This window comes from Dermacentor variabilis, chromosome 2, assembly GCF_050947875.1.
Source record: "Dermacentor variabilis isolate Ectoservices chromosome 2, ASM5094787v1, whole genome shotgun sequence".
Taxonomy (NCBI): domain Eukaryota; kingdom Metazoa; phylum Arthropoda; class Arachnida; order Ixodida; family Ixodidae; genus Dermacentor; species Dermacentor variabilis.
Window position 1 is genome coordinate 29980423 of NC_134569.1, and position 122911 is coordinate 30103333.

The window sequence follows — 122911 nt, forward strand, 5'->3', positions numbered from 1 at the left end:
ACAGTGTCTTTATAGCGCTTCTTTTCATGACCTAGATTTTTTTCATAACGCGCTGTCATAGTTCGTTTCCGAGCTTTGCTTTGTTGTTTCATAGTTTCATGCATTGTTAAGCTGCGCTTCTCCTCCTTTTTCTTTTATATTTACATTGCGCTTTGTTGTACCTACTCTCTTCCTTTCACAAGCGCTCTTTTTATTCATTGCTTTCTTTTAATTACACTCCCCTACGGTGTTCTTGTTTTTTGTTTTTGGATTGTAATGCATTCTTGCGCCAGCACTCAGACCTTAGGGTCGTTCCTGGACACGTTAAATAAACGTGATTGGTCGGTCGGCCGGTCCTGGAGGTGTGTCTGTCTAGGTGCGTCCGTATGGCATATATGCATACGGTGAAATTCGATCCTGGTCATTTACCACCGAATATAAAACTGGTGACCGCGGCCGGGGTCGCGCCGTTCTGCAGGAGGATTTTTCCGAGTTTGAAATCTGGTCACGGTCGGATACCGTTCACGCTGCACACGGCGGGTCTTGAAAGCGCGTCGTGTTAACACCGTTGCGAAACTTGACCCGACCAATTAAAAGCCGGGGACTTGGCGCGCAAACTCTCAAGACGCTGCTTTGGCAATCGCCGACAATTAATTGCATAACTTGGAATAATGATGAAAAAAGAAAACGCCATTCTTTTCGTGGACATTGTTGCGATGCTCTCCGAGATGATAGAATCTATCTGTTGTGGCCCCACGTGGCCCTAATTCTTCGTGCTCGCTCGTCGTCCTCAGTTTTCGAGCAACCTACACCTAATCCAAATGTCCTTCATGCTTACAGCGCAACTTAATATCAGTCTAGGTGAGAAAACGCAAAATCACAGTACGCAGATGCAATGCTGAAGCTCCCTGCATAGTGTATGCAACCGTGTCTGACAATCATGGCTGGTACGTTTACGTCCTGACCTTGCTTCGCCGATATTGAAATATCGCATGAATAGTGAATGTAGATCTAGAGTGAGTGTACTGAGCTTTTTCGTCGATTGAAATGGCATAACTATTGGCGCTTGGTCGGTGGAGCCGAACTTTTGGATAGGTACTTTTTTAGTTGTAAAGGGACAGATTCCTAAGCGTTGTTACACTCTCTTGAAACGAACCGCCCAAAACATTTTCCTCTGTGTGCATACCATTGTTGTACTTATTTCACTACTTACTCAGCTATTCCACTTGAACATAAAATTCTCATGAAAAAACAAGAAAAGCGCGTGCAATCTGCTGCCAAGAATGCACTTGAAAGATTACTTTGAAACCAGGATCGCGTTTGAACGACTGCTAGCAAGTTATTGTCGTATAGAACATAGCTAGGGAAACATAAAGAAAGTAAATAATTGGGAGCAGCAAAATTCTTACGAGGTTCAGTTGTCTTACGCATGTGACACATGTTATATAGGGCATCGTTTTCTTTTCTTTCTATTTCTTTATCGGTTTATGTAGAGGTTTAAGTCACAAAAGCAAGAAGAACGAGACACGGTTCACCTTAATAATGCTTACGCTTATGAGCAAGCATTCCTTGCACGAAAATAACGTTCATTTGTTGAAACCCGATCGTCCGCGTCCTTGACATTCGAAGTGGCAGCAGAAACACAGAAAAGCCACAAAATCGCGGTTCTCATACAATACGAGGCTGGTTCGTCTGTAAGTGATTTCTATAGAGTGCACTGACTCTAAGCAAAATAAGACGCTGAGAGAGCGAAAAGAAACACTGCAAGAGTAAGTGTACTGCAGTGGCTATTAATTCTGGGTACACAATATCGCGCACCCCTTTGCGCATATAGTAAAATGGCAGTCTGCAGAAGCTGGTATACCACAGCGCAAAAAAGAAGAAGAAAAGCCTCGTGTGAGACGCCATGGAAGACGTCGACAGAGCGTCATGTTTGTCATATGCGCCTCGTTATCCACTTCGCATCCCGCACGCTTCTTGCGCGCGCAAGTCTGCGCATAGTCCATCCGTCCTGTATGCTCGCCTCTGTTTTCCAGTGGATATGCCTTTCTGATGCCGAGCTGGCTAGCTCGAAGACGGCCAAGGAGGGCTGTCGCGTTTCTATGGAAGCGGAATGATAAAAAGAAAGGAGGAAGCAGAAGAAGTGAGCGTTGCTATATACTCAAGACAGCAGCACGAGAAGGACAATGAAGATATTTACAACATCAGTGACAACGACCGCAGTTAGGCTTGACAGCTCTCGAGTGGTCGTAGCCGGGACGGGGAGGAGATTGGAAGGGGGGAGGGGCTGCCGACGGCCGACCCTGCATGTCGGTGCCAATAAAGCAAAGTAATACCTAATGTCCTCACTGCAAGAGACATACGATTTCGAGCACATCATTCTTTTAATAACAGCGGTGGGTTTGGGATTTATTGTTCAAATACCTGTCAGAAATTGGTCTAGTAGGAAAGCTTTAAAGATTGCACACTTCATATAGAAAAGCCTAAATTTACCCGCCATGCCACCTGTGAATATTAGTATCAGGTCCGCTTGGACCATATCATGTTTATTTTTATTCTCTTTTACTCCCACTCTCCTCTGGAATCTTTTAATCCCATTCCCCATCCCTATACAGAGTATCATGCCAGCGGTTATGTATGCGCCGGCAAAATTCTCTGTTTTTCTAATAAAGAATCTCTCTCTCTCTCTCTCTCTCTCTCTCTCTCTCTCTCTCTCTCTCTCTCTCTCTTCATTTTTTTTTTAATAAAGCGAATAGCTTCCTATAAGTGTTCGACTATTCGCTCACTTTGGCAATGCCGAAGGCTTTATGCGCAAGCTTTTATATTTCTTAGCACAGCTCCATGGCTACACTGTTACTCGTTTCTTTATTTCACTCGTGATCGGTTTCCATCGTATATTAATTTAAACGTTTCTGTCTTCCTGCTAACACCTCATTCTCCAATTACCCAACAAAGTGTGTTTAGGTTGTTTCTGAACGGTATCATCAATTCATCATGATCAACAAATGTATATCCCGCTACGCTTTCTTTGTTTGTTTTTTTTTCGCTTCTTCTTTGTAGCGTTCAGTATGCCGGAACAATTCCAATGTGGTCATCCGAATAAATTATTTACGCCTCTATTTTCCTAATTTTATACGTTTCGCGGGAAAGCTGTGTTTTTCATTGCGTTCTTTACGCGCAGAAGTGTCAGCTGAAGACCTTCGGGTGTTTCGCCGCACATTTCGGCTGCGCGGAGACTTCCCGTTGAGTTGATCCGGCGCGATAGCCTTTGTGAATAGGCTTTGTCCTGCAAACGTTGTTCGTGTCATTCGCTCCCCGCGTTACAGGTTTGTGCGAGACCTCTAGCTGTACGTCTCGGTGTCCTTCTGCAGGAGGATTTTTCCGAGTTTGAAATCCGGTCACGGGCGGATACGGTTCACGCTTGACGCGGCGGGTCTTGAAAGCGCTTCGTGCTCACAGCGTTGCGAAACTTGACCCGACATATTAAGCGCCGGTGAGTCGGCGCGCAAACTCGAGACGCTGCTCTGACCCTACCGTCCGCGTCCGTGCCCAAACACGCGCACACGCGCCCATATCTCGGTCGGTCCGCCGACCGAGACTGCGTGCTGGGTATGCCACGAAGTTCTGCTACTCATTTTGACTTTTACGTGTATGCCGAATGTCTCTGCGAAGACTTTAATTTTTTTTTTTAATAAGAACTCGCCATCCCAGGCCTGCGAAATTGGATGTCCATTGAAGCTCTTGAAAACCACCGCTATACAACGGCTGAGGCGGGTATGTGATGCATTATGGCTTTAGGGTAATGGTAGTAGTGCTCTTTTAGAGTAATGGCATACAGGAATGAGAGTAATGGTAACTTTTGCAGCACGCTGCCGCCCGTAGCGGTGCCGCAACAGCATGGAAATCATTTGCTAGGCTGGTTATTTTGTATACGAAAGGCTAGGGACGTCACAGCCCACGTCGAAAGCTGGCGTCGCCGCGGCAGCTTGCGCAAGAGTAATCTTGACCGGGAGACGCGTGCGGGGAGCGCTACGCGCTTCGCGTTGACATCACGAGCGCCTTGTCATCAATTATGTGGTTCGGATGCAGTTTCTTTAGCTTGCTCTTTACCGAAACCTATGCTGTCGTGTATGATTCCAAATAGTGTATGCACTACTCGTTTCACTTTGCTGCTTCCTTGAAGCCGCTGCCTTAGGGGGTATGAACCACTGATGATTATAGTTTTCTGTTGACGGACGCGCAAGAATCCCGGGATCCTAGCCATATACAGCTTCACTGTAAGAGCATCTGTGGCAGATAGCGAAATTATAATCCTGGTGCTGGATTGACCAACATGCGGACATTATTTGGACGGAAAATACAAATGCATAATTAATCGACTAATGAGCAAAAAGATCACTAATTAAGTTTCTAACCAATTACTTTACAGCGCATATTGAAATTTACACATTGGAGACTGCCAGTTCGTGAGGTAGATCCGATTGGAGCAAATTATCAGGATGACACCGGTTTCGAGATATTAATTCCTGAACTTTGCGGAGATATACATTGGTGGTCCAGTTACTTTTCTGCCTCAATGAGTAAAACCGAGTTTTGTTAAAAAGCTAAGCGAAACGACAGTGTAATTTTACAGCAAGTTTGATGGTGAATATCTCGAAAATGATGTCATCCAGACAAATATTTTCAAGTGGATATGTTTTGCAGTCTCATGAGCTAAAATTCATAAATCGCATTATGTGACGTGATATCACAAGAGGCCAACAAACACTGACATTAAGTACAACATAGTGGTACTTACTCGTGCTTAACAAATGAAATAAAGAAATGATAAATTAATTGAAATGAAAGTGGATGAAAAAACAACTTGCCGCAGGTGGAGAACGATTCCACAACCTTCGCGTTTCGCGTGCGATGCTCTACCAATTGAGCTACTGCGGCGCCGTTTCCCCATCCACTTTCTTGGGTAATTATGTTTCCTAGTAGAACCCTGGGAGTGTTAGCCAGCGCCACCACTCACAGACCTTGGCGGCGGATGTGAAACATCCTTTCTGCCGCAGGCGTCACGAGAACGTGATCTTTTTGGGTGAAGGCAACCGGTCAATAAACCTACACATGCTACCTGAAGCATCAATGTTGCCAGATCGTTGTGGCATCGTTCCCCACCTGCGGCAAGTTTTTTTTTTTTTCATCCACTTTCATTTCCATTAGTTTATCGTTTCCTTATTTCATTTATTAAGCACAACTAATTTTCACTATGTTATCCTTGGGGTCAGTGTTTGTTGGCCCCTTATGATACGATTAATAAAAAAATCGAGCCCCTCGGTTAACACCTTTTCTTCTCGTTTAATATGTGACGTGAGGTATTCAGTTAAAACCTTAATTAGTGAACTTTTATTAATTGGTAGATTAGGCCTTCGACTTGTCGTGCAAGTAATGTCCTCCTCTTCGAGTATAGAATAGGCCAGGGACTAGAATTGTGCGATCTGCCAGAGGCGATTATTAAAAATGGGCTCGATGTACTCAAAGCGTAACGTTTATTGCCATTTGTTCACACAATTGACAAACACAAATTGCGTTGCGTACACAAGTGCGTACAACGCACTTGAAGGGGATAACTCCTTCAGCTCGGCCGCGGTCACCGGATCCTCGGGGCGCCGAACCACAGTGTCGCAGTTCTTGGCGCGCGCCTGAAATCCGACGACAATCTCGCAGTTTCGCCATCTTGCGAAAGCCGAATGGTTGCGACGCGTAGAACTTCTCGCCCTCTGTAGCCCCCCCCCCCCCCCGCTCCCTCTACCCCGTACAACTGCCGCCCCGACCAGTGTTGAATGGCGCTCTTCGAGCGCGACGCAACTCGACATGGCGACGCGCGAGTCATTCACGCGCGGAGGAATTTTAATTTGCAGCGCTCGCAGTTCCCGCTGCGAGCTATGGCTGCGCGCGGGCGATATGTTACGGTCACGGCCCGAGAGCACGGCCGCAGACGATGCGCTCGTGTAGCGGGTTTCGCAGCTTGTTCGCTTCAATCCCGGAGGGTGCACTTCTCATACCAAATGGCGCAAAGGCGCAAGTGTTAGCAGGAATAAGAAAAGAAAGTGCTCAAGAAAAGTTTGCAGCTTCGGGCCCGGGAAGAGCGAAGCATGCAGTGATAGTAATGCATTAGAATATTACCCGAAGTAACGCTAGCATATTTATATGCATATCTGTCATGCGTATGTGTCACGTATATGTCATAAATACGTGTCCCGTGCGCTGTCCAGGTTACGTATTACAATGATGGCCTCGCAGAACGAATCTAATTCCTCCCGTGAATGTGCTTGTTCTACGAGACATATTCGTTCTGAGGGACATGCTTTCCGTCGACGTCGTCGTCGTCGTTGTTGTTGTTGTTTATGGGAAATCCTTCAGTATTACCAGAACCTTAATTAATACAACAATTAATACAACAATAACGCAAAAAATATTACAGCTCTTTATAAAAAAGAAATCTTTTTACCAACGGAGGTGTGGCGTGGTGGAAAGGTGTTCAAAGAGGTGGGGTGGAGGAAGGAGGTTATTTGATGCTAATGTTTGCAGTCACCTGCCTTTTTAGAAACACTTCTCAGTCGAAGCCCGTCTTCCTCGGCTAAATGAGGAAAAGCACACTTGCTGTGAAAGACCTCCTCCTGTTTCTGTCCCGGCCTTTTTGATCAAAATCACCTGCATGCTGTTTGGGATCGCACCGCTGGTACGATCTGTTGGGAACTCGGCTCTGACGCCCGTGGTTGTACCTGGGTCGCAAGCCCCAAGGGTAGCGTTGGCCTGGCGGCCTGGGGTACAACTGGAAGCATCCGAAGGTCCCGGCAAAGCATGAGTCGACTGGTAACAACAAAACAACTTGTTTATTTTAACATCGCAAAGAGTTGGCGGTCAGGACGACCGAAGTAGAGAGACGGGAGAGCACTTTACTCAACAGAAGAAATCGGAGCCCTCCTTTTGGCGTCCGGGGGCAGCTGTTTTTATACTCTCGCAGTTGAGGGCAAGAAGGAACCCCTCAATAGACGAGCACGTGAATGTACAATGGGCTAATGGTGACGCACACTGTCGTAGCGCTGCCGTAGCACAATGTCGTAGCACAATGTCGTAGCACAATGTCGTAGCACACTGTCGTAGCACAATGTCGTAATGAGAGGATAATCCCTGCTTTCGCATCACCTGGTTCGGGCACAATGACTGGAAGGAGAGGGTGCCCCTGCTGTCGCATCGCCTGGTTCAGGCACAATGACTGGAAGGAGAGGGTGATCCTTTGCGGTCGCATCGCCGCAGTCGCGCCTGGAAACACCTGGCGATGAGCGTTGCGGCGACGACGATCGGGCCAAAATGTCTGCCGCCCCGCCGCAGTCGCGCCGGCAAAACCACGTGTCGCAGGCGAAACGCAACAGACCGCCCCGCCGGGGGAAGGAGATCCCGATGGACAGGGGACTGCATCCGCTGTCCGGAGGGATGTCGCTCGATGATGCTCATAACCGACGTCGGGCGTCCCTCGACGTTTCTTGAGCGCAGCGCACAGAGAAGGCCTCGTTCTCTCGTTAAGGTTCGCACGGGACACTGCAAAGTGACTTCGGGAGAGTTCACATTTTTGCTCTCGTTCCCGGCAAGCGTTGGAACTACGCTGAAACTCAACCGCTCAGTCAGCAAGCACGGCACAACCCTCACTAAGCCCTGCCAGGCTCTTTCCCCTTTTTATACCACTGCCTAGTTCCTTACAGTAGTCTAGCATCACTCAGAACGCGTCCACAAATTGAAAAATTGCACTAGAAAGCATATCATCACTTTGAAACACTAAACAAAAGCAATATGTTAAAAAAAATCCTGCCTCAGGAAGAAAACATCAGTAACAAACAATTTTGAGGCTGATTCCTACGTTAGGGGCTTCGACTTAAGCCATCGGCGTTACCGTTGAGACTCCCCTTTTTGTAACGCACCTCAAAGAAATATTGTTGTAAAGCGAGGCTCCAGCGCAGGAGGCGGCCATTTTTGGGAGAGATGGTCTGCAGCCATTGGAGAGGGCAGTGATCCGTCTCAATGATAAACCTCGAGCCGGCTAGATAGCATGACAATTTCTGAACGGCCCACACGAGACATGCACACTCTTTCTCGGTGGCGCTATACGCCTGCTCACGACTGGTCAGCTTACGACTAGCATACAGGACGGGGTGTTCTACTTCTCCCTTTTCCCGTTGGCACAGTACAACGCCCATGCCTCGCTCACTAGCATCGCACTGAACAATGAACCCTTTTGTATAGTCTGGCGATCGTAGCACAGGCTGGTTTGTTAGGGCACTCTTTAGGGCGCTAAAAGCTCTTTCCTTTGTCTCGTCCCAGACGACTGTTTGAGGCTCTGTCTTTCTTAGAGCATCCGTCAGGGGAGCCGCGATATCAGAGTACCTGGGGATGTACCTCTGATAGTAGCCGGCGACACCTAAGAACGACCGAATATCGGTCTTCGTGCGCGGTTGCGGAAAGTCTCGCACAGCGGCCACTTTTATTTCAGAGGGGCGGCGACGACCCTGACCAATCACGTGACCGAGGTAGACAACCTCGGCCTGTGCTAACTGGCACTTAGGAGCCTTTACTGTCAAGCCCGCTTCGCGCAGGCGGGTTAGCACTGCCCGCAAGTGTGTCATATGCTCAGACCAGGATGCGGAGAATAACGCTACGTCGTCTAGATACGGTAAAGCGAATTCTTGCTGTCCCCGCAACACTTTATCCATGAGGCTTGAAAAACAGTATGGCGCGTTCTTCAAACCAAAACTCAACACTTTAGGACGGAATGTTCCCATTGGTGAAATGAACGCCGCATACCTACTAGCCTCTTCTGTAAGTGGAACCTGCCAATAACCCCTGACAAGATCTAGGGTGGAAATAAACTGAGCGCTACTAACTTTCTCAAGGCGCTCCTCGATGTTAGGGATCGGATAAATTTGATCCTTAGTGATGGAATTAAGCCTGCGGTAGTCGACGCAAGGACGAGGTTCCTTGCCCGGTACCTCAACTAAAATCAAAGGGGAGGCATAATCACTCTCACCTGCCTCAATAACACCGAGCTGTAGCATTTTCTTTACCTCAGCCTCCATAATATCGCTCTGGCGGGGTGACACCCGATACGCCTTGGATCGTACTGGCTCTGGGGAGGTAAGTTCTATATCATGAGTAAGTACAGAAGTCCTACCAGGCCTCTCAGAGAACAGACCTTGAAACTCTTGTAATAGCTGGTGTAGTTCGGTTTTCTGCTCGGGCGACAGCGGTGCTTTACTGATAAGGTCACTAATGACTTGACAGGTGTCTTCCCTGTTCGTCACGGAGCCTAGTCCCGGAAGCTCGACTGGAAGCTCTTCAGGAACGTTTACCATCATGCACACCACTGCTTCCCTTTGTCTATAAGGTTTGAGCAGATTACAGTGGTAAACTTGCTGTGCTTTCCGCTTTCCTGGCAGACTTACCACGTAGTTAACGTCCGACAGTTTCTGAACAATTCGTGCTGGGCCCTCCCACTGCACGTCTAGTTTGTTGTTTAGCGATGTGCGCAATATCATGACCTCATCGCCCACCTCAAAACGACGGGCCCTGGCTGTCCGATCATAATAAACCTTGGCCCTCTGCTGGGCCTTTGTCATTGCTTCACCTGACAACTCCTGTGCCCTTCTTAAGCGTTCGAGGAGCTTAAGTACGTACTCCACCACGACTGGGTCGTCGCCCCTGCCTTCCCATGATTCTCGAAGCATGCGAAGCGGAGATCGAAGCGAGCGACCGTACACCAGTTCAGCTGGCGAAAACCCCGTAGCTGCATGCGGCGCGGTCCTTAATGCAAACATCACCCCAGGCAGACACAGCTCCCAGTCAGTTCGATGTTCAAAACACAATGCTCTCAACACGCGCTTCATGACGGAGTGGAGCTTCTCAACGGAATTCGACTGTGGGTGGTACACTGAGCTGTGTAACAGCTTTACCCCACACCTTTCGAGAAAAGTTGTCGTCAAAGCGCTAGTAAACACTGTGCCCTGATCTGATTGGATTTCCGCAGGGAAACCAACTCGCGCAAATATGGACAGTAGTGCATTAACTATCTCAACTGAGCTGAGTTCTTTAAGCGGCACTGCTTCAGGGAACTTTGTCGCTGGGCAGATCACAGTCAAAATGTGTCTGTACCCCGTGGCTGTTACCGGCAGAGGTCCCACTGTATCAATAACGAGCCGTCTAAAAGGCTCCGTTATGATAGGTACCAATTTCAACGGCGCCCTTGATTTGTCCCCTGGTTTGCCCACCCGCTGACAGGTGTCACATGACCTCACGAAGTGGTCTGCGTCCCGAAAACACCCTGGCCAATAGTACTCTTGCAAGAGACGGTCCTTAGTTTTCTTAACTCCTAGGTGTCCGGACCACGAACCCCCATGTGACAAGCGCAACAGATCCTGACGATAGCATTGAGGCACGACCAGCTGATCGAACTCCACTCCTCGGCGGTCTAGATACTTCCGGTACAGGACTCCACCTCTTTCCACAAAACGCGCATTTTTCCTGGCGATACCTTCTTTGACATTGCAGCGCACGTTTTCCAGGCTGCCATCCTTTTTTTGCTCGGCTATCAAAGCCGTCCGGCTGACTTTTAGCAACCTATCAAGTCCGTCTGACGTAGGCGCGATGAGCAAATCAGTAGATAGCTCTTCTAACTTTCCCGTGTCGGGCATTTCCTCTCCAGTATCTGGCGCCTTTAACGTTACAGACTCAAGTTTATTCAGTTCGGGCGTGCTCTGAATATCAGCTTGCTGCGCCTCTGACCCTTTTTCGTTGTTTGATAACGTCGACCCCGCAACTACCGCCTTTGCAGCGAGCTCCCGAACCTTCGATCTGGTTAAGGCCTGAACACTAGCTTCACCAAACAAAAGCCCCTTCTCGCGCAGGAGGTGATCGGACCTGTTTGAAAATAGGTACGGGTACTGGGGTGGCAGCATAGATGACACTGCCGCCTCCGTCTCAAGCGCTCCGAAAGGTCCTTCAATAAGCACTTTTGCTACCGGCAGACACACGCTATGAGCTTCCACGGCTTGCTTGATCCATGCGCACTCGCCCGTGAACATATGGGGTTCTACGTAAGACGGGTGAACTACATCCATCGTAGCTGCGGAATCTCGAAGCACTCGGCACTCTTTCCCGTTCACGAGGAGGTCTCGCATGTAAGGCTCGAGAAGCTTCATGTTCTCGTCAGTGCTGCCTAATGAAAAAAACACAACTTTTGGTGTTGTTTCCGGACACTGCGCCGAAAAGTGACCCGGCTTCTGGCACGTATAACAAACGCGCGCTTGCCTCATCTCGAACCGCTTTCTGCGTTCGGCTTCGGCTGCCGCCGTCTCCTTAGGTTCGGTCGCACTGCTTCCACTCGCATCCGCACTACGCGTGTTCCCCTTTGCTCTCATGGGTGTGAACTTCGGCCTCTCAAACTTCGAGCCAAATTCACCCTTTTGACCGTCCTTAGCTCCGCGAGCCCGACGCGTCACAAACTCCTCGGCTAGCTCAGCGGCTTTAGCCACCGTACAAACGTCTGGCCTATCCAAGACCCAGTATCGCACGTTCTCCGGTAACCGACTATAAAACTGTTCTAGCCCGAAGCACTGCAGAACTTTATCGTGGTCACCAAACGCTTTCTCTTCTTTGAGCCACTCCTGCATGTTCGACATAAGCCTATACGCAAACTCTGTATATGACTCACTTTTGCCTTTCTCATTTTCCCGAAACTTCCGACGGAACGCCTCCGCAGACAGCCGGTACTTTTTTAGAAGACTCGATTTCACTGTGTCGAAATCCTCTGCCTCCTCTCTATCCAAGCGAGCGACTACGTCGGCCGCCTCGCCGGGTAACAAAGTGAGCAAGCGCTGTGGCCACGTTTCCCGAGAGAACCCCTGCTTCTCGCACGTTCGCTCAAAGTTAACCAGGAACAAACCAATGTCCTCTCCAAGCTTAAACGGCCGCATCAGGTCAGTCATTTTAAACAATACGCGTTCTCCTGCACCGTGTGCCTGACTTCCATTACGAGCGCGTTCCATCTCTACCTCAAGACGCTTCATTTCCAAAGCGTGTTGACGGTCACGCTCTTGTTGCTCTCGCTCTTTCTGTTCTTTACGTTCACGCTCTTCTTTTTCTTTTGCAGTCTCCCTCTCTTCAATGGTCTCAAGGCATTCCGACAGCTCGTCATCCTCAGCCTCTAACTCAAGAATAGCCTTTAGCAGTTCAGGTTTTCTTAGTTTGTCTGAGACATCCAGACCCAACTCTCTTGCAAGCTCCAACAATTTCGGTTTGCGCAACGACTTCAAATCCATGGCTGCTCTGAATGCTGCTTTCTCTACTGCTTACTATTGTCTTGCCGCAAACTAACCCGGCAGCAACGACAACCACAATTACCAGCTCTGTTTCTGACACTAACAAAAGCCTGGCAAAGCTCAGAAGAAGAAAGTCCCGCACTCACCAAACCTCGCAGGCAGGAATTCCGCGCAGTCGTTCCGCTGCAGGCAACCAGTCGTCACACAGGGCTCGTTGCACTGCTCCCGGATCGTCGTTGAGCTGCTCAGCATACAGTCAACTGCATCTCTTCGCTGCTGGCCTCCGTTGTCGCGATCTCACCGCTGGCAGACAGTTGTTTGAAGTCGGAGGCGATCTCACCGCTGGCAACCAGATGTTTGGAGTCGGAGGCGATCTCACCGCTGCCAACCAGATGTTTGGGATCGCACCGCTGGTACGATCTGTTGGGAACTCGGCGCTGACGCCCGTGGTTGTACCTGGGTCGCAAGCCCCAAGGGTAGCGTTGGCCTGGCGGCCTGGGGTACAACTGGAAGCATCCGAAGGTCCCGGCAAAGCATGAGTCGACTGGTAACAACAAAACAACTTGTTTATTTTAACATCGCAAAGAGTTGGCGGTCAGGACGACCGAAGTAGAGAGACGGGAGAGCACTTTACTCAACAGAAGAAATCGGAGCCCTCCTTTTGGCGTCCGGGGGCAGCTGTTTTTATACTCTCGCAGTTGAGGGCAAGAAGGAACCCCTCAATAGACGAGCACGTGAATGTACAATGGGCTAATGGTGACGCACACTGTCGTAGCGCTGCCGTAGCACAATGTCGTAGCACAATGTCGTAGCACAATGTCGTAGCACACTGTCGTAGCACAATGTCGTAATGAGAGGATGATCCCTGCTTTCGCATCGCCTGGTTCGGGCACAATGACTGGAAGGAGAGGGTGCCCCTGCTGTCGCATCGCCTGGTTCAGGCACAATGACTGGAAGGAGAGGGTGATCCTTTGCGGTCGCATCGCCGCAGTCGCGCCTGGAAACACCTGGCGATGAGCGTTGCGGCGACGACGATCGGGCCAAAATGTCTGCCGCCCCGCCGCAGTCGCGCCGGCAAAACCACGTGTCGCAGGCGAAACGCAACAATGCCTCTTCCTTTTCTTCAGCACATTTAGAAGGGGTCACTGGTATTGTCATGAAACAAATCAATCGCTCTTTTGGCTCTGTTGTTTTAATATATGCCGCTCACTTACAACTGTCTGGTTCGTTCATCATCATCATCATTTATTGGACCCTTAAGGACCCTTTACAGGGTATTCATAGGGGGGGGGGGGAGTCATAGTCATACATAAGTCAAACATACAGAAGTCAAAGATGTTACATCAAGAATGAATTGAAATAAGGCAGGTTAAGTAATGCAGCAAAACAAAATAGGAGTACAGGCGACTTCAAATGCAACAACACTTGGAATGAAAAGAGAAATCGTTCAATTGTAGTTTCCAAAATGTGAAAGCAACTGCTCTTTAAATTCTTCAGGATCATGCTCCCTGGCAATTTCATCTGGGAGAGCATTCCATTCCTGGATTGCTGTGGGTAAAAATGATTTATTGAAGGTAGAAGTTGATCAATACAGACGCTGTAAACTGAGTGAATTGAACAGGCGTCGTGACGAACGTGCTGGTGGTAGAAGAAGTGATTCGCGCAGATGTTGAAAATGGTAGTACAACTTGTGGAATAAGCATAGACGTGCTATTTTGCGTCGATAGACTAATGTGGGTCCGGGATCGCACTGCGAGTTTAAAATTGCAAACGACCCTGGTTCGCTGTTGCGAAATGTTCGCTGAGCGAGGAACCACTGTACTAGTATGTATGATGTCGGCGCGTGGCTGTTTTGAAGGAAAGCCTTCTTCATACTTGAAACGCTTGCATCTATTGAGATGTGCCGTGCGCTCTGAAAGCGCGCATATGCGTGGTGGGTTTTAATATTTACGATGGGTGAATCGATGCATGGATAGATCAATGGATGGATGGATGGACGGCCGAGATCGTCGGTTGAAAACGGCAGCGGCGGCTTTGCACGTTGTTAGTACGCGATACATCTTTTTGGAGGAAAAAAGAACAAACAAAATAAATATCTCCGAGAAACGCCAGCCTTTTGTCGAGGAAGCTGTCGGAGATTTCTACTACGTGTCGTGTCCCTCTAAAGAATTTAAGCATGATTCTCCGTTCATTCCACCAACCTGATGCGAAATCACAATACAAATTGTCCCCGTATTCCAGAACGTACGTCCCTCCGCTCAACAGTGCACTTCACCTCGAAGTGGATGTGGCGGCACCGTCACTCGGCAGAAGTGGTCACTGTTCTTCATTGACGCTCCAAAGCAATTCTTGGCTTGCGTATATAGCGCGTTTCCAGCGTCACAGCTGTGTGGGAGTTTGCACGTCTACTCGGCGGGAAACTGAGGCCAGACCCGGAAGAATTTAGAAACAAAGAAGCTAGGCCCAGATGCCACATGTCTGAGCGACTGTGTCGGGATTGTCTGGATTGCACTGCTTGCAAGATCGGCTCGCGCGCGTTTCGTCCTCGCTATGCGATCAGCATCCAGGTTAGCTCAGATGGCAGAATGACCACCCCGGAAACAAGACACTGGTTCCGGATTCGACCCTCGTTCAAGGACGAATTTTTCTTCAACTGTGAAAGTTGTTTTGTTTTTTCCTATATAGCTTCGCCGTATACAGCCTGGTGGATAACAATTTCCCTTTCGCAGTCTCCAAAATCGGCTCACTTTTGATTACAGGTTACACCATCTCCAGGTTCGTTTCATTTTCTTATTACATTCTCTCCGGAATGGTCCCACTCTGCTCGACAAGAAATCGACGGACAGATAGACAAAAAAACTCAATGAGGGTGGATAGGCAAAGAAAGCTTGGCTAACAAATTCATCGGGACTGATTTTATCACGATGACAAGCATCTTATGTCGGTCGAAGGAGCATACTCAAGCAACAAAATATAAATTTAAGATTTGACTTTTTAACAGAAGAAGTCGGAAGATCGATATGAGCGAGAACTGACACCCGTGGCCTGAGCAGTTTATAACGCTTCAAGACTTGAAAGGAGCTGACGCTGCTTATAGTTGCGGGACATGCTAATGAATTTAACTATTGGGTGAATTGCGCGAGGACTGGGCGAGAAAGGAAACAAGCATTGCGCTCGTGTTTGTTTCCTTCATTGTCCCGTCCTCGCGCAGTACACCCAAAAGTTCATATGCACCAACAAGCCTAGCTAAAAGCACTTCTTCAGTTTAATGAATTCAAGCTAACTTTACTCGCTTGAAGCAGAAGCGTAAGCAGGGATGCCACTCGCGGGCGCCTACTATAGCAGGATACAACTTAAAAAAAAACAGCAGTTGGAAACCAAGGCACACGGATCGCGCGGCGTTGTGTTACTCCGCTAGCCAATCACAGAAGCAAACGAAGTCGTCGTCATGCGACCTTTCCAAAATGGCGTCGTACTTGATACCTCTGGAGCGTCTGCTGTTTTTGGAGTCTTTTCATCGGCGAAAGCGTAGAGGTGTGCAGCAGACATTGGACAAAGTGTATTGAGTCTAAGCATTTCGCTCTTCAAAAGTCCGCGGTACAATTCATTTCACTGCTGAGCCCGTTTTACTCATACCAACTGAAGTGAAATTTGACAGTAAATAGTTGCAGCGAAGCAAGCATTTTATTTCAGTTCAATAAAGAATTACGCTTTCACCATTCCACTGTTATAGACGACTGAAAACGCATAAAATTACGCGCTTATAATTTTACTTTTGTGGTTACCGCCTTATTTAGGTAACACGGAAAGTTTCAAGTATACGACCTATTTGCATTCTCGCGGAGGAACAGTGGCTGGCGGTTATGAGGGCGTGGGTGGGGCTTCACTGCAGACTTGAGTTGAATCCAAGTGTAGTGGCGTGGCGCCCGCTGCTTAAATATGTCATCTTCCCTATATGTAGTGAATAGATTTAGAAAGTCTTTTTCTGAAACAGCCTGTGCATAAGTGTGAGGGCTCGAGGAAAAAAAAACGGAAACTTCTGAAACGAAAAACCGTTTCCTCCTTTTTAACCACCAGCTGCAGCCACGCTGGCTTAGCGGCTATGGTGTTGCGCTGCTGATGCGGCCGTCGCGGGATAAAATCCCGCGGCGGCCGCATTTCGATGGGGACGAAACGCAAAAACCCCCATGTCCCGTGATATGGGAATACGTTAAAGATCCCCTGGGGGTCCAGATTAATCCGGGGTCCCCTAGTACGGCGTGCCTCATAATCGAATCGTGTTTTTATCACGTGGAACCCCAGAATTCAATTCTCCTTTCTTCCGAGGCACCAAAAGGCTGAAAAAAAAAAGACGGCCCAAATTTACCCAATAAAATGGCGTATATATTGATTGCAAATAATGCGGAAGTTATAAGTTGGTGTCACTGTGCGAGTAGTATTCGCATGAATATAACGCGATTTTCTTTCCGGTATTTCCAGACTTAGAGCGCTCCTCGCAATATATTCGGGTTCGCGACATGAATATAACGCGGGGGTTTTTTTTTTTCCTTGATTTCCTCTATAGCACTGTCGATACGCCTCGCGCAACAGCGCAAGAGCTCTAAGTTGGCGCCGCGTATGTCATGCTGTCTTTAATTCTTTTGCTGATTTAGAATGCTGCTATAGTGTCGCATGCACCAGTGAGGTTACGGCGTATTAATGGCAACTTCCAGCTAGACTATCGGCGTTGTTGTGCAGGCGCATGAAGCAAGTGGTCTTCGAAGTCGTGCATGGTGTCTTGCCGCACAGTGGAATTTGCCGTATTCGACTGGTGGCAAGGAGGATGACGCCGTTCTCGCCGACGATGAGAACAAGTAAATTGAGCATCCACTCGTCCTTTCACTTTATCTTGAAACATGTGTATATGTGTGCGTGCGTGTGCTTCTAAGAGACCGAATGGTCCCCTTGCATTACATTCGTGCTCGCGTTATTTATACGTGCAAACACGTACGTGCAAACATACGAAAATTCAAGCCACATGTATTATACTTAATCCAGTTTGTCTAACCTATTGGATGGTGGCGGTGAGCGGCATTTCTATCGTTTCTTTTTTTCTCAGAAAGGCAACCTCGGCATGCGTCACTTATTGCGGGACAAGGTCTAGAATTTTTACGGATAAGGCAAGAAAGAGTTTAGAGAATAGGAGTCCTGGTAACGCTATCATCCACAATGATCATCCAACTTTGCCAATAATGTTACCAGTCATGTTTCGTTGTGTTAACACTCGCTCACCAAAATATATGTACCCACCCCTTATGTAATACCCCTCGTGGGTCTTTAAGGTAATAAAAATGAAATGAAATGAGATCTAGAATAAAGTGGCTTTGAAAGCCTCTGAGATGCCTTGCCTAGTCTCTCCACGGACGTCTGGGTCGTCATGCAGAACAGAATTTAATAATAATATTTGGGGTTTTACGTGCCAAAACCACTTTCTGATTATGAGGCACGCCGTAGTGGAGGACTCCGGAAATTTTGACCATTTGGGGTTCTTTAACGTGCACCTAAATCTAAGCACACGGGTGTTTTCGCATTTCGCCCCCATCGAAATGCGGCCGCCGTGGCCGGGATTCGATCCCGCGACCTCGTGCTCAGCAGCCCAACACCATAGCCACTGAGCAACCACGGCGGGTAGAACAGAATTTACCGTTGTCTTAACATAGCGCTAAAGAGCACGCAAGCTGGGAGATTGGAAACTTTGTGCAGAATTTTGAGTATACCTATATCTGTGCATTCAATTGCGTTTCTTGGCATCAAAGGAAGCGCACCATCCTATAGAGTTCCATCTGAGTTATGACCGTAGTGGCACAAGAGCGCGCCCCTTCCCTTCCCCCTTTGTATAGTTTCAGGAATATGCAGTAGCTTTCCCAGGAAATACACAGCTTGGCTTGGCTTTCTCTAAAAGTCTAAGGGGGAAATCCTCCTCAGAAGTTCCATGTTTTCCTACATAGCTCTCGATTTGAATGCATGCCTTTAACCTGTCATGTTCCAAGGTGGCGAGCTGCCTAGGGACATAACTCGGACTGACGCACTTTTAGAGCAAGATATTGAAGGTGGTTGCTTCAGACAAATAATTTCATTCACTAGATTTCATGTCCGGCGGACAATTTTTACCCTTAAATTAAAGGTACGCAAAAGAAAACAAAGTTAAATTAAGCAGTATTAGTACATTACGCGTCATAAATAACAAGAGGTCCCCTTTCATGCCGTGAGAAGGAGGCTTCATAAGGCATGCAGAAAAAAGATGCAAAAAACGAAGTTCGTGGGCGACGCTGCCATGAAGTTCCTCCCACTGACTCGCCATGTCGTCATGGATTTGACAGCACGGGCCTATGGTTGACAGCTTTTTTTTTTCATTAAGTAATGACTTCATTGCGTTCTGAATGAACCAAAGAATTAACCTGGCCAGATCTAACCTACAGTTTTAAAGCGTACCTTGAACACACGCCTTTTGTGAGATACGTATGCGCCTTATATTAACGATGGCTTAGCTTTAGACGCAGCACAAACAGCAGCAGCAGCAGCAGCAAAGCTGGAGCAGCCGAGACTGACAAGGCACGCATTGTTATATATATATATATATATATATATATATATATATATATATATATATATATATATATATATATATATATATATATATATATATATATATATATATATATATATATATATATCACAGTGAGTCTTTCGGCGACTTTGCTGTTGAAGGAGCTTGTCTGTGTCAACTTAAGCGCCCCCTCTTGCACCGTTTCAACACTGAAAAACTTTCATCGGGAGGTTCAGAGACCGTAGAGCGAAACTTTCTCCCGAACAGCATTTTTTGTAAAATTTGACATAACATTCGTGAAATCGCAAAACGATCCCAGATTTGAAGGTTGAAGAAAAATTCGGGAAGGTGGGGAGGTATGCAGTCGCATGCATGTAGTCGAGGACTGACCAAGAAAGAATAGACATTTAGTGGCACATAGCCACTGGCTAAATCAAAGAAAATCGCATATATCAAAGGAGCCGTCGAATTTAACATGCTATTCCATTAAGAGGTATGCGTGCATTAGAGATACTTATAAGCCGACGTTATATGTAAGTACGTGCCTTAGGTAAGCAAAAAAAAAAACGAAAAAAAATACGCCCATGTTTCATAAATTAGGGGCACATTAAAGACAAGATTAATGTCAATATGATGTCAATGTGATGTCAATATGATGTCAGTATAATGTCAATGATAAAGACAAGATTAAAGGTCACGATTAATCTGGAGTCATCCACCATAGCGTGCCCCATAATTATATCGTGGTTTTGGCGCGTAAAACCCCACAATTCATTAATTCATTCCCCTCCGTAAAGAGAGTAAAAGAGCTCAGCTTTCGTTGTCGGTATACATGACAATTCCGAAGGCTACTAAGAAACACCGAGTAAACAAAAAAAAAAGGTTATTTGTTATAGAACTTTCGCAAACATCTCTTCCTAAACAGCCTCATCCGCTGTCATTGTTACTTCCTTACGCTAAGGAAGGTTAGCTAGGATATTTTTTCTAGACTTCCCAAAATTTTCAGTAGAGAATAATGTTTTCTTTTTGTTTTTTTCTTCGCGCTTACGAATCTTCCAGAAATTTTATTTCCCTAAATTTAGGCCTACGATATACAACTCGATTTTCAGCCCGAACAAAATTTTTTTTTTTAATATCCTGTGACAAATACAGACCTTCTACCTTTTCAAGCGCAAAAGCTGTATTTTTTCCAGTTACAGTTCTTTTAAAGAGGCGCCAACCACTAATAATAAATCACGATGTAGAGGTAGGTAATTAGAAAGTTGGTAAAACTTTAACAAGCTACCTGGACCATCCGAGCATGCGATTTATTATACGTAGTCCTCGAGAAGGTACAGTCACACCGGTGCGGTCATGGTAAACTGCTGCACATGCGCAGCCAGGTAACCTATACCCAAACTGGCCGAATTGCAATACATGTGCCTATGCGACGTTCGCAAAATCAGCTTCAACTCTGAAAAAAAAATTTCAGTGCCCTTCCACTCTATGAAGAAGGATGACCAGCGAAGCTGTGTATGTGGGCCCCTTAATGGCGAACTGCACCTCCGCCGCGTATCGGCCCGGCCTTGCACTGTCTTCGGGATCGGCCCACGTATGGGGAGTGCGTAACGCTTGCTTCACCTCAGTCGCGGGTCGGCCCGGCATTGCACTATCTTCGGTATCAGCCCACTTAGGGGAGTGCTTAACGCCTTCTTCAGATCCACCGCGGGTCGGGCCGGTATTGCACTATCTTCGGGATTGGCCCACCTGTGGCGAGGGCTTAACGCCTGCTGCACAACTCAGCCACGGGTCGGCCCGGCATTGCACTTTCTTCGGTATCGGCCCACGTATGGGCAGTGCTTAACGCCTGCTTCACCTCCGCCGCGGGTCCAGCGGGTATTGCATTATCTTCACAGGTTCCCGCAGTCTGCGCCCGCTGTGACGACGCCCTAATCCTATACACTATGCACGGCCGCTTCGAGGATTCCACGCAGGCCGTGTTGCAGCCATCCCCTTTGCGACATCTGACGCTGACCACACCGTCAGCTTTCGCCGCTGAGGCCATACAAGCTCCTGGCTACCTCCAATGTGGAGACGGTGAGATAAGATGTGAACAGCAAAAATTATGGATTACTGGCTGAGTGAAATAAACTGCGCAAAGTTGTCTATTCCGGTGATAATAATATTTGGGGTTTTACGTGCCAAAACCACTTTCTGATTATGAGGCACGCCGTAGTGGAGGACTCCGGAAATTTTGACCACCTGGGGTTCTTTAACGTGCACCTAAATCTAAGCACACGGGTGTTTTCGCATTTCGCCCCCATCGAAATGCGGCCGCCGTGGCCGGGATTCGATCCCGCGACCTCGTGCTCAGAAGCCCAACACCATAGCCACTGAGCAACCACGGCGGGTGTCTATTCCGGTGAGGTATACGCAAGGTAACGTTTATTTTATAATCATTTATATAATTTTATCTATATTATATATCATATATTCATTTTATGAGTGTATATAATTACGTTGCAAAGCGAATTCAGGGCTCTCATGCAGATTGCGTTGATGGCTGCACTTTGATTGACATTTGATATCGACCACGCTTTACACGACGTCCTTCAGTGCCGCATGAAGACCACTGCAGATCATTCAATCAATCAATAATTTTTCTATTGTGCCCAGGAACAACCCTTGGGTCCGAGATCTGGCGCGCGCCTAGAGGGAAAAAAGGGCCAACAGTGAACGTAAAAAAAAATAACTAGGAAAATAAACAAAAGCATATTTGGTGGAAATGATCTTGTGCGTCAACTTGAGTGCTACTTTCAAGATTGCTGATTTGTACTTGTATTGCTCTTTCTTTCTTTCTTTCTTTCTTTCTTTCTTTCTTTCTTTCTTTCGTTCTTTCTTTCTTTCTTTCTTTCTTTCTTTTCCTTCTCCAAATCTTTTGGTTGGCTTTTCTCTTTACGTGCATTTTGTGTGATCCTCCTGCTCGGACCAAACAGTGGTTTGCAGTATTGCAAGAAAAATGAAGTGAGAACAGCTGTGTGTAATACAAGAAAAAAAGCACATTAAATACAAAAGCACAATTATGAAAAATACATACAACAACGCAAGTTCACTAGAAAAAGTAGGAGGGAAGGACCTGAACAATGTGTGAAAATCACTACAAAACCACGATGTGAAGCTCGGAAACAACGACAGTCACTTATGAAAAATATCGAGATCAACAAAAAAAAAAGTTCGGCAGCATATGCTACACTCCTGTAACATGTGAAGGCGAAATGCCGTAGTAATTGATTAAGTTATACGATCGGAGGGAGTCAGACTTCTTGCAAGACATAACGATTCGCTGTGAGTTAAACGTATGGCGCTGTAGGTCGACCTCCTCAACGGCACATGCGAGCTCCTAGTGCACTACATAAAGGTTCTTTCGTTCTCTCTTTATTTTTCGTCTTTCTTTCTTTTTCTTTCTTTCTTTCTTTCTTTTATGCTTTCTTTGTTCTTTCTTTCGTTTCTTCATTCATATTCAGCCATCGCATTTTTGCTTGCTTACGGAGGAGGTCTGAGCCATTCCTGATTATTCTATTTTTGGCATCACTGGACTAGACGTTTATTTCGGGTACGATCAAGCCATTGCAACGAGCCACTTTCGGCTTTCGCATTAGAATACCGGTAGAAACAATCCCAGGATGACTGCCAACGTCACTGCGATGCACACCGTGTTGCCACCGCCGAAAGGCGTCATGTGTGAGGCGTGTGCCTGCAGCCGGGCTCCTTTATTCGTGCTTCCCTCTGAGCACGCTGCACCATCTATTGGCGCCGCCAAGAAATCCGTGCTTGGCACGTGTTTGCATGTGTATTCAGGTCTGAAAAAAGTGTGGTTCTGTTCAGCCAAGCACAGAATAAATTTCAAAGCAGTCTCCTTTTTTTTTTATCGGAGAGCCGCACATTCCCTGTGGCTTAAGTTGACGTCAAACAGGTCAATTCCAGAAGTGGCACGTGTCCGCTGACCCAAGTTGTTTCGACGGTTGCCTTCGAACCCGGTTCCCTCAGCATATAAGGTTGGTTCAAATTAGAGCTAAGTGGATTAGAGCAGAGTTGTGAAAGACACGTGACAATGTATGACGTCACGTATCATGGTCGTAACCAATTAGAGAAGTCATTATGCTTTCGCGTTCAAATCACGTAAGGATACGTAAGTGGCTCAATTTTTCGCTCAAGGAGCCATTCGACGCTTTCACGTCAAAGGAGGTCCGACTGCAAGATGTGACAGTCATCAACAGTGCATTATTTAATGATAATCCCTGTACATAGTTAACGCCTGCCGTCGCTGATTTTTGTGTGTGATCCACCAGCCTCACCCAATTGTCTATTCATTCATTGAAGTTTTTGAACTAACAGTGAAACGACCAAATTTCACACCAGAAATAAAGAATCGTGTGTGTGTGTGTGTGTGTGTGTGTGTGTGTGTGTGTGTGTGTGTGTGTGTGTGTGTGTGTGTGTGTGTGTGTGTGTATGCGTGTGTGTGTGTGTCAATTCGGTAACATTTCAAAGAGTAATTATACGCAAAGTTCCTATTCATTGAAGTCATATCACAAGAAGCCAACAAACACTGACACCAAGGACAACATAGGGGAAATTACTTGTGCTTACTAAATAAAATTAAATGATAAATTAATGGGAATGAAAGTGGATGAAGAAACAACTTGAGGCCAGAGATGCCAAAATCGACCACTGGGCAGATATCTTTACATTCTAATAAAACGTGCTCCATCGTTTCCCTAGGTTTACCGCAGCAAGCACATGCTTCTTTTATCTTGCTTTATAAGTGCGTGTTCTAAGGCACTCTGATCTCGCTTCGAAAAGTAATCAGCTTCCCTTTGAGTCATCATAAATTGTTTCCTTCCTGATTTCGTTTTTTCCTCTTAAGTAGTCATTCATGACAGGTTTCTTTTCCGTTGCCGCCACCCATGAGATTATCTCAGCCTCTCTGACTTTCCGCTTGACTTCTTCGTTGCTGTGTTGCTCACCAAACAGGCCGCATAGTTACTGGTAAGCTTCCTGGTTCTTTTCTTCCACTGTGAATCAATGTTATTCCTGCATACAAATACGGTGAACACTCTCCCAGCCCATTCACTTTCTTCCAGGTTGCTCAGTCGTTCTTCATAATTAATTTTACTGTGAGCTTCCCTCACTTCAAAACTTGTCCGGCCCATATCACCCTGCACACTGCAGCTTCATTTGTAGTCTTCCCGTGAGCGCCCAATGCGAGGCGACCCACTGACCTTTGGTTCCCATCGAGTCCTGATTGTACCCCTGATTTAAAGCAAACAACCGCATTTCCAAATGCAAGTCCTGGAGCCATTACACCTTTCCACATACCCCGGAGCACCTCGTACCTATTGTATCCCTATAGTGCTCTGTGTTTCATTATGGCCGCATTTCTCTTCACCTTTACTCTTATTGTTGTTTTTTTCCTGTTTCCACATATCTATTGTCTTCGTTTATCCATATACCAAGGTATATATATCCTTTTACGCAAGGCATTTCCTAGCTCTGTATTGTCCCTGTCTGCTCGCTGTTTTCATTGAATACCATACACCTGATTTTTTAACGCTAAATTTCAGATCTAACTTATCGGCTTTGTGTCCACAGATATTAGCCAGACGTTGCATATCACTTTGTTTGTTAGCTTGCAACACGATGTCGTCCGTATAAAACAAACCTGAATGCTGCTGCTCTACTACTGTACCCACCTGTTTGTGTGAGAGATTAAACCAGATATTACTTCTTTCTAGCGTCCTTTCCGTCCTTCCCATGTACATCATAAACAGAAGTGGGGATAAAGGGCACCCCTGCCTCAGTCCCTTGTTGATATCAACTTTCTACTCGCTTCTCATCTCTTCCCATTCAACAGAAACGGTATTTTCTAGGTATATCTCTCTCAAAAAATTGGAGGACGCTTAAGCTTCGCCTTCAAGGGTGGAACGCGACAGCGTTCCCGCCGACCCGCCAAGGGGTATTGGGCTACGGCGCAGCGACTACGCGCCCCGCATCGGACGCGGTGAGCGTCGAGCAACGCAGCGTTCGGCGCAACAACGAAATGTGCGCCTCAGCAAGCGACGCACGCCTGAGCAAGGCTCAACCAGACGTACGCGTTCCAATGCGTCCGCACACGCCGCGCTGACTCGACGTCGCGTGGCGCCCGACGGAGGAAGAGGGCGCGCACCCAAACGATGCACGAGTTGCCGCGCGTAGCCGCGCGTCTCGTCGCGGCGGCGCAGTGTTGCTAGCTTGCCATGTTCAAGGCAGTCTAGCCTTCGCTTTACGGCCTCGTTAAGCAATGTGTTACATATTAGACAGTTTTAGTTTAGCGTCAACAACTACAGCGTACGCTATACGCTATAATATAGCGTACGCTAAGCAGCGCACGTTTTCTACAATTTTAGTTGACCGGCGATATCTTCGAATCTCAGAGGCCATATGCCGTTGTTGCGGCTATTTCGCGCCATTAGCGACAGGTGGCGTTGACATCTCGAACGTTTCTTTCGTTAGGCTTCGACTCGTTCGAAACGAGAAGCGATCTCGAAAACACCACGAGGTTATCCATAATACTCTGTCGTCGAAGCGGCCTGAGACTAAGCGAAAGCCGTTTACACAGTCATTTGCTACGAACGAAGTGCATTTTACAAAAGCAACGCCAAATTCAATTCGAAGCGGGCAGCCGGGACCGCCGCCATGTTTCCCGCAAGCTTGCCTGAACGTCGCGCGAAGAGTCGTTCCGGAAGTGACGTTGGCTTGCCGTGGTCATGTGAGGTGTGTCATGCTACTGACGCGAGCGGCAGCTTCCGGCGCGGGCGCAAAAATTCTAGCGGTTGTAGGTCTCCACGCCGCCGCGCGCCGACACGCGAAACAGCCTCCGCGCCTGACGCCGTACGCGCCCAGGCGTGGTGCGGCGCGTGCGGGCGCATTGGAACGCGTACGTCTTGTTGAGCCTTTAGAAACAGCTCGTTTCTAAGGTAACACCGTGTTCACTAGAGGCGCTTTTGTACCGCTTTTCTCATGTTCTCCGCTTCAAAGGTTTTATCGGCCCCTGGCCGAGGTGCTGCTCAAGCTTCAGCCAGCAGCAATGACTACCGTGTTGTGTTACCCCGTCTTCCTACCGGTAAGCTGGTTGTGGACTCCGTTTTCCTGCATGCTGACTTAAGTGGTCGACCGTACAGAGCCCAAGACTTCAGAGACGCCCTTCGGAACGTTATTGACCTGAAGGAAATAAGTTCCATCGGACAATTTCAGATGTCGCACGTGTGGATGGTGACGTGCAAATCAGGGATGACAAAATCAAAGCTAGTCGCATGCGGGGAATTATCCGTAAAAGGTAGACGCTGCGTCGTCATTGATCCTGAGCCCACGGAAGTTCAAATGAAGCTTTTGTGGCTTCCTGAGCGTTTGGAAGATGACTACATTCGAGATGCGCTTCAGGCTTACGGGAAAGTCAAGTCTATATCAGCAGAAAGCTGGAGAGTATCGGAGATGGAACAAATGCGTACGCTAAATCGGGACGTGGTGTTGACTCTTGCCGATGGAGTGAGCGTGGGGGACGTTCCACATCTACTACCTGTTTTTGGAGTGCAGAGTCTCGTATTAATTCCAGGCCGGCCCCCACTTTGTCTGCGCTGTAACAGGGTGGGGCACATTCGTCGAAACTGCAGAACCCCGCGTTGTGAAACCTGCCGACGCTTTGGTCACACATCTGAAGAATGTGTCGTAACATACGCCGACAAGTTACGACACAGAACAAAGCCTCCGGATGAAAGCTTGCAAGAACACATAATGGACATTACGGAGGTTCTTGACGCGACGGGAGACGTTCCCTCTTCCGCGGAGACCCGCTGTGCCAGTAAGGCCCCTCTGCCTGTTAAAGACAGTCACAATGGCATCGCAGAACTGCCCGTGAAAAACGAAAGTAGCGAAGAGAAAGATGACCAACCGAAGCCTTATCAAACCCACATTTGACTGCTTCTCCAGAGTATAAGCACCTGGCATTTCCCTGGCATAGCGAATCCTGTGACACAAAGATGCTGGAGGTCTGCCTCACCAAATTACGCTGCCGCATACCCTCGCTGAATTTCTACTTACACAGGTCGGGTTTGGTTCCCTCCCCCCTCTGTTCTTTTTGTAATGAGGAAGAGACGATACACCACTTTCTTCTATCTTGTCGCCGCTTTACTGCGCTTAGAAAAAGATGGTTGGAAATACCTTTTCGAAGAATTGGCCTGGACTTGACAGAACCTGCAATTCTTTCGTTCGGAGCGTCCACTTTGGGATTCAGCCACACGGATGCATGCTTCGCTGTCCGAACATTCCTTATGGAATCTAAACGAATGCCCTGCTAATTTCCTTTATTTTTGTTTTTACTTTTAAGTTAATTATTACCAATTCAATATTACCTTCCTGATGTTATTTAACAGGCAATTCTGCGCTATTCAATGCTATTTCAATAACTATTAGGAAATTTATGCTTCATAATAATTTCGAATAATCCACCCATCTCTTGGCCAATCCCCCATCGTGGGTAGGAGCCACACGCATCACAGGCAACAACAACAACAACAACAACAACCCAAAGGAGCACCCGCTACCACGGAGCCAGCTGCTGCCCAGCAAGCGAATGAGGGAGCCGGAGACGACTCACCTGATGCACCCAAGCGTCTCGACACGTGCGCTGAGCCGGCAGAGGACAGACGAAGTAACGCGGATACTTCAGTTCCGAAGCGCCGTGCGACTAACAGATCGGAATCAAGCACAGACAGCGAGACGACCAGTACCACAAGAAAAGCACGTCGCCGCAAAACATCGAAACACTCAGGAAAGTGCCGTCGATCACGGTCCAGAAGGCCAGGTGGGGTTTCGGAGGGAGCCTCACCGTTGCCCTCTAGGACCGATCATATAGATCATTAGGCCCAAATAGTTGGTAGTCACCATGGCCCTGTCCCAGCAACTTCTATTCGCAACCTTGAACGTACGAGGCCTTAGGTCTTTGCAGAAACAGGCGCAGCTTCGCCGGCTTTTGTCTAGGAAGCGCCTCGACTTCGTCGCGGTCTAGGAGACGAAGATTGAGCGTGATGACGAGACAGAGAGGGCTTTGCGACCTTTTCTGTCTGAGTATAATGTTTGCGTTTCACACGCTCTTGGTTTATCCGCGGGCTGTTTCCTGTTTCTGAAAAAGAGCCTACTTTATTCAGCTTTTAGTTATCATGTCGACACTGAAGGTCGATATATATGTTGTGATTTTGTGTTGCAGGGTGTGCCATGGCGCATAGTCAACGTCTATGCATTTAATGACGCTGCAAAACGAACTCTTTTATTTGATACTGTGTCTAGTCTGTTGGACTGTGATCGCTGCATTGTTTTAATGGGAGATTTCAATTGTGTATGTGATCCCAACGATCGAAGCGGCATTAACACTCAGCGGGACAGGAGTGGTGAAGTTTTGTCTAACATAATAGAAAATGCAGGGCTCGTTGATATAGGAGTGTCGGGACAGGGAGCTCGCTCTTATACAAGAATTCAAGGTCATTCCTACGCCCGCCTTGATCGGATTTATGTTTCTTCATCGCTCCTCTCTCGAGGACTATCCTGCATTACTATCCCCGTTTCATTCTCTGATCATTGTATGGTTATCGCAAACATTGGTGAAAAATTTGTAACTAATTTCCGACCACAGTGGGCACTCTGGAAGCTTAACTCTGAGCTCCTAAATGATCAGGAATTTATTAATCGCGTGCGCATGGCTCTAGCCAATTCTCTTTCTAGTGACTTGCCATTATTTTCTGCTTGGGAACTCTTTAAACAAGAGGTTCGTGCAGTGGCTATAGAAATTGGATCGGTGAAATCATTCTATAGAAAGAATGAAGAAAAAACGCTTCTTAAGAGCCTATGTAGCCTTTATGAGATTGAATGCGAAATGCCAGGCACTTACATTGTTGACATAGAAAACATTAAATGTGAGTTACAAAAGTATGACGCGCTACGTTACAGAGGTGCGCGAATTCGATCTCGAAACAGGCGTGCTCTGCAATCTGAGCAACCAACACGTCAAGCTTTACTTGACGAGCGACGTCACGGTATTTCCAAAGTAATTCCGGAAATATACTCCGAAGGTAGTCTTGTAACAAATACTAATGACATAATTTCTCAGTTCGAAACTTTCTACACTATGTTGTTTAGTGCCCCTCCTGACGATCACGATGCAAAAGTTTTAGAGAGTTTTGTATCTCTTGTCAAACCATTACAGGATGATGACTGTGCAGTCATCAGTGGTAGCCTTACGATTCAAGAAATTGAGCTAGCTATTGATCAGCTGCCTTTGTCGAAAACACCCGGCCCCGATGGACTTTCATGTGAATTTTACAAAGCTTTCAAATCAATTATCAGCCCCATATTATTGGATATTTTTATTTCAAGTTTAGAGATTGACGCCCTTCCGCAGTCTTTTTGCAAAACCCACACAGTTTTAATTCCCAAAAGTTCAGATAAAGAGAAACTGCGTTCCGTTGAAGGCTATCGACCAATCACATTGTCAAACGTGGATTACAAAATTTTTGCGAAAGTTCTATCTAATAGATTGCAATTTGCGATGTCAATTCTAATTGGTTCCCATCAGACATGTGGAATCAGGGGCCGATCAATTCAAACCAACATACATATCGCCCGTACCCTTCTTCAATACTGTTATGGTTCCACTGAGCAGCTTGCAATGCTCCAGGTAGACCTTGCTAAAGCTTTTGATCGTGTCAGTCACTCCTATTTATTTTCCCTTCTGGAGCATGTCAATGTTGGCTCCATTGTGCTTAAAGGCGTTAGGCTTTGCTACACCTGTTGTACTACTCGTTTAGTTATTAATGGCCACCTCTCCGAACCCATTTCTATTTGCTGATCAGTAAAACAAGGCTGCCCGATGTCCCCACTACTATTCGCCCTTTACCTGGAACCGCTATGCTTAAGCGTAATTCAGTCGAGTAACATCCATGGCTTCAATATACTGGGCAATGAAGTTAAAGTCTTAGCTTATGCAGACGATCTAGCGTTCTTCTGCACGGATAAGTCCAGTGTTGAAAAAGTAGTATCGAAAATAGAAGAATTTGGCAGCGTATCAGGAGCGCGAATGAACTCCTCAAAAAGTTTAGGCTTATGGTTTGGCTCATGGTGCTATACACCAGAACAGTTTGCAGGCGTTAAGTGGACTGATGTCCCGCCAAAGTATCTTGGCGTGCCGCTAGACGCATATAAATTAAGCGCACACTATTGGAAAGAACGGGTTTCGGTACTGCAAAGTTACGCCCAGACATTCGTTCCACAACGACTTTCTATTTTTGGGAAAGCCGAAGCCTGCAATAAGTTCTTGGCAACAAAAATTTTCTATGTATTGCAAGTTATCCATTGTGCTAGGCTATACATCCAACGCTTTCACCGTATCTTTGCAACCTTCGTATGGTCTTCAACTTTTGAGCCCATGAGGCGCGATAATATCTTTAGGCCTGTTAGTGAAGGTGGGCTGGGCTTAGTACATCTTTATGTGCGGCAAATAGTGTCTCGTTTCTTCTATTTTCGCGATACTTCCCATCCTGTAATTCGTTCATACATGCAAGTCACACTTGTTAATGTGTTACCTGATTTAGTTGTTTCTTCAAGTTTTTCTTCGCGCTTATGCTTGTGGGGGTTCATGCAAGAAGTTTACTTAGCGGTTCGTTTCCTGACAGTTCGGTTTTCCACTGAATACTTGTATTCTGTGTCGCGCAAAACGTTGTACAAAGACTTACTATCCATGCTATTTCCGCCTCCACTTTACCGATCAATGTACATTAAATTGCCAGGCCACGATGTGCTAAAGCGAGTTCGCAAAATGTATTTATCCCCTTGCTGCAAAACATTCTTTTATAAAGTTCATAGTGAAACCATACCGGTTAAAACATGGCTACAAAAAAAGGGTATCTTTGTCTCTTCTGTTAACTGTCGCCTTTGTGATGTACCAGAGACAATTGAACATTGTTTTATTAGCTGCACCGACGCCATCCTATTTTGGGATGTCCTCCAACGGACTTTAAAGAAAGACTTTGAGATTAACGCTCATACTGTGCGATACCTGCTACCAACCTGTGATAATAGTGCGCCTTTCGATATGTTTTTTGTAATGGGAATGCACAGTTTGTGGAAAACGCGAATGATGGACCGCAACGCCGAAACGGTTGTACCTACAAGGGCAAATTTCATCCAAATGACACTACACCTAAAGCAGGTTTATGATGGACTCAGTGTACAACCGGACTGGTACCCTATTTTGTTGAGGTGCTTATCCTTGCCACCCTTCTAAAGTGACACGAACGTTTCTACTCACAGTATGAACGCTACCTTTTCTGTGTGTGACTTTCATTGTGCCCTCCATTCTCTGACTATGCAGAACTGGTGAACGTCTGGTTGAATGGTTGAATGCAACTATAATAACTACCATGAAAGAAAAAAAAAAGAACTCGTGGCTTAGTGGTAACGTCTCCGTCTCACACTCCGGAGACCCTGGTTCGATGCCCACCCAGCCCATCTTGGAAGTTGCTTTTTATTTATGAAGTGCCTGCCGTGATTTATCGCTCACGGCCAACGCCGCGGACGCCGACGACACCGGCTTTTCTGCGACACGAGCTCCTTAACGCTATCGCGTTAAAATAGCGAGAGCTACCTGCGGCGCTCCCACGTACTAAAGCCCCTGCATCTACGCGCCACCGCCGCTTTCTTAAGTAGCGACAACCTTTGTTGTGCGCCGCATTTTCCCCTCACACCAAATCCGGTTCCGGTATTTCCGGTTCCGGCATTTCCGGTTTAAAAATTTCCGGTTCCGGCGTTTCCGCTTCCTGGAGTTGCGCTGCGGGAATTTCTGCTCTGACTGCTGTTAGACGATGGTGAGACGCCCGCGCGTGCTTAGCAGATCTGTGGCAGTCACCATAAGAAGAATGCAATGGGGACAAGCTGTTGTATTCCGCTGAAGTATTAGTTCGCGGTCACTGTTGTCCAAATGCACGAAAAACGGCAGTGGTCTCCAAGCGCCCAGGCACTACATTCCACTGTATGTTGTCGCTCGTGCCACAACCCGTCGCAGGTTGGCGCGAAGCAGCGAACACGAGCAGATCGCTGGTTACAGTAGGCGGTGGTTCTTGGATGGAATCGCATTCACAGTTTCAACCGCAACTCGTCCAAGTAAAGCCTCTCCAGCGGCGCGAAACTAAACAACGCTAAAAAACAAAGTGTCACTTCCACTCGGAACAGGAAGCTGCAGCTACGTAAGTTCCGCTTGACGCCGGAAGCTAAAGGGGTGAGTGGGAGAGGAGCGTGGAGGAGGAGGGCAGGTTGGCGGTACTTAACCTGGTCGGCGGAAACGTGTATGGAGGGGCTTTACCACGTACTATCTGAGGGCAAGGCAAGGCCCGGATGCGCCAGGATGCGCCCGCGATATACGGCGCCTGCGGAGGGCTCAAAAAAGCTAGTAACGTTGGTGCGGATTGCATCCCGCAATCCAATGCGCAATCAAAGAGAAAGACTGCTGTTTTTAACTAAAGTCCGATGGAGTACCTCACTGATTACTGTGTATTCTGCTAGGAGGAAAGCACCAAGAAACGCCAAAAACGTCTGTGAAAAAAAAAGAAAAAAAAAACCGCAACGCGTCGCTACTCGCTCAAGAAACGAAACCGAAAATGAACAAAAAATTGCAAGTAATTTGCAAAATTATTATTGACACAAACTGTTGAATACATTTTTATGAAGGTAATAAGCAACACTTAGTTCCAAAAATAATTTTAAACACCACGTTTGCTTTGTTTATTTGGCGGTTGTCGAATCAAGCTCTGGCCTGCTCTGGCATCACTGTGTGACAACAATAATGGTGGCTTTGGATGTTGCGGAACTTTTACATCGAGGACCTCAAACTATATTCGTTTTTTCTTTCGTTGTTCTTTCCTTCTGCCTCTGCAGTGGATCTGTACACGACGGTAAGAACGCGTCATTGCAGCCTTTAGCCAAGCAGGCCTACGTTCTGTCAGTCTCATTCTAATCACCATAGCTTAGTGTTCTTGTCACTGACAAAACACGTTGCAGACGCAGTTTCCAAATGTCTCCATTCTCAAGACCGCTTCTTTGCTCTCCTGTTAACTGCAGGGGCGGAGCTTTCCAGTGCTGAATCTCAGGTCCTGAGGCATCCTTCCAGTGGAAACGTTCATCACCTGATTTTCGCAAACGAAAGCACAGTTTCTCGTGTCTACAGAAGCAAAGCAGACTTGATCTACAGCGTCGGAGATATTCCCCAGTTAGTGTCGCCAAGTGACAACATTCTCTTTCTGGTTTCTTACCTTACTGCTCTGTCCTATTTAATACTTATTCTGCAACGTTTCTACAACAGGCAGGAGCTCCAGGCGAGGCCCCTGGTTCGAGATGCTGGCCACGAGAGCTGCCCATCGGACGCGCCGTGCAACAGGCTCAACGCCGAGTGCCTTACGTGCAAATTCAACTACTCTTGTGTTTATGGTGAAGAAGTCGCCGTTATGTGTCAGCCCAAGTCGGGAATCAAGTGCATTGTGAGTGACACCACGAGCGCGAAGCCAGTTTCGTTTTTCCTATTCTTCTCAGTGATATGTTTGTCCAAACGTCCGAATTTTGCACATATGAGCTGCTTGCGAAAAATAAAAGGCCGATGCAGCGCATAATTGAAATCTATACATTTAATCTGCAAATTTCATCTCATCCGAGTACAGTTTGAAATTACTGTGTGTAGCACAGGCTAAACTTAAGCGAAATTTATTTCCACATTTAATGTATTGTTCTTTAATAGAAGGGGCCAGTATTGGGAAGGGAACTGTTAGCTGTGTTCAGACCCTCATATGTAGTCAGGGCGGTAAATTTCTGTACTGGAATGCTATTCTGCACTGGAATGCTAGCCACACGCTCGCCCCAAATGTGACATGCACTGTGCCCGAAAATTGTTATTTATCGTGCTGTTAGAGTTTGTTTAGAAAAGTAATCATAATTATTTGTGGGACAGTAGAAGGTATGGTGTGAACATAAACGCGGACGAGAAAGAAAGAATGACGCGCAAGACCCCTAAGTTCCAAATAAAATTTAGTTACTGCATCTTGTTTGTGTAAAAAAAAAAAAAAAAGTGAGAACAACGATAATACCATCATCATGTGTGGCCGAACCACCAGCTTTGGTTACTGTCCACGAAAGCCTTTCCTTTCAAGAAGGAGGTGGAAGCTGCTTTTAGAGACACTTGTCAAAGAACATTTGTGTGGTCGCACAGGTACTATGACCATGTATGGTGCTAGATATTCTTTTTTTTTTTTTTTGCCTTCACATTCTGCAGTAATAGCTGCTATGGGTTCTTGGTCACTTAGTGTGCTTAGACTTTGCATGATTAGTGTCTGTCTTGTTCACTGCATAAAGCCTACTATAAATGCTTACAGACATGATGTCTGATTGTTTCATCTTGCTTTCTGTGTAATGGCACCTGCATAATGATCCCAGTGCCATTATAATGTACAATTATAAGATGCATGCTGTACAATATAGTCCTTACAAGCCTGCTATTCTAAACAATGTTGATGTACGAAATGAAACCAAGGAGGACAAAGATTGGTGCCAGTGCGTCTCCAGAGTTGTTCTTTCCATCCATTTTGCAAAGGCAAAGCAACAGACCTCACCCCCAGCATGTTGCAAACCACAAATGGGCATGACTTGAAAAAACAGGTACCGTTATTCTTGTGTAATCGTATGCCTGAAGAACATCCTCACGATGAAGCAACATCATCTTTGTTGAGTACATACACCACTTGTCATCACTGTTAAATTTCAGTTAGAATTTAGCACTTGTGTGTATCATTTCTTCTTTTCCTGTTATACCCGTGCTTAACTACCTGCTCTTGCAGAGCACTAACTAGCCCAAACAGACCTCAAGCACACACATTCTTTCATAATGAAATCTGTGCAAGAAATAAAGAAAATGCTGCATGCTGACATGCTTTCTCATTCAGTTTGCATAATGTTAACAGAAAGGTCCCTAATGGCACTTGAGTTGTAATACAGCAAGCAAAAAAATAAAGGCATCCTAAACTCGCTTGGCATTTTGCTACTATTTAGGAAATGTTTGTTTGAGCTCTCTCAATACAATTTTTACACAAGAAAGGCTCGCCCTCGACGTATCACATACAAGAACCATAGTGCAATTGATGGCAATACTATGCAGGACAAGTCTGGTGCCTTTGAGCGGAAGATGATCTGCCGCTACTGCTATCAGACAGCAAACAGTGAGCATACCTGTGACCACAACAGCACCTGCCAGGTGAACAGTGCTCCACGTCAGCGCTACATTGCAACATGCAACGTTCGGCCTGATGTTCTCTGTCTTGGTAAGGAGCTGTGCAATGGCTTTGTATTAAAAGGCTTTTTTGTTGATGCTTGTGGAGCTCCTGTTTTGAGCAGCACCACCGCCACCACACACACTGGCTTAGTCGTACCGAGAAAGCCAAGAGGCTCATCATTATTAGCCAAGGAAGTCAGCATATTGTACAATCACAAGAAATAGACTTCAGGCTGTATTCCAGATAAATTTTGGTGGGCCTTCAATACCTAAGCCAATGGGTGATACTAAAAAAATGTAATTCTGGCGTTTTACTTCCCAAGAAAAACGCACTGTGATTATGAGGCACGCCGCAGTGGAGGGCTCCGGATCGATTTTACCATCTTGGGTGCTTTAACATCTACTTTTCATTCTCTCTCTCTCTCTCCAGTTCATTTTGCCCCCATAGAATTGTGGCTGCTGCAGCCAGGATTTGATCCCACGCCTTTATGCTTAGCAGCACAACACCAAAGCCAATACACCAGCACGGCGAGTGGGCAAAATGCCATCACTTCAGTGACATGTCACGCAGGCTGTCATGTTGCATAAGAAAGAAATTATTCATGAAAGTGACAGTCTGTTTATTGTTTATTAATGATGTGTTGAATGCAGGACATGATTATGCTATTTGTTTATTTATTTTGGAATCTGTCAATCCCATGGGTGGGATTACTACAGGAGTGGCTGTATACTACAGATAATATACAGACACAAGCATCGTACTCTATGTATAAAGAACAAATTAAGAAACACTCTAGAATTAGTGGCACACATAAGTTTGCCACTTTGGCAGGATCACATGCAGTATATATTTCTCAATATCTTCTACAAACCTTTCTAGTGTTGGTTGGTCTACATGCAATTGGTAAAGCACATTCCATTTCCTGATTACTTGAGGGAAAGAAGAAAAATGAAGCATATTGTTAATGCAGAAATAGTCTTTATACATTAAATCATGCTTTTGGTTTATCTTCCCTTTTTCTTTTATGTTAACGAAAGCTACAATGTTAGTTTTGGAGTGACCATTCAGCAGTTGATAAAAGAACTTCAGGCGATGTATCTTTGCTCCGTCGCACAGTGTAGCTAGCCCCACGCGCTGCAGAAGCTCTTTAAGTGAATTGGTTCGCTTGTAGCAGTTAAAGATTAATCTTACCGCCTTGAACTGTATGCTCTCAAGTGCAGAAATGCTTGTATTTGTGAACGGAAACCACACTATGTTTGCATATTCTAGGATTGGTCATATATATGACAAATGCTCGATTTCTTGAGTTGCATTGCAGAGCGTTCATTTAGGGAAAAATAACTTATTCATTGCTTTTTATTACACGTGTTGCACTTTCAATTCTAGCTAAGGTCAGATCTTATTGAAAACCCGAAGTATTTCTACTGAGTTACCGCTCAAAGGGTTATGCCCTTAAATGAAAATGGGAATGAAAGTTGACATTTCTTCTGTGTTATAGTCATTGTGATCGTTTTCTTTTCAGTATTAGCTACCATCCGGCAGTCTCGACACCACTGGGCTCTTTGTTCAGAGAATTATTGAGGGCCACTTGATCGTTATGGTCTTTAATTTCACTGTAGAGCATGCAGTAGTATGCAAATAACCTCATTTTTACATCAACGATTTCTACAATATTGTCTATGAATAACAGAAACGAGTGGAGCCAATACAGATCCCTGCGGGACACCTGAAAGGTCCTTAACTGTGTCAGAGCAATGGCCATTATATTGTGCGAACTGCTAGTGATTTGAAAGGTAATTTCTAATCCAGTCCATTATCGGGCCATTTACATGTTTATCTGTAAGTTTAGAGATGAGTTTAGCATGTGCCATATGATCAAAGGCCTTTAAGAAGTCTAACAAAATTATATCAATTTGTGAGTGGTTATTAACGGCCAGCGCGAAGTTAAGCATTGCCTCGACAAGTTGGGCGACTGTAGATAACTGGCTTCTGAAACCAAGCTGAGAAAGGGAGATCAGGTTTCGTCCACAAATTTCGTTATTAATTTGAGCATAACGTGCTCGAGAATTTTACGACAAGTACAAGTGAGAGAAATTGGTCTGTAGTTTGACGGGGTTGATATCGCCAGACTTGCGCGCCGGTTTACCTTGGCAATTTTCCAGTTCTTAGGAAGGCTGATCGCAAATTGATTTCATGAATATGAGATGGAGGTATCTGCCAACCAGTTCAGAATAGCGTTTTAAGAAGTTGTTCGGTATTTCATCCAGGCCACTACTTTTCATCAAGGTTTAAGAGCAGTGAAAGAATACCAGTTGCTGTGGTTTCTAAAGACAGTAATGTTTTTACTTGAGCACCAAAATTTATCAGGCGAGTTTTTGATAAAGATGTGGAATGTGTGTCCGAAAAGGTGGTGTTTCACATTCCGTATCTTGCCTTTTAAGACCAACGTGAGCGACGCTATCTGGGAGCTAGTGCTCCCTTATGTTTTTCTGTACTTTCTTACTCATTTGATTTTGAACTTTAAGTTAATTATTTCGTGACTAATCCACAGATTGTGCTTTCTAGTAGTCTTTTTCCATGTGGGAATAAAATTATCTATACAATACATGACATGGTTTTTTAAATGTGTCCACACATCATTTATGCTTGCGCTACTATCTGAACAAAGATCTGAGAAGTCGGAATATGCATGTGAAAGGTAGGTCATTATTGCGGCATCATCTGCTTTATTGAAAGAGAGTACGAGCTTTACCGAGCCTCGTTGACGAAACGGAGCTAATAAAGGCAAGGTGCACAAAATTTTGTGATCGGGTATTCCATCCACTGTTTGAACACGTGCTGTCGGCTGAAAAGTAATCACTCACAAATACTAGGTCTAACAGAACAGAATGCTCCATGCACTCGTGTAGGTTGAACAAGTTGAGTGAAAATAAATGTAAACATAAAGTCTATTACAGTATTGTGCACGTAACCCGGACTCGGCGAGAGCCAGTTTACATCAGGCAGGTTAAAGTCACCCGCCGTAATTGTCCTGCCACCTAGCATGTGCTGAATTCAGGTAGTCAAAAAGAGGGTGCAAATACGGAGCTACAGCATTCGGGGGCCTATCAACAGCACCAACGTGCATGATACTGTCATTAAGATACAGCTTAAACCAGATTGCCTCGACACCAGGCATGTCCGGCATAACTAAATTCCCTGCCACAAGAGTATTAATGCCTCCCCCTCTGGTATCTCTATCATTGCGAATGATTGAGTAGCTCGGCGGCATGATTTCGTGGTCATATATAGCTGCATTCAAACATGTTTCGATCACAGTAATAATATCAGGCTTTAACGTCAACGAAATAGCTTCCAGCTCGTCCATCTTATTCGTAAGACTTCGCGTGTTAACATTGAGGAACATTAGGGACGTTGCCGCCAGGAAGACCGAGCTGCTGGCAGTTTGGCTTTCTCCTTTTTTCTTTTTAGTAGACAATATTCTTATGGCTATCATCCCAAACAAGAAGACAACCATTTATCTGAACTTTGTCATAAATCAGTCTAACCTTTTTGCCTTGCTGCGATGTTGTTTGGTTGTATTCCACTTTTTTTTTTCTTATTTCACAAACGCCGAACGAGTAATCTTCGCCTATCGAGTAACCGAAGCCTTTCAGTTTGGAGCAAGACTAAAGTATTTTAACTTCGTCGCGGTAGTCAAGTGTGTGTGTGTGTCTGTGTGTGTGTGTGTGTGTGCGTGCGTGCGTGTGTGTGTGTATGTATGTGTGTGGAGAGAGAGAGAAACTTTATTTAACAGGAAGGGAGTTTAAAGAGGGCTGGTCAGAGCCCTCCAGTTCAGGGCCTCACTGGCCTCTGCCAGCTGCCTGACCTGGCTAATTAAACACTTTTGCCCTGCCAAGTCGAAATGTTTGAGCTGTTCCTCCCACTACTCCATTGTGTTATTGCTATTTGACCTATGAGGGCGCTTAGTGCACTCCTAAGTTACATGTATTAGGGTAGTTGGTTCTACCAAGGCGATGAATATGCTCAATTCCTGATATTTGTACCTGCAGTCTGTCCTTAATGTTTGTCTTTGACACTATATCTTAAAGTCTTTCAAACAACTCGTTCTGCTGTTCGTGGACTACATAAACAATAAGTTTCAACCTTCGACTTCTGTTTTCAAGATCGTCAACTTATTTTTGTCCATATATTTCACACAATATTTTTGTTCTATATTCGCTTTACGCAAGTTTCTTACCACTTCCAGATACTTTTTGGTTGGTCACAGATTTTTGTCTTCTGCGATTGATTCTGATTGTTTTGTTAGCTCGTCATCCGTCGGCCCGGATTAGTTTCGATATCACCACTAAGCAACAACAGGAATCGAAGGGAAGTAATCGCATCAGAAAGCATTTCACACAATGGCCATAGGTATTGCAGCAAAATTAGGCAGACATTGTTCCTATGGCAACATTTGCCGTACTGCCTGCTTACCTGGACGAGAAATAGGGACAGGTTTGAGGTCCACATCATGGTACCACTGCCATCCCCACCGTCGGGTGCTCTGGCGAAGCAAAGTTTTATAGCGCTGGCTATGATTGCTGATGCGAACACTCCTGGCAGTTCAGGTGATGTTGTGCTTCCTGAGTCAACGCTGAATCGACAGTCCAGCACGGGCAGTAACTTTCCTTGAACACTGATGAGAATGAATGGTGATGATAGCAGCGTTTCAGCAAATTGGTTCTGGTCCCACTGGTAATAGCAACAATACAAGCAGAACCTGGAAAAGAAACAGGAACGTGTTCGAGGTTGATATTGGTATCGCTGCCATGCCCACTGTTGAGTGCTCTGGCAAAGCGAAGTTTTATAGAGTTGGCTTCGGTTGCTGATGCCAGTGCTTCTGGCCGTTCCGGTCATGTGCTTCCTGAGACAGCACTGAATAGACAGTCCAGTATGGGCAGTAACTCTTCTTGATCAGTGACGAGAACGAATGGTGACGATAGTAGCGTTTTGGCACTTGGTGATAGTCCAGCTTGTAATAGCAGCAATCCAAGCAGAACCTGTACAAGAACAGGAACACGCTTTTGCTTCTAAGAAACCATATGATTACTGATTACCGCCCATGATAATTCATTCTCAAGCAATGTCAGAAGTAGTACACTTGGCAAGGAATGTTTCAGCCACTTGGAAGAAGATTTATAGTAAGAATCTTACCATTACATGATAATTAATGCATGGTAAACTGCTTTGTGACAAAAAACTTGTTCATTTTCAGGTAGGAGGCAGTTCCACAAGAACCTGCTCTGCAATTGGACCAGGGGCTACAGCTGGTGGACAGCCCTAGTGCTCAGGTTTGTATACTTTTGTAGCGTACCATATATTAATGTGCTTAATTACCATGAAATTGATGCACGCACACTTGTTCACACTTCTAACCTGCACTTGTGATTTGATTCTTCCGATCAGCTGTTCTGCAAGGACATTGGCAAAAGCTCTCATCTAGCCATGGCTTTCTCATGTTTACTGTCCTCCTCTTTGACCACATGGCAACAACATTACAGTCAAACATTTATTTACTTAGACCCAACTTTACAAAACAATTATATTTAATCAAGTGATCTCAATTCCCTGACACATATTTGTAGAGCCTAATGTGTTGAAAACGTCAAAACAAGGAAGTGAACTCAGCATCTTGTCCAACTTAACCAAGTTTTGAGGGGAAATATAGATAAAGTGTGTTATCTTCTCAGTGCACCAATTGTTTAGTCCAGCAACGCCCTCACAATAAAAAATTGAGATCTTTTTTGGCTCTTGATGTACTCATTTCCTGATAAAAGAATGCTGAACATAAGCCGTGCATCCTGAATACTTGTGCAATACAACTTGTGACACATACATTACATAAGCTTATTGCCCAACATGAACCAACGCTAAGCAGAACTAAGGCGGTCAATAATGAGCAAAACAGTACTCTGCAGTGTTCATAAGGCTCATTACAGTTTTGTACATGGAAGGGTGTGATATTGGGATTGTTGGTAAAACCTGCTTGTTATAAAATGTAAAACGGCATTAAGATGCTGTATACGGTAATTTTTCAAATGCGTTCTTGTATTGTTTAATGCCATCATTCAACAAATGTACCATTTCATATACCCACTCCTGTCCAAGGCCCGAGACTGAGGCCGGCAGCAACTACCAAACAAAATAAATAAAGAAGTTTGATTAACAGCGCAAGGACACCAGAGGGAACAGAAGAGAGAACTGAGTGCTGTTGGAAGTCAGCGCTCTGTTCTTGCTTCTGTCCCCTCTGGTGTCCTTGCACTGTTAATTAAGGTTTATAGTTTGTACATCAGTTCTGACCAGTTTGCACTGACATTGCAGCATTGTGCTTGGTGGCTTTGGAGCAGACCGGTTCTACCTGGGCATGTGGCAAGAGGGCATTGGCAAGCTCTTCAGCTTTGGTGGTCTCGGTGTCTGGACGTTGGTCGATGTCGTCCTCGTGGCTGCAGGCTATTTGGGACCTGCTGATGGTTCCCTGTACATTTCGTGATGGGGCATTCTATACGGTTGCAGGATTTGTTACAGTGGACTCAGAAGGGCTGATGCACTTATGCTCGCTGCAGGTATGCCAAAAAGCTCTGGGTAGGGTTGCAGCAGGAAAATCTTCCCCCTCCACCCCACTTGTAGTGATAGCACAACGAACGCAGGGCCCGATCTCTGGGCGCCTACATTCTGGTGCAGTTCCTCAGAAAAATGTGTGCAATGAGGTTTGGGACAAAAAGCCAGACTGGTTTCCCTCCTCTGACTAACCAGGTGATGCTAGTTCATTTCTCTAAACCCACAACATTTTACCTGAAGCATCATCTCCATTACATAAAACGATTTTTCCTTTCTTCCTCTTTCCCTCCCCCCCACCCCATTTCTTTCCTAAACCAAAGCTGCACATATATAGGGAACACAAACATACAGTTCAGTGTTGTAATGCTTCAAGCAGTTTATAGAATTTTTGTAAGAAATTTTATCATGTTCTACAGTTAGATATTTTCTCTGGGTGTGTTCTGGCACTGCATTCTCGGTTGATCATTGCTAACGTGGTGCCAATTGGTCAAACCAGCAGAAGCACTCATGGCAAAAGAACCAGGCAGTTGGGATGCACAGTTGGCGTTCAGCTTATGGCTCATGGGACCCAAAGAAAAGGTGAATGTTTCGTCAGCCTGGACCTGCATTCGGATTTCCAGCCTGTTTTAATACAGTTGAACCTCACTGTAACAAAGTTGAATCAGTCATGAAAATACCTTTATTATATCTGATATTCATTATAAGCATGCACGTGAGTAATCGACTAAAAAATTATTGTGGTCAGGTCTATGTAAAAGAAACACAAGTTGGGTGGCTCCTATGGGCCAGCAGCAGGTCTCCTGCGCATTTTTGACCTGTTGACATCTTGCCGTCCCGATGCAAGACATGGGAACAACAATAAATTATGAACATGCACTCTGCACCAAATAAACATGCTCTGCATCACCACATGTGCAAGCAAAAATTTTCCTCCATGTGTAACTGATACAGTGTCCAATCCCACATTTTCAGTTTCCTTATTGCAGGAGAATACTCCACTGAAATAAAGCCTGGCCGACCGAATGCTATATTTACTTCCATATATCTGATAATTCATTATATTTGTGTTATAGCGAGGTTCAGCTGTACGTGTGAACAACATGGCCTTTAGCAGAAAGAGCATAGAAATCCCTTTCTTGCATCCTGTTCTTTCTCTCTGTTCCTGCAAAAGTCATGAGCCCAAATGCATATGCTTCATCATAGTGTTGTACGATTTTACTGGCTCCTAGCACAAACTGCTGGGAAATTCAACATTTTCACGGAACCAATGCATTGTGAATCTTTGATATGGGCAAGAGCTGTTGTACAGTGTGAAACAAATGCTCTCAGCACTGATTTGCCTACCGCACAAAAATGTGTCATCAGGCAGTGACTCTTCTGATTGAAGTCTTAATTGCGCTAAGCCTCCTTTCAAAGTAGTGTCGTTACTCGGTTGCATTACAAAGGGAGTCTGCTCGCATGTCTTTTCTGTCCCATGACATGCTTGCAAATTGAAGGTGGATCACTAGGGCTTCAGTTAAAGAACTGTTTATTGGCGTTGGGCACGTGGCAGAGCAGTTCTTGTAAATAGCGTACACAACGTATTGTATGTGTGCTTGGAAATAAACTCATTAACTTCTGCATTTTTTGTTACCTTTCTCAGATGTCAAGCTTCCTGTTGTCTGCCTTGCCTCATTTCGTGCATGTTAGTGCATCCATGTATAGCGCGACTGCCAGCAAAGGACACGCGAGCAAGTGTTCGCGTGTCATTCAATTTGCATTTAATTGGCTATATGTCAAGTACCATAGGGCAATAGCTTGAGAGGAGCAAGTCTTTATGTCTGAATAACATGAAAATTAAGTGGCAATAAAATATTGCGTAAAGCACAATGGTTTAAGCACAGTCATAAGTAGTATTTTCCATAATTATGAACTTATCACCATATGTAAAAAAAAAGTACAACTCAAGAAATGGAAGTGTAGACTGCAGGTTAATTTGCCAGCCTAAATTCTTTGTTGTCAGATTGTAGGGGTGGCAAAGAATAGCATTTTGGCCAGGGATCATCATCATCATCAGCCTGGCTACGCCCACTACAGGGCAAAGGCCTTTCCCATACTTCTCCAACTACCCTGGTCATGTGCTAATTGTGGCTGTGCTGTCCCTGCGAACTTGTCTCATCTGCCTACCTAACTTTCTGCCGCCCCCTGCTACGCTTCCCTTCTCTTGAAATCCAGTCTGTAACCATTAATGACCATCGGTCAACTTCCCTCCTCGTTACATGCCCTGCCCATGCCCATTTATTTTTCTTAATTTCGACTAAGATGTCATTAACTCGCATTTGTTCCCTTACCCAATCTGCTCTCTTCTTATCCCCCTTAACGTTACACCCATCATTCTTCTTTCCATAGCTCATTGCGTCGTCCTCAATTTAAATAGAACCCTTTTCGTAAGCCTCCAGGTTTCTGCCCCGTAGGTGAGTACTGGTAAGACACAGCTGTTGTACACTTTTCTTTTGAGGTATAATGGCAACCTGCTGTTCATGATCTGCGAATGCCTGCCAAACGCACCCCAGCCCATTTTTATTCTGATTATTTCCGTCTCATTATCCGGATGCGCGGTCACTACCTGCCCTAAGTAGATGTATTCCCTTAACACTTCCAGTGCCTCGCTACCTATCATAAACTGTTGTTCTCTCCCGAGATTGTTAACTGTTACTTTAGTTTTCTGCAGATTAATTTTTAGACCCACCCTTCTACTTTGCCTGTCCAGGTCAGTGAGCATGTATTGCAATTGGTCCCCTGAGTTACTAAGCAAGGCAATATTACCAGCGAATTGCAAGTTACAAAGGTATTCTCCATTAACTCTTATCCCCGATTCTTCCCTATCCAGGTCTCTGAATACCTCCTGTAAACACACTGTGAATAGCATTGGAGAGGTCGTACATATATATCCCTGCCTGACGCTCTTCTTTATTAGGATTTTGTTGCTTTCTTTATGGAGGACTGCGGTGGCTGTGGAGCCGCTATACATATCTTTCAGTATTTTTACATGTTGCTCGTCTACACCCTGATTCCGTAATGCCTGCACGACTGCTGAGGTTTCGACTGAATCAAACGCTTTCTCGTAATCAGTGAAAGCTATATATCAGGGTTGGTTATATTCCGCACGTTTCTCTGTCACCTGATGGATAGTGTAAATGTGGTCTATTGTTGAGTAGCCTTTACGAAATCCTGCCTGGTCGTTTGGTTGACAGAAGTCCCAAGGTGTTCCCGATTCTATTTGTGATGACCTTAGTAAATACTTTGTAGGCAACGGACAGTAAACTGATCGATCTATAATTTTTAAACTCTTTCGCGTCCCCTTTCTTGTGGATTAAGGATTATGTTGGCATTCATCCAAGATTCCGGTACGCTCGAGGTCGTGAGGCATTGTGTATAGAGGGTGGCCAGTTTTTCTAGAACAATCTGACCACTATCATTCAACAAATCCGCTATTACCTGATCCTCCCCAGCTTTTCCCTTTGCATAGCTCCCAAGGCTTTCTTTACTTCTTCTGGCATTACTTGTGGGATGTCAAATTCCTCTAGACTATTCCCTCTTCCATTATCGTCGTGGGTGCCACTGGTACGGCTTTGTCTCTTAGCAAATACATCTGATTCTTGCCTATTCCTAGTTTCTTCTTCACTAATTTAAGGCTTCCTCCCTTCCTGAGAGCATGCTCAATTCTATCCATGTTATACGTCCTTATGTCAGCTATCTTACGCTTGTTGATTAACTTGGAAAGTTCTGCCAGTTCTATTCTAGCTGTAGGATTAGAGGCTTTCATACATTGGCGTTTCTTAATCAGATCCTTCGTCTCCTGCGATAGCTTACTGGTATCCTGTTTAACGAAGTTACCACCGACTTCTATTGCACACAGCTTAATGATGCCCATAAGATTGTCGTTCATTACTTCAACACTAAGGTCCTGTTCCTGAGTTAAAGCTGAATACCTGTTCTGTAGCGTGATCCGGATTTCCTCTATTTTCCCTCTTACCGCTAACTCATTGATCGGCTTCTTATTGTACCAGTTTCTTCCGTTCCCTCCTCGTCTAGGCTAATTCGAGATCTTGCCATCCTATGGTCACTGCAGCACAGCTTGCCGAGCATGTCCACATCTTGTATGATGCCAGGGTTAGCGCAGAGTATGAGGTCTATTTCATTTATGGTCTCGCCATTCGGGCTCCTCCACGTCTACTTATCCCGCTTGTGGAAGAAGGTATTCATGATCCGCAAATAATTCCATTCTGCAAGCTCTACTAATAACTTTCCCTTGCTATTCCTAGAACCTATGCCATATTCCCCCACTGACTGGTCTCCAGCCTGCTTCTTGCCTACCCTGGCATTGAAGTCGCCCATCAGTATAGTGTATTTTGTTTTGACCTTACCCATCGCCGATTCCACGTATTCATAAGAGCTTTCAACTTGTTAGTCATGATGAGTGGATGTAGGCGCGTAGTCCTGTAAGACCTTCAATTTGTAGCTTTTACTATGTTTCACACAAGACCTGCCACCCTCTTGTTAATGCTATAGAATGCCTGTATGTTATCAGCTATATTCTTATTAATCAAGACTCCGACTCTTAGTTCTCGTCTCTGCTAAGCCCCGGTGGCACAGGACGTGCCCACTTTTTAGCACTGTATATGCTTCATTTGTCCTCCTAATGTCACTGAGCCTTATTATATCCCATTTAATGCCCGCTAGTTCCTCCAATAGCACCGCTAGACTCGCCTAACTAGATAACATTCTAGCGTTAAACGTTGCCAGGTTCAGATTCCAACGGTGACTTGTCCAGATCCAGAGATTCTTAGCACCCTCTGCTGCGTCACAGATCTTCAGTTGCTTCGCAGCTACTGGGGACTGAGGGCTGTGGTTTGATTGTTGTATTTATATAGGAGGTTGTGGCCAATCCTGCTCTGGTGAGGGAGTGCGTTACCGTTTCTGGTCACCGGCAACAGGCCACACTCCAGGCCTGTTTGTGCAATTTTATCAACATGCAGATTTTATTTTTTTTTAATTCCGGTGGAAAATTGCCTGGAACCAGGATTTGAACCACAGTCCTCTTGCATGTGAGGCGGATGCTCTACCTCTACGCCATTGCTGCATCGGCCAGGAATCAATACTCCTCAAATGTAAAGGTTCATACGTGTTGGCAGAAACACTTAGGAGCATTCAAGTGCTCATAACAGCATAAGTTCGATATGAGGGCATGCAGATTAACCTTTATTAACATATATTTGTTTTCGGTGACATGTCTACCACCCGTTCTAGAAGTTTATTCCATCTCCTATGAAGAACATTGAATTGAGAGAGAGAACTTATTTGAAGGAAGGCAGAGAGGTCGGCCTGAGTTAGAGTGCTCTAGCTTGCTTCACTGCACAGGGGGAGGGAGGACATAAAGACTGGATGAGGGATGGTGATGACATGGAAGGGGGATGCACAACAATGAAGGCGTCAGCATTTTCATGGTTATCAACGATGTCCAAAAAAAGTTATTCACAAGTGTCATCCGCCTTCCAGAGGTTGGCTGGAGTCACAAATCCATTTGAAACTTCACAAAAATGTGCAACGAACAATCTTTTGTGTAGGCTTCTCTTGCATGAGCAGCACAGGTGACAAGAAAGCTCTACAGTATGTAAAGAGCAGTGATAAGTGACTCCACTACAGCAAGGACCTGCACAGCACTTTTCGTGCCTGGAAACCACAGAGAATCATGTGCATTGATTCTAGCAGGTACTTTGGTTTTTTCTCTGTTTTCCTTCTATTTGGCTCCTTGCTTGCCCATATATGGTCGATGGCTTTACTAGCCTTAGTACCCACTCCTTGACATAGAGAAATGCTACGGCATGGCGCCATGCCCAGTGTTCTAGAGGGCAGCAAAGGCCACGCCTTGTCTGCGTCACTCAGGGTCAATGAATATTCACCCTGTGCTCTCAGCAATCTTGAATTTTCAGTAGGCGTGGTTACCGTCCTCAATGCAGACACAAGCAGAGGTAGTTGTGATACCTGTGCCCTGCTATGCAGTTCTGAATTGGGTGCATGGAGTTTCTTTCACGAGTGTTGTTTGTCTCAGTGTACAGATTGAGCAGCCTCTTTATCAGAAGATTTGTATTTTGCTATCTTTTCGACAATGCAAACTTTCTGTTGCATCTTCAGGCAACCCTTTGACGTTGCTTCATGAGAACCAGGACAGTTGGGATATTTGAATGAAGTGTAGAGAAGAGGAATGCCCGGCGCTGCAGACACATGGCCAGCCATCCGGGAGGCACGAGCTCGAGATTGCCTGAGCTGCTCCGGTTAAGACACGCTGCCTGCTGCTCTCTTGTACCGTATCCATATTAGATTCTGGTGGAGGTACTGCGGTTTTCCCCCAACCTGGAATTGCGCCCTCGAACTCTGCCATCCGTCATGCTTTGTTAAGAACGGCCCAGCTGAGGTGCAAGTTTTGCCTGCCAGTTGCGACAGCGGCGTCAACTTTCCTGGAACGCCACCGCAAACCTCTAGCCACGGCGTCACTAAGTCGACTGTGCGTGGAGAACAATGCGCGCGTCCTCGACTCTCCGTCGCTGGAGCCAAGATGAGTGTGACGAAGCAGGCTTTGTGCCTGAACCCGCCACCGCCAACCTGGTCTGCTGTGAACGAGGGAGTCCCCCAAGGAACGTAATTCGAGGTCCCTTCCCACGCGCCGTCCAAGATGCAAGACAATGGGCAAATCGGCCGCGCTGCGGGGGTCTAGCCACCATAGCGGGGGTCAGCAAGGGGAATAAAAGGCACCTCTCCTAATGTAGGCCCCGAGTTCTACGAAGCCCGTCTGGCCTCGGTTGGGGACCGGGAACCTCGCGCAAAGAAGTGTGTGTGTGAGTGTGTGTGTGTGTAATCCCTCGCGCAGAGTGACGACTTAATTGTTTACGATGAATGGTCAAACGTTTCCCTCACCTTGGGATCGAGGGAGGACCGAGTGTTTACTGTTGTGCGGCCGCTCAGTGCACTTTCTCTCACAGTAATGCTAGACTGATGAACTGCAACATTCTTATGTAGATACTGTAAATAAACCATATTTCTCGTTCTCGATGAGAAGCAGTCCTTCCCTTCAACAACGTCCTCAGGATGGATAAGTTGGACGACGGCATGGGCCAGCTACCTTCTAATTCATGCCCGACTTCAATCTTGACAACTGATTACGAGCGATGGGATTGAGCCCCCAATCCTGACAGCCCGACGACCCCAGCCCGACATCCTCAACGGTTACTCCAGCCATCGTATGTGCCGGTGCCCAGCGTCGGCGGGATCCTGCTTCAGCGGCACCGATGAGAAAGTCGTTGCATGAAGATTGGCTGGAATCGTATGAACGCGCCAGCAACACCAACAAATGGGACGATCCCCTGAAGCTCGGCAAGCGATCTTCTATTTATCGGGCGTCGCCAAGCTGTGGTTCAAAAACCATGAAGCCGGTCTCCGCACGTGGGCTAGCTTCAAAACCGGTGTGTCAACTCGACGATGGCGGAGGCGGACAAGGTACGTCACATCATGAAGGGCATTTCCGACGATGCCTTTTATATGCTCCTCTCCAAAAACCCAGGCACTGTCTCTCAGGTCATTGAGCTTTGCCAGAGTTTCGACGAGCTCTGCAGACAGCGTCTGCTCACGCGGCGCCCCCCGGCGTCCGACGAAACCCTCGCGAGCATGACCGCGGCTCCCGAGATGAACTCGCTGCTTTGCCAAATTGTTCGTCCGTGCTGAGGTCGCTCGTCAGCTTTCGCTGCTGTCCTCAGCTACGCCACCACCTCCGCCTTTACAGGCCAACCTTCGCCAGGTCATCCACGAGAAAGTGTGCGCAGCTCTCCCTACTGCCCGCGAGACTCCGCCGGTGCCGACTCCCGTTGCTTTTCCCGAGGTGGCTGCACCTCTCCGCTCCGCCACCACCTCCGACCTTTGCGCCATCCCCATCAGTCGTGCCACTGCGGCCAGCGTTCAGCCGCGGTACCCACACAGCAGTGGACAATGGCGCACTCCCGACAACCGGCCATTATGTTTTTGCCTGTGGTCTACCTGGTCACGTTGCACGATTTTGTCGTCGCCGCGCACCGTCCTACCGCCGTAGCTTCGACGCCACAACATACGTTTCCCCATACCCGTCATCCTCCGCGTCTCAGAACCCTGGCCTCCTGTCTTCCTACTCGGACCACCGCTGTCTAGTTGACCGCCGTTCACCATCGACTCGACGCCGCTCGCTTTCGCCGATGCGTCGTCATCCTTCTTCGCCGGAACGGGAAAATTAATCGTCGCAGTTCCAGAGGGAAGAACTGCGTCACCTACGAACAGACCAAGGCCTCTCCCTTTTCCAACTAATGTTATTGACGTACGTATATGTGGACAGCGTGCACTCGCCCTCGTTGACACTGGTGCCGCAGTTTCAGTTATTAGTGCCAAACTTTGCCGTTCGCTCAGAAAAGTTACGACGCCACTGTCCAACGTGTCACTTCGAGCTACCAGCGCAGACCGCATCATGCCTGCAGCTGCGTGTACCGCTCACGTTGTCATCAACGGCCTCCTTTACAACGTCGAATTTTTGGTGCTGTGTTCTTGTTCCCACGATCTTATTTTGGGCTGGGACTTCCTTTCCGCTAATAAGGCCGTCATTGACTGTTCTCATGCTGGAGTGGAATTTAAAACGCTGTGTAATGCCCAACTCCTTGACGCTTGTGAACCTGAAGATAAAGTATTTGTTGCCGAAGACGTTACAATTCCACCACACTCATCTGCCCTTGCCACAGTGTCATGCAACATTGTTGCTAATGCCAGCATACTTTTTACGTCCCATCTGCAATTTTCACTCGCTGCCTTTCGCTCTTTCGGACGTTCATGCCAGCGTCAGCAGACTGCTCGTCGCCAATCGATTGTCTTGTCCTCTCACTTTGCTTCGTGGGGAGTGCGTTGGCCGTGTCCAGTGTGTCGACCCTGCTGCCATCATTGACATGCCAACTGGTTCCATCGCCACTCATGAGGTCGCCGGAGTGACCTGTAACTCCGCGCGGGAGCCGACTTCGCCCAATGTTTTACATAGCTCCATCGCTGACACGTTGACTGTTTCTTAACGCACCCAACTTCTACACCTTCTCGACAAGTTCCGTTCGTCTTTCGACTGCCAGCATGTTCCCTTGTGCCGCATGTCAACTGTTTGTCATCGCATCGACACAGGTACCAGTGCGCCACTGTGACAAAGACCATATCGTGTATCTGCAACATGGCGCCGTGTTATCGACGGCCAAGTAGCTGACATGCTCAAGCACGGCATAATTCAGCTTTCGGATAGCCCCTGGGCATCTCGTGTTGTTCTTGTTAAGAAGAAGGATGGATCGATTCGACTCTGTGTCGATTACCGTCGTCTTAACAAAATAACTCGTAAAGATGTTTACCCTCTTCCGAGGATTGATGACGCCCTTGACTGTCTCCAAGGCCCGGAGTTCTTCTCTTCTATCAACCTACGCAGTGCCTATTAGCAAGTCGCCATGGCACCCGAAGACCAACCTAAAATGGCCTTTGTAACAACAGATGGTCTATATGAATTTCGTGTAATGCCTTCCAGGCTTTGCAATGCCGCCGCAACATTTGAGCATACGATGGACAACCTTTTGCGTGGTTTCAAGTGGAAAACGTGCCTGTGCTACTTAGATGATGTTATTTTTTCGCCCGATTTTCCCACCCATCTCTGTAGGCTGGAGGAAGTGTTACAGTGCCTAACTGCCGCCGGCCTTCAGCTCAACCAGAAGAAATGCCACTTTGGTGCAAGTCAGCCCATCAGCAAGGCGCGCTGCAGTGACCTTAGGATGGTAAGAACTCGAATTAGCCTAGACCTGAGGAGGGAACGGAAGAAACTGGTACATAAGAAGCGGATCAATGAGTTAGCGGTAAGAGAGAACATAGAGGAATTCCAGATCAAGCTACAGAACAGGTATTCGGCTTTAACTCAGGAAGAGGACCTTAGTGTTGAAGCAATGAACAACAATCTTGTGGGCATCATTAAGGAGTGTGCAATAGAAGTCTGTCGTAACTTCGTTAGACAGGATACCAGTAAGCTATCACAGGAGACGAAAGATCTGATCAAGAAACGCCAATGTATGAAAGCCTCTAACCCTACAGCTAGAATAGAACTGGCAGAACTTACCAAGTTAATCAACAAGCGTAAGACAGATGACATAAGGAAGTATAATATGGATAGAATTGAACATGCTCTCAGGAACGGAGGAAGCCTAAAAGCAGTGAAGAAGAAACTAGGAATTTGAAAGAATCAGATGTATGAGTTAAGAGACAAAGCCGGCAATATCATTACTAATATGGATGAGATAGTTCAAGTGGCTGAGGAGTTCTATAGAGATTTATACAGTACCAGTGGCACCCACGACGATAATGGAAGAGAGAATAGTCTAGAGGAATCTGACATCCTACAGGTAACGCCGGAAGAAGTAAAGAAAGCCTTGGGAGCTATGCAAAGGGGGAAGGCAGCTGGGGAGGATCAGGTAACAGCAGATTTGTTGAAGGATGGCGGGCAGATCGTTCTAGAAAAACTGGCCACCCTGTATACGCAATGCCTCATGACCTCGAGCGCACCGGAGTCTTGGAAGAATGTGAGGGAACAAACACGAGTTAATGACATCTTAGTTGAAATCAAGAGAAAGAAATGGGGGGCATGGGCAGGACATGTAATAAGGAGGGAAGATAACCGATGGTCATTAAGGGTTACGAACTGGATTCCAAGAGAAGGGAAGCGTAGCAGGGGGCGGCAGAAAGTTAGGTGGGCGGATGAGATTAAGAAGTTTGCAGGGACGACATGGCCACAATTAGTAAATGACCGGGGTTGTTGGAGAAGTATGGGAGAGGCTTTTGCCCTGCAGTGGGTGTAACCAGGCTGATGATGACGATGGTGAGCTCACCATTTTTGGCCATGTAGTATCTAAACACGGTATTCTTCCTGACGCCACCAAGCTCCGTGCAGTTGCTGATTTTCCCAAACTTTCCTCCGTAAGAGAACTTAGCAGCTTCCTTGGCCTGTGTTCTTACTTTCGCCGTTTCATTCGGAATTTTGCATCCATCACCGCTCCCTTGAATCAGCTTCTACGGAGCGACTTGAATGACTACGCCTGGTCGTCCGCTTGTGACGATGCCTTCCAAGAGTTGCGTCGTCTACTGACCTCGCCGCCTATACTGCGTCACTTCGACCCGACAGCTCCGACCGAAGTGCACACCGACGCCAGCAGAGTTGGACTCGGCGCTGCGCTCGCGCCAGGCACGTACCCAGGGGGGGGGGGACCGAGGGGGCCCCCCCCCCCGAAATCATGTGGCATACCCCCCCCCCCCTCCGCACCCACGCCACCACTCCTCACACACATTCCTAAAGCGCCGCCAGATCAATGTTGAGACTTGGCAGCTGTTCATCGGTCAGCATTATGCTGCCTTGTTCACTCCTTTTAGATGGCGGTAGCTATCGACCTCTCTTGTAATGTGAAGGACAGTTTTCTTATAGATTCCGCACCCGCGCAATTAACTCGAGATGCGTTCAGTTGTCACCATCTATTCAACCGTCACGCCCATAGCTGTTGCTTTTGTTAGTTCAACCTTCTTTGTTTAGGCTGATCCTGGGACCAGGAGAGGGATGCGGCTGTTACTCAGCTGGTCTGTACTGTCATGGAACGAGTTGCGGCCAGAGAAAACGCCAATTGCGTTTAACTTTTCCCTTTGCTTCATTATTTCCTTGAGTTACGGCTCGCCGCGACGCTGGCAGATACCCGGAACCATCTACACATGATATGGGTTAGATAAGGTGGGAAATAAAATAATGTGAAAGAGAGTCCATCATGAAACCCTGCAATAACCCTTAACCCATAAGCAAGATGACTGTCGCCCGTTACCTCGTCTGTTTTTCCCTTATTGTATAGCACTTTTCGTGCAAAATTGGCAACTGGAAACAAAAATTGCAAGGAGTTGAGAAATTAAGCGATCTACTAAGGGAGAGAGCCAAGGCAACAACCAAACTGCAAGCAAAAGTGAATAATAAAAAAGTTAACCGTTGTTTATGAGAATATTTATGGATCAACATCTTTTTATTTAAAAAGGAAGTAGAGAAAACGCCGCCGGAAGTCGAGAACAATTACTTGTTTTGAATGATGCTTCTACAGTTATCGGTCGAACCGCCTCACCTAGCCACTTCTCTGCTGTGCTTATGTGGGTGTTTTTCTAACCTTTCGTGGTGAGCGCAGTACGTCTAGAATCGCAGAGTCCTGTGCTCTACGCGGTTGTATGGGACTGGCGGCCGCACAGCGTTACGCAATTCGCGGAACTGTCAAAACTGATCAACAAGGCGAAAATAACTGATATTCGAAACTATAACATGAGAAAGACTGAAGAAGCCGTAAAAAATGAACGCAGCCTGAAATCAGTAAAAAAGAAACCTGGCATAGGACAAACCATGATGTATGCACTAAAAGATAAGAAGGATAATATCATCAGCAATCTCGAAGATATAGTAGAAGCAGCAGAAAAATTTTAAGCTGACCTGTATACAGTACCCAGAGGAGTCACGATACCTCACTTAGAAACAGTAATGAACAGGATACAGAAACTCTTCTATAACTAACCATGAGGTCAGAAGGGCCCTACAAGACATGAAACGATGAAGATCGGGAGGAGAAGGTGGAATAACAGTCGACTTAATCAAAGATGGAGGAGACATAATGCTTGGAAAACTGGCGGCTCTTTATACGAAGTGTCTATCGACTGCAAGGGTCCCAGAAAACTGGAAGAATGCAGACATTATACTAATCCACAAAAAAGGAGACAATAAAGAATTGAAAAATTATAGGTCTATTAGCTTGCTCCCAGTATTATATAAAATATTTACCAAAATAATCTCCAATAGAATAAGGGCAACACTGGATTTTGTCAACCAAGGGAACAGGCTGGCTTCAGGAAGAGATACATTACAATGGATCACATCCATGTCATCAATCAGGTTATTGCGAAATCTGCAGAGTAAATAAGCCTCTCTATGTGGCTTATATAGATTACGCAAATGCATTTGATTCAGTAGAGATACCAGCAGTCATAGAGGCACTACGTAATCAAGGAGTACAGAACGCTTACGTAAAAAGCTTGGAAAATATTGCTACATGCGTGTGGTATTTGTTTGTTTGAATGAGGCGCGTGGGCGCCATCACTCCAGAAAAGAGGAGGAAGAACGAACTGTGCTCGCACTGTGAATCCAACTGGTCAGCGCTGCAACCGTTGTTGTAAATATAATCTGTAAATAGCTTCTCGTCTTACTGACTCGTCCTTCGCGTAAGAATATCTACAGAGGTTCTACAGCTACCTTAATTCTACACAAGAAAAGCAGGGAGATACCTATAGAGAAAGGGGTCAGACAGGGAGACACAATTTCTCCAAAGCTATTCACTGCGTGCTTAGAAGAATTCAAGCTATTAAACTGGGAAGGCCTAGGAGTAAAGGTCGACGGCAAATATAACAGCAACCTTCGGTTTGCCGATGATATTGTTCTATTCAACAACAATGCAGACGAGTTACAACAAATGATTGGAGACCTTAACAGAGAGAGTCTAAGAGTGGGGTAGAATATTAATACGCAGAAGATGAAGATAATGATAAATAGCCGGGCAAAGGAACAAGAGATCAGGATCGCCAGTCGGCCACTAAAGACTGTGAAGGGCAACACTGGATTTTGTCAACCAAGGGAACAGGCTGGCTTCAGGAAGAGATACTTTACAATGGATCACATCCATGTCGTCAATCAGGTTATCGCGAAATCTGCAGAGTACTACTGCAATGTGTACGTGTACCTAGGTCAATTAATCACAGGGATCCCTGATCATGAGAAGGAAATTCACAGAAGAATAAAAATAGGTTGGATCGCATACGGCAGAAATTGCCAGCTCCTGACTGGAAGTTTACCATTATTACTGAAAAGTAAGGTGTGCAATCAGTGCATTTTGCCAGTGCTGACATATGGGGCAGAGTCTTGAGAGCCAGTTAAGGACAGCGCAAAGAGCGATCGAACGAAGATTGCTAGGCATAACGTTAAGAGAGAGAAAGAGAGCGGTTTGGATCAGAAAGCGAACGGGTATAGACAATATTCTAATTGACATCAAGAGGAAAAAAATGTACCTGGGCAGGTCATGTAATGCGCCGTTTAGATAACCGTTGGACCATTAGGGTTACAGAATGGGTACCAAGAGAAGGAAAACGCAATCGAGGACGACAAAACACTAGGTGGAGCGATGAAATTAGGAAATTCGCGGGTACTTGTTGGAATGGGTTGGCGCAGGACAGGGGTAATTGGAGATCGCAGAGAGAGGCCTTCGTCCTGCAGTGGACATAAAACAGGATGATGATGATGACGATGATGATGATGATGATGATGGAGTTGTTGGGACCCCCCCCCCCGAAAAAAAATCCTGGGTACGTACGTGCCTGGCTCGCGCAGCGAAAATCTGGATTCGACGAGTATGTCGTTGCATACGCAAGCTGCACCCTCACCAAAGCCGAGACTTATTCCATTACGGAGAAGGAATGTTCGGCCATAATCTGGGCACTTGGTAAATTTCGACCCTACCTCTATGACCGTCCCTTCGATGTGATTACAGACCACCATACACTTTGTTGGCTGTTCACGCTGAAGGACCCCTCAGGTCGATTAGCTCACTGGGCTTTGCCGTTGCAAGATTTCAATGTGTGCGTTGTCCACAGGTCTGGCCGCCGACGCGCTTTCCCGTTAGCCTGTGTCAACTGAAAGCGATGCCTGCCTCTCTGCCGCTGACCCAGTACTTTTGTTCCCAGCAGGCTGTGACATGGCTTCGGAGCAATGCAAAGATGCCTGGATTAGTACTCTTATCCACTTCCTTTCAAACCCGTCGACTGTTCCTTCACCCTCTTGAGCTTTGCACCGCCAAGCATCTCACTTCGAAATTTGGGATGGACTTCTCTATCGCCGGAATTACATCTCTGATGTCCACAAGTGGTTGCTGGTCATACCTCGACATCTTCGTGGTGAAGTGTGTTCTGCCGTCCATGCTGACCCGCAGTGTGCACATGCGCGTGTCTTCAAGACGTACACTCGGCTTTGCTCCAGGTTTTATTGGCGTGGCATGTACACCTCTGTGTGCAAGTATATTCGGTCGTGCTCTCAGTGCCAATGCCGCAAGGTTCCTGCTCAGCATGTCTCTAGTCCACTCCAGCCAATCCCATGTCCTTCACCCTTCGATCCAGGCCCTTCGATTGCATTGGCATTGACCTGTATGGACCCCTTCCGAGCACGGCTTCCGGAAACCGCTGGATAGTCGTCGCCATCGACCATTTGACGCGATACGCTGAAACAGCTGCTCTGTCTGCTGCCACCGCCTGTGATATAGCATCCTTCCTCCTGAAAAACTTTATTCTCCGTCATGGTGCACCTCGCGAACTTTTGAGTGATAGAGGACATGTCTTCCTCTCCAAAGTCGTAAACGCGCTCCTTGCTGAATGTCGCATTGCTCATCACACCACCACCGCCTACCATCCTCAAACTAATGGTCTGACGGAAAGATTTAACCACACCCTTGGCGACATGCTCTCCAAATACGTCGCCTCTGATCACACTGTTTGGGACCTCATTTTGCCATTCATCACATTCACCTACAACACTGCACCACAGGCGACCACAAACTTCTCCCCATTCTTCCTCTTGTATGGCCGCGAACTTTCGACTACCCTCGACACTGTTCTTCCGTACAGACCTGACTCATCCGAATGTATGCCCATCTCTGAAGCTGCCTGCCACGCAGGGGAATGCCGTCAGCTCGCCCATTCCTTTACAGCCGTTGACCAGTGGCAACAAAAGTCTCGACGTGACCATGATCACCTGCATTGTCGCTTTCTCCCGGACTCCCTTGTGTGGCTTTGGGTTCCCGCCGTTCCTGCTGGACTGTCATCCAAGCTTGTGTCGAAATATCAAGCACCCTACTGTGTTGTCGCGCAGACATCGCCTGTGAACTATATAGTCGAGCCTGTCACGCCACCTACGGACCAACGCAGTCGTGGTCGTGAGACGTACAACGCCTGAAGCCGAATTACAACCCCATGATTCTGTGTTCACCATGAGTCGCCAGGATGACTCCTTTTCCTATGGGGGGGGGGGGAGTGTAGTGAAGAGAAATGCCCGGCGCTGCAGACACATCGCCAGTCATCCAGAAGGTGTAAGCTCAAGATTGCCTGAGCTGCTCTGGTTAAGACACACTGCCTGCTGCTCTCTTGTACCATATTCATATTAGAGAAGATGTGTCACAGTCGGCGGTATATTATGTTCTCTGCTACAATGCTGATAGGTCACTTGATTTCTGCACAGAGCTCTTACGTGGCCTATCTTGAGACACTTCCGACACTGCAGTGGCCTCGGAGTGGATGGTCAGGTGCGGTGTATGACGTACCGCACTTTGACAGACACTGGCAAAATCGATGATGCAAATACTAAGTTGACGCTCCAGGAGTTTCCCAAGCAGTGAATTTCATGAATGTGCACCAATAAACTCAGCAAATTCACGAGGTCCACACGCTACTTTTCAAGGTTGAAATCAGAAATTACACCAATCATTGACTCCTTTCTGTAATTAATAAAGGAATGGATGGGAATGTAGCTTAAATGCCAAAATGGTTTTTACCTTCTCCAGTATAGTTGAATTTTTTGCATCTTCTGTCGGGATGTTCTTTCAAGAGTTTTATCTGATCTGCATTTCGTAGATTTGCCCAGGGAACGCACTTTCGAAAGGTTCTGTTAAAGATTGCTTGCTTAGGGAGCTTAGGTTTTGTGTGACACCAAAAGCCGCATGTAAGAGACCATGAGAGATTGCTGCTCACTCTGGTTAGATGAAGACGGCTCACTCGACATTCATTGCGTCTTCAACATCCAGCACACCATAGCCTGTGGCTATGGTGTACTCATTGTCAAAGTATATAGCTTCCGTCATTGAGCTCTCCTAGGAATCAAGCTGGTCTGAAGTTCCAAAGACACATAATCCAAACATGAGTGATGAAGTAGACAGCTGACCTTGTTCAGGTGGTCGTGCAAGCATCGTCTTGCTCATCCTTGATGAAAGTGCATTCACGAAACTGGCAAAACTATAAAGGACTGCATAAGGGCGAGAAGCCCAGAGCATTGGTGAGCCCTGGGCACTTCTTTCTCTTCCTCTCAGAGCATTGAATGAACTCGCATTAAATGTACTTAAATAATGGTGCCTTTTATATGCATTATCAAACCTTCCAGATGTGTTCACAGTGACCAGGTAAAATCCAGAACATGCCGCACTTATTTAACACCTACAACACCTATATGTGCACCTACAAACTACGACTGGCCTGTCTCTGGAAATACAACATTCCAGACTCGTATGTCTTCAGATATCACTAGCGTATTTTCACATGACAGCAGAAACATGCTACACAGTGGAATCAAATTGAACTCTCGTGGCGATTCAGTAAATGTTGAGGCTTTATTGCTTTTAATGTGTCAACATGTTTTTTCTAACAGTAGATATTAACATAAATTTTGCACACGTTGTGTCTGCCAGACTTTTTAATATGTGTACACAATAATTCCTTGAGGAGAAGTTTAATGTGTAGCTACAGCTTAATGCACAAGTGTTCTTGCATTGCACCCAAATTGAAATGGGGCCACTGCAGGTAGATATCCAACTTGTGCAGTTGTGCTCGGCAGCAGGATGCCATAGTTCCTGGGCCGCTGTAGTGGGCATAAAACGTCTCTGGACATATAGCTTTTAAAAAGAGACATCTTGTCTCAAGCACTGACCCATAATGAGGAACTCAGCAGACGATCACAAGAGATGGAAGATTGAGTTTTATGGGACCATTTTGGCAGCAAAGATTCCTAATGTGAACAAAGAGAAGCAAGAAGAGTTCAGATAACAGGAATGCATGAATGCATGGCCAAAGCATAATTGAAGGTACATTGCACCCCATCAGCCAGTCACCACCAAAGACAAGCACACCCATCCGGTGTGCCCCGGGGGTGCAAGGATGCTTACCTTACTGTGATTGTTTAGCCTTTTTCTTTCTTTTGTTTTCTCATTTTCAAATCAAGGAAAATAAAACAGATGCAAAACTATATCAGTACGGCAAGCATCATCACATAGTGTGGCCAGACCAAATTATCCGCACCTGCATGTAGTGATGAGTGGCTGAAAGAGAGCACTGTACCTTGACTTACGCTTTGGGCGTGCATTCGTGCATTTCTGTTAATATATCTGAGCTCTGTACAACCTTACTGTATGCAATGTAATATAGTATGATCTAACTTACAGCTACAGACTGCTATACTTCCCGAAGGTTAACAAATTTTTAAAATAAATATGACTAAATGTTTCAAAGGAATACACAGTCAAAGATGCCATAGTGGGAAGGCTCCAGAATAATTTCAACCACCTCAGGTTCTTTAACATGCACCTAAAGCATCGTACACAACCTTTTTTTTGTATATATACTCAATTTATTGTCCTCCTCCTGTTTGCGACAGCTTGTGAAGACGCCGCATACAAAGTTACTTTCCTATGCAGAAATCTCTGAATATAACATCAAGTATTTCCTCTGTGAAAACACGGCCCGTTATTCTGCCCAGGTGAGAAAGTGCAATCCTCAAGTGCTCGGCACCTATGACAGAGTCGTGTCGCACCTCTGCGCTGAACAGTTTCAGGTGCTTCAAGCACTGGTCCAGATGCCTTCTGTGTCTCTCCCGAGTCAAAATGGGGCTCAGGTCTGCTGGCTTGCCACATCTGTAACACGTGGCACAGAGAGAGAAACTGTTTAAATAGCAAATGTTGGGTTTGAGGCTCACACAATTAAGAGACACCTTCACTACACATTCTTCCCTGTGTCCTGTCCATTAATGCCAAATTGCCAAGTCATGTGGCGCCTTGTTTCTGAGCAAATAAACTTACTAACACACTGTACCTATGCCTAGTGCATCGCGAACCTCCATTCGTACAATTACAATGCTGTGTGCAACATTGAGGAAGGAGAGCATGAGCTTTGTGCTGAAGATGACAATGTTAGGGTCTTGCCTGTTCTGCCCTTGTCTTGGAAATGACCTAAATAGATTTCCGTGTTTGCTTATTCTTTGTGCCACATTGAGGTACTGGGTAAATCTGATGCAACACAGAGCTCCAAAGTGAACGTAGCCTGGCCGCCAGCAACATGCTAACTGACGAAGATGCTGCAGCAAAAGCGACCACAATGCCGACAGTACTCTTGTCTCAATCTCGCAACCATGGAATGTTTTCAGGTACTGAAAACCTTGACATCAAAGATTGCTCCAAATAAACAAGTGCATCAGCACACACAATAGGTGGGACCAGACCCATATGTTGACCAACATGACTTTCTACTTGAAAGGCATGGTGTGGGTGTGGTTTGAGATCCACAAAGAGGAGCTGACAAGTTGGGAGCAATGCAGGCAAAAGCTCCGCAACCTTTTGGGGAAGACTGTTGGACTATAACAAGCTGCGAAGAAATGTTTCTACTCAGCTAATCGAAACTATAACACTCTGAAACTTCCAAAATGATATCATACTTATCTTCACCTGCTTCAGATGCTAAGAACAGTATGAGATAGCAAATGCTACAAGCAAAGATAAAAACTCTGCACTTATGTGTATGACATCATTACTACGTCTAGGAGACTGCCATGCAGATGTTCTGGCGATGGTTCGCTGTTTCTTGACTATTTGAAATTAACAAAATACACTCAGACCTCAATATAGCAAACACATACATAATATATTATAGGATATGACAAAGTAAATATAAAATCTGGTTGGATATGCTCTATATCGACTAGTTTTTTACAGGCTATAACGAAACTGAATATGCAAAATCTGTAGGGGTACAAATTGAATATTACACACTAACTATTCATATTTGAAATTTAACTATTCAGCATTTTCGAATATCGAAACTAACCATATATTTCACAACATCCGACTGTTGAAGTCAGGTTACTGTTTGTCTGCTGAGCAAAGTATCACAAATTATCGGAAGTGAAACAATGACAAAGTTTTCAAAGCAATGCAGAAACAAAATGGGTTTTGAAGCTTTGTTTTTGGTTTGGCAGTAGAAGCCTACATGACAACCAGTGATTTTTGCTTGTAGTCTGTAATTTAGTGTTTCTTGTAGTCTAGTCATGTAGCAGTTTTATCTTTCGCGCTACCAATCATGTTTTTCTTGCAATGTACCCTGTTACATGTGTCTACGGCACACAAGTATTTCAGTAGCTCTTTTTTTTTTTTTTTCCCACCACTTTTTACCTATTTTCAACAACCATTCATTTAGTGTTTTTGGAAAGGTAGTCATACAGCAGCCATTTACATTATTCGAAAGCTTGTTTGCAACAAGGCTCTGAAGGTGTTGAGTGGATATTAGTGCATTTCTTTCAATGACAATTAGGGAAATTATGTTTAAAAATTATCCTAATTGCCCGTGATAGATGGTTGTTCCTATTTTAACTAGTCAGCAGTACAGGGGTGGTACCTAAATTACAGTGAAGTATATATTCCTGCTGCAAATATATGCATCTGTGTTTGGCTATTCAATATTCAATTCAATATTTGATACTCACTATTTGTATTCGATACATATCGAAAAGGTTGATATTCGCCCACTTCTGAAGATTTGATGTAATACAAATTGCAGTGAAGCAAATATTTGTTTACTCACGGATCAAAATAAATACTCCAATAAAAGGAACCCAGAATCCTAAGCAAGATAAACTTGCAAAGCCACTTTGCAAAGCAAGCACCAAATGAAGTTACTTTCATGCGAGGTACAAATGTGTTATAATATGGTTCTAATGCATTCAAAGAAAAATAACCTGGTGTACAGAAGGGAGGGAGTTAAAAGAAATAAAATAAACATGCTGCTTCTGCTGAATGTTGGCAATGACAAGGCATAGTTCGGTGCTACAGACTGCACACAATTCTAGCAAGTGATGCTGTGGGACTAAAGAATATGACTCCCAGTAATTTGAGAGTGCAATTATACATCATCATTAGCATGATAAGCCATAAGCAGCTTATCTTTTTATACACCTCATCACAAAAATAGCCAATATTGATGCATGGTAACTGCATGTGGGCAGCGGTGTTGCCAAAAATGTTGTCTCAGGAATGGGAGTGACGTGAGCAGTGTTCAGGTCTTGTGAGAAGGGGTAAGACAAAATAATTAAGAGAGTAAATGCTGTGCTTTTTATAGGCTACTTTAGTTTTTGAGTGACAAACACTGCCAGTCTGGAAATGCTTAGATAATATACGACACCTAACGACAACTTTCTGTGGCGGTGCATGCGCTCGCACATGCAGAGCTTCGGCTTTTATGTTACTATGCCAAGTAGCACTGACGTTTTGCTGGTGCTTTACAGGACCAGGAAAACCAGACATGGACACCAGAAAGCAAAAATTAGCAACAGCGAGTAACGGAAATCATTTTTCTAACCGAGTTATTTTATTAACAAATAATTCGAAAAAAAAATAAAATAACAATTCATACGATTTATTTTACACTACGTAGCTTCCAGTTGCTTGCATTCGCAGACTACATGCTGATGTGCAGTAATAAAAAATGTGCTTCGGCTCAGTAGCTTTGACTGCCCTGCCACAGAAAGTTGTCGCCAGGTATAACTCAAAATATTTTCATGCTGTGGCACATAATGATGAAATATTTTGTTTTATTTCTGCAATACTTTACATGTCTGTTTAACTATGTTTTTTTTTGCATTCTGATTTGCTGAAGCACCATGTATTAAGCAGTAAAGCCAGAAATTTTTGGAACACCTTTAGTCAGCATAGCTACTATTTGATTACTTGTCCCTCCCCTTTCATCATTGGTGCCATGCTTATTTTGGTCCCGTAAAGCATTCACAATGCCCAGTTAAGCATAAACAAACATGTCATGCCTCTCTTTCTTACAAGTCAACATCTTGCAAATGTGATTTGCTCTAACAGTCAAATGATCCTAATAATGGTGATAGCACTCAATGCAACACTATAAAAAGGCCAAGGTATCAGCATGGACTAGAACATCAAAAGTGGCAAACTGATGTTGTGGAATCTTCTAATGGTCCTACAAGCAATGACCCAGTAGTACAGTACATATATTGTTGATAACACTTCCCAAAGCCTCAGCCCGATAAATCTGCACACACCACCTTAGCATTATATCCCTAATTACAATAAGAAAAAATATAAGCTCACAAGTCTTCAAGATGTCCCCCAAGAATCTTCACTAGGTCACTTATGCCTTGCTGTGTTGTGCACGAAGTGAAGCAGTTGTTAACGCACATGCTCTTAGCATGCTCCTCGACTGCGACCTGCTCATCCTCAGACAAAAGATCCAGCTTGTTGAAGATGATGAGGCGGTGCTGTGCGCATGACTCTACACCTAGTTCCTTCAGGTGGTCGTCAATGAAATCAGTTGTGGGCTTGAGTTGAAGCAATTCCCTCGCTTCCACCACTATGAGTGCCACGTCCGCATTAGCTGCCCTGAAATCAATGTTACACTGCACTGGAATTATGGGCTATAAATTATGGCACATTCAGGGTGATGCAAAGAGTTTATATTAAAGGTATACTATTTGCTCCGAATATTTACTGTCACCACTCTATTCGAAGTTTAGATCATCAATGGTAAAATGAATCTAAAGCGGGTCACCATAAATATTGTTTCCGAAAGAGCTGTATACTTCTATTGCAAGATTCCTAGTGAAACTCTGCATTCAATGTCTATTTGAAGTGTATGGTGAAGCAACTATATGGGTTCAAGACATGGAATCCAAGGGAAAACTAGGAGAATTCTCTTTTTTCTGATCTTTAAGCTTTTCTTAATTGGCTTGAATGGTTGTTAATGCTATCTTATGTTATAATGTGACAACAGTTGGCAAATCTTAACATTTACTTCTACATTTAAGCTGTGGACATTTTTTTTTTTTTTGCCCACTAAGCCAGGTAGACCATCACTGAACAAAATAAGCAAATGCATGCATAACTGAACCTAGCTAAAAAGCTCTCAAACATAATAGCAAGAGATTGTTATCTGTTCATACCAGCGTTGGGCACGCAGAATTCCTTCACATTCAACAGGGTCATTACTACGGCGAAGGCCTGCAGTGTCGGAGAATATAGCAGGGTAACCACCAATTTCCAGTGTGCTCTCAATTACATCTCTGGTTGTTCCTGCAATGGGTGATACTATGGCTGCATCCCTCTGACCTGTTCGTTGAAAAAAACAAAATCTTTTCTGTGTTTAGACATATTTTACAAGCAAACAATAAGTAAACAATAAACAATAAGCTTCTGCATATTATTTATTTTAATATCTTTCCCTCCAGTACCAGGTCAAATAGGCACATGCACATGTACAATGGTCACAATCTCAGCCGTCCTTGAAATAACAGTTGCATGAACAAAAGTAACTGAAACCTTCATTAAATTTTATACAAGAACAGAATATGAATGGCATAATGAGGCCCATTTTGTAGCTTCCACATCATCCCAGTGTCTGATCAAGCCCACTAATTGCTGTCACAATTAAAGGCTGCTGTCTACAGTTTATGGGTCTGATAATATAGTAGTGAAAATATGTGCACGGTGGTAGAACAAACCATAACTATGCTTTATGCGAGACTTTACTCCACTCACATAGGGCGTTGAACAGGCTGCTCTTCCCAACATTGGTCCGGCCAATAATGGCAACCTTTACACCATCTCGTAGTCTTTCACCACGTCGGCCGTCCAGCAGATGAATCTGGATTTCTGTAGCCAGTTTCTCGGCCTGTGCTGCGGCTGGAATGACCATGATTTAGAAATAAATCCCTGTAGGTAGTCAGCTATGCGTAATATACCAGAATCCAGTATGGTCTCTTCAATTCCCTGGTCCTCACTGAAGTCAATAAAGGCTTCAACATTTGCGAGGCACTGAAAGACATAAAAGGCTCAGAGATTACGATGGACGATGGGTGACATTTATCCAGAAATCAACATTAATAAGCCCTTGCAAGACTCTGACAAATGTTTTGGAATCTCCCTCCAGTGAGAGGGTATCACCGCAAATTTTTCTTGTTAGTGTTTCAATGTTATTTATTTCATTAGTATGGTACTAAACACAAGGAAATATAAATAGACTATCAGAAGTCTTGAAGTAACAATTGTCGGGAGCGCCTCCTAACAGGAAATAAATGGCCTTTAGTGCGACTGTTGCAAGCAGTAGCAGCTAACATATCATACAAAGCACATTCTCTTTACCAACAATGGGGGGGGGGACATGCAGAAAAAAAAATTGAGCGGTAGAACTGGTACAAGCAATCTACAGAAGTATAATTTATAGCAACAAATAAAAAACGATATAATGCATATATACTTATGAATATTTATTATACTATTTAAGCAATACTATAAGTTAGGTATTCTGTCAATATATTATTCCTTAGGTTTACACTTCAAGAATTGAAATGTGGATGCCTTGTTATCAGATGGGATTGAATTCCACAGTGACATACCTAAAAACATGACACCAAGTTTCCCATAATTAGTTGGAATTTTAGGAAGCAGTAGATAATGATGGGCTCAAAACCCTGTTATTAATATTAACGATACTAGTGCAAGTAAAACCTTGAATACTTAACTTAGTCTTTATGAGACAAAACATAATTAGTAACAGCTTGTTATTGAATAACATGCACAAAGGTTTAGGGGGAAAAAAATGGGAGCAGATCAAGAAGAAAATGGGTGAAATGTCATCAATCATAGCGCCTCATAGCTGTTTTAGATGTGTGGAGTATGCATTACCCTATGATGAAAGGCAGTAGGAAAGATAACTGTGTATACACGTGTAATACAGAGACAAGAGCATGCTGGATAGAGAAAACGGGCATATTCTGATAGTAATGTGAATACCTAAGGAAACATTGTGAATGAGGGATTGGGCATGGCAGTGGAATTTTTGGTGCTCATCTAAAATAACAGCTAGAAATTTTGTTGATTTAGATTTTTTAATTATGTGATTGTTAAGTGACACTACCAAGCAATGTATGAATGATGTTTGCAGAGAATACCATAAATGTTGTCTTCGATGGATTAATGTGTAACATGTTTTTCACACCACGAATGAACATTATCAAAATTATTGTCAAGTTTGTTTTCAGCACAAGATAATTTGTGTCGAATGTGAAACTAGTGGTGTTATCAGTGGGCAAGCATTAGTATTTGTGGCATGTCAATAATGAATAATAGAAATAACAAAGGCTCGAAGTTTTTATCTGTGATTAATAATTTTCGGTGAAGGGAAGAAACCATTCACTTGGACTATTTGTGGTCAGTCTGTTAGGTAGTCACAAATCAACTGCAAAGATGCGCCGGAATGGCATCGTATTCCAGTTTATGTAGATGAATGAAGTGGTTAATAGTATCAAATGCCTTAGTAAAATCAATAAAGAGAGCGCAGACTAATAGGCCTTCATGTATGGCTAATTTAACTTCGTCAGTAAATGTAACGAGTACAAGTTCTGTTGGCAAACCCTCTCTAAAAACCAAATTGATCAGGAAGATAAAAGCTTAAATTTAGGTAAGCAAGCAGCTAACCACCTATAATCTTAATTTTTTTATGACTTTCCTAAAGAAATCCAAAATCTAAATAGGATGATAATTATTCATGAACTCACAATCACCTTTCTTAAAGATTGGGATCACTTTACCTGCTTTGAGGCGGGAGACACACCATCCATAAATAATTTATTTACAATATCTGCTAATATTGGTGAAATTTCTTGAGACACAAGCTTGATGTTCGATGAGTGGATCAAGTCGAGGTCAGGAACAGTCGTTTTAAGAGATTTTATCGTACTATGTACGTCTTGTGATGTTGTAAGGTACAAGTAAGATAAATGGTTGCTACTTGGTACTAGGTAAAGGTGATTAACGCTGTACATCACATACAGCACTGAAATGGTTACTGAAAATGTTAGCTGTATCTTTAGGGTTGGTGAAATTAATTGAATTGTAAGTGACCTTACGATATGCAATTTTCAGCCCCTAGTATTAGCCTTTAGAAATTATTTAATAACTAATTGTTAGTTTCACCTGGTGTCATTTTCATTTCACCTGATTTTGTTCTCATAGTAATTACATTTAGCCTCATTTAGAGTGGCTGCAAGAACATTTGAGTATGTTTTCAATCATGACTGCAATGCGTTATTGAATGGCTGTGTTTTCAGCTCGCTATGAAGAGAATATTTTTTTACTATGGACCACATTAAACAGCTACTGATGCTACACTTTCTTGGTGAACTAAACCATTGCATCACAGAAGTGTTACTTGTGCAAAAGTTTGTGCACTCTGGTATCTTCGCAGAGAAAGATTCAAAAGCTTTTTATACAGATTGTTCCTGAAGTACATCAGCCCAGTGAATCACACGAATCATGTGAATGAACTTGTTTGAATCAATGGATGACCTAATGTTTTTTCTAGGTAGACAAGATGTTACGGAACGTACGCAAGAAAATATAGGATAATAGTTGGTTAATCACAGTCCACAACTCCAGCCATGGTATTATCAGTAGGCAAGCTGGACAGGATGTGGTTTATTAAAGTGTTAGATCTGCTTAGTTCACATCGTGTTGGATTATGAATTAGTGAAGAAAAGTTTCAGCTCAGAAAAGTGCACATGTACTCAAGGCAATACTGACTTTCAGGGTCGATAATGTTGATGTCACCACATTTATTTATTTATTTATTTATTTATTTATTTATTTAACATTTTCTTACAGGCCTCGTATGAGGCATTGGATAAGGGGAGTGTCACAGTAAGGACTTAATGGGTATATAACAAAACATGATATACATACATGATAAATAGACAGTATAATAATGCTTACACGATGTTTTATACAAAGATTAGAACACTGCAGAAAAATTATAAAAGGCAATAGTGTACATATTAGAGAATATTCCTGTTCTCATCAATCAGCATGTTCAATAACCGCTCAGTTTCCCTGCAAAACTCAATGTAAGAAGGTGAGCAATATATGAAGCAATTATAGGGTTACGATTGTTCAATTTACCTCTTAAAATAATTTTTTTTCATAGTTCTTTTGGAGTTAAAATTGTGTTACGAGCCACAAACTACATGTTAAACTCCAAATTGTGTGTTCGTAGTTGAATTTACAATTAAGCTAAAGGTCAAATGCTGCCCTTCCCCGTGTCAGGAGCTTTAGTTATGGGGGGAATTTCTAGAGTGAACTGGAAGCTGTGGCTCTTCATGGCAAGGGCAAGAAAGAGAGAACAATTTATTTACAGAATGGCAGAGAGGTCAGCCTGACCTATAGCTTGCTCTGGCCAGCTAGTCTACACTGGGGAAAAGGGATGGTAAGGAAAAGGGCTCATGAATGATGATGATATGAGGAGGAGGTGCATATATGTAACTTCACAACGTTGTAGCATCTCTAAAGCTGTGTGTCTAGCCCACAAGCTTGTAGAAAGGCTATAGCAGCACTTGTAATCAAGGCTGCGCTGTTTGCATTAGGCCAAGGACCCAAAAGAAACTTGTGTGATAGTGGCCTCTAATCAACGTTTGCGATGGCAGGGACCAGTTTCTGGAATTCTTGTGTATGCGCGGGGCAAACACAAAATGTGTGATCAAATGTTTCTGGCATCTGACAGCATTCACAACTTCCATGGCAAGGGCAATGCTCCAAGAACAGGTCATCATGCCCTGCTTTTGCTTATCTCTCACACTGAAGCTGGTAACAATCACTTTCAGCATATACTATTTGCAGCGCTTTCTCGACCTGTTTCCCTTTCCTGCTGCACCACTCATTCATGACACATAAAGAAACATTTGACGGAATCTTGACAACCGCCATTGTTTGCACCTTTCTGACAAGTCACGCAGGAAAGAAACTTCTGAGCTGTACTGTACAATCTCTGGTACGTGTGGCTGCATAATGCAAATTCCATTCAGATTTCAATGACAATGTTACAGAACTGTAGCCCGGCATCACTAAGGTAACAGAGCCAAGTAAAACATGCTTTAACCGCAATGCTTGAATGTACCGTGACACATGTCGCACTTAAGGCAAACAAGTACAGCAGTCACAGTACATAAACAGGAGTAGTTCCAATTTTTGCAGCATGCAAAGTTCACAACAACCTGACCTCGAAACTGCTTTCCTCCTTTCAGCTCTGGCCCAATCTCACCAAATGCTAGGACACTTTCTGACACCAGAAAGCTCAGTTTCTGTTGACCAATTTCGGTATTAATGCAAGACAGCAAGTAGAGAAAGATTGAAAGAGAAAAACAAAAGAATGGATGGGAGATGGCAATAGAAACAGTTGCCTGAAAAAACTGCAAGCGTGCAGAAAGTGAAATTACACTCTATCCTGTACCCATAATTTTGAACATGCACGAAATGCTTTTCCATATCAGCAGTCTACAAGCTAACCCTTTCAGATGCTAAATAATCCTGCCTGCTGAAAATATTGTTTTACCAGATTTATCTCATTTATATTCTATACCTTCACTAAAAACACCAGAAGGGGCGTAAGATATTGAAAATTTTCACTGAGTTTCATTGTAACCGTTGTTGTGGACTCCACATCTGAACGCCCAAAACTTTATATTACAGAAGCAAGATCGACTATTATATGCATAGTGTGCTTAAGGACACCTAACCATTCCAGTTCCAGCCAAAAACAACAAAAGAGAAACCATTAAGTGACCATATAGTGCACAACAAACGAAGAGAAGCTGTTAAGTGACCACATAGTGCAACCAGCAACAACAAACACACCTACCTTCTAGCACATAATTTTCCAACACGGTTGGTTCACATTTTTCAAATTTTCAGCACAAGTCCAGTCAGCAGTGTCCCAAGATGTGCATGTGTAGTCTATTTCAAGTAGTGATTTGTCACTAGCATTATAGCAATAAATGGGTGTTTTTTTCTCTGCACGTTTCACTCTGTACATGTACAAATATAAATGTAATGTCATGAGGGGCTAAACTGCTTCCACTGCTGTATTAAGAGCAGCTATACCTCTTTCCTCCCCTCCTTCCTATCTTCCATTTCTGTGTTGCTGTCACCTCCCTTCAGAAGAGTAGGTAGGCGTTGTGCCCCTTCCGGTGGCAGTTGCCAGCCTGCTCCTCGCTTTCCCTTTCCTGTTAACTGTGTATATGCGTTCAAAACAAATAATAATAAATAATACACACATCAGGTTGCCTTGAGAAGCAATTTTGGATTAAAAATTTGCTGCAAAGCACCTAAGAAAATGGGCCACAAGATGCACTCGAAAGTGAAAGCCACAACCATGTTAAAGAGATTACATGTACACCTTTTCAATAAGCTCTCCCTCAGCATTCTTGTAATGCATACCTGCCAACCTGCGAACATTAAAATTCTTATAAATCCCACAGGCACAGCAATTTGGGAGAGGAATAGCAGACTTCTTCAGAGAGCAGCTCTTGGGCACCCGTTCCTGCGGCAAGCGTCAGTGCTGGCATCCTACTTCGTAACCAAACAAACGAGCACAGTGAAAGATGAGAGCGAACATGGAGCACACCAGGGGATGAAAAAGGGATGAGAGCAAAGAGAGTGAAAGGAGGAAAGTGGAGGAGGAGGGTATGGCGAAAGCGTGAGAAGGGAAGCATAGTACCACGCAGAGGCACTTTGGGACGACGATGGCTACAAGATGGCACCAGAGTAGCGTGCATTGTCTGCATGGAAACAAAGCACTGCATGAGCGCAGGTTGTATGCGGCGGCTGCTTTGAATCGCACCCATGCATCACCCACATGCTTTCTCTTGTGATCTCCCAATTAACGAAGCGGTCGCACCACACTTTGCTCCGTTTGCAATGTGCTGTATGAGACAGATTGTCCGTGTCAACCAATATGTCGTGAAATGAAAGCACAGCTGTGCTCAAATTTCAGATTAGGGAGTATCATTAAGTCTAGCAGCTATACACACATCAGGTTGCCTTGAGAAGCAATTTTGGATTACAGCAAAAAAAAAAAAAAAAAAGAACAGAGCAGTGAATTAAAGAAAATTTGTCCTAAGCCCACACTTTTTATGGAATACATATGCACTTTATCAACAATTATTTACCTTTAGACACAGCACACAAGCAGCGGAAAACTTGTAACACCAGAGACTGATAGGCAACACATTGTTTGTAAATCACAGTGATTTTCTCAGTGACTTTGCTGTTGATGATTTTCTTGCTTCGAGAACATATCTGCATAAATTTGCTCTAGGTGCCCCTATCGTGTCTTTTCACCATCAGAAGACATTCAAGGGTATTGCATGGTGAAGGATTCTATGGTATTGCATGCATAGTCAGACACTGTGCACCTACGTGAGCATCTGCTCAAAAGCAGTAGTAACAGTGGCACTTTACGCCCACACACAACAGTACAAAAAGGACATGCTCTCACACCTCATTGAAAAGGTTTTTATGAGGCAATGAAATATATACCATTTTGAGATCATGTGTCCACTGCTTGTAGAGCTTGCTAAGGCTACCTTCCATCTGTGCCAATGCCTGCACCCTCTGGGCTTCTGTCTCAGCCTTTAGCAAATCAGCCAAACCTTCAACTTCTGCTAGGTCCATTTTGCCGTTCATGAAAGCTCTGAAAATAAAGATGATGATATTAAGAAGTGCACAGAGTTCTCTCTGTCTCTTAATTTTAAGCATAGTGTTGCGTTAATTTATACCACCTCTTTGTGAACTCGCCTGGCTCTGCATGTCGCACGCCTTCAATGTGTGACAAGGCACCCAATACTGCGTTGACAACTCCAACGCCTCCGTGGACGTGTAGCTCACAACAGTCTTCACCAGTGTAACTGTGAGGTGCTGTACCGGAACATGAAATAGTTAACTGCATGGTACATGCCAGGCAGGCAGACTTATGCATACCTTAAATACTTCTGCGAGTATTTTGGCATTCGACAAATATTTCTGCAAGGCAGTATTTAGTACTGTAACTTAAATACCTTCTGGTGGTATTTTATATTCTTAATATACTTTCCAAGATGTGCCAACCAAAGTTAATTTGTTGAAGGCGCAGGGACGCTGCAGGACAGGTGCACAAAGTACCTGACCCATTATGTGTACTGGCATTTTACAGACCATTATCATCATGGCCACCAACACGACAAGCTCCTGACCACTGCAATTACTGTCTGTCAAAAAATCAGCGCATGAAAATTAGGCAAGCCATTGATGTATTACATGAAGCTAGTGAGTGCTACTGGATAGAGGCAACCCGGTCTAGCACAATAACTTTTTTTTTTCCTTCCACAACTTGGCACTGAACAACAGTGAAAAGACAGCTGCGCAAGAACCACACTCCTACATTGGATATGACAGTGAGGACCAAGATGTAACATTAGTACTTAAGAACCTCTGCCTTGCAGAGCTTTTCCCGCAGCACAACATTGTTGTGCAGCTGAGTGCACTCAAAAAGCAGCTTTTCAGCTTCAACAATGATATCTCCAAAAGATAAGGGGCAGGCCGCTTAACACTTTTTTAAAAGCAGCTCTTTCAGACGGCAAACAGCAATATTGGGTAATTCGGCCCCTTGCTTTGTTTCACAGAGTAAAGCACTTCAGTGACACAGAACTTCAGCTTCAGAGGGCAAACAACAGTTTTGGGTAATTCAGCCGCTTGCAGAGCAAAAAACTTCAATGATGCGGAACCTTGTCTCCTTTGTTTAAAAGTCTCGTATGTAGAAAATATCTTGAAGGTAACTAAATACTTTTCTCCACTCATATACTTTTGAAATTTGGGTATTTACTGCTCTATGGAGTGAAGTTATTGCCTATTATTCATTGCCTTATTTTAGATACTACATTTGAATACATTGTACTTCAACCTCCAACATTTGGCAAGGTTGCTTTCTGGGCAACTTGAGTTGCAACTCTAAGCAGTATAAAGCAGTCCAGAAGATTATACGTACACAAGGGACAGAGAAACTGACTGTTTCCAATTTATACGTAATTTTTATGTTCTGTGGCATAAAAGAAAAGTTTGGGGGCACAAATGGAGATGAAGCACCAGTATCGCCTCCAAAATTTACCTTTCTAGTTGGATATTGCATGACATCACTATAATGAAACTATCAATACCCACAGTCTTATTAAATGTACGAACTGTTCTTATACATATGCATATATACACGATTTAAATGTAACTGAGCGAGACGTACCAGGGGACCAATTGACTTTTCCTTTCTTTTTTGCCACTCGTATGAAGCCAACAGACAATAGATTCAAGCAAAGTACAGGAGAAATTACCCGTTTCCTTTTTTTTTCTTTTTCACTTTTATTTTCCTTGTTATTTCTATGCACCTATTAAAAACTGGTAATTTCCTCTATGCTTTCCTTGGCTTCAATGTCTGTTGACTTTAACTGTATTTGCGGTACTGTTTAATAACTAAAGGTTACGCCCGGTAGAATCTGCAAGTAATTCGCACATGGAAACCACAGCACAATAGCAGTGTCGAGATGAACGCCCGAGCAAGGGTGCACGAGTCTCCGCAAAAGAGCTTTTCGCGGTATCGGTTGCTTCAGGTTTGCGATGCGACGAAGCACAGCTGCGGCGTGCGGACCAGAGACCCTGACTGTAGCTAAGGCACTCCGTATTGAACCAGACGAAAGCGCGAAAATAGTCGACGTCGAGCTCCTTCTAAAGAACGGTGAAAATTTACGAGCGTGGAAGCATGTCTTTATCGCAAAGAGCGCGCACATGTTTCTTTTCCTTTTTTTCTGCTGTGATGCTCGGCTACAACGAAGAACGAAATAGACCTTCCACCACGCTCGATTGTAGCTTTGGATACCGTGTTTGGATACCATGGCCATGGCTTCGGCATGGCTTCGGCCGTTGCTATGTCATAGAGAATAATAGATAGGTTGCAAACGCGGTAGCGTGCGCAGTGTCTAAAAGTATTAGGTGCATCATACGTTCTTTATGTTGTAATAAAAATTGCTTTGTATCAAATACTCGGCATTTATGTGACCCTACATAAAAATTTTATTGTTTAAAGGTTTTTTTATTTATTAGGTGCGCAACTGTGCAGCTGTGTCTTCCAGTTTCCACGGCCTCCACCGTCAGCTGCGACATTTGTAGTTTGGCGAAATCGGCTGCGTCGGATCGCATTGCTATTCGTCTTGGTCTTTCTGATCCTTCGCACAGCGCTGCAGTATTTAATACTTGGTGTTCTTAGGAGACTATATTAGCGTCACGTACAGCATGAATCAGAACGGCTCTGGTGAAAATGGCAAGGGGTAAGCATGCCTACGTTCGATTTGTACTGCGCGCCACTGTTTGAGCAGAATCGGTAGCACCCGATTCGATTTTCACTTGTCGCAAATTCGTCGGTTTTCGCATGATAAAGATTGTTTTTGAACACGTACAACTCGTTATGTTAGCGTAGTGCTATGTTTAATTGAGCTAAATACCGAACTCGGTATTTCGAGACTCGAGACCGTAGTTCTGGAGCCTGTGCTTTTGATGTAGCGGGTTGTTACCACCTCTATGCGGCTAAAATTGTGGCACTGAAGTGATTGAAAGAGCACTTTCAGCTCCTTTTCGCGTGATTCGTTTTCATTTCATTCAATTTTCAATTTTCACGCGTATGAAGCGATCTGTGGTCTTGGCGCTTCGACTTAACGCGCGGCGCCTCGTGCGCACGCGCAGTTCTTTTTCTCGTTAGTCCTACGTGTTCATGCCGGCTCCCAGCGAAGCTGCGTCGAAAATGAACCGGTATTTATTGAATATGTGACAGTTTTCTTGTTGCAATATTTCACGTGATCAAATGTACCAGGCTTGTTGTATAGCTTCACGTTTTTGTTGTGTATTTAGGTCTGTTTGAATTTTCTTTTTGTTGCCTCGGACCGGTTCTGCCGGCGGTCGTAAAGGTTTCCCTATGAACAATGGAAAAACGTGGCGCCATTTTAACGCCATCTGCGCCCGCTGGAACCCTGCTGTTCATCTTGCGCTGACGTCGCGATCATCAAAATATGAGCTTTTAAATAATTGGCCAGTCGCAGCGCGCACACGTAACGACGCTGACGTGTCGCATCCGAAAAGTTTGTAAGGCTTGTAGAAGCTTTTGAAACGTGGCTTGGGAGCTTTTGAAAACGGTTGAAGGGCGTTTTTGCATACCCCTTATCCGCATAAATCTGTAAGGAGGTAAATTCGGTTACTTTTTATGGTAAAGAGCCGTCAAAAAATAAAATGTGGTAATATGTAGTTTTTGTTCAGTACAAACTGCATGATTAGGCATTGCCGGTAGTTCGGTATCGTATCGATGACGCCTTGAGTGCAACGATGGTTGCCATGCGCAGATTATAGCAAACAGGAAAGCTTGCGTTACATTGCTCGTTTTATGCAGTTCCACGTGCCGTACAAGTACACACTTGAGCATTCAAGGTCGCGTCCACCCGGGGTCTCGATTTCGCCATCGAGACGCTGCGGGCTGCTGTCCTTACATTCAATAAATGTAGTAAGCTCAGATTACGTTGTTAACACGTGAACGTCGGCATTTCAGTGATAGGGTTAGAAAAAAAGGCACAAGTAAATAATCTGTGCATGTTAGCGCCTTCACTAGGCTTTATCGGAAAGATTAAAACGCAGCCACGCTGGCATGGTCTTATTTTGTGCCAAAGCACTTGCCTACGTTGTTGTGTAAGCGTGGGACAGCGATTTCCTTTCACGCCAAAAATCTACACTTTTGCCTTGCTGTCTTGTACTTGTGCAATTGACCTTGATCTGTATTTTTCGGCGTGCCATATTCTGTATTTTGTTTGTGGTTCTTGGAAGGTGTAACCTTGGCATTCAGCAAGCTTGAAAGTGTTAAACGTTCATAAACTTCATAAATTGCTCTAACATTCAGTGTTGGTTTTAGGTAGTATTCAGTTATACAGAATTTGTGCCTTCTTTGCAACAGTTTCTACAGGTCTCGGTCACGGTCTCCAGTGGACTATGACAGGGACCGCGATTCAAGCCGCAACCGCAGGAGGTCAGACTCGCGCCCTGATAGACGGTCTCGGGCACCCTCTGACCGGCGTGTGTATGTTGCCAATGTGCCTTTTGATTGCAAGTGGACCGACATCAAGGACCTGTTCCGGGATAAAGGTGTGTGCACAGCACATATCAAGCTGCACCATTTAACTACAGTGTACTTTCGAAATTGCATTAGACTGTAGTTTAGATGCAAAAGAGATGCAAATGAACATGACATGACAAGAACTTAATTGAGGTCATGAAGAGCTCACGTCCAGGGGGACCTGGGATGAGCCGTTGGTTTTACCCACGACAGGACTGGCAGACCGAGACCCACCGCAACATCGTGGGCCTTCTGGACGGCCTCAAGTTGTTGATGTTCTGGACACTTGAGGGCGGATTTCCAGGAGTCCTTGGTTTGAAGAGGCCTCTAAGGCTGGGCACAGCCAGAGCATATGTTAAAAGTTACAACATTCGTATCTGCAATTGTGGCATCCCTGTGAGTTTTCCTGATCGATTAAGTACATTAAGCGAGGAGTAGGGTAAGATCTAGTCTGTAGCATTCTAAGTGTAGAGGCATGGGCCCTGTCAAGCTTGGAGTGTGGCAGGGGGATGGTTCTACAGCTAAGCTTATAGTAAGTGCTAACGTCATGTTACCACTTAGCTCCATGTGTATGGAGCGGGTCTTTTCCTAGATCTATGGGAATTCCTGAGGCCCCAGGTTTGGCTGCGCGGTTCTTGAGGTCACGCACAGACCTGTGGGCAGCCTCATTCGGGTTAATCCTATTGGTCCAGTGATATCCCTTGAGTTGGCAGGGAACCATGAAATGTGGTGATATCCCTGCTCTTCACTTCTGATAGTGAAGTCCTGATCCCGAAGGATATTACTTGTTGTTTCCGCTACCAATCCGGACGAGAAGGAGCAGATGGTGAAGTGTGAGTCCCAGTGTATAAAGGCTATGACTATTAATAGCTAAAGTGATAGCAGCCTCCTCCACCACATGGGACATCTTGACCCTTACAGAAGCTGCGGTAATGATTTTTCCGTCTAGATCTACGACTGTTATGGAGAATCTTGCCCCTGTGGGATATCGTGCTGCGTCAACAGAGTGCATCTTGCTTGTGTTGATGTACGTTTTGTAGGATTGCCCTTGCACGTGCATTCCTCTGGCCCACGTTATACACAGGATGGATGTTACGGGGTACAGGGTCTGTTACGAAGTGAGACCTGGTATCTTTGCTGAGAGATTTAGTGGGTTCGGTGCTATACCAGGGTTCAGTGCCGGCCTCCTCCAGTATTTTAAGGCCAGGTTTAGTGGCAGAGAGCTGAGTGATTTGGGCTATGCAAAGTGCTTTAATAATCTGATCAATAGTATTGTGGATTCCTAGGGCAAGCAGCTTTTCCGTGCTAGCCGACATGTGGTCGAGCAATGGCCCTTTTGAGTCCCATTCGAAGGAGAGAGTCAAGCTTAGCTTTTCTAGGTCATGTCCATTCTGAATAAGGTGCAGTGTAAGATATGCGACTTCGGAAGAACGCCTGAAAGGCCCGGATGGGATTGTCCTGCCTTAATCCTTTCTTTCGGCTAGCTACCCTAGCAGTGAGCTTTAGAACACTTTGCCTGACCTGTTAGACGACTCAGGACTTCTCTATTACACCCTTTGGAATTAATAGTTAGCCCTAAGATTTGGAATAGGAATGGACTCTGGAATAGGAAGCAAGTCCAGTGGTGCTAATTCTTTAGTTTTACCTCACTGTCTCACTTCTCTGTACAGGAGGAGGAGAAAGAGGATTAACCTAGGCTCGATTTTTATTAATCATACCATGAGAAGCCAACAAACAAAGATGCCAAGGACAACATGGGGGAAGCTTGTACTTGCTAATTGAATTTACAAGTACAAGTAATTTCCCCATGTTGTCTTTCCCCTATGGCGTCATTATTTGTTGGCTTCTCATGATATGATTTTCTCTACAGGAGTAGGCCTGACTTTGGGAGAGAGCGTCAACCCTGTGCTAACGAGGAAATCCTCTGTGATGTTAAGTTGCCTGTAAGGTTTCCTCTAATCTGGCTAGCGACCCTCCGGGGACCCAGATAGTGATGTCGCCCGCATAGATGACATGCCGGACATCTGGGATGCCAGCCAACCTCTCGAAGAGCCTCTCTATAGTGATACTAAAGAGCAGGGGGACAACACCAATCCTTGGGTTTTGCCGAGACTACCTAGAGGGAAAGGCCCTTCGGTAACCGTCCCAACTCTGACGAACACCATGCGTTCACCAAGGAAGGAATTAGTAAAGTTAAAAATCCATGAAGAGTGCTTTGGGAGGCAAATTAAGGCACCTTAGGCACACCTAAATTGATCCACTACATTTCAAATCCTCGAAATACTTTGGGATGTTGTATCGGTCTCACAGGTACAGTTCTGATCACGATTGGGGCCAAACTGGATTGAGTGTACTACATGGTCATTTGCAATTGCAATCAGGCCTATTGGTCGCGCGATTGCAGGCTGATGTCTGCGCCCTCCAATGCAGTATTATGAAAATGCCATAACCATAAAGTGAAGGTGCTCAATAAAAAAAAAAGTTTAAAGCCCCTTTTTATCAGCAATAGCAAGTTGTAAAATTGTAATATTGTCAAAATTTAACCATATCTTGCAAAGCTGAATTTGTAGCCAAGACATTATGCAGTTCTGAGTTGCTGACAATCAGCAGACGATTATAACTCTATTCGGATTGTTAGACCGTCTAGTAGTGACCATTGTTAATCGCAATCAATAAGTCCCACCTGGATCAGCCCCGATGTGTGACAGCGATATAAAACCCTAATTTGTTAATCTAAATTTGCCTAATCACTGAATCTTAAGTATACCATATTTTTAAAAAAATCGCCTATTGCATACGAATAACCTGCTCATTTAGCTGAAAGAGGCAAACCTTACTTTCATAAGAAATCAAAATGCATAATGAAGTAATTAACATATCAGCATTCAGCTTTTTAATTACTTTAGTGATATCACGTGGCACGTCCAGTCAGAGCAATTTGGAACTAACACCAGCTTGAGATGAACGCTGTGTATGGAGCGGGTCTTTTCCTAGATCTATGGGAATTTCTGACGCCCCAGGTCGGCTGCACGGTTGTTCCACTTAATTCCTCACAAGCTCAAGGCGTAAAATTCTGCCACAGATGCCACTGATGAATTTCAGAAATTCTGTTAATTCTAAAGAAAAAACAAACAACAAAAAATTTTCTATGGTTGAGCTAATCATGTTCACTTTGCAAGTTTGGATTTTGTTTGGAGGAAGGTATTTGTTTTGAATTCCTACATAGACAAGATGCGCATGTTGACTGGACGTGTTACTAAGCAGTTCGAATAGTGGACACTGCTATAGCCATTGCTATTAAGCAAGGCACCGTTTCAGAACAAACTGCTTGAAATGTGGTCACGTCTGTTTTTTTTTCCCCAGTTGGTGATGTGTCCTACGTAGAGCTGTTTGAAGATGAAAATGGCAAGTTCCGGGGGTGTGGGTAAGTACTCCAGGGCAACCTGTTCCTATGTGCTCATGCTTTGTCATTTTTATCCTCGGAACCTCTACTCGCCTAGATGGCTCAGGGGCTGTTGCATTCTGCTGCCGAGCATGTGCAGTAGCGGGGAAACTTATGCAAACGGGTGCCCGTTCATACTTAACAAAAAAACAGCACGAACAAAGATGAGGATCAGGAAATTGAGGCGGGTAGGCTCACACACACTTTTTTAATCTATTGCGGAGGCGACGATGCATCAGGTTTTGGGAGTGCACGCTCTGCCCGGCAGGCGTAGCATAGCAATGGAGGCATGTCTCTTCCTTTTCACCGTTCTTTCTGCACATGCCTCTTCCTTGCGCACTTCTTTCTGTGGCCGTACTGGCTACGTACGTGGAGAAATGTAACCTCTGTGCACGCAGAGATGTCACACAGTTTCACTTTGCACTTTTGCGTGCTTGCACTTTGGAAAAAGTAAGAAACATCGTGCTTTGTAGGCGACATGGACCTTCCCCTTTTCAGTAGTTTTCTAAGCATCAGCAGCTGCTTTGTGCCCGTCACTAAATATGTTGTTTTGGTGGCGGAATCAATGGAAAATAGGAACAGCGCGGGCCGAGAGTCAACTGCAACGTTTTCATGGATGGCTCAAATGGCAACAACTTATACACTGATGGGTGGGCGGAATGGTTAATTCTGGGGCTTTCACTGTAAGGACCCTTCAGAATAACTAACAATTTTTGGCAGTCCCACATAATTTGTTATATCGAGATTTGACTAGTTCGTGCGGTCACTGTGTCTCTGAGGCACACTGGCTTTAGGGCACTTAGGCTGCTGTGTGACTACTTTATGAGAGAACAAATGGTGCCCAAATGTCAACGCCTGCATCATTTCATTTGCCGTAATTGCGGCCGCATCATAGCACGGAAATTCTTTGTGCTGTCATCACTTCACTAAAGTCATATCTCGCGAATGTTATTTCAGAGCGAGCGCAGCTGTCCTCGATGCATGCACCTTAGTGCAACTCGGTTCGCAACAAGTACGTCACTTCGCAAATGGACGAGCTAATGCACGATGAAATGTTATTCGTGACGAATCACTAACCCCCCAAAAATAATTTACCGAATGTAAGCTCGCTATACTCTTGTTTTAGCCTGCATGAAGCGTTGTTACTGTGTTCCTGTTTAATTTCCCGCTTGTGCGGACGTGGCACCATGCTTGTTAACTTACATAGCGAATGTTTATAAGTTTATATGGCCAATAAAACTACTATCCTTACTTTATTTATAGCTGTCTACTAATTTGCTATCGCAATCGATACTTGGCCTTTCGGACGAAACTGACTTTTTTTCATTTATCACAACTTTAGTGCACTGGGAGTAAATCTTTCATTTTCCAAATGAGAGAAAGTTGTATTGCTCTAAAGAATGAGGTGCGTAACACTGTGAAGGACTTTTCTTTTTTTAGGTCGCGGCAAACAGGTGCGTGTTACAATTGAAAGCACTTTTTACTTTTTTTTTTTTTTTTTTTTTTTTTGTCGCGGAAAACGGGTGCATGTTTGTATCGAGTAAATACGGTATTTTGGGGGAAAGGCCACATGGTAATCTGCGGGCAGCCAGAGGGCTTCTTCTTCTTTGTTCTTTCACTTCTTTGTCGCTTTTGGCTACTTTAGGCAAGAAACAAGTAACAGTGGGCAAGGCATTTCTATAAGAATTACACTCATTCCAGTTAGGCATAGTATAAGCACTGAGCTGGATTGCTACTTGTATTTCAGTTGTTTTAGTGCTGATCATGTGACCAGAGTTTCACTGATGATAGTAGGCGAACTTTGCCCTGTACTGATACCATTAGTATTGTGCATGAACTCTTGTGTTGCTTTCTTTATGCAGGATTGTGGAACTCAAGGACAAAGCCTCTGTGCCCAAGGCAATTGAGGTGCTTCACAGATATGAAATGAAAGGCCGATTCCTCGTTGTCAAGGAGGTGAGGCCTGAGCATATGAAATGCTTTGTATATAATATAATGTTTCAGTTCGGTCAGCTAGCTCTTGTCAATAATGCTAGGTTAGTGTTTGGCACATCATCTTAAGGGGGCACGCGGGGTTTACATCGCGAAAAATGTCCAAAAACTCGATTTTTTGAAAATAACACTTTCAGTTTCTATAACCCTTTTTCTGTCTGATACCCAAATATCATCACTGTAAACCACTTAGAAGTGCTTTAAAAAAATTAGTTTTATCAGCCAAGGTGGCGAAAAATCTCTCGGAAATCAAGAAAGAACAGCGTTTTTCGCGCCACAATATCTCCAGAACGGCGCGACCAAGCGCCGCCATCTTGGTCTCGTTGGAAAGTGCATTTCTCCGTCTTCAAATCTGCCGCTTCCGCGGTCTCCCTCATACAGAAACAAGCGCACAAAAAGCAAATGATTGAGGGTCATGCCGGAGTCTGCGATTGGCCGCGCCCGCCACGTGACTCTAGCGCGGTTCGCCATTGGTCCGGCGCTGGCGTCGTCTGCTCGGCTCTCACCGTAATCTCGACGTGTCAAAACGGGCGCTACGCGGGCATCGCAGTAGCGTGGCCAATCCCTACGCTTGTGGACGTTTCAGACTCGCGGCTAAGCATTACGAGCATCGGCGACGCGGACTTCGCGACCAAGATTCGCGCGCGGAATCCTCGGACGTGCGGCTAAGCCTTTCAGCAGTCGGTGTTTCGAATTGGTGACACATTCGTATCGCGCACGCAATCCTGAGAAACGCGGCTTAACATTTCGCGCATAGGGAGTCTCCGACTGCGCGAATAAGCGCATCGCGTGTCGACTCCTCGAGGCCGCGGCTAGGAATTTGACGCGTCGGCACGCAGGACTGCACGAATGAGTGCGTCGAGTGTCAACTCCTCGAGCCCGCGACTAGGCATTTCGCACGTCGGCACCTCGGACTGCGCGAATAAGTGCATCGAGGGTCGACTCCTCGAGCCCATAACTAGGCATTTTGCGTGTCGGCACTTTGAAATGCGCGACTAAGCACATCGCGCATTGGCTCCTTGTATCTGCGGCTATGCATTTCGCACATCGGCACTTCGGACTCGCAACCAAGCACATTGCGCGTTCACTCTATTACCATATTGTCACGATAGCTCATAACAATATCTATCATACCACCCCTTCATAAAGAAAACCTCATCATGAGCTCTGTTCATTAGGCCCCTTGCGCTGGCACACACCTGGCTGCAAAAGTGATTGAGGCATCATACAAAAGTTAAATTCTGGAAAGCACCTAGCAGCTGCATATCTTTCACAGGCTCTCTGATCGTAAGTTCCACAGCCACTGTCAGGTGAAGATGACTTGGAAGGCTACTTACACTCAGAGCCTTCATTCAGTAACATGGTCAATTCTACCAAATGAAAAAATGCCTCGCTGATTGTAATGGAGACTGCTATCAATCAGGCAGCCTGCATGTACAACACTGGAACTATATTCATGCCCACACAGAGTTCTACACTTCGGTTTGAAACCCAGGCACCATTCTCTTTGTAGAGCATGGTGCCTAACAACATTTCTTGTGCTAGTTCAGTGGCCAGTGTGCTATTATTTTGAGTGTGCAGTGTCAGGATTGGGAGCTCAATCCCATCGCTCGGGATCCGTTGCCAAGATTGGAGTCCGGCATGAATTCGAAGGTAGCTGGCCTATGCCGTCGTCCAACTTATCCACGCTGAGGACGTTGATGAAGGGAAGGACTGCGTTCTCATAGAGAACGAGGAATATGGGTTTATTTACAGTATTTACATGCAGTTCATCAGTCTAGCATGACTGCGAGAGAAAGTACGTCAGTCTGGCACGACTGCTTGAGAGAGTGTCTCAGTCTAACATGACTGCTTAAGAAAGTGTGTCGAGTATCCGCACAACAGCACTTTTTAAACACTCGGTCCTCCCGCGATACAAGGTGACGCGAACGTTCGTTTAGTCCCCGTAAACTAGCCGCCTCTCCGCGGGATGGTTTACACACACACATGCGCACACACACACACGTGTTCACGGTCCGAAACCGGCACCACACCAATTTCGTAGAACTCGGAGCCCCCCGGGTAGCAGATCAGGTCCACGTTGTCGTGTTACGCACAGTCTGCTTCGTCGAACTCCTTCAGTCACAACGGCTGCGAGGCTAGAGCGTAACGGTGGCGGTTTCAGCACAAAGCCTGCTTCGTCAAACGCATCCTAGCTGAAGTGACGGAGAGTGGAGGACGTGCGTATTGTTCCTGACACAACGTCGACTTAAGGGGGGACATGGGTTGTGGAGATTATTTCCTGCACCTTATGGCCAAATCTGATGAAAATACACATGCTTACTTAGTTTTTCGTGCTGATTTCAAATATGCAATAATTTTTCTTGTAGGTTCATTAGTTCAGGAGATTGACAGTGCTGCCACTCTATTGTTTCCGGAGACAAGGGAAAAAGAACTGCTCAGCAGAAAGCGAATATTATTGCATAGCTAGATACTATAATGTGCAATAACTGCAATGCTGCAAAAAGTTTTCAAATGAAATTTTAATTAGCCATTCTGCAGGGGATCAAAATTCTTTCCTTGACCTAAGGCTACCACACCAAAAGAAAATTCATGAAATGGAAATATACATACGTACAAATTTGAAATTCCGCTCTCAGCTCTTTGTAATATGCAGATTAGGCTTTCTGCTAAAGAAAGAATTAGTGCTCTAGCTGTTATAGGTCATGAGATATCACTCCGACAGTCTAGTGAAGTGACCCAAAAGCATGTTGAGAAAAGTGAGGAAACGTGTAAAACCCTACTTTATTTACAAATTTACAGCTGGAACAGCTCAGTAGGCACCAGGCATGTAGTCCTGCTGACTCCCAGCCCCTGTGTGCCACTTTTTGAGGGACTGGCGCAAATTTTCTCATGCTTTGCACTTCTTGGCTGATGCTGCCATTCGACGCCTATCTTTCTCGGCCATGAGGGTGCGACTTTGCTCGCTCGGATTTAGACATAGTTCTTTCATTACGGCCTTTGAGGCCCTTGGCCTTGCACACAACGATGTTCCCAGTGTGACCCACGTTCAGTTCGGCGTAAAGTTCGCGAACCGACCGACCGCAGTCGCTCGTCAGGTTACGTGCCGCGTGTTCGGCCGCTGGCGTCAACTTCGTCTTCACGTAGCTCTGGCACGTTTTCGCGTGAAAAGCCCGACGGCCGATGCCCATCGAGACAAACGTCATTGAACACTGTCTGTCGGTTCCCCGTTGCCTGCATGGCACGTGTAGCCAAAACGTTCACAGCAAAGGGTTTCATTCGTTCAGCACTGTGAACGCGCGGCGAGCTCCACACCGACGCAATCTCTCCACTGTTTGCACACATAAAACGCAGCTTCACAGCGAGTCCGTATTCCCGCTCGTCTCGGACGACTTCTAAGGCACCACTGCAGATGTTGCAGTTCGCAAATGTTAATAAAGTGTTCACGGCACTCAAATCCACAATTGTAAACATAGTCCAATCAGGCGGGCGAAGTGCATCGTTGGTACCGTCACCCACAAACTCTCGTTTCCTCTCCGTTGCTGGAGCGGAAGACAACTCCGATAGCTTTGCTTTGGCTTTCGCTTCCTCCTCCTCCCGCTTGGAAGGTTGCCGGTAGATCGTATCTTGCCGTACGGGAGCGCTGGTCGAAGGGTCCACGGCAGGCGGACTTGTCACAGTATCCGCAGTAGCCGATGCGGTCGTTAGGCCTGCCATTGCTGCATCGACGATTTCTGCATCGGTCGCTGACGTTGTGGCGTCCTGAGCGTTTTGCAGTGTTGAGCAGCGTTTTTTGAAGTTTTCGATGAGCGTCTGTCGCACTTTTTGCGCACCAAACTTGTTTCGCGTTCGAAATTTGCGCTCCGTTTCAGACATCGCGTTGACACTGGGGCAAGATGGCGCACCTCAGTGCGCGGCTCCAAGCGCGGAGCAGACGATGGCCATGCAGTTCCGCCAATCGGGAGACAAGCTCAAGTCACGTGCACAGAGTGACGAATAGGAGGGCGTTCTTTTTTTGCCGCGCATTTTCTAAGTGGCCAATGGCTGAATGGGGCCCGCACTGGCGGGAATTTGAAGGGAAAAGTCGCCTCTTTCAAATGAGACCAAGATGTCCGCGCTAGCACACGTGGAAGAGCAGGCGCGCGTTTCGGAAAATATGCCATTTCAGCGCAAGTTCCGCCTGAAATTCAGCTAGTACATGTCGTATAAGGCGTCACTGCGGCTAAAATACTGATGTTATCAGTATGAAATTAACAATATAGATGCAATAATAGCTGTACATTCCAAAAATGCAATAAAAAAAATCGAGTTTTTTTCGCGATATTTGGTCGCCACAACCCGTGTCCCCCCTTAAGCACGCCGTGGCTAGAGGTTGGCGGCGGCATTCCAAGATGAGGTTGCCACCGCTGGCGTAAATGGCTGGCAAACTTGCACTGCAGCTGGCCGTTCTTAACAGCAGTCACACATTTAGTATGGCCATTCTTACAAAACATAGAGCTTCAAAATGGTGCCATTTGTATTGCTGTAGATTCACTTCAGCAAAAGCTACATTTGTTTGAAACTTCAAATGCGTTTATTTCAGTTCAGTGTTTTTGCACACTGTACTCCGCCTTACGGGTGTTTTTTTCTGGGTTGTTTTTAGCCAAAGATGACAAGGGTGGTATTTTATTCGTATTGAAATGATCTGGGGGGTGATGCTATTTTTATTACTCTTGCACCGTCATGAAAATTACATTCAGGTATAGTAATCGCTACTAATTAGAAAAAAAAATGTTCATAATAAATGCAAGGTTGTTTTCTTGTCTGCAAAATGCTTCCAAATGAATAAAAGTAGCATCACCCCCTACAGAAGGTCTTTAGCAATGGTGTCATGCATTTAGTTTTTGGTTTAGAAAGACGGAATCGTCAAAAAGCCCCGTAACGAGTTTGAAATTAATTATCAATATTTTTTGAACTGCTACAGCTATAGAAAGTCTAATTACAGATCTGAAATCAGCATGAAAAGTTACCCCAGGCAGTGGAGTTTATTAAAGATTCACCCAAGAATAAGAAAGTCATATTTAGGACCCACGTGCCCCCTTAAAATGTCAATAAAAAGAACATGCGACATTTTCTATTTTGCTGAAAATGCTAATGTGCAAATGCATTTTGAAATTGGCCCAACTTATTCTAGGCTTTGTCTGAAATGCTATAGGATGCTATATTTCTGATTGTCAGCACTTGACTGTGATCAAGGCCACCCACCATCTAGCACTTTTGTTTGGGAGAAATGCTTCCTGCCTTTTTCTAACTGTTTCTTGACATCGATAATGCAGGATTTTGACGTGGAGCGTGACCGCTATGGTCGCCCAATTCCTCGGGGACGGTCAGGTGGTGATCGCATGATGGACGACCGTGGCAGCCGCGATGGTGATCGAGATGGCTATGGCCGCGGTGGTGGCGGCGGCGGCGGCGGCGGTGTTGGTTTCAACACATATGGATTGAGCCCTCAGTTCCTTGACTCTCTCGGTATTGTGGGACCCCTCTCAAACAGAGTGTTTGTGGCCAATGTAAGTATACACTGTCTCATTTGCGTGTGTAATCAAAAAGCAAGCTCTGTGAAGGCTATTCGGAAGATCTGTTGTTGCTTCATCCGTGTTTAAGGGGCAACGCGACTTTCGCATCTCGAAGCATGGCCAAGAAATTCACTTTTTGTACATCACATTTTCAATTTCTATTACTTTTTTTCGATCTTTCTAGATTAAAGCAAGAGCTTTAAGGGAGGAACGCAGCTTTTGCATTGCAAAAAATAGACAGAAGATCAATTATTCAAAATCACACTTTCAGTTTTTGTAATTCTTTATCAGATACCGAAATATCACTGAAAACCATGTAGAAGGGCTCAAAAAAGTTTGTTAGATCAGCCAAGGCGGCAAACAATTTCGTAGAAATCGCAAAAGAAAGGAGTTTTTGAGGCCACGATATCTCCAGAATGGCGCAATTCAGCACCACCATCTTGGTCTCGTTGGAAAGTGTATTTCTCAGTCTTCAAATTTGCCACTTCAGCCACCTCCTCCGTACAGGAAGAAGCACACGAAAAGCAAATGGTTGAAGGCCGTGCCGGCACTCGCGTCTCGTCGGCTCTTTGCACTTATCGACTGTTCGACTGTCGAGAATGTCCTGTCGACTCGAATGTTCGACTCAATTGACAATGGGCTTGATCATTTTTCTTTTTCGAAGATAAAATGCTATATTGAGTACAATAAACACTACCACTTAATATTGAAACTGGATTAGTTTTTTTTTTTTTTTAATGCCTACTTGAATGACAGCTTTGGGCGATGTGGTGTCAGCCTGTCTTGCCATAAGATAAAGTTCTGTGTCGCTCAGGGAAAACCTGGAAAACTAAGGGAATTGGAAAATGTCAACTTGGTAGACACATTGAGTAGGCAAGCAGACAACTAGTTGCAGAGAGCGGATGTTGCGGCGCATGGGTTCGGAAAACCTGAGACGGCACTCGAGAAAAAAAAAAAAGAATGCGGGCAAGCGGAGGCGACGTCGCATTTTGCGAGCACATGCTCCACCCAGGAAAGTGTCGCCTAGCAGCAGAGGGGCGTCTCTTCCTTTTTTTCACCCTTCTTTCTGTGCACGCCTCTTGCTTTCACACTTCTTTCTGCGGCTGGACTAGCTACATGCGCGGTAAAATGTAACCTCTGTACTCGTAGAGATGCCACACGGTCGCACTTTGCATTTTCCAGACTGTGTCGTTTGTGCGCACTTGCGCTTTGACATAGTTCAGGTGTCTGCTTCGAGCGAGACATTTCTGTCCACGGCAAGAAATATGGAAAACGAACAAAAAGCAAGAAACATTGCGCTTTGGAGGAGACATGGGGCTACCTTTTTGTCTGTATTTTCTCTGTGTCAGTCTCTGTTTTGCACGCGTCACTCTTATTATATGGTGCTTTGGGTGGTGCGTGGCGGCGGAATCTGGAAAATAGCAACAGCACGTGCTGAGAGCCAACAGCAACATTTTCATGGATAGCTAATATGGTGACAAGTTATGAACTGATGGGTTGATGGGCATAATGGGGCTTTCGTTATAACGATCTTTCAGAATAACGAACAATTTACCGCGGTCTCCTGAAGTTTGTTATATCGAGATGTTACTGTATCTCTGCACTGCCTGCAGCAGGCAATTTACTATCTCATATCAAACGCACTGGAAGATCTTACTCTCTGCAGTGTCGTCATGCGCCGTCATCGCAAGCAGCTATTATAGATAATTTGGGGATCGTGAGAACATTCTCAGTAATACTTATTGCTCATTTGAGTTAAATAAATAAAATAATAAATGAGCCTGCTATCTCAAAACAACAGAAAGGCCATTTATTCTTTGCACTGGAGGTCTGCACACGACGGTTGCTGCACGTGGCCTCTGAAAAGCGTAGCACAGCTATCACGGCTACCACAGGTTGCTGTCACAAGTCATCTCGCCACCAAGTCGTTCAACCTTTTGGGGAGGCCAGTGGTGAATTGATTCCGTACACCCCATTGCCACTGCCTTGATGTAGCTTCCAACACGCTGCTGGAGAGAAAGCTGTGCTCACTGGTCTTATAACTATGTCTAACTTCGCTTGCGGGTAAAGGATTTGGAAAAAAAAAAAAATGTATGGTAGACGATTTGCAAGGTCACCTAATTAAAGGGGGGATGAGGGTCATGAAAACTTTTTTTTTATTTCTTAACATATCTTCCTGAAAATTGGCATACAGATATATCTTTGAAAGCTGATCCCAAATATATATTCAGATTTTATATAGCATCTAGAAATGAAGACATTGCAAAATAATTTATCCCAAATAGGTCTTTTCTTACAGGCCATTATGATAATTTCTTAATTAAAAAAGTTTTAAAGAAGAGCTGTCATTTCCAAGGGTCTACTGCACATCCTAAAGCTAAAGAAATTTTTAAAGTCATCATATAGGTCATGAATGAATAACAAAGTAGGAAGAAAAAAAACAATGCGGGAGTAATTAGCTTACATCTGACCTAATTGCTAGTCTATTGGGTTTAATGAAAAATGGAAAGCTTTAGGATGTAGCTGAGGTTTTACTAAAAAAAATGGTACCTAATTCAATAAAATCAGTTGATGCAAACATGAAAAGTTCTGTAAGGCAAAGGCATTTGATCGAAAAAGCGAAGCTGAGAAAATTGCATTCAAAGTTTTGCTTACTCTGCCACTTTTGTTTACCTATCACATTGAAAAAGTTAATGCTTTAGCATGCAGCCCAGTCATTACTGAACACAATAACACCAAACTCACAGAAATCTGTTCATGTAAAGATTGTGAAAACCTCGGTATTGCATTGGCACTTGACAAAAAAAAAAAAAAAAGGCTCAGAACGTCACTTGCTATTTTCTATGAATCTGCCACACATTCACAAAAGTCCTGGGAAGTAGTCCTGGGTTCTGTCAGGCTTGTGCTTCTTGGCCATCCTCTTCACCTTTTCAGCATTGGTGTGACTTTTATCAGACCTGCACAGCCTCTGTTTATGTTTTTCAAGGCTCCTACGAATGAGGCAGCTCCCAGGACTGTAACAAGCTGTGCTACAACAGCTCTGCTGGTTGCTACCATTCCTTGGTTGAAGCGAGAAACTGCTTCTGCAACAGCTCTTTCAACAGCCAGCAAAGAGTCATGCGTGTTCTTAGAGCTTTGGCTCCAAATGACAGAGTGTAGGCACTTGATGGCGTTCTGTATCATGCCATCTTTGCAGCGCTCCAAGAGGGCCTTGTCGCCCAGCCTTGCAAAGATTGGCTCAAGAGCAGTGCGAACGTGGCCTGGCAGAGGGTTTTTGTGTGGTGGCGGCTCCACTTGGTTCGCCAAAGCACGATTGAAGGCACACCACGAATCAACCCCTTGAGGACAGCAACTGTGGTCTGGGGCTTCATCTGTTGAGGTCATATGCAACAGCGTGGCATGCACTGCCTTTTTCATGCCTGCAACGTCGTGGCTGTGGCTCCGCAAGGCATACCCATAGTAGTTCGTAATTTTCTTTATCTTGGGTGAGGTTGCCCTTTCCGCCAAGAGATTCTCCCTGTGCCTTCTTCTTCTCAACCAAGTTGCGAAGAGCCGTCCCCATTCGCTTGTGGACATGGTTCAAGCAATCTTTCTTTTCACTGGATCCATACACTCCTTCTGAGGTCAATGCATGAAAGGTGCAGCTATCACCATCAGAAAGTATAGTTGTGTACCGCAACCCATTTTTTCCAGCGACCTTTTGAACAAAATGATAGCTGCTGCAGTCTCCATCCGGCCTGCATTGCAGTCAATGTTTTTCATGCACTTGTGGTTCACAGCCCAGTCACCGTACCCATCATCACTGGGATCAGGTCCCCCTTGGCACCCACGACAGTACCTCGAAAGCACAACCTGGTCCAGTACTAGGCCAGTGTATAGCTCTATGATGCAGCCAACTGCAATATTTGAATTGTGACCACGTGTTTTCCATGTGCCATCAAATATAACATCTACATTTCCTGGTGGATTCGGGAAGTTCTTGTACATGTCCTTCACCACTTTGACGCTTGCTGCTTCTGTAGCAGTAGCTACTGCCTGGCAACCCTTGACCATGGTGTCCATATGCCCCCCTGAAAGTCATGTGGTGAAGTCCTCGGTGAGAGAGGTTCATGGTGGCACAAAAACCCGCTAGGGCAGTCGCTCCCTTGCCTATACTTTGAATTCCCTTCATTGCCCGCTAATTGACCTCAAAGGGCGTGATGTTGGATTTCCCGGGCACTCGTGGCGACGAGAAGTGCCGCTTGGCGAAATCGCAATTTGAGCATGCGAGCTCCAACCTCACTGCTAGGCTGTATTCTCTCTCATTGCACTTTGCGAGTTGGAGAGTGGCCATCCCACACTTGCTGCAGCTTGACGCAACCAGCTTCTTTAGCACAGAGAGATCAACGATGATGTACTCTGTGCCGCGACCGTCATCACTTGCTGTGCCGACGTTCATTAGCTCTAACTTGCGGGAAGTCGCGGACTTCTTCGCCAGTGAAGTTTTAATGTTGTCTGTGTATTTTTCGCGCCCCGCGCACTCCGCCTCCGTGAAAAACACCGTGTTGAAGCGTTGAGCATGCGAGCTCGGTTCAGCCGCGTCCGTCAGCACCGAAGCGGCGTGCGGAAATGCCGAAGTCGACATTAGGCTTAGGTCAGCCAGCTCGGCCGCTTCTGACGACACCGAATCCGAAGCGACTTGCAGCGTCTCAAAAGTTGGCATTTTCAACGAGCTTAGTCCAGGCGCATCCACCGGCACTGCAGAGACTTGCGGTAGTACCGAAGTTGACACCGATCGACACTGTCCAGCCGCGTCCACCGGCGAAGCTGTTGTTGGCGAGATCAGTCCAGCCGCATCCACCAAGGGCACAGCAGCTTGCAGCATCACCGAAGCTGTAGTTCTCGACGATTTAGCGCTCTTCTTATTCCATGCGCGTCTCTTTTTGCTGACTGCTTTTCGCGTGCTTGCTTTCAAGCGCGCGTCTCGCGCCATCGCGGAACAAAGACGCCAGGCACGCGAAAGCAAGAAATTCGTGGTTAAAAGAAGTGACTCAATAGCCAAAATATCTACAAGAACGATAAAGAAAAAGGCAGAACGAAAAATACTAGGAAACAGAGGAGCGCGAAAAATGACGTGCATGCAGGCGAAAGCAGACAATGTGAAGGAGTGAACAACGTGGCCGCGGCAGGCGAAGCATGCGTCACGGCCAATCAGAGGGCTGCGCCTCGAGGAGGCGCCCGTTTCACCCAATCAGCGGCTGTCTCGCGACGATTTCCCGCTTGAGAACAGGTGCCGATCGCTCCGTTGCACGAGGGTCTACAGCGTGCCGAGGGGTGCCAAAATGGAGAGCAGGAACCCATCTTTCAAACGAGACCAAGATGGCGCCGATCGGTTCGCGTCACGCGGAGCTACGGCAGCTTGAAAATGAGGCAAACCTTCGCGCTTGGCGTTCAATTTCGGCTCACCGACGTTTCTAAATTGCAGTTTTTTTTTAATACTTCGAGTAGGAATTGAGCCATAATATTTTGTAGAGGCATAGTTGGGACATTAGATTTCAAAAACGCAATTTTTGAAAATTGCCATTTCTGACCATTTTTCACGATTTCAAGACCCGTGTCCCTCCTTAATAGGGATGTTATTCTATGATTACAAAAATGTTTCAGGGCCCTTTAAGTGCTGTATATGTAGTGCCCTGTTGCAATAATAGTGTAGAAAACCATCTAGTGTATTTGCTGCTTTGTCACTTTTGTTATTGTGCATTTTGCAAGCATCTGCTACAAATGAAACAAGTTGTCATTTTGTCTTCTGTGTTTTTAGCTGGACTACAAAGTGACTGCAAAGAAACTCCAAGAGGTGTTCAGGATTGCAGGCCGCATTTCAAATGTTGACCTCAGGACGGACAAGGAAGGCAACAGCAAGGGCCATGGAATTGTGGAATTTGAGCACCCCATTGAAGCTGTCCAGGCCATCTGTATCTTTTTTTTTTATTTTTTTTCAGTGAATGTCACATTTTGGGAGTGTAGGTGACAACCTGTCATTGGTTTTTGAGACCTGTGCCGCTAATGCAATATGCTGATAGCCTTGCCAAAATTCTGTGTTAATCTCCTCAGGATGCAGCTTTTGTTAGTGCTTCATAGTGACTAAAGATGATTCAAATTAGATGAAAGGAAAATGGAACATCAAGTAAAAGGCTTATAGCCAGTTCTACTTGGTCTAGCTTCTATCTCGGTATTGCGGACATCATAGCTTCCCAGAGCAAGTGTGTGCACTTAGCTGCTATTGACCTCGAAGACACACTGGCATGGGGGGGGAGAGAAGAACAAAACCTATGCAGGGATAACAAAAAATCACGGCGCTTTTGTGGGTGGGACATGATCATTGTCTTGTGAGACTCGTAGAGACTCCATAGCTTCCTCTGGAAAAGTCCATGCTGTCACTTAGGACCTTCACGACCAGCAACAAATGGTGGGGTGGGCCCAACAGGCAGTCAACCCCTCCTGCCCTAGCGCAAGTCCGAAGAGGAGAATACGACTCGGCCTCTCCTCCCAGAGCACATTTGCACATTGGTAGCACTGAAGTTTGAGACACAGAAACGTTTGGGCACAGCGCATACATACACACACACACGCATACACATAGGAATAACAAAGGTTTGCCCTATTTTTCAATTATCTCCTATCTTATAGGTACTGATGTATCACAGTAAGTTTTTTTGGCTGTGCAAAAATGGTATTTCGGGAAAATGATAAAAACAAGTCACTTACCCTATAGTTCCAAAAGTAATATATTATGGCTGAGATATCGACATGCATGTTCAGAAACTTTGCCGATAAACGGAATAATAGATGCAGATTCTGAAAATGCAATTTTCGAAGCAGCATCTTCATATATATATATATATATATATATATATATATATATATATATATATATATATGCCTAAAGACCCTTATCCATCTTTAGTGCATCTAATAAATGTGTAGCTTCAATAGCAGTGCTCAGTGCAGAGCAGTACCCTACCTGATGCAGAGTCCTGGAACTAATTCTGGAAAAACTTTTTCATAATCTGAAATGTTTTAAGCATCCTGTGTTGTGTCCAATGAAAACCAACATTCTTTTCCTGCCAACAAAAATGAATACTGTTAAGTGCTGATGCTTTGCCACACTTGGCACTTTCAAATGCACAGCTGGTTGGTTGGGTGCTGGGAGCAATGCTGTCTTGTGTTGGCTTATGACAACTGAATGTTCTTTTGCTAGTGTTGTCTGAAATTGGCTTGCTCGTTGGCACTGCCACTGATTCCAAGTGACAGTTTCCTGTTTAGTAGCTTGCCGCCTAGGTGACGCTCACTGGGGCAAAATATACTCACTCAAAATTTGAGCATGTGACGGGTTTTGTTTTCTGTTCATAAGTGCCTCTGTGACAAGGTGCCATAACTCAAACGCAAAAGGCACTAGTTCGCATACTACGGGTGCCACACAATGTCATTTGTCGCATATTTCACAGTGGAGGAAAGTCGTCAGTCCTTGAATTCTAATTTGATCTTAATTGTTTGCAAGAGGTATTGTTCCCTGACTGTAGACTTACAGCAATGTTGAATGGCCAGAAGTTGTTCAACCGAGCAATGAGCGTCCGCATGGACAAGTACAATGAAGATCTCGACGGTGGGCTCCCATCAAAGCTTCCCAGTAAGTTTTTGCATCTTGCAACTGATTTGTGCTTTGTAAATGCACCTCGCAGAAGCTGAAGTGTGGGGCATATTATCTCTAGCTCAGTGCACGTGGATTAGTTAAAGGGACACTATAGAAACATTACACCAGTTCAGACCGATAATAGTTTTTGGTACTCTGATCGTTGATTTTTTTGGTGAGGGGTTGTTCATTGGAAGGGAACATCAAGGTCAAGCTTCCATTTTTTGTATTTGCGGCAAAACCCCAGCACTTGTTCGTCACTATGACCTTGTGCTTTTCAAACTACTTGAGCAGTTGTGGCAGAGCAAGAGTTCTTCTAACATGCTAAGTTCAGTCTTTCTGTTTTTTTTTTTTATTTTATTATTTATTTATTTATTTATTTTTAAAGCCATGGGGGTTTTACGGGCCTAAACCACTTTCTGATTATGAGACACGCCATAGTGGAGGACTCCGGAAAACTTGACCGCCTGGTGTTCTTTAATGTGCACCTAAATCTAAGCACACGGGTGTTTTCGCATTTCGCCCCCATCAAAATGCGGCCGCCGTGGCCGGGATTCGATCTCACGACCTCATGCTCAGCAGCCCAACACCATAGCCACTGAGCAGCCACGGCGGATTTCAGTCTCTCTTTGTAATACAATGTAGTCCATGTATACCAGTACAAAATTGCCTAGTCCCAAGAATACATTGTCAAAAATTCCTTCTGTCATAAAAAGCTGGTGCGGAACTTCAAGGCGATGTTGCCACCTGTCTTGTTTTTGCATCTTTTCTGGCTTATCAAGCCTTATCTCACTCAAAGAGTGACTTTCTTGTTATTTCTGAAAGGCGATTTACGAACACAACTCCACTGTCTTTTTTTTTGTGTGTGCGTGTTTCTTACACCTCCATAAATTTTCTTGTTGCCTAGATTAGTAGAACTGAGAATACAGCTCAAGAATGAGCCAGGCTTATGGTGCACTTGTGGGTATCAGTTGGTTTAATGTAACTGATACTGAAGTGGTGAATGGGGTCATGTATTTCTAAATGAAACAAATGTTTCTTTACTGTGTAGTACTTGTACGTAATTGATTGTTTATATTTTACAGTGAATGAAGGAGAGGAAAATAAGGAAATTGCTGCTGACCACACTAACTGTCCAACTAATTAACCTGACACTTGGACAGTGGTCAGCAGGATGGGTAGGGTTACGGGGTGGAGGAATTTGCGAGCATCTGGAAACTACTATCTGAATGTAAATGCAGCTAGACAGAAGTGAACTGCTGTTGAAGAGTAGCACCAGAGTGTAATTCGTAAGCATACATGGGTAGTTGTGAAACAGATACAGGAGTTTAGACAGCAATGTACAGTTGCAGGGGTGGGAGTCCTGCGCAATTTTGCTCACACAAATTTCTTCGCCAAATTGCCCCAAAAGTGGAAAAATGGCTGAAATTGTGCCATGCTACACCATAACACCTTAGGCTCCAGTAGGCATCAGCAAAAGATTGCTGGTGCTGTGCAGGGCGTTGTGGAGTTGGTCTCGAGGGTCTTGTAAAAGGTAGCTTTCATATTCTGACCAGGCACCAGCAGCCACACCCAATTAGGCCTGTGAATAAAAGTAACGGTAGCGACATTCTTTTATCTTGCTGCCTGAGCCAGTGAGTGAGTGAAGGCAAGGAGGCCTCGGTGCTAATTATGCTTCCTTGTTGGTGGAGTAAGAGTGTAGTGATGTGGTTGTTTGTGCTGGCACCATTTCTGCGGAAACAAGCGTGTGCTGCAGGCGTTGCCTATCGGTGTTCTTTTCCCCCTCCCCCTTTTTTAACTCTTTTTGGCACAAGGACACTTGCTGTTTATCGCTGTGCACAACCCCACGATCGGGTTTATTGTAAGTACTGGTATCGCAGCGATCGCATTCAATGTTAAGCGTGTTTGCCACGATCAAAGAGAGCAAATTGGGGTGCAAGTGGTTTGAGAAGGCATGTGCGGTGAAGGTACTCTGAGGAGAGGAGGAGTGGCGCTACTTTCAGCTCATTTGGGGGACATACAGTCAATCACTCAATGTGAACTCGGTGTCTACCAAGCGGGAAAACTGGGAATTCGCTGGGATTTTGCTTAGTCTGGAAATACTCATGGAAAAGTGGCTATAATTTTAATGAAAGGGACCGAAAGTCTCGCTAATGCTGGCTTCAAGTAACAGAAAGGGACCGCAACGAATCACCTTTGACACCGTGTAGTCGGCTGGAGGAGTTGTTAGTGTACAGTCAACAAACAATTTTCCGGATGCCTGATTTTTGGGACATTCCCAATAACTCGCAACGGCTTCATGGCACCACCATGTACCCCATAGAGTCAATGTATAGGAACGCCTTATATTTTGGATGCAAGAATCCTTCGCGGCCAGACTTTTTGGACTTTTTGCCATGACCACACGTTCGAAACGGCATTAATCAAAGCCACCACCTACGGCATTTTTATTATCACGCCGCCTTGAACTGGCGCTCTTGCACACAGATCCGCTGGTAGCTGTAGCCACCATCGTGGCAACGCTAGGCCTATCTGCTACGACGTTCACTATTAAGCTTCTTGTCATTTGGTGCCGTGTCATTTTTTTGTAAGAATTCGCCACTGTCAGCAATGGACTTCGAAGATCGGAAAGTACACTGCGATGCATAATGCCGAATCCCTAGAGTCATCTGCGCCTCAATGTAGTAGTGTTACGCAATGAAGCATACACAAAGTATTGCGTTGAAGCATACCAAGAGTGTGAAGGGGCAATTGTCACGGGGCACGGTATGTATTCCTTAATTTACACGCATCCCATAGAGTTTCTCACTACATTACCTAGAGGGAAATCTGGCGCTGCTGCGCTGTGGTATGCATGGGAATGCCGGTATATTGTGACTTCGGATTGACATCGTTCTCGGAGAGACAGGACATCTTGAAGACGCGCCTGGCAAGTACTGTTCAGTCTGTCACAATGATTCATTTTCTACTAAAACAGCGCATAAAAAGCTGTTTTAGCTTTATTATTACGCGAAAACATGTTTTGTTTAACTACGAAAACTTGTTATTGCGTGTACAACTATATGTTACGTAAAAAGTATCAGCGGGCCGCTAAAGTTAGAGGACAGACAACAAGGTTCGCGCTCGCTTTGAAACAGTTGGTCGTCTATTCTTGCTTTTCTTCGCTTGGTCATGCAGTGTGGGTGAGTAAAGATGTAATATGCGTGAATGGAAACATTTCATTAAGATTTTACTTTGAGAACGCATTATTTATGTAGCCACATCCACGTTTTAGACGAAGCCTCTTGCAACACAAGCCAACACGAGCCTCGCAGACACATATACCGTCATTCCCATGAGGCACGGTGCCCCCTTAAGAAACTCCGATAGATGGATAGACGGTGGTGCCAGATTTCCTCCTAGGTATTATAGTGAGAAACTCTTATTACGCATGCACTCGCGATCTCCTGTCGCAGTACGAGCACCAATGTGCCTAATAAGTGTACAGGCAGGCCTTCAGAGCTTTTTAGGACATGCATTCATTTGTTCGGACTTCTCAATTTTTTGGCCGTTTTCGTGGCCTCTAGGGAGTCCGAAAAATTGGACGTTGATTGTGCTACTGACCAAGAGGATGTTTCGAATGATCCGTGGGGTGCACGAGCAGCGGAAGGAGGACGAGAACAAAAGGACCGTCGCATTGGGGCATGGATGGGGAAAGAAGTGTGCTGCTGCTTCTTTGAAGGAGCTTGAGCTTAAAAAACAGTGTTGGTTGTCGCCGAGGTGCAGGTATCCCTCATATGAACCGAAATAAATTCTTTAAAGCAGAGACACCCAATACTGAGGCGTTGTGTGCGGGCGAAGAGTATGTCTGGACAATTGAGGTTGACTCCAGCTGCTGAGAGAGAATGTATTTGCTTCTGTATGCGACTCCTTTTATTCGTATTTGAATATGTTACTCAATTTGCAAATGGGGTTTATCTTCATTTTTTTTTTTCAAAGATATTTTGTTTGATTGCTGTGCATTTTACTAACCCCTCCCTTGTTTTCTTTTTGAATAAAACAAACAAATCCTTACAATTCCAAATGAATTAAGTATTGTTTTTTTTTTTTTTTTAAATTTTGTAACATGCTTACTAGAGAGTGACAGCATCGGGTGACATGGTGTTAGCCTGTCTTGACATGAAACAGAGTTCTGTGTCCCTGAGAGAATTTTGCAAAGGCACTCGGGAAAACCTGGAAAACTTGGGGGAACTTGGAAATGTCAACTCGGTAGACACCCTGGAACTCCATGTGTCGCAGTGCTTATATTGACTCTAGTGAGTGGCAAAGCGAAGTCAGTGATGTGCTGTATCTTGGTTTGAGCTAGTCGGAGCTGCCGCCTTACCTATAAATAAACCACTGTGGCATTCATTCATGCTACCTTCTTCACTTTTATTGGAAGACATGTCCAGTCACTTCACCAGCACTTAGTACAAAAATAGTATGGAAAATGCCTTTAAACTGCTTTTCTGCCATTTAATGCTGGAGAATGCAAGGTTTTGTGGCTGTTCCCATCTTAATCATTAATTCTCTAAATTTGTTTGCATGCTCCAGGCTGCTCTAATAATAAGTAGACTTCGGTTAATTCCATTCCAACTGAATGTCTCGGCCTGCACCCATACATCTGTATATGCCCGAAATGTCGCTATTTCGATCTCAAAATTCTCCATCAAATAATTAGAACTTGACTAGTTAGCTCCATCGCAACACAGCAGTGTTGGAGAAGGGCCGTTATCGTGGGGCATATGTATGTGTTTGTTGTACAGGCACACGTGCCCCCTATCTGGTCACAGTATAAATGCCTAGACACCTTATGGGCGTACCGGCAGCCATTCAGAGTTGTTGAAATTATGGGATTTACTTGCCAAAATCATAATCTGATTGAGGGACGCCGTAGTGGGGGACTCCGGAAGTTCCTGCTCCTTTTTTGCTCCAAGAATTCCTGCTCCAAAAATTGCTATAAAATTACTTTGGGCATTCCCACCTCTGCTATTGCTGTAAACTTATCAAATGTATTATAGGGTTCACCCTGTAATGCCCAATGTATCATATGTGCTATGCTAAGTTCGAAGCTTGAAATGCTGATTGAAGCTCAAAACATTTAATGCAAAGTCCATAGTTGTGTTTTTGATATGCTGGAGTGACGTTTCCACTGTAGTTAGTTTAACAATTACTAAATAATTAATACTATAAATAACTGAAAAATTCTAGAAAAGAATTTCTAGAATGGTCAAATAAATATCAACAATTGGTCAAAATTTTTCTTGATGGGGAACTGTTTTAAACATTACAGGGTTGAACATAATATAATTGCACACCTGGTATTTTAACTAATAGTACTTCATAGTTTTCGTTTAGTTTTTCGTTTCAGGGCTTGTTCGCACATTACCAATCTTGCATTCATAGAGGCCAATTGTGCATTTGTTATCACGTTCGAAAATGCGAGCCTCATTCTTTAGTATAGTATCCTTCACCTTATTTATTTATTTTCCAGCTTCAAACCTCAGAAGAAAAAAAAAAGGTCTTAAAGAGTAGCATGAATACAAGAGCACAGTTTACGTGGGTTAAATTTGTTCACAAAATGTTGTCATTTTACAGCTGGCCTTCAAGGCATCGGCAAGGGCCTTGGAGCTGGTGGCAACCCTCTTCAAATGAGTGGTGAGAGCACGCTTCTTTTATTTTCAGGCAGGCTGCTACAGGGATTCGCTTTGCCTTAGTTGGTCATAAATGAGTAGTGTAGTCCAACCTTGCAATAACAAAAGCCAGAGACGACTAAAATCCCCTGTTTTTGATTTCTGGAAACTTGTCAGGCATGCACTTGTTAGCACAGCAAGTATTCAATTAAAAAATATTCATCCTAAATCACTATTCACTTTGAACTTAAAATCTTATTCACACATGCCTAATAATCAATTTAGCAATGGTGAATTGTTGCAGCTGGCTTTACGACTGTTTCACATATCATAATTTCCACTCAGCAACACGGCCATTCCTGTTGCCTTGTCACGGAGTCTGTGATCTGTGCAATCTGTGATTTTTGGTGCAACACCAATATCCGTTGAATTAGGGGCTTTCCTTCCTGTGTCTATTGTACAGTGTCCACAGTTTCGGGCTTAGCAGTTTTAAAGGTACAACTCTCTTTAAAGACCGCGAGGCAGCCTACTTGCTCTACTTTTAATAAATAACAAACTGCAAAATATGACTGGCTTCCATGTTTCAATGTAACAGTACAGTTGTGAATACTTTGAGAGAAGGGAAAACTGACAGAAATTGTGCCCTTGATAACATGTTAGTTTTCAAAGATTGCTGTGCAATGCAAGCTGCTGCAGTGATTTCCTTCACTTCAGGCTCTGCATGTGAAACAGCCTTTTAGTTAAAATATATGGGTCACACGGTGGTGACATAATCAAGTCGTAGTAATGATGTTCTGCCATGTTTTATCGTACGTAGCTCATCTGGGCCTATATTTTGTGAGGTTGTTAACTTAGGTATTCTTGTGCACACTTTCGCAGCTGCCCAGTTGGCCCAGATGAACATGACAGGCCCAGTGGGCGGTGGCATGCCCATGGGCGGTGGTGTGAACCCTGTAGCAGCTGCGGCTGGCATGGGCCTGGGTGGCCTTGGCGGTATGGGCCTGGGCGCTGCTGGTGGCCTCGGAGCTGCAGGAACTGGAGGCCTTGGTGCAGCAGGTGCTGGCCTGGGTGGCATGGGATCTGCTGGAGGCTTGGGTGGGCTCTCCGACCGCTCAATGCTGGGCTCTGGCAACCTCATGGGCGGCGGCATGGCTTCACCCACAGGGCTGATGGGTGGCCTGTCGGGAGGCTTGGGTGGTGGATCCTCGGCCTTGGGTGCTGGCAACGGTGGAGGTCTTGACTACGATCGGCACCTTGGCGGTGGCGACGGCTACCGTAGTCCTCGCTCTTCAGATGCCATCATGGTGCAGAATGTAAGTATTGCACAGGGATTCTATGCTATGCTATGCTAGTTGGTTTACGCTGAACATATCAAACATTGCAAGTGGCAGAACAAATGATATGAACAGGATATATGCACCAGCTATCAACTAATTTTTATCCATAGTTCCATCAACCCCTCTACGGTGTGCCTCATAATCAGATTGTGGTTCTGGCATGTAAAACCCCATATTTTTGTGCTTAGTAGTACTGGCTGGTGCATGCAGTGTAATGACGGCTCATTTTGACCCTCTTCATTCTAGACCATACAGTCGACTCCCGATAATTCGAAGCCGCTTAATTGGAATTTCCGGTTAAATAGAAGTGAAGTGCTGGTCCCGTCAGTTTTGCATGTAATCCTATAGAAGAAATCGCTCGATAATTCGAAGTCCTCATCCAGTAATATTGTTTAATTGGAAGTTAATTTTCAGCCGGGATCCTCGAGGTGACCGTCATTCTTTGGTAGAATGTGCAATTTTTCAAGTATTGCAACAGTTCCGTGCTCCGCGTTGGTGTCATCACCACTGCAGCCGCCCGCAACGCCATTTTTCTTGGAGCGGCGCGAATATTCATTGCTACGGCTGCCGTGGCCTCCACGATCAACTCCTGCGGGAGGCGAAGCGGCTCCCGCCAGAGCTGATCGCGGAGGCCACGCGGGTGCCATAGGTGCACGCAGCGCTGCATACTGGCAGTGGCGAGATTGTGCGAGATTAGTCTTGCAGCGTGTGCAGCGTATGTCGAGGCGTGTGTTGGTCGAGCGCCTTTGTGCAGGAAGCTCATAGGCTAGGTTGTTCCACAAGTGATTCAGAATTGACTGTACCTAGTTGCGCAGTTTATAGCCATGGCAAACCGTGGCTCTTATCGTACGCTTGACCTGGCACCGAAAGTCGAGGTTTTGAAGGAAGTTGAGAAGGGAGGTGCCGCCAAACAAGACATAGCGCGGAAGTACGGGATCAAGCCGAACACGCTCTCTAACTACATCAAGAACAAGCGCACAATAATGGATGCATTTGAGAACGACAAGTTCAAGACTTCTCGGAAGCGAATGCGCACCGGTGCTTACCCAGAGTTGGAGAAGGCTTTGCTGGTTTGGATTAGGGAGGCCAGGAGCAACTAACTTCCTCTCAGCGGAGACATCGTTGCGATGAAAGCCCGAATGCTTGCAGCAATGTTGGGGATCGAGGACTTCGTTTCGTCAGGTGGATGGCTGACGCGCTTTAAAGATCGCCATGACCTGGTTTTCAAGAGCGTGCGTGGTGAAAAGGCGTCCGTTAACCAGGAAACATGCGCCACGTGGAAGGACGGAAAGCTGCGTGAATATCTCGCCGAATACAGACCGGAAGACATCTTCAATGCAGATGAGACTGCATTCTTCTATCGGCGTCTACCAGAGAAGAACCTGACATTCAAGGACGACGACTGTGCTGGGGGCAAACGCAGCAAGGAGAGAGTGTCGGTGCTGATCGCGGCAAACATGACTGGCACGGAACGATGTCGGTTACTTGTGATCGGGAAAGCCACGAAGCCGAGATGTTTTAAAGGCGTGAAGACGCTGCCTGTGGACTATGAGGCGAACAAAAAAGCGTGGATGACGGCCGAAATCTTCAAGAGCTGGATAAGCAAATTGGACCGCAAGTTTGCTGCTTGGAACCGCAAGGTGTTGTTCTTTGTCGATCACTGCAGTGCTCACGTGAATGTGCCAGCCTTGAGTACAATACGCCTCGCATTTTTGCCTGCAAACACAACGGCTGTTTTTCAGCCAATGGACCAAGGCATCATCAAGAATGTTAAAGTCCGGTACAGGCGGCACCTCCTCGATCGCATGATTTTGTGTATGGATAGCTCCACAAAGTACGAGGTGAGCCTGCTTAGTGCCATCCACATGTTGGCGCGAGCATGGGATCGTGTGAAGCAAGAAACAATCGCAAACTGCTTCAGGGCTTGCGGTTTTGTGGCAGCTTCTTCGGAGGATGCCTCAGAAATTTCAGCGAAGGAAGCGTCAACAAGCGAGCTTGACGGCACTGATTTTGGTGATGCTCTCGGGGACGTCAATTTTGAAGATTACTTCGCCGTAGACAAGGCGGTCGAAACGTTCGGTGCGCTGACGGATTGCGAAATTGTAGAGATTATTCGGCCCCAGGAAGCGACCCAGGAGAGCGACGATGACGTTGAAGGCGAGCCGCAACCTAAGGCTGCCGATGTAGCTGCGGGCCTTGCTCTTGCGGAGTGCTTCTTTGCCGCTGAAGGTAACGCGGAAGAAGCGTTCCGCCACATCTACAGCCTGCAGAACTTGCTTTCAGCAGCGCGATTCGGCAAGAAGAAACAAAGCAAGATGACCGACTATTTTTCTTAGAGAAAATACTCAATTTCGCCACAAATAAAGTGCTGTTTTTTGTGTTTTGTGCTTAATTGGAAGTTCGTTTAATTCGAGGTTTTTTGCGGTCCCCGTGAACTTCGTATTAACGGGAGTCGACTGTAAAATGTGCTCTTCGAAACATGCACAACGGAGAAGAGTGGTTTAACTTCTGGTGGAAGTGACAGCTGGGAGCTTGTGTGTTATCTGAAGTCATGGATGTTTTATTATTCATACTTAAAATCTTCATCACTGACCCTTACCCTGCTTAGGCCACTGAGCCATCTGTACATTTAAAGTTCATTCTCAATCTCTCTCCAACAAAAGCTAAGTTTTATCCTTAAGAGGGAAAAAGGTGTTTAGAAACTATTTATTTTTTAAATAAATTTAATAAAAATCGTCAGTTTTTCATGCTGATTTCAAAAATGACTTTTTAAATTAAAGGGACCCTGAAACGATTTTGACAATTTTCTACAAACGTACTGAGTCGTTAGAGTAGGTCATTCTGATCATTAATTGACGCATCTAAGTGCTCTGCGTAAAGCGTGTAATTTATTATAAGGTTTCAAAAATGCACATCCCTGCCGATCGCAGCACACTGCTCGGCGGAATTTTAAGCCGCCCCACCCATATGACCGAAATCACCCATATGACGTCAGTGGGGCGAGCTATCGGATTGGCTGACCAGGGTGCGTGATCGATCATTTTTCCAACTTTATGGTAAACAAATGATGTTCGTAATAGTTGGAATGTTAATTTGCTTTTATAAAAACAAAGTAACCTAAAGAGAATGCACAAGAATTTTTCCGTACACTTAAGCACTTCTGGCACATAGCAAGTGTCGTCTGCTTGTGTTACAACGTGCTCTTTGTCTCTGACGAGAGCTCAACTGTCAGTGTCGGTTTGACTTTTCGCGAGCGCTATGATTCGACTTTGTTGCGTTGTGGGCTGCAAACGTAGCGACTGGCAATCTGTCAAGCTGTGACATCGTGTCCCTCTGCAAGCCAGCAGACGAGCGGACTGGCTGCAGTGCATCGGACTGCCACCATCCCATCGTTGCCAGGATTTGTGCGACTGCGGCCGTCGCTATACACTGGAAGATTACTAACGCAATAGCGTTTCGCAAGTCCGGTATTAGGGCAAACGCAAGCGCAAGGGAGCAGGGCTTGGCCGTGTCCGCTTGCGTGTCGTTTCAGGGGATGAATAGAAGCGCAAATGTGAATGGTCTGCACGGTGCAGCCACCTGGTGGCATAGAGCTCAATCACACACAGTAGCAGTAACAAAATGTATTCTTCTTTGCTGCTGGTGTAAATTTTTCACAGGAGTGTAATCATTAACATGTTGTATTTGTAAATGTTTAAAATGTTTTACACTTGGTTAGAGCAATATTAGCTCTTTCTTTAGCTGGTTAAGCACTGCGCCAACGGGTGACTGGACCGTGGAGACAGATCAGGCAGCTCACGTACGTCTATGCTAAAGTTCCTTCATCAGCTTTAGTTTATGCCTCCACCGTGAAATCTTCGGCTAGTGCGTGATTACCGGAATATCTGACACGTTCAGCGCTACGACAGAATGCTCGCAACGCAAGCTGCTTCGATAGCTTTCGCTTGGGGCCGACAGCCAAGCGGCTAGCGGAGAGGTCTCGCGCGGACGGGGGCGGGCTCCAAAACAACCGGAAGTGGATGATGTGACGTCTCATCGTGACGCGGAACCAGTGAAGGCGGAGCTTAGCCCCGATTGCTCGGCGAACGAGTTGACGAGGAAAAGCATGGCTAGGGAGGAGGGTAACATGTAATCGCTTGTAGCTCCATTAATACGTAACGCTTCACTTAAATTGTGGTGCAAATGTTCTACTTAAGCTGTACCCTACGCGTCTACAAAATTTGTCCGAACTGTTTCAGGGGACCTTTAAGGGGGGACACGGCTCCTTGCGGCGAAAAAATCGATTTTTTGAAAATGAAATTTTCAATATCTACAGCTAATATTCCTTTAATTCACCAAGTTTCGAATCTCACGGAAGAGTATTTCGTCGGCTCTTTCTATACGCATGATCACAGCCATCTTGGTCTCGTTGGAAAGAGGGGCCTTCCTTCTTTAATTTCCCGCCAAAAGTGACTCTGTCGGTACGCCAGTGACGTTGAAATCCGGGGAGAAAAAAGTCAGAATGTGCGATCCGATTCATTGATCAGCACACGTGACCAAAAACGCGTGCTGTGGTTGGCTGCGCGAGGTTCCCGTCGTCTGCTCCACTCGCAGGCGATGTGACGGCGTGTCTCGTCGTTCTCAGTTGTAGGTTTGTGACAAGTGCCCACCGAGGAAGTTCGCCACGAAGCACAAGTTCGGGAAAAAAAAGCAATCAGCTTATAACTTTCAGAAAGCATCGAGAATAGCTTACCGCCAACCGCAAATGATGGCGAAGTTGCGGACGATGTCGAAGTAGGCCTAGCCAGCTCACAAATTAGTGAAATCGTTACGGAAAGCGGCCACGTTCGGCGTAACACTGCAATGTTGCCGCGTGCAATTTGTAGCAGAGGTAGATGAATGCTCAAAAAAAGATTTGGAGAAAACTTGAAAAAACAAAATGAGCTTATTTTGATAACACCACAAAATATTTGAATATATACAAGGGCTATTGCATTAGTAGCCTCCAGGAATGTAGTCTGTCTGGCTAGTGTCACTACGGTGATGCCTTCCGAGTACCTGCTGCAAGTTTTTGGCAGACATAGCCAACTCGTTTGTCCTGGCAGCGATGTCAACGCGATCTAGTAGTTCAGATTTTCGGTCAGTAGCAAGAGTTGAAGCTTGTGCTTGAAGTTTACCTTGAGCTTCACCGTCCATACACCACAAAAATTCTGGCTGCAGAATAGTAGCGCCGTGGCAAAGCGTCAATAAAACGCGACCGTTATCTGGAGCGCTTTGGGAGACTAGGCCTAACACACCATCGGAATCTCCGGCATCGCTCGACAGCGGGAGCAGGCGGGCTGAATATAGTCCGACGTAGCGTGAGAGCATGCATCACGTTGGCGAAAACAGCAGCATCTATAGTTAGACAGATGGTTCAACACACTGGTGCAGCCAGTATAACTGGATGCGGCCAACAGACTGTGACGCACCCAGTGTCGAGCAACGCTCGCCCGTGCACCGATAACGTCGGGACTGTAAACGCGCCTTTATCGATGTCACGGGGAGGTGGCACGGCAGAGCATCATTTCTCGGCGTTGTACGGTGACTTCCTCTTCCTTTCTTTTTCTAAATTTGTACTTCGTAGTGAACTTCAGAGTTGAGGTCGGCATCGCTGTCAGTGTGGGAAACCTTGTTGGCACGCACGGTGTGTGTAGCGGCCAGGGAGTGATGCAAGCGACGTCAGTCCAGCCAATGACGTGACTAGCTGAGGATCACATGCCTTTGTCGACCAATTGTACCACGCATTGGGTTTCCTTGTTGAGGTAAAATTTCTTCACTCCCAATGTGCGGACAGAGCCGGTGGTGGTGGGTAAATGAAGACGAGAGAATGCTCTTTCAAACGATAAAGACCGAACGACTGCGAGGACCGTCACACGTTGTGGAAAAAGCTTTTTACGGAAACTGTGGCTCAAATTTAGCCCACGCTGGTGCCAAGAATTTATATTAGGGCTAAAACATTGCCAAATTTTGCACATTCTAAACCAAAGTGGTAGAATAATAGTTCAAAATTCTAAAAATACCGTTTTCAAGATATAGATTTTTAGGTCTCTGAAACTGGGTCCCCCCTTAGAGTTAGACCCAGGTCTTTGGGACTGAAAATCTGCCCAAAATTCTAATATTTAATTTGTGCGTTCCTGATGTGATTCCGCACCAATCTCCGAAATTTGGTTACAAAAAACATCATATTTCTTCCGTTATTGTGACCTAAAGATGAGAGTCCCCAAGCGTTTCTCTTTAAGTTTGGGACAAATCGTGCCCAATTTTTGTCGCGCATAACTCTATAGCTACACACTCTGCCAGCGCCATTTTGGTATTATTCGCAAGCTCACATTTGTTTTTTTTCATCGGTCGGCGACATTGCCGGCTCTGTGGGCACGAAAAAACAACAGCAAAAGAAATGCACCATGCATGCTATTATTGGCCACTTTGAACGCGTGATCAAGATGGTGAGTAGTGATTGGCTCCAAGGACCACACGCACTCAAACGACAATGGCTGCCATTGTGTTTGTCTCGTGAGGGCAGCACTATATATGCAGGAGATCTGCCAAAGTTTCATTCCATGAATCCTTACGGGCAGAAATGTGCAAGATGCAAGAAACTTCCGAAAGTGATTCTCACATCGCTACGGCACATCGCTACTGACTATGAAACAGGTGGTGCTTGGATGGAGGAGTTTCTGAGTGCAGATAGTGCTGCCTTGTTATACGAAGAGATGACCGATCAAGCGATTGTTGTCGCGACAGACGGTAGCAGTGTGCAACAGGGGCAACGAGATTGACAATGAGCCTGATGTTCCTGCGGAGTGCACTGTCGTCGGCAGAGTCGCTCGTTATTTCACGCATGCTAATTATTGCCGCTAATGTTCGTGCCGCAGCTGGACATTGCAGTTATGAACCTGAAACTCCCTCTAAAGCAAGTCTGGACTTCTGACTATTTCATTGCACCTAACACTTCATGTGCTGTTTATAGGTATAAATAAGTTTTATTTTTCAGTCTACTTTATACAATGTCTGTTTTTTAGCAGAAGTGGCAAATTTGGTTTCGGAGCTTTAAAGGCATGTAGGGCAGTCCAGATATAGCGATAATCGGTTAATAACGATGTGATTTTTCGTTCTTCTTGATATTGTTATAAGTGCACTGCGTTGTAGTCCTTTTAAACTGAACACACTCGCAGTGCGTGCTATGTTGTCAACTGGCAACGGCCAAATGGCCATGAATTAAAGTATTTGATTCCTGCCAATGTCTTTTGGTGCAGTTTTTCTCAAACGTTCTTTCAATATATTGGTTCTGAAATGTATTTTGTTGTTTTCTCAAAACCACAATTTTGATGACAATGGCATACCTGGAGGAGATTTATCTCTGCTTCTACTTGTGCTATCACTGTAACTTTTTCTTTTTTCCAGAAAGGCAAAGCTGTGTTCAGTGTGAATTAACAAAATAACGTTGTTACATTTATTAGACAATTCTTTTTAATGTTTCCATTTTTAGCAGTTAGATGAATTTCTCACACTGTAGTTCGCAATGTTGATATAGAATTGGGTTAGAACACCATTCTTGCTAATTTGCACTCTTTGCTGGTTCCGCCTAATTTTCGTATGTCAATTTTTATTATGCCTTGTATAGTTTGGTAAATAGCTCATCTCCAAGCAAATTGTACAATAAAGTTGAATTCCTTTATTTCTGTAAATTTATTTATTCTGCGAGAAAACTGGATGTATATTTGAACCTAGCACATTGAAATATCTAAACTCGGCAAGTTTCATCAAAATCGGAGAGTTAAAGAGTTTTCAAGCGCAGGTTTTGGCAGCACTGTGTACCTCTGCAAGGAGTTTCTGATTGCTGCTTTTTTCTTTGCAGCTTCCCATGGGCTACAGCTGGCAGAACCTGCGTGATCGTTTCCGGGATGTTGGTGAGTTACTCCCACCTTCGCTGTATAAAACCAGAGACAGTTCTTTGAAGCAAAGCCTGCTTGCATTTTCCATGATGTTCCCATTCGCTAATGCAATGTGTTGATGAATACTGTCGAACGTCACCCGCCGTGGTTGCTCAGTGGCTATGGTGTTGGGCTGCTGAGCACGAGATCGCGGGATCGAATCCCGGCCACGGCGGCCGCATTTCGATGGGGGCGAAATGCGAAAACGCCCATGTCCTTAGATTTAGGCGCACGTTAAAGAAACCCAGGTGGTCGAAATTTCCGGAGTCCTCCACTACGGCGTGCCTCATAATCAGAAAGTGGTTTTGGCACGTAAAACCCCATAATTTAATTAACTGTCAAACGTCATACTATATGCAGCAGTACATGCAGTGAAAAACAAACTTCCAGTTCCAGGAACTGGGTGAAATATCCAGATCATGCAGGTGTAGAATTAAAGAAGGGGAAATAATGTTTGTCACCCTTACGTGCGTCTGCTAAGTTAAAAATTTTGTTCCTTTGCTCATTACCGTATATACTCTTAACCTAGGCCGGTCCGGATTCTAAGTCGACCCCCAAATGTCTGAAGCCAGAACAAATAAAACTTAACCTCTAATGTAAGCTGAATAACAAAGTGAGGACAGCGTTCACAAAATGAAAACAGTACCGTATTTACTTGCATAATGATGGCACTTTTTTGTCAAAAAGAATTCACGCAAATTCAGGGGTGCGATCATTGCGCCGTTTAAATTTCCTGCAAAAACAAATTAGTTTTTTTTCATCCCACGTTTGCTGTGGGATGACAACAGGATGACAACAATGCAGGCAAATTTGCACTTTTTTTCTTGAAATACCAGGCAATTACCCGTGTCCATTGTTATACTAAACGAAGTAGATGCCAAAATACGACAGTTCTGCAAAAATTTAAGTGAGAACAGTGGAGCGGTGAGCGCAAAACCTTTTTTTGAACACGTGCAGCAAAATATTCAGGACCCTACATATGGGAATTTTGCTGTCACTTCTCTTGCTTCCCATCAGGATTGTTGCGCTGCTAACCAAAAATTAAATATGTATCAGCATAGCCCACCGAAATTAAGTTCCTTTCTGAGCAATGAGCATAAAAACGCATACTTCATAATTCTTTTCTCTAAAGCGCTTTTCTTGTCTTGCATATGTCCAGTTCTCGAGGCTCGCCATGATTTGAGGATCGTGCCATTCTTTGAGTGGTTCACAAAATGCACTTGAATTATTCATTTGTCATTGTAATGGGGTACGACTGTCATTTTATGCTCAAGCATGATAAGGCACAAGCACACTCATTCAAGTTTAGGAAACAGCAACACACTTTTCCCATGACACTGAAGGGGCGGTGTCTGAATTGACATGTATAGTGTCTTTAACCGGTAGTGCCATTGCATTAAAGAGTCCCTAAACCACTCTGGGCTCGAAAATTGGTTATATAGAGGCAGCCGTGTACACATCTACAATGAACACACAGCCACAAGACTTTTTGGAAGAATGCCATAATAGCAAATCTGCAGACATTTGACAAATGTCTGGTGTGGCCATCAGTTTCTTTTACTACCTTCCCCACAAACGTTTCATAAAAGGATGAATACACAAAGTGGGTCAGCCCATGCTCCTTCCTGTGAAACAAAGGTGGCGCTCCACCTGTGTTTGGCTTTCACACTTTCACACTGGTGAAGTCGCATACAGGACTCCGTCATATCATAAGAAGCCAACAAACACCGATACCAAGGACAACATAAGGGAAATTACTTGTGCTTAAGCAGAATTACCCCTATGTTGTCCTTGGTATCAGTGTTTGTTGGCTTCTTGTGATATGACTAATAAAATCGAGCCCCTCGATCAACCCCCCTTTCTTCTCGTACAGGACTCCGTGGCACATAAGAGAGGCCATGTTCACGAAAGATCATTGTCACAACATACTTTAAACAATGTAAATAAAAACTGTGGAAGTGGTTTAGGGGCCCTTCAAGTGATGAAAGCAGTGGTTTTTCTTACCTCCACAATATACTTAGTGCTTACAGACCACCATCAAGACACTATAGGGAATAACGTGTCTAATCATTTTGTGAGCTACTGTTCAGATGTTTTCTGTCGTTACTTGCCTAAAGTTGGGCCCATATGTGGAACTACTTTATTTTGTGCACAATGAAAGAAGTGTGACTAGGTGCCATTGGTTGGATATTTGAAAATGGCCCACAACAATATGCTGAAGAACTCATGGCATAGTGGGTGCTATTTATCCTTGAGGGTAGCTGTGCCTGACTGAAAAAACATAGGCGAAATGCGTTTTAGTGCTTGTCTGGAAATCTCGTGATGGTTCAGTGGGAGAAGGGTCCCTTCCATATGAAACTGGTACCTTTCTAAAGTACCTTTCTATAAAACCTCCTTGCCTGGTTGAAGGTCACAGTATCTTGTATAAATAAAATGCCCGAAGCTTAAAATTCACAGTGTAAACCAAACTCATTGTGAGGATGCTCAAGAAGTGAGGCAGTAGAACGATTGTGGTTGTCATCAAAGTTAGATCATGTGGTTAAATATCTTCCAGAGTGCAGATACATAGTCAAAATACCCATTTTAGGGATATGGTTGTTACAGCCAAAATACTCATTAACAAAATTTTCTCCAGTTATTGTGTTGCCATGTGCCTGGCTGGTAAATGTTCCAGCTGTGCATTTGCCTTTTCCAAAGCTTGTGTCCTTCAAAAGGTTTCTGAATAGCCATGTGTGATACTGAAACAACCTGTGTGGAACACTTAAAGCCGTCTTGCAAGTTCTTTGCTATACATTTCTGGCTGCAGGACGCAATCCTGGTTGAGTGCTGGTGACCTCGTCTCTTTTCTGGTGTTGTGTGTACACCTTGGAAGGGGTACAGGCACGAAAATTTGGATTGTATTTAACTTTCTTGCCACATTGCGATGCAGAGCTCACAAATCTGCGAGACTCATGAAATTTGCTCCTCTGTCTGGATTAGCTATTTCATAATTGCTCTGTCGTGGTGAGTGATTGAAAACTTCCCTACCACTGTGGCAGCTATGTTGTTCTGCTGCTGGGCATGAAGCTGAGTTCAATTCCTCAGCCGCAGAGGTTGTGGTTCGATAGGGGCGAAATTCGAGTCTAGATGTCCACATACGTTTAAACAGTTGAAGAAACAGAAAACTCGGCGTGGAGCTGCCCACTACAGTGCATCTCATAACATGCTGTGCAGTTCCGAGACCTTAAACGAAATAGCAAAAAAAGAAAGAAAAGGAATAAAAGTAAATATCCTAAGCAGTATTTATGAATTTGATTTGCGATCCACAATGTCAAGATTCCTGGAATTTCCAAGCAAGAAAAGCAAGTTTTTGATGCCAGTACCCCTTAAAGGTTGGCGGGGAAGTTGACAGCCTGAAGCTGTGCTTCGCATACCCACAAGGCGGACCTGCATGACAGCAGCCTTAGAAACTGCGTTCTGAGGCCACGCCTTGGTCTTTTTTTCTTCAAGCTCCTCGCAGCAAGCAGCCCAGTTCGAGGTCCTCCTTTGGTTTTTGATGCAGGGAGCGTGCGGTACACCGACATGAAGGGACGTGGTACCGCAATTGTGCGCTTCAACTCCGAGCGGGATGCCCAGCGAGCTGTTGGTATCCTTTGACGGCTGACCTTGTGCATGAGTACACACTTACCTTGCGTACGGCAAGTGGCGTTGCCATTTTACTCTTAATTTCTGCTACATCTGCAAGATGATGGCACTTTAAAAGGACAATAAATCACTTAGGCTTGTAATTTCTGAAAAAAGATCGATTACTAGTTGGGGAAAGTGAAGCCCAAACTTTCTTTCATTGAATTTCCTATAGAAACTTTGGCACCGGTATGCCAGTGCGTTGTCTCGTATTTGGGTTGTTTTAATATGGAACTTTACAGTTTGAATGGTTTGTTCCTTTAGATTGTAATGCATTCATTAGTTACCAATAAATGAGACATGAGCAGGCACTATCAAAATCCACATCATAGTAGGTGGGTGTGGGGACTTTAGCTTCAGTGCTTCTGCCCACTTGCTCTTTTGCTATTGAAGCTGAAATATACTAACTCAGCTTTAAGTTCTTCTTTAGGGTCCCTTTGAGCAGCATATAAACATGTTGGCTAGAAAGCCATGAGTACCTCATTGCAGCTGTGTTCTGCCTGCAAGTTGCGGTGTGTAAAACTGCTTGCTTGCTATATTGACTTCGCTGTGCTTGCTTTTTTTTTTTTTTTCTTCTAGTAGATTTAAATGCTACTTTAGTGGAATGTATGCAAGAAATAGCAACACTCATTGAAGTAGTTCATAGTGAACCTGAATGGTGTTTATTCAGTTACTTATTCAGTTAGAATTGTGCTTTTGTAATGCTCTTGCACGGAAGAAGGGAGCTAGAACTTGCTGTGAAATGAAACATTTTTGGCACTGATACCCCTGTCAAGCGGTCAAATTAAGTGCACTTACTGGGAGTGCACTTCGGGACCTTGAGTGAAACTTTAGGCTATGCGGTGCTAAACGGGAAAACAGAGTGCACTCGCACTAAAGAAATGGCGACAGACTAAAAGTATGTTCTTTTGAAGATATAGAATAAAATAAAAAAACTTCTAAAAATTGATTGCTTTAGTTGTATTATACCGTATTTACACGATTGTAAGTCGACTCGAATGTAGGTTGACCCTCCCCCCCCCCCAAAAAAAAATAACATGCCTCAAAAAAAAAAAAGTGCGAGCGCATTTCACACAACAAAAATTTGTTGCCACGGTTGATGACTACTCATCGTCACTGGAGTAGTCCTCACTGGTGCTGTTGCCGTCATAGCTGCTGTGGTCCCACAGCACATCGTCGTCAAGTGGCGTCCACATTTCCACATTTGGCGAACGAGTGCACCACAACATTGCGCGGTACCGCCGCCCACGCAGAGAGGACCCGCCCGCACACAGTAGCTAAGGAGGCCCTCCTCACACGCCCGCTTGGGGTAAGGTCAGGGTTTCCTCTGGAAATCCAGGCGTATTCGCGGTGCAGCAGGTTCTTAAAAGGCTTGTTGACCCCCACGTCGAGAGGCTGAAGCTGCCCCGTCAAGCCACTGGGGATTACAAGCATGTCGGTGCGCTCCTTATGAAGCACCGCTTTCACCTTGTTGGTGAGGGGACCCCGGAAAGAGTCCAACACTAACAGATTGGGGATGTCTCTCTTGAGGGATGCCCCTGGCCTCAGGAGCCACACCAGATGGTACCATTCCACTACCATATCATCCGTCATAAATCCCTTTGCATTCGCCCATACCACAAGGCCTTTGGGAAGCACTTTAGGCATTGTCTTCCTCTTAAACACGATGTACGGGCAAAGCTTGGTGCCATCCGCCAAGCATGACAACATGACCGTGAAATGCAGCTTTTCGTTGCCCGTTGTCAGTAGGTTTACATAGCGTGCTCCCTTAACACTCACGGTTGTGTTACTGGTCCTATCAAAGTATACGGGAGTCTGGTAGGCATTGTCGATCTGGCCGAGCAAATACTGTCGGGACTCTCGAAGTTTTAGGAAGTGCCTGTGGAAGGCGAGGACCTTATCCTCGTATGCGGCCAGCAACTTCTGGCACACGCTGGTGCATCTACGAAGGGAGAAGCCAGCCCTCTTCATAAATTTAGAGGCCCAAGCCCTGCTGGCTTTGAATTCTGTCTTCAGTATTCCTGCTTCCGAAGCGAAGACACGGGCTTGTTGAGTGATCATTTCGCATGTGACCAGCAGTGATCGATCGCGTAGATCCGTCATGTACGCCGCAAGCTTCGTTTCCAGCTCCGGAAAGCGTCCTGACTTAGGCCCGCGAAAACCACGGCGCTTGGAGTCGCATGAAAAAAATTCCCTCGTGCTGAAGCTGTCACTGCCGCACCACACGTTCACTCACTTCAAACTTGCGTCCTGCAGCGCAGTTGTTAGTCTCCTCGGAATGGAGGATAGCAGCCTGTTTGAATGCAGCTGTGAATGAGCGCCGACAGTTCTTTGGGGCACTCATGACAGGCACGACGATTCGACACAACAGAAGCACTGACAATCATGTGGCCGTCGAAAAAATTGTATCTCGAAGAGAAGCTCTTCCGCCAACTACCAACACACCCCAAACGGCGACGTTTCCATCAATGATCGATGCTCCCACAAGAGCCTTGCACTCGCGGTGCGTGCAGTAAATGTTTCTTTAAAGAAGAAAAAAAAGCTTCTGTACAAGCTCGGGAAATAACAATACGCTGTGGGTTGAGCGTGAAACTTTATTCGCAACAACACATTCGCTGCGAGATGACGACCATCCATCAACTGGAAGCTGCCACTGCCGCACTGCGGGATACCAAAACAAGCTACAGTCGCCGACTGATTTTCCGGACTCCAAAAATTCGGACATGCCCGATTATTCGGTCAGCTTCGCGGCACCGCCATTCTTCCCATAGACCGTAATGTATAACAACTACCGAAAATACGGACACCTTGCAACCTCTCGTCTGATTTTTCGGACATTCCTTGAGCCAACTTGATCGAGGGCACCATGCACCGACTCTGACCATTGCATGGTTCGATTTGCTGAACGCCATTTTTGTTTTGAACGGAGCCTCCCTGCTGCCCCACGAAGTGGCGCTACTGCAAATCCCCGCTCATCATCATCGTTTCTGCCTGGTTCGATAGAGTGGCTCTACAGCAGTTCCGGTTTCAGCTTAGTAAGCCATGTCAAGACAATCCAGCAGCTGATTTGTTTCTTCGAGCACGACGCTGCGAGTAGGCCGCGTTTTTCGTTTGTGCGACTGGTGTCGGCACGGTGGTGTTTGCTTTGTGCGCTGTGTCGAGGTTTCGGTGATCCAACGCGGCATACGTAAACATCGCGTCAAGGGTCTAATGGCGCCGACAGTGCCCGCGCAGACTGTGCTGGGGAATGCTGGCAAGCGGGTGCTGGGAGGCCGAAGATTTGTCGCCTTTCTATGTGCTTCCTACTGACGCGGAAAATGTTCTGCCGAGAACTGCGCAGTGGTTGCATTGCGATTCCGGACACGGTCTCATTTGACAGTTTCATAGGTGCTGACACTGCTGTATTGACATGCGCAGAACTCGACGACGGCGGGATCATTCGTCAGGTTTTTGCTGCACCGCCGGACGATGAATCTGAGTCGGAAGGTGACGCACCATGCTACGCTGCCGTCGCATGCGGAGCGTGTACAAGCAGTGACTGTGCTTTCAGCCGCATGTAGTGACCGTACGACCCTCTCAGAGATTTAGGCTTATCTGATTGCACATAAACGGAACAGCGTGCAACGGCGCATTCACGATTTCTTCAAGCCTACTGCCGAGCCCGAATAAGTGCGTGGAAATAAAGGATTTTATTTTTTTTTCTTAATCTGCTTTTTCAGACACCTGTTTATTAGGACATTTCCGCAGTCCCCATGAGGTCCGAATAAACGGTTGGCGACTGTACATGCGACTGATGAAAGCGGCCGCACGCGATTTCCTTTACCTCGTGAGTACGTTACTCACATTCAATCAGTGTTTTGTTGGTCTAATAATAAAATGAGTATTAGTGAATTCCTTGATTCACTTCACGGTGCTAATGTAGCTACGATCGTATCACATTGTTCAATACATTTCCGAACTCTATGGCGGAAGGTTTGTCGCTCTAGGTACGGTGGCCAATGGGCACAGATTGGGAGCGCCAACTTTCAAAGTGGGCATTGCCTGTATTGACATCAAAATGCATGCAATACGGTAAATTATTGCGCTATGCTTGTACCGTAACCATGGAAACGTAGGTACAAAGTTGGAACCACGCCGTAGCGTCCCTGATTTCTCGATTTTCTTGCCATTACTAGCGGTTCATGGTTCGGTTTCGATTCTAAGTCGACCCCCCAACTTTGGATTCTCAAATTTGAAAAAAATAGGTCAGCCTACTATCGTGTAAATACGGTAAATAAAAAGAAGCAATTGTAATCTACATTTACTCAAGGAAAAAAGACGGAAGTATTTTTATCGTAAGCCTTGCAAGTCAAGGCCGGCCAAGACGAACGCCTAGCCAATCCAGAACAAGCTTGATGGCGTGCGACGAGGCGGCACTTAATACTGCTGGAACAGTATCGGCGAGTTATGCTCTGATTATTTTGTTAAAAGCTGTTGAACAGCTAGAATTCTGTGTCCTTTTTCTGTTTATTACATTTTGTACCGTTGAAACCGCTGGCGGCAAGGATACGTACTCGACCAGCAAAGTGCGTTCCATGAATGAACGCACTCCGACCGGAGCGCACTCTTCTGCGAGTACACTCAGCTTGCGACGTTTAGATTTGGTAGAGTGTACTTAAAACCGAGTGCACTCTCCGTAAGTGCACTTGTCCGCTTGACAGGGGTATGAGTGTTTTTGTTTGCGGAGTTGAAGGTAATTCGTAACTACACATTGGAAAATTCTTTTCTTCTTTCATCACCCCCTCCAACGCCTTATTTTTGTGTGTGTGTGGGGGGGGGGGATCCGTACACTTGTGGAAAGTAGCTAAATTTATAACTAAGTGCAGATTGGAAACAGCAGTGTTGTCAATATCTTGTAATGTAGTCCGTGTTTTCTATTCCAGAACTAGCTTGTTGTAAAGTAATAGTTTAGCATTGAGGTGGGGGCCCTTGTATAAGAATGCTGCACCTTTAAGCTTCAGTGTCATAGTGTGATTGTCATTGCGATCTTATTAATCCTTGACCCCCTTTCCCTCCAGACATGATGCACGGTATCCGCATCGAGAATCGCCAGATTGATGTGCGCCTCTACTGAGCATCGTGGGTCGTCGTGTCCTCTGTCATCGTCAATTGTTCTGGTCTCCCCTCTTTTCTTCTTTCCATGGGCTCCTGTCTTTTTCTTCCATGTTCTCTCACTGTCAGCCTTTGATGTCTTCATCCTGTGTACTACCGTCAGACAAGAAAAAAAAAAATCCTCCCACTAATGTATAGTTCCACCTCCTCCATTCCACAGCTGTCCATCGAAGCATGATGGCTGGCTCCAATTACTGTGAAGCGGCTGGCCACACGTGCGCTGTGTGGAGGGGAAATGGTCCTGTCCTTCCTTTTCTTTTAAGCCTGCTTCTCTTGCTTGTACAGTCCAAGCACATCATCACTTTCAGTCCAGGACCTGCAAGGACAAGGATGGTCATTGGTTTTAAATTTGGTCATGTTTTTTCTTAGTATCCTCACTTCACAAAATAGCAGATTTTGCCTGCGTGTGCTTGTTTACTGTTTTCTCTTTGCCAGTGGTCCCAAACTTTGTTTTCGTTATGAGTGGTGTTGCTGAAGAAAGCTAAGAATTGGCAAGTGGTGCGTTAGGGGGCTCATAAACTTGACAAGCCTTTGTGACGTTGCAGCACCACGTCCTGCTTTCGAATCATCCTTGATGTAGTCTTTTCTATTCTTTTATTTTTCTTTATATCTTATCCATTGTGCAGATGAAGTGTGCGGGGCATTGTTTCTTTTTTTTTTAATTGCTACTCAGTTTTGAAGTATTTTGAATATAAATTGCCATAAGTCACAAGCGTCAACAAGTTTTTATCCTTTCTCGTCGTTCTTTTTCTTCCTTTTGTTTAGCATCAGAGCAGTGGCGTTGATGGATGCATCCTCATATGTACATTTGCACATGCACCAGTCTGCAACTTTGGTCGGAAAAGCCTTCAGTTCATGCTACAGTTTAGTAGTCGCATATTGCAAGTCGCCTCGCCATTTCTCTTGATTGTGTGGGCTGCGGCGTGGGCTCTACAAGCTATAACGAGGCAGGTGGTCACACTTGCCGCGAAACCACCCTTGTTGCTTCTAGAATAAAGCTTCCTTTGTCTCCGTGTGCTACTACTCTTGTTTGAGATGTGTCCTTGCTTCTTAATGCGGCGCCCGTGTCCACTGTTCACAACACGTCGGACTAACCCTGCTGGTCATTTCGTGCATTCTCGGAAGTCTGGCAGTGGTTGAACCGGCATGCCGGCCAAACTGGTCGCTCCTGCCTGCAACTTCTCGTGTCTCAGTGGCATGCTGGTGGTGTACATATACTAGAATTGGCCATTGCTCAAAGATAGGTGTTCAAGAGTGCTCGGCTCTGTTTCAGCTTAGGTTTATGAAATTGGCCTTTGCTCATTCTTTCCTATCTGCATTTCACAATGCAAGTAATGATATCTGGAGGTCTGTCTCATTGAAGTAGGTAACTATTGCAAGGCTACACCTCTGAAAAAATTTTATTCCTTTGAACTTTGTTATCATATGGTCTTTAGCAGTGAACCAATAGGACATTCCTTTCCTTCGCATAACGTTTTGCTGCAGCTTGTTCTAAGTATTCAGGCAGATGTGGAATGGCATGCAACTTTTGTGTAAAAAGTGCTGCCTAGCCAAATTATGAACACCAAGCTAGTGCACCTCGCAATTATTGTTGGTACGTTGGCGCAAGGGAAAACTATATTCACTTTTCATGCAAGACTTCATTTGGAACTTTAAAAAATATATCCTTGAATGACTGGTCTGCGTCGCGTTACTGCCCGAATGCTTTCAGCTGCGATTTTTCTTTAGTGTGCGTGTGTGTGTGTGTGGCCAGCATGGAGTTCCCTTGAAAGCAGTAAGTGAAAATGCACATAAAGTTCCCTCCTATTAGCTTCATGCACACTGGCTTCTCGTGCTCTTTGTTGGCACTTCTGGAAGTTTGTGGCATGTTTCCTGCTCTACTCCCAACAAAATAGGTTCTTTCCGCTGCTTTCATGTTGCAATTCCAGCTATAATTGCATACTGTTGGTGCACCTTTCAATACAAAGGCCGAGTGGACATGTTGTGTTTCTGATATGGCAAACTTTTCTTTCACCCCTATGTTGCCGTGTAACTGTCCCATATATTGGAAGGTTCAGATAAGTCATTTGGCATAGGTACTCGCTGTCACTAGCAAAGGTTTGCCGACAGCCACGCAAATTAAGCATATTGGGGACGTGGTGTGGTCGCACTGCTGAAAGTTAAATGCAAATGAAACCATGCATAAAGAACTGCTTTCTTTTTTGCGGTTGCTGTAATAAAAAAATTTGGTAGTGACAGCATGTGCATTTTCACAGATCTGCTTAGGTCTGCTGTTCTGAAAAATGGCAATATTCACACTGTTGCGTAGCAAGCATGCTTGGGTGTTCTTTTCTGCTGTGTCGACGGCTTGCATCTGTGGAAGTTAAAGCTGAGCAAACTTCTGCATTTAAGCTGTTAGGTGCTCTTCACTCGAAGGCTGGCAGATCCAAGGCACAATGCAGCGCAAGCAGAATTCACACTTTTCAATAGCTGGCTGCCATTTTCCAAGTTTCACTCTTTGCATTGGTCTGTGGTTGCTATGCCTTGTAATAAGTAGCCGGTTGCCAAGTGTAATTGCTGTGCAAGTGAGGCTGCTGGGATTTAACTAGTTCTGTACTCACTGCGAGTGCAGTGCTAAATGTACTAGGAGCAGCAATAGATAATGCAAGTGAGCCAGTGAAATGTGGCTTCTGAGACTGGTTCCGGTCCTGGCAGGGTATTTGTATGGTCTACTTTGTTCGTATGTTCTGCATTTGCCGACCAGTATGGTAACTGAGCGACACTGCGAGCTAAAGCCATCAAAAGAGGACCACGATGTTGCTTCAAAAAAGTAGATGTTTCATAAATGTCACAAGGGCACTGGTTTCACCATGCCTCCTTCCTCTCTGCCTCCAAACTTTTACCTGCTTCACTTGTAGTTATAACCCCTGATGTCATTGCCGATTACTTGGTTGCGCCCTGCGATGGCTACACAGGCTAGACAGTGCACTCATCATATATTCATGATGGGCCTCTCAATTCTTTTACATCAGTAGCATGAATAACACAGGCAAGTTCATATTGAAACACATCTTCACAGTCGTCTTGAGCTGGTGGTGGTTATTGGTTTGAAGCAAACGAGTAAGGAATCGTTCACAGTTGCACAAGAAATGGCTGTTTATTCTGTGCAAACTACATATACGTATGTGCAACATGTTGGCGATTATCTTCTGGAAATGGAATGGGGTTTGGTTACAAGTTCAATGCCCTCCTGTAGGCATGAATATCCCGTTTGTTGATGGCCAGCAAAGTAAAATGATATTGGCCAAGAATCTGAAAAATTAGGCTGCTTCTGTGTACCCAATGTCTGCAGCAAACTGAATGGAACTCGTAGAGATTGGCGTTTCCACTGTTCCACTTCTTGATGAACAGC

The 122911-nt window shown here is 45.1% G+C and overlaps 4 protein-coding genes across 9 annotated transcripts; 3 read left to right on the forward strand and 1 right to left on the reverse strand.

The window, feature by feature from the left end:
• Nucleotides 1-17069: 17069 nt before the first annotated feature.
• On the forward strand, nucleotides 17070-43510 carry amx (TM2 domain-containing protein 3 almondex). Of its 3 annotated transcripts, none has more exons than XM_075680066.1 (7): nucleotides 17070-17185; nucleotides 20814-20994; nucleotides 33094-33241; nucleotides 33335-33509; nucleotides 35174-35336; nucleotides 40546-40621; nucleotides 40737-41218. In XM_075680066.1, the coding sequence occupies exons 2-7, from the start codon at nucleotides 20862-20864 to the stop codon at nucleotides 40771-40773; spliced, it is 732 nt and encodes a 243-aa protein (XP_075536181.1). In that variant the 5' UTR covers nucleotides 17070-17185; nucleotides 20814-20861; the 3' UTR covers nucleotides 40774-41218. The 3 variants fall into 3 exon arrangements, with proteins under 3 accessions (XP_075536181.1, XP_075536179.1, XP_075536180.1); XM_075680064.1 differs by lacking the exon at nucleotides 40737-41218 and adding an exon at nucleotides 41652-43510 and having other exon boundaries at nucleotides 17073-17185; XM_075680065.1 differs by lacking the exons at nucleotides 17070-17185; nucleotides 20814-20994; nucleotides 40737-41218 and adding exons at nucleotides 32790-32927; nucleotides 41652-43510.
• Nucleotides 25954-26907, forward strand: LOC142573323 (uncharacterized). The gene has a single exon (XM_075682988.1). It carries the CDS (start codon nucleotides 25954-25956, stop codon nucleotides 26905-26907), a length of 954 nt encoding a protein of 317 aa, XP_075539103.1.
• Nucleotides 43511-60255: 16745 nt separating the features above from the next.
• On the reverse strand, nucleotides 60256-74891 carry LOC142571590 (5-taurinomethyluridine-[tRNA] synthase subunit GTPB3, mitochondrial). Of its 2 annotated transcripts, none has more exons than XM_075680077.1 (8): nucleotides 74744-74891; nucleotides 72715-72850; nucleotides 72473-72626; nucleotides 65848-65920; nucleotides 65645-65788; nucleotides 65050-65215; nucleotides 64202-64489; nucleotides 60256-60730 (listed from the first exon to the last, which is right to left on the reverse strand). In XM_075680077.1, exons 1-8 carry the CDS (start codon nucleotides 74865-74867, stop codon nucleotides 60499-60501), a joined length of 1317 nt encoding a protein of 438 aa, XP_075536192.1. In that variant the 5' UTR covers nucleotides 74868-74891; the 3' UTR covers nucleotides 60256-60498. The 2 variants fall into 2 exon arrangements, with proteins under 2 accessions (XP_075536192.1, XP_075536190.1); XM_075680075.1 differs by having other exon boundaries at nucleotides 60259-60730; nucleotides 74472-74853.
• A 198-nt stretch (nucleotides 74892-75089) lies between these two features.
• rump (heterogeneous nuclear ribonucleoprotein rumpelstiltskin) lies at nucleotides 75090-120535 on the forward strand. 3 transcript variants are annotated; one of them, XM_075680079.1, is made up of 12 exons: nucleotides 75090-75282; nucleotides 76947-77134; nucleotides 80469-80529; nucleotides 82410-82503; nucleotides 87855-88088; nucleotides 93892-94045; nucleotides 95662-95760; nucleotides 101380-101439; nucleotides 102294-102727; nucleotides 110631-110682; nucleotides 114248-114331; nucleotides 119427-120535. In XM_075680079.1, exons 1-12 carry the CDS (start codon nucleotides 75248-75250, stop codon nucleotides 119480-119482), a joined length of 1551 nt encoding a protein of 516 aa, XP_075536194.1. In that variant the 5' UTR covers nucleotides 75090-75247; the 3' UTR covers nucleotides 119483-120535. The 3 variants fall into 3 exon arrangements, 2 of the variants coding, with proteins under 2 accessions (XP_075536194.1, XP_075536193.1); XR_012825908.1 differs by lacking the exon at nucleotides 75090-75282 and adding an exon at nucleotides 75614-75760 and having other exon boundaries at nucleotides 114196-114331; nucleotides 119427-119491; XM_075680078.1 differs by lacking the exon at nucleotides 75090-75282 and adding an exon at nucleotides 75614-75760.
• The last annotated feature ends 2376 nt before the right edge of the window (nucleotides 120536-122911 follow it).

Excerpts from the sequence above, each read along its gene's own strand:
- amx (XM_075680064.1), top strand. The coding sequence starts at position 20,862 with ATGCACGGCCGCTTCGAGGATTCCACGCAGGCCGTGTTGCAGCCATCC. Across the intron at positions 33,510-35,173 it reads AGTCGGGAATCAAGTGCATT|GACAAGTCTGGTGCCTTTGA; the intron begins GTGAGTGACACC and ends AATACTATGCAG. Across the intron at positions 40,622-41,651 it reads TGGACAGCCCTAGTGCTCAG|CATTGTGCTTGGTGGCTTTG; the intron begins GTTTGTATACTT and ends CTGACATTGCAG.
- LOC142573323 (XM_075682988.1), top strand. The coding sequence starts at position 25,954 with ATGTTCTCCGCTTCAAAGGTTTTATCGGCCCCTGGCCGAGGTGCTGCT.
- LOC142571590 (XM_075680075.1), bottom strand. The coding sequence starts at position 74,850 with ATGGTATCCAAACACGGTATCCAAAGCTACAATCGAGCGTGGTGGAAG. Across the intron at positions 65,789-65,847 it reads AGAGACCATACTGGATTCTG|CCGCAGCACAGGCCGAGAAA; the intron begins GTATATTACGCA and ends TGGTCATTCCAG. Across the intron at positions 65,216-65,644 it reads CAGCCTGTTCAACGCCCTAT|GTCAGAGGGATGCAGCCATA; the intron begins GTGAGTGGAGTA and ends TTCAACGAACAG.
- rump (XM_075680078.1), top strand. The coding sequence starts at position 75,723 with ATGCCGGCTCCCAGCGAAGCTGCGTCGAAAATGAACCG. Across the intron at positions 75,761-76,946 it reads GCTGCGTCGAAAATGAACCG|TTTCTACAGGTCTCGGTCAC; the intron begins GTATTTATTGAA and ends TCTTTGCAACAG. Across the intron at positions 114,332-119,426 it reads GGATGCCCAGCGAGCTGTTG|ACATGATGCACGGTATCCGC; the intron begins GTATCCTTTGAC and ends CTTTCCCTCCAG.